Here is a 144,179-nt window from a genome sequence, read left to right on the forward strand (position 1 = left end):
ATGATGAATACAAGTTATACTGGAACAGAACCATTATAACAGATAAAACAACACCAAATAACAAACCTGACATCATACTCACCAATAAAAAGAAGAAATTAACACAACTAATCGAAATGTCCATACCCAATACAACAAATATACAGAAGAAAACAGGAGAAAAATACATCCAACTGGCTGAGGAAGTCAAGGACATGTGGCATCAGGATAAAGTTGACATTATACCAATTATACTATCAACTACAGGAGTCATACCACACAATATCCACCAGTACATCAATGCAATACAGCTACATCTAAACGTATACCGGTATATACAACTACAGAAATCTGTAATTATTGATACATGTTCAATTACCCGAAAGTTCCTAAATGCAACGTAACATATACCATACAATTTAGTTTTAGCTTGGTATGTCACCTCTGCATCTATTATCAGTTGCTCTTTACATCCTCGTGCTCCTTTGGAACAGCCTTTCTGTTCTTCATTTATAATTTTGTTCTGTGTTGTAAGTGTCATTAATTTCTGTGTAATGACTGAAGTTAATATTTTGTATATTGTTGGTAGGCATGTTATGGGGCGATATTTTGCTGGGTTTGCTGTGTCTGCTTGATCTTTAGGTTTCAGATAAGCTATTCCATGTGTAAGCGTATCAGGGAATGTGTATGGTCTGCAATGTAACTGTTAAATAATTTAGTTAGATGTGAATGTGTTGAGATGAACTTCTTTAGCCAGAAATTTGCTATTTTATCTTTTTCAGGGGCTTTCCAATTGTGCGTAGAATTAATTGCTTGGGTGACTTCATGTTGCTTATTATTGCTGAGTCCTGGCATTGCTTCCACTTACTTATGCCAGGCTCCTCACTCTTATCTTTCCTATCTGGCCACCCTCGGCCAGCTCTTGTTCTTTCCCGACCCTGACGCTATTAGGTTTCGAGGGCTAGGGGTCTTTCATTTTCCAACATATACTTCTCATGCAGCGTCTGACCCGGAGCGGGCGGCTGCAAAAGGCGTCTGTATCCCATGTTAGGGGTGGCCTCCAGAACTGCGGAAGGCAACGGAATACCACCGCAGATTATCTTCCCTGCATAATGCAGTCTCCATTTTATGCACAAAAAATGGCTTCCTCTCATGTTAAATCAGTGTCCGGAGGTAAAATAGTCCCCCATTCGGATCTCCGGGGGGGACAACTTGAAAGGAGGCAAAAAATCAAAACGAGAATTGGTACCTGGAATGTCAGAACTCTGCTACAAGCAGGTAAACTAGAAAACCTTAAAAGAGAGATGGAAAAGAATCATATGGACCTCGTAGGAGTTGCTGAGGTAAGATGGAATGGACATGGAGAGTTGCAGTCAGATGAATATGTATTCTGCTAATCAGGAGGAGAAGTAAAAGGAATTAATGGAGTAGGAATGATTATGACAAAGGAATTGGCTAAATGTGTGGAATATGTAGACTATGCAAATGACCGGGTTATTGGTGTAAGGCTGAAAGGAGCACAAAAAGATTTACTGATTGTCCAGGTGTATATGCCAACTTCAGAACATGATGACTAAATTGTAGAGGAAACATACAATGTAATAGAGAGAATAATGGACGAAAATAAAAAATGCTGCAAAATAGTAATGGGAGACTGGAACGCCATTGTGGGAGAAGGGAAAGAGGGAAACATAGTAGGCAGTCATGGTCTTGGAAAGAGAAATGACAGAGGTGAATAGTTAATTGACTTCTGCAGGGAAAGGCAGCTGATAGTGGCAAACACATGGTTCAAGAACCATAAGAGGAGGCTCTACACTTGGAAATCACCAGGGGATAAATATAGAAACCAAATCGATTTTATACTGGTAGAAGAAAGATACAGGAATGGAATCAAGAAGGTGCACACATTACCAGGTGCAGATATTAATAGTGACCACAACTTACTTATGGCAGAAATAGAAATAAGAATGAAAAAACTGAAAAAGGCGACAATGGTGAAGAAATGGGATCTAGAGAAGATAAGGTCCAACAAAGAACAAATTACAGAAATGCTGTCTCGGGACTTTCTAAACACATTACGAGACAAAGAAGCACCTGATAATGCCAACGAGCACTGGAATATGCTGAAAGAAGGAATCATTAAAGCAGGACAGCAAAATATAGGATATGTAAAAGGGAAAAGGTCAAAAAAACCATGGGTCACACAAGAAATGATTTCCAAGATGGAGGAGAGAAGAAAGTTGAAAAACAAGAACACTGAAGATGCAAGAAAGATATACCGAAGGTTAAATAACGAACTCCGAAGAGAAACAGAGCATGCTAGGAAAAAATGGCTAAAAGAGGAATGTGATGAAATTGAAGAACTGGACAGGAAGGGAAGATACGACTTACTATATAACAGAGTAAAGACTATGACATGGGAACAAAACAGAGCAGGAAGTGCTACTATGGAAATTTTGAGTAAAGACGAAGAGGTAGTGTATAAAGATCGTGACGATGTCCTCCAGAGATGGGAAGAATATATAAAAGAGCTATATGACACAAATAACAAACCAGAAACTCTGGAACTTGAATCACACAACAGTGTAAGTGATGACGAGAAAGGACCGACCATCATAATGGAAGAAGTAAAGTCTGCCATTGCTGCAATGAAAAATGACAAAGCAGTAGGTACAGATACAATACCGGGAGAAATACTAAAATGCTTGAACCACAATGGAATAAGAGAAATATTGAGGTTATGTAATAAAATATATGACAGTGGTGAATGGCCTGAGGACTTTTTGACAACAGTAATGATTCCATTACCGAAAAAACAAGGAACCAAGAAATGCAGCGAGCACAGGACAATCAGCCTCATTTCACATGCAGCCAAAGTGATGTTAAGAATAATTAATAAAAGACTTGAAAAAGTAATAGAGGAGAATCTCGGCGAGGAGCAGTTTGGCTTTAGACGGAATACGGGCACCAGAGATGCAATAGGGCTCCTAAGAATCTTGGGAGAAAGGTTTATTGAAAAAGGAAGAGACCTATATATGTGCTTCATTGATTTAGAAAAGGCATTTGACAATGTGGTTTGGGACAAGCTGGCGACTATTATGAGGGAAAAGAGAGTGGACTGGAAAACCAGAAGACTTATAAACTCATTGTACCTTAATCAAAAAGTTTCAGTTAAAGTGAGAGGAGAAAGTACAAACTGGATCAGACTAGGAAAAGGAGTAAGACAAGGATGCTGTTTATCACCTACTCTTTTCAACCTGTACTTGGAAAATATGATTGACCGATGCTCATTAGATGACAAAGGAGTAGAAATTGGAGGAAGAAGAGTAGGGTGCTTGAGATTTGCTGATGACATGGTCCTTCTAGCCACAGGGGAAAAAGAATTACAGGATTTGGTGGACACCATTGCAACTATCGGAAAAAAATATGGAATGAAAATTAACACAAATCAAACAAAAGTATTGGCAATAGGAGGAAATAAGGAAATAAAAATTGTGCTGAATGGAGAAACACTAGAACAGGTCCAAAATTTTAAGTATCTTGGAAGCAGGATAGACACCGACTGGAAGTGCACCACAGAAATTAAAACAAGGATAGCAATGGCAAAAGAGGCGTTTTATAAGAAAAGGAGAATCTTCTGCAGCGGTATGGACAGAGAACTCAGAAAGAGACTCATAAAATGTCTTGTATGGAGTGTTCTTCTATATGGTGCTGAAACATGGACTATGAGGAAAAAAGACAGAGAAAGGCTGGAGGCTTTTGAGATCTGGACATGGCGGAAGATGGAAAGAATAATTTGGATGGACAGAGTAAAAAATGAAGAGGTACTGAGAAGAGTTGGAGAGAAAAGGCAGTTACTAGATGTAATAAAGAGAAGAAAAAGAAATTGGATTGGGCATATACTAAGAAAGAATGACGGACTGATAAAAACAGTTTTAGAAGGTTATGTAGAAGGGAAAAGGAAGCGAGGAAGGAAGAGATTCCAGATACTGGATGACATGATGGACGGTACACCATACAGCAGCCTTAAGAAGGAAGCAATGGATCGCAGAAAATGGAGAGGCAAAGGACCTGCTAATATAGCAGATAACTGATGATGATGATTATTGTTATTATTATTATTATTATTATTATTATTAATTGTGTGTGGCTCATTCGCCAAGTACAAGTCTTCATTTGGACACCACTTCGCCGACTTTCACATTCTTAACCTACCCCAGTTATCCAACCGGGAAAAGGGGACCTACAGTTTAGTGTAGAATCTGAACATGTGTTATTTCTGGCAACTCCTCAGATCATTGAGAGATGGAGGCTAGGTTCAATCACAGAATGAAAAATCCAAAAGTCCAGCTGGGATTTGATCCCACAACATGTTATTGCTAGACCACCAGGCACATATTTTTATTACTTCCTTTCCATGATATTGCAGCTTCAAATTTCCCACAGCTAAATTAACGTAGGATCTAAAACTGATTGTTAGCATGTCATTTTCTCATGTATATAGGGATAACTCCCATGTTTACTTCACATTGCTAATAGACTTGGTTCTTCTTTAGTCTGTTCTCTAAGCTTTTATGTTTCATATTTAATTTAATATAGTTTATTTGCCCTATGCAATGTAAGTAGTACTTTTAAAAAGCAGCAGTGATCTGATACATTTGAACAGTAATTTATTGCATCTCTATGTACTGACATCGCAAACTGCCTGTGAGAGAAAGTGAAATGCCTATTTTTGACAACACTGTCTCACTACATCTTCTCCCTCATTTCTAGACTAGTTTGAATCGGTCTGTGTTAGTCTGTTAATTGTAATATCCTGTATAAACCTGAAAGCCATTACGTACTATTTGTATTCTAAGTACACTTCTTTTTGTACCACCATCTTAGGCTGTTGTTGTTGTGGTCTTCAGTCCTGAGACTGGTTTGATGCAGCTCTCCATGCTACTCTATCCTGTGCAAGCTTTTTCATCTCCCAGTACCTACTGCAACCTACATCCTTCTGAATCTGCTTAGTGTATTCATCTCTTGGTCTCCCTCTACGATTTTTACCCTCCACGCTGCCCTCCAATACTAAATTGGTGATCCCTTGATGCCTCAGAACATATCCTACCAACTGATCCCTTCTTCTGGTCAAGTTGTGCCACAAACTTCCCTTCTCCCCAATCCTATTCAATACTTCCTCATTAGTTATGTGATCTACCCATCTAATCTTCAGCATTCTTCTGTAGCACCACATTTCGAAAGCTTCTATTCTCTTCTTGTCCAAAATATTTATCGTCCATGTTTCACTTCCATACATGGCTACACTCCATACGAATACTTTCAGAAACGACTTCCTGACACTTAAATCAATACTGGATGTTAACAAATTTCTCTTCTTCAGAAACGCTTTCCTTGCCATTGCCAGCCTACATTTTGCTCCCCAAATAGCAAAACTCCTTTACTACTTTAAGTGCCTCATTTCCTAATCTAATTCCCTCAGCATCACCCGACTTAATTAGACTACATTCCATTATCCTTGTTTTGCTTTTGTTGATGTTCATCTTATATCCTCCTTTCAAGACACTGTCCATTCCATTCAACTGCTCTTCCAAGTCCTTTGCTGTCTCTGACAGAATTACAATGTCATCGGCGAACCTCAAAGTTTTTATTTCTTCTCCATGAATTTTAATACCTACTCCAAATTTTTCTTTTGTTTCCTTTACTGCTTGCTCAATATACAGATTGAACAACATCGGGGAGAGGCTACAACCCTGTCTTACTCCCTTCCCAACCACTGCTTCCCTTTCATGTCCCTCAACTCTTATAACTGCCATCTGGTTTCTGTAAAAATTGTAAATAGCCTTTCGCTCCCTGTATTTTACCCCTGCCACCTTCAGAATTTGAAAGAGAGTATTCCAGTCAACATTGTCAAAAGCTTTCTCTAAATCTACAAATGCTAGAAACGTAGGTTTGCCTTTCCTTAATCTTTCTTCTAAGATAAGTCGTAAGGTCAGTATTGCCTCACGTGTTCCAGTGTTTCTACGGAATCCAAACTGATCTTCCCCGAGGTTGGCTTCTACTAGTTTTTCCATTCGTCTGTAAAGAATTCGTGTTAGTATTTTGCAGCTGTGACTTATTAAGCTGATAGTTCGGTAATTTTCACATCTGTCAACACCTGCTTTCTTAGGCTAGTTCAACAATATTCTTCAATACTTTATATATATATATATAAAAAAAATAGAGGGAAACATTCCACGTGGGAAAAATATATCTAAAAAGAAAGATGATGAAACTTACCAAACAAAAGCGCTGGCAGGTCGATAGACACACAAACAAACACAAACATACACACAAAATTCTAGCTTTCGCAACCAATGGTTGCCTCGTCAGGAAAGAGGGAAGGAGAAGGAAAGACAAAAGGATATGGGTTTTAAGGGAGAGGGTAAGGAGTCATTCCAATCCCGGGAGCGGAAAGACTTACCTTAGGGGGAAAAAAGGACAGGTATACACTCGCACACACACACACATATCCATCCACACATACACAGACACAAGCAGACATTTGTAAAGGCAAAGAGTTTGGGCCGAGATGTCAGTCGGGGCGGATGTACAGAGGCAAAGATGAAGTTGAAAGACAGGTGAGGTATGAGCGGCGGCAAATTGAAATTAGAAATTAGCGGAGATTGAGGCCTGGCGGATAGCGAGAAGAAAGGATATGCTGAAGGGCAAGTTCCCATCTCTGGAGTTCTGACAGGTTGGTGTAAGTGGGAAGTATCCAGATAACCCGGACGGTGTAACACTGTGCCAAGATGTGCTGGCCGTGCACCAAGGCATGTTTAGCCACAGGGTGATCCTCATTACCAACAAACACTGTCTGCCTGTGTCCATTCATGCGAATGGACAGTTTGTTGCTGGTCATTCCCACATAGAACGCTTCACAGTGTAGGCAGGTCAGTTGGTAAATCACGTGGGTGCTTTCACACGTGGCTCTGCCTTTGATCGTGTACACCTTCCGGCTTACAGGACTGGAATAGGTGGTGGTGGGAGGGTGCATGGGACAGGTTTTACACCGGGGGCGGTTACAGGGGTAGGAGCCAGAGGGTAGGGAAGGTGGTTTGGGGATTTCATGGGGATGAACTAAGAGGTTGCGAAGGTTAGGTGGACGGCGGAAAGACACTCTTGGTGGAGTGGGGAGGATTTCATGAAGGATGGATCTCATTTCAGGGCAGGATTTGAGGAAGTCGTATCCCTGCTGGAGAGCCACATTCAGAATCTGATCCAGTCCCGGAAAGTATCCTGTCACAAGTGGGGCACTTTTGGGGTTCTTCTGTGGAAGGTTCCGGGTTTGAGGAGATGAGGATGTGGCTCTGGTTATTTGCTTCTGTACCAGGTCGGGAGGGTAGTTACGGGATGCAAAAGCTGTTTTCAGGTTGTTGGTGTAATGGTTCAAGGATTCCGGACTGGAGCAGATTCGTTTGCCACGAAGACCTAGGCTGTAGGGAAGGGACCGTTTGATGTGGAATGGGTGGCAGCTGTCATAATGGAGGTACTGTTGCTTGTTGGTGGGTTTAATGTGGACGGACGTGTGAAGCTGGCCATTGGACAGGTGGAGGTCAACGTCAAGGAAAGTGGCATGGGATTTGGAGTAGGAACAGGTGAATCTGATGGAACCAAAGGAGTTAAGGTTGGAGAGGAAATTCTGGAGTTCTTCTTCACTGTGAGTCCAGATCACGAAAATGTCATCAATAAATCTGTACCAAACTTCGGGTTGGCAGGCCTGGGTAACCAAGAAGGCTTCCTCTAAGCGACCCATGAATAGGTTGGCATACGAGGGGGCCATCCTGGTACCCATGGCTGTTCCCTTTGATTGTTGGTATGTCTGGCCTTCAAAAGTGAAGAAGTTGTGGGTCAGGATGAAGCTGGCTAAGGTAATGAGGAAAGAGGTTTTAGGTAGGGCGGCAGGTGATCAGCGTGAAAGGAAGTGCTCCATCGCAGCGAGGCCCTGGACATGCGGAATATTTGTGTATAAGGAAGTGGCATCAATGGTTACAAGGATGGTTTCCGGGGGTAACAGACTGGGTAGGGATTCCAGGCGTTTGAGAAAGTGGTTGGTGTCTTTGATGAAGGATGGGAGACTGCATGTAATGGGTTGAAGGTGTTGATCTACGTAGGCAGAGATGCGTTCGGTGGGGGCTTGGTAACCAGCTACAATGGGACGGCCGGGATGATTGGGTTTGTGAATTTTGGGAAGAAGGTAGAAGGTAGGGGTGCGGGGTGTTGGTGGGGTCAGGAGGTTGATGGACTCGGGTGAAAGGTTTTGTAGGGGGCCTAAGGTTCTGAGGATTCCTTGAAGCTCCGCCTGGACATCAGGAATGGGATTGCCTTGGCAAACTTTGTAAGTAGTGTTGTCTGAAAGCTGACGCAGTCCCTCAGCCACATACTCCCGACGATCAAGTACCACAGTTGTGGAACCCTTGTCCGCCGGAAGAATGACGATGGATCGGTCAGCCTTCAGATCACGGATAGCCTGGGCTTCAGCAGTGGTGATGTTGGGAGTAGGATTAAGGTTTTTTAAGAAGGATTGAGAGGCAAGGCTGGAAGTCAGAAATTCCTGGAAGGTTAGGAGAGGGTGATTTTGAGGAAGAGGAGGTGGGTCCCGCTGTGACGGAGGACGGAACTGTTCCAGGCATGGTTCAATTTGGATAGTGTCTTGGGGAGTTGGATCATTAGGAGTAGGATTAGGATCATTTTCCTTCGCGGCAAAGTGATATTTCCAGCAGAGAGTACGGGTGTAGGACAGTAAATCTTTGACGAGGGCTGTTTGGTTAAATCTGGGAGTGGGGCTGAAGGTGAGGCCTTTGGATAGGACAGAGGTTTCAGATTGGGAGAGAGGTTTGGAGGAAAGGTTAACTACTGAATTGGGGTGTTGTGGTTCCAGATTGCGTTGATTGGAATTTTGAGGTTTTGGAGGGAGTGGAGCTGGAAGTGGGAGATTGAGTAGATGGGAGAGACTGGGTTTGTGTGCAATGAGAGGAGGTTGAGGTTTGCTGGAAAGGTTGTGAAGGGTGAGTGAGTTGCCTTTCCGGAGGTGGGAAACCAGGAGATTGGATAGTTTTTTAAGGTGGAGGGTGGCATGCTGTTCTAATTTGCGGTTGGCCTGTAGGAGGATGCTCTGAACAACAGGTGTGGATGTGGGAGAGGAAAGATTGAGGATTTTTATTAAGGATAGGAGTTGATGGGCGTGTTGATTGGCTGAGTGGATGTGTAGGTGAAGGATTAGGTGGGTGAGGGCAATGGATTGTTTGGTTTGGAACTGGTATAGGGACTGATGGAAAGAAGGGTTGCAGCCAGAGATGGGAACTTTAAGTGTGAGGCCTTTGGGGGTGATGCCAAATGTCAGACAAGCCTGAGAAAATAAAATATGGGAGTGTAATCTGGCTAGGGCGAAGGCATGTTTGCGGAGGGAATGTAAATAAAACTTAATGGGGTCGTTGTGAAGGTGTTGTGAGGGTGACATGGTACTAGAAGGTGGAAAGTGGAACACGAGGCTGAAATGAAAATGAAAATAAATATGAAAAAATATATGGGGAGAGATAAAGGTAAAATAAGAAAGCAAATGGAGATCTGGTGTGAAAAAAGGCGAAAAAGGGTTGGTTAGGGCTGGGCTATGTTGATCCTGTGGTGAACTTGTGTAGGTAGATAATGATGTGCATAAAGGTTAGGTGGTTGTGTTGCCGCCAAAACACGTTAAAGGCTGGAGAAATTCGGGAAAATTTCGAAAAAACTACGTGAGGATGTATTAAAAGGAGTGGTTTGGTGGTGGCAGATTATGGAAATGAAGCTAACAATTGTATGATGAAGACATAATGACGTTAAAACCTGTGGAAAGCGGCTAAAAATGATCGGTGATGTGAGAAAAACGGAAATGGAAATAAAGCAAAAGTTATTAAAACTGCTGAAAGGGTTGTTTAATAGCTAAAAGGAACTGTTTGTGGACTGGAAACGGTGGATTTTATAGCAGCCCCGACTGACATCTCGGCCCAAACTCTTTGCCTTTACAAATGTCTGCTTGTGTCTGTGTATGTGTGGATGGATGTGTGTGTGTGTGCGAGTGTATACCTGTCCTTTTTTCCCCCTAAGGTAAGTCTTTCCGCTCCCGGGATTGGAATGACTCCTTACCCTCTCCCTTAAAACCCATATCCTTTTGTCTTTCCTTCTCCTTCCCTCTTTCCTGACGAGGCAACCATTGGTTGCGAAAGCTAGAATTTTGTGTGTATGTTTGTGTTTGTTTGTGTGTCTATCGACCTGCCAGCGCTTTTGTTTGGTAAGTTTCATCATCTTTCTTTTTAGATATATTTTTCCCACGTGGAATGTTTCCCTCTATTATATTCATATCATTAATTTGAAGCCAACAATCACGTTTGTTATTGTTATCGTTATTGTTATTGTCACTGTTACATTTCGAAGTCTTTTCTGTCGTCTTATTTCCTCCTTCTGTTTTTGCCAGCAGTTTCACTTTCTATTCACCTTCTCCTTTTTTACCGTAATCCAGTATACAATTTTATCCCGTCGATATACACTCAATAATACGTAATAATACGTAAATCACTTCGAAACCATAACCAAAAAATTTTTTTTCCGCTTGGCTGCTATAAAATTCACCGTTTCCAGTCCACAAACAGTTCCTTTTAGCTATTAAACAACCCTTTCGGCAGTTTTAATAACTTTTGCTTTATTTCCATTTCCGTTTTTCTCACATCACCGATCATTTTTAGCCGCTTCCCACAGGTTTTAACGTCATTATGTCTTCATCAAACAATTGTTAGCTTCATTTCCATAATCTGCCACCACCAAACCACTCCTTTTAATACATCCTCACGTAGTTTTTTCGAAATTTTCCCGAATTTCTCCAGCCTTTAACGTGTTTTGGCGGCAACACAACCACCTAACCTTTATGCACATCATTATCTACCTACACAAGTTCACCACAGGATCAACATAGCCCAGCCCTAACCAACCCTTTTTCGCCTTTTTTCACACCAGATCTCCATTTGCTTTCTTATTTTACCTTTATCTCTCCCCATATATTTTTTCATATTTATTTTCATTTTCATTTCAGCCTCGTGTTCCACTTTCCACCTTCTAGTACCATGTCACCCTCACAACACCTTCACAACGACCCCATTAAGTTTTATTTACATTCCCTCCGCAAACATGCCTTCGCCCTAGCCAGATTACACTCCCATATTTTATTTTCTCAGGCTTGTCTGACATTTGGCATCACCCCCAAAGGCCTCACACTTAAAGTTCCCATCTCTGGCTGCAACCCTTCTTTCCATCAGTCCCTATACCAGTTCCAAACCAAACAATCCATTGCCCTCACCCACCTAATCCTTCACCTACACATCCACTCAGCCAATCAACACGCCCATCAACTCCTATCCTTAATAAAAATCCTCAATCTTTCCTCTCCCACATCCACACCTGTTGTTCAGAGCATCCTCCTACAGGCCAACCGCAAATTAGAACAGCATGCCACCCTCCACCTTAAAAAACTATCCAATCTCCTGGTTTCCCACCTCCGGAAAGGCAACTCACTCACCCTTCACAACCTTTCCAGCAAACCTCAACCTCCTCTCATTGCACACAAACCCAGTCTCTCCCATCTACTCAATCTCCCACTTCCAGCTCCACTCCCTCCAAAACCTCAAAATTCCAATCAACGCAATCTGGAACCACAACACCCCAATTCAGTAGTTAACCTTTCCTCCAAACCTCTCTCCCAATCCGAAACCTCTGTCCTATCCAAAGGCCTCACCTTCAGCCCCACTCCCAGATTTAACCAAACAGCCCTCGTCAAAGATTTACTGTCCTACACCCGTACTCTCTGCTGGAAATATCACTTTGCCGCGAAGGAAAATGATCCTAATCCTACTCCTAATGATCCAACTCCCCAAGACACTATCCAAATTGAACCATGCCTGGAACAGTTCCGTCCTCCGTCACAGCGGGACCCACCTCCTCTTCCTCAAAATCACCCTCTCCTAACCTTCCAGGAATTTCTGACTTCCAGCCTTGCCTCTCAATCCTTCTTAAAAAACCTTAATCCTACTCCCAACATCACCACTGCTGAAGCCCAGACTATCCGTGATCTGAAGGCTGACCGATCCATCGTCATTCTTCCGGCGGACAAGGGTTCCACAACTGTGGTACTTGATCGTCGGGAGTATGTGGCTGAGGGACTGCGTCAGCTTTCAGACAACACTACTTACAAAGTTTGCCAAGGCAATCCCATTCCTGATGTCCAGGCGGAGCTTCAAGGAATCCTCAGAACCTTAGGCCCCCTACAAAACCTTTCACCCGAGTCCATCAACCTCCTGACCCCACCAACACCCCGCACCCCTACCTTCTACCTTCTTCCCAAAATTCACAAACCCAATCATCCCGGCCGTCCCATTGTAGCTGGTTACCAAGCCCCCACCGAACGCATCTCTGCCTACGTAGATCAACACCTTCAACCCATTACATGCAGTCTCCCATCCTTCATCAAAGACACCAACCACTTTCTCAAACGCCTGGAATCCCTACCCAGTCTGTTACCCCCGGAAACCATCCTTGTAACCATTGATGCCACTTCCTTATACACAAATATTCCGCATGTCCAGGGCCTCGCTGCGATGGAGCACTTCCTTTCACGCTGATCACCTGCCGCCCTACCTAAAACCTCTTTCCTCATTACCTTAGCCAGCTTCATCCTGACCCACAACTTCTTCACTTTTGAAGGCCAGACATACCAACAATCAAAGGGAACAGCCATGGGTACCAGGATGGCCCCCTCGTATGCCAACCTATTCATGGGTCGCTTAGAGGAAGCCTTCTTGGTTACCCAGGCCTGCCAACCCGAAGTTTGGTACAGATTTATTGATGACATTTTCGTGATCTGGACTCACAGTGAAGAAGAACTCCAGAATTTCCTCTCCAACCTTAACTCCTTTGGTTCCATCAGATTCACCTGTTCCTACTCCAAATCCCATGCCACTTTCCTTGACGTTGACCTCCACCTGTCCAATGGCCAGCTTCACACGTCCGTCCACATTAAACCCACCAACAAGCAACAGTACCTCCATTATGACAGCTGCCACCCATTCCACATCAAACGGTCCCTTCCCTACAGCCTAGGTCTTCGTGGCAAACGAATCTGCTCCAGTCCGGAATCCTTGAACCATTACACCAACAACCTGAAAACAGCTTTTGCATCCCGTAACTACCCTCCCGACCTGGTACAGAAGCAAATAACCAGAGCCACATCCTCATCTCCTCAAACCCGGAACCTTCCACAGAAGAACCCCAAAAGTGCCCCACTTGTGACAGGATACTTTCCGGGACTGGATCAGATTCTGAATGTGGCTCTCCAGCAGGGATACGACTTCCTCAAATCCTGCCCTGAAATGAGATCCATCCTTCATGAAATCCTCCCCACTCCACCAAGAGTGTCTTTCCGCCGTCCACCTAACCTTCGCAACCTCTTAGTTCATCCCCATGAAATCCCCAAACCACCTTCCCTACCCTCTGGCTCCTACCCCTGTAACCGCCCCCGGTGTAAAACCTGTCCCATGCACCCTCCCACCACCACCTATTCCAGTCCTGTAACCCGGAAGGTGTACACGATCAAAGGCAGAGCCACGTGTGAAAGCACCCACGTGATTTACCAACTGACCTGCCTACACTGTGAAGCGTTCTATGTGGGAATGACCAGCAACAAACTGTCCATTCGCATGAATGGACACAGGCAGACAGTGTTTGTTGGTAATGAGGATCACCCTGTGGCTAAACATGCCTTGGTGCACGGCCAGCACATCTTGGCACAGTGTTACACCGTCCGGGTTATCTGGATACTTCCCACTAACACCAACCTGTCAGAACTCCGGAGATGGGAACTTGCCCTTCAGCATATCCTTTCTTCTCGCTATCCGCCAGGCCTCAATCTCCGCTAATTTCTAATTTCAATTTGCCGCCGCTCATACCTCACCTGTCTTTCAACTTCATCTTTGCCTCTGTACATCCGCCCCGACTGACATCTCGGCCCAAACTCTTTGCCTTTACAAATGTCTGCTTGTGTCTGTGTATGTGTGGATGGATATGTGTGTGTGTGCGAGTGTATACCTGTCCTTTTTTCCCCCTAAGGTAAGTCTTTCCGCTCCCGGGATTGGAATGACTCCTTACCCTCTCCCTTAAAACCCATATCCTTTTGTCTTTCCTTCTCCTTCCCTCTTTCCTGACGAGGCAACCATTGGTTGCGAAAGCTAGAATTTTGTGTGTATGTTTGTGTTTGTTTGTGTGTCTATCGACCTGCCAGCGCTTTTGTTTGGTAAGTTTCATCATCTTTCTTTTTAGATATATTTTTCCCACGTGGAATGTTTCCCTCTATTATATTCATATCATTAATTTGAAGCCAACAATCACGTTTGTTATTGTTATCGTTATTGTTATTGTCACTGTTACATTTCGAAGTCTTTTCTGTCGTCTTATTTCCTCCTTCTGTTTTTGCCAGCAGTTTCACTTTCTATTCACCTTCTCCTTTTTTACCGTAATCCAGTATACAATTTTATCCCGTCGATATACACTCAATAATACGTAATAATACGTAAATCACTTCGAAACCATAACCAAAAAATTTTTTTTCCGCTTGGCTGCTATAAAATCCACCGTTTCCAGTCCACAAACAGTTCCTTTTAGCTATTAAACAACCCTTTCGGCAGTTTTAATAACTTTTGCTTTATTTCCATTTCCGTTTTTCTCACATCACCGATCATTTTTAGCCGCTTCCCACAGGTTTTAACGTCATTATGTCTTCATCAAACAATTGTTAGCTTCATTTCCATAATCTGCCACCACCAAACCACTCCTTTTAATACATCCTCACGTAGTTTTTTCGAAATTTTCCCGAATTTCTCCAGCCTTTAACGTGTTTTGGCGGCAACACAACCACCTAACCTTTATGCACATCATTATCTACCTACACAAGTTCACCACAGGATCAACATAGCCCAGCCCTAACCAACCCTTTTTCGCCTTTTTTCACAGTAGATCTCCATTTGCTTTCTTATTTTACCTTTATCTCTCCCCATATATTTTTTCATATTTATTTTCATTTTCATTTCAGCCTCGTGTTCCACTTTCCACCTTCTAGTACCATGTCACCCTCACAACACCTTCACAACGACCCCATTAAGTTTTATTTACATTCCCTCCGCAAACATGCCTTCGCCCTAGCCAGATTACACTCCCATATTTTATTTTCTCAGGCTTGTCTGACATTTGGCATCACCCCCAAAGGCCTCACACTTAAAGTTCCCATCTCTGGCTGCAACCCTTCTTTCCATCAGTCCCTATACCAGTTCCAAACCAAACAATCCATTGCCCTCACCCACCTAATCCTTCACCTACACATCCACTCAGCCAATCAACACGCCCATCAACTCCTATCCTTAATAAAAATCCTCAATCTTTCCTCTCCCACATCCACACCTGTTGTTCAGAGCATCCTCCTACAGGCCAACCGCAAATTAGAACAGCATGCCACCCTCCACCTTAAAAAACTATCCAATCTCCTGGTTTCCCACCTCCGGAAAGGCAACTCACTCACCCTTCACAACCTTTCCAGCAAACCTCAACCTCCTCTCATTGCACACAAACCCAGTCTCTCCCATCTACTCAATCTCCCACTTCCAGCTCCACTCCCTCCAAAACCTCAAAATTCCAATCAACGCAATCTGGAACCACAACGCCCCAATTCAGTAGTTAACCTTTCCTCCAAACCTCTCTCCCAATCCGAAACCTCTGTCCTATCCAAAGGCCTCACCTTCAGCCCCACTCCCAGATTTAACCAAACAGCCCTCGTCAAAGATTTACTGTCCTACACCCGTACTCTCTGCTGGAAATATCACTTTGCCACGAAGGAAAATGATCCTAATCCTACTCCTAATGATCCAACTCCCCAAGACACTATCCAAATTGAACCATGCCTGGAACAGTTCCGTCCTCAGTCACAGCGGGACCCACCTCCTCTTCCTCAAAATCACCCTCTCCTAACCTTCCAGGAATTTCTGACTTCCAGCCTTGCCTCTCAATCCTTCTTAAAAAACCTTAATCCTACTCCCAACATCACCACTGCTGAAGCCCAGGCTATCCGTGATCTGAAGGCTGACCGATCCATCGTCATTCTTCCGGCGGACAAGGGTTCCACAACTGTGGTACTTGATCGTCGGGAGTATGTGGCTGAGGGACTGCGTCAGCTTTCAGACAACACTACTTACAAAGTTTGCCAAGGCAATCCCATTCCTGATGTCCAGGCGGAGCTTCAAGGAATCCTCAGAACCTTAGGCCCCCTACAAAACCTTTCACCCGAGTCCATCAACCTCCTGACCCCACCAACACCCCGCACCCCTACCTTCTACCTTCTTCCCAAAATTCACAAACCCAATCATCCCGGCCGTCCCATTGTAGCTGGTTACCAAGCCCCCACCGAACGCATCTCTGCCTACGTAGATCAACACCTTCAACCCATTACATGCAGTCTCCCATCCTTCATCAAAGACACCAACCACTTTCTCAAACGCCTGGAATCCCTACCCAGTCTGTTACCCCCGGAAACCATCCTTGTAACCATTGATGCCACTTCCTTATACACAAATATTCCGCATGTCCAGGGCCTCGCTGCGATGGAGCACTTCCTTTCACGCCGATCACCTGCCGCCCTACCTAAAACCTCTTTCCTCATTACCTTAGCCAGCTTCATCCTGACCCACAACTTCTTCACTTTTGAAGGCCAGACATACCAACAATCAAAGGGAACAGCCATGGGTACCAGGATGGCCCCCTCGTATGCCAACCTATTCATGGGTCGCTTAGAGGAAGCCTTCTTGGTTACCCAGGCCTGCCAACCCGAAGTTTGGTACAGATTTATTGATGACATTTTCGTGATCTGGACTCACAGTGAAGAAGAACTCCAGAATTTCCTCTCCAACCTTAACTCCTTTGGTTCCATCAGATTCACCTGGTCCTACTCCAAATCCCATGCCACTTTCCTTGACGTTGACCTCCACCTGTCCAATGGCCAGCTTCACACGTCCGTCCACATTAAACCCACCAACAAGCAACAGTACCTCCATTATGACAGCTGCCACCCATTCCACATCAAACGGTCCCTTCCCTACAGCCTAGGTCTTCGTGGCAAACGAATCTGCTCCAGTCCGGAATCCTTGAACCATTACACCAACAACCTGAAAACAGCTTTTGCATCCCGTAACTACCCTCCCGACCTGGTACAGAAGCAAATAACCAGAGCCACATCCTCATCTCCTCAAACCCGGAACCTTCCACAGAAGAACCCCAAAAGTGCCCCACTTGTGACAGGATACTTTCCGGGACTGGATCAGATTCTGAATGTGGCTCTCCAGCAGGGATACGACTTCCTCAAATCCTGCCCTGAAATGAGATCCATCCTTCATGAAATCCTCCCCACTCCACCAAGAGTGTCTTTCCGCCGTCCACCTAACCTTCGCAACCTCTTAGTTCATCCCTATGAAATCCCCAAACCACCTTCCCTACCCTCTGGCTCCTACCCCTGTAACCGCCCCCGGTGTAAAACCTGTCCCATGCACCCTCCCACCACCAACTATTCCAGTCCTGTAACCCGGAAGGTGTACACGATCAAAGGCAGAGCCACGTGTGAAAGCACCCACGTGATTTACCAACTGACCTGCCTACACTGTGAAGCGTTCTATGTGGGAATGACCAGCAACAAACTGTCCATTCGCATGAATGGACACAGGCAGACAGTGTTTGTTGGTAATGAGGATCACCCTGTGGCTAAACATGCCTTGGTGCACGGCCAGCACATCTTGGCACAGTGTTACACCGTCCGGGTTATCTGGATACTTCCCACTAACACCAACCTGTCAGAACTCCGGAGATGGGAACTTGCCCTTCAGCATATCCTTTCTTCTCGCTATCCGCCAGGCCTCAATCTCCGCTAATTTCTAATTTCAATTTGCCGCCGCTCATACCTCACCTGTCTTTCAACTTCATCTTTGCCTCTGTACATCCGCCCCGACTGACATCTCGGCCCAAACTCTTTGCCTTTACAAATGTCTGCTTGTGTCTGTGTATGTGTGGATGGATATGTGTGTGTGTGCGAGTGTATACCTGTCCTTTTTTCCCCCTAAGGTAAGTCTTTCCGCTCCCGGGATTGGAATGACTCCTTACCCTCTCCCTTAAAACCCATATCCTTTTGTCTTTCCTTCTCCTTCCCTCTTTCCTGACGAGGCAACCATTGGTTGCGAAAGCTAGAATTTTGTGTGTATGTTTGTGTTTGTTTGTGTGTCTATCGACCTGCCAGCGCTTTTGTTTGGTAAGTTTCATCATCTTTCTTTATATATATATATATATCAGAAAAGAAAAGATATACAGACATATCACAGGAAAACATACTCCACACAAGGACACCAACAAAAACGGAAAACATCTGACAGACTTTTGCAAAAGCCACGACCTCACCATTATGTCAACAAAATTCAAGAAACCAACAAGAAAACTTACCACATGGAAATTCCCCAGCGGAAAGCAAGAACTACAAATTGACCACGTAATAGTGCAGAAAGACTCACAAAAAGAAATTTTGAACATAGACACCCGTAAAGGCTACTTCGACTCAGACCACCACCTACTACAGATCAGGATTCATCTTTTGCCCAAGAAAAAGCTCCAGAAGAACAAAATTGTTAGACCAGATCCAGAATACGTTACTTTAAACCAGACACAAATATTACACAAAATTAAAATGGAGAAAACGACAGACTGGACACAACTTTCACGAAGAATCCGAGAGGCCATGAAACTAGCACAAGCACCACGAACACGGAAACACCGTTGGTGGAACCACACATGTGACCAAGCTATTGACCAACGAATCAGTGCATGGAAAAAATTTAGTAGCCATAAATCCCAAGAGAATTGGATGAACTTCTTGAAAACATAGAAGCAATCAAGCAAAATCATTCGCAGTGAAAAACGACAGTATGACAAACGGCGACTGACAGAGATCGAATCGGACTTCATGAAGAACAATACAAGAAACTTCTACAGAACGTTCAGAGAAAATATGACTGGATATCAACCACCCAACTTGTGCTTCAGAAGACCGGATGGAACCCTAGAAACCAATACCAAAAACAATTGTGACCTTCTGGCAAAGTACTTTGAAAAAGTGCTCAACACGGACCCCCCCCCATGGAAGAAATGATGACAGAAACGGGCACATACAATCCAGATAGTGAACCTCCAACTCTAGAAGAAGTTAAAGAAATAATAAAGTCACTCAAGAATCGTAGAGCACCAGGAGAAGATGGCATCATCGCGGAAATCTGGAAGTTGCAAGACCCAGAACTCACCAAAGACATCCACAGGATCTTGGAAGACATCTGGAAGACCATGAAAATTCCTGGCGACTGGAAAACTGCCCTGATACACCCACTACACAAAAAAGATGACAAGACTGATCCGAACAACTACAGAGGAATATCCCTACTACCGGTCACATACAAGATCCTCTCTAAAGCTTTACTGAACAGACTAGAATGCCAAACCGACCACTTGATTGGGGAATACCAAGCAGGCTTCCGTAAAGGCCGGTCTTGGTGCGGAACGAATTTGGAACCCGAAAATGATTTTACAACACAAACAGAACCTGATCATTACCTTTGTTGACTTCAAAAAGGCGTACGACTCTATCGACCGGAAAACTCTCTTCAAAATTCTAGCAGAATACAAAGTAGACAACAAAGCACGGGCTATCATAGAGCAAACTTTAACCAACACGACCTCCAAAGTAAAGTTCTGTGGGGAACTATCAGAGCCCTTTGAAATTCGCACAGATGTCCGACAAGGCGATGGCCTCTCACCTCTCCTTTTCAATCTGGTGTTAGATAAGGTCATAAAAGAATGGGAAACATCACAACAGGGGATAACCTTAGGAAACCTACAGATTAAATGCCTGGCTTTTGCAGGCGATTTGGCGATTGTCACGAAAGGTATAAAGGAAACAAAAGACGCTATTGAAAAACTGCACGAAATCGCTTCCAAAACTGGACTACAGATCTCTTACGAAAAGACACAGTTTATGAACACAAAGAAACTCTCATCACTGAACACAAAGTATGGCACGATTTACAAAACGGCAAACTTCAAATACCTCGGTGAAACACTACAAATGAGTGGACATAACAGAGACTCAAACGAAGAAAGAAAGACTAAACTGGACAAGGCATACAAAGTAGTGTGGAATCATTACAACAAGAAGTCTATCTCACAAAAAGCCAAATTACGCCATTACGACACGGTGGTGCTCCCCGAGGCACTATATGCAGCAGAGACCACACTAATCCTAGGGCATACACGTATCAGACAACTAGAAAAAGTAGAACGGAAAATACTTAGGAAAATATTTGGCGCAACTAACAACAATGGAATATGGATCAAGAAACCTACAGAGGAACTGTACAAACATACGGAGACAATCACAGAAAAGATTAGAAAACGCAGACTACAATTCTATGGACACCTATACAGAATGCCATCACACAGGCTGACCAAACAGATCTTTGACTGGGTAACCACTAGAAACAACAAATGGGTGGCAGAGGTAGAAAACGACCTGAACCAGCTCAACATAACAGCAGACACAATAAATGACAGAATAAAGTTCAGAAACATCATTAAGAAAAGTAAACTACATGAGATACAATGCGACAAACGAACAGGCATAAAATGGACCGAAGAACGCAAGCAAGATCACAGCCAGAAGATGAAAGAAATATGGGCAACCAAAAAGGCAATCAAGATGAAGCCGAAGACACAAAGCCGACAAGAAGCATGGACAGAGGACCGGAAACAGAAACACAGCGAGCGAATGAGGGAAGTTTGGGCAGCAAGGAAGGCAGCAAAAGGAACTGGCCATGTAGTTTAGTCCAAATGCGCTCTTTAAGGGCAAAACACCAATAATAATAATAATCATAATATATATATAAAAACAGGATAACATGTAGAATTGTACCTGCTGATGTGTCCAGGTGAAAGAGTCACCTAAAGTTTTGGTGCATTTAATCAGCACTTCTATACACCGGTGGCACTAAAAGAGAACCCAAAAGAATTTCATACAAATATCTAGTCGACCTACAAATCTCCATTTGCTTAATATAGGCTCTAGGCCTTCTGCCTTCAATTTCAAGCATGCCTTTTCTCTTTCTTCTAAGGTTACTTAAGTATTCAAAACCATTAACTGACATAGCATAGAATCTAAGCTTAAATGTATAAGTGAATTTGACATCACTCTTTTCATAAGTGGATCATTCCAGTGAAAATTACATCTACATTCATTATCAAATATATTCTACATTTCATGTAATCTACATTTAATACCACAAGAGTATTAAAAAGTTGATGAAGAATAATACTAAAACTGCCATGCATTTCGCATGAATTGGTATGGTAGTAAATTAAATCTGAGCACTGACTATGAAACTGACAACAACATTCTTTGACATACGTGTCCCATCAATTCAACTGCCAGTGCACATCGAAATCCAACAATTTTTCTGAAATAGATTTATCATCCACCATTTCTGAGGAAACAGGTGTGTTAATAACCAATTTCACTTCTTGTTAAATCTTCAGTTCCAAGAAAACACTATCACACCACACCTAAGTTGCAACAGCAGTGCCAGTAACTTCTGCATGATGTAAATAGGTATCAGTTTCAAAATACATAAAATAACATCAAAGGCTGAGGTTTGTTTTAACTTGGTACTTAATTCTACAAATTCTGTAGTTAATAGACGTGTGACAGGATCAGTCAGTTTGGTTACATCAGAAAGTAACTTATTTATAATATTTTAAATAGTGTATTCTGGATTTGACAAATGATTATTTGTTTGTTTGTTTGCCTGCCAAGATTTCACAGCGTCTGTCTCTAGATTAACATTTTTCATTTCTACCTTAGTGTGTGCCTAGCCAGCTCGTTACTTAAATCAGTCTTAGTTAACCTAAGATTTTAAATTTTCGATATTTGCATCTAGTTTACTATTAAAATTTTCATTGGTAAGCTTAAATGATTTGAGTAAGTTTGCCTCCATGCCTCGACAATACCAGCATTCAACAAAAAAGGGAAATAAACTTATAACTAGTCTAGAACAGCTACTTACTTTTGTGCCAAATGTCACTCAACAATTCCAATAATTTTGATTATTGTACCTTCCTAATGACGTCACTACAAGCTCTCAGAAAGGATGACTCAAACTAACATAGACACAGCTCACTGAATTGCTAGTGTAGCTCTCAGTGTCTCTATCTCAAAGCGTAGCAATGGATATGTGATAGGGGAACTGACAAAATATTAGTCATCCTTGTAATGATTATGTTTCTGCTGCACTAAGGAATTAAAGTATGTCTGCACTCATATCAACTTTTGACATGAAAATGTGTAAACTGTCCTTTAGTTCTGGTATTTAAACAGCATCAAAATAATGTATTTTTGTTTCTGTTAATAACAGGATGTATACGTGGACAAGGAAAAAAAATTCCCGGATTTCCCGGTTAAAAATACACTTTCTCCCGGGTGAAAACACACTTTTTACGTGTTAAGTGACAGTATATTCTCCCTGCAAAACTTATCGTTCCTTTGAATGGTTATACACAGGCGTTGAATTACCAGGCCGGAAAATATGTTTGATGTGCAGCAACATGTAGGCTATGTTGTGTATTTTCGTATTACGAAAGTATACATTGGAATTCCACCAAACACTACATGTTACTCTCCGAATCATTGAAATCGAGATTGCGATGCGCTTTTGTAAGCCACTTATTGCTCATGTCACCTGTCCTCGCCAGCCGATGACAGCGGATATTCAGAGCATAGGACACGTGATGTAGCCAGCCAACAGCAACGTCACTGTTGAGTAGCAGGAACACACGAACAGGGAAAGTTAATAGTTTAAATTAATATACATAGTGTTGCTACAAGAAAAGAAAAGCGTTCGCATAAAATATTGGTCTCTGAGACTAATAGGCTACAACAGAAGCTAAGCTTTCGCATATAATGTTGATATTTTTTGCGCGTGCTACACTTTAAGATATATCACACAAATGTGGCAGTAAAATTTTTAATAATGACAAATGTCTGAGCGTCAGGGTTCGAAATTCTTCTAAATGGCTCATCATCAAAGAGTTGATTTTTAAATGAGAGTCAAACGCTCTGTGATTTAATAAATTCATGGTACATTCTCGCACGTAGTTCAACTTACGTAAAAGGTTATTTACTTTTAAAGAAACGCTTTTCAAACCACCATTCGCAATACCTGTTAGAAATAGGTTCACTTCCGCAGTTGCCAGAGAGCGCAGATAACAGGCGACACCGCGCTTGCGCAGCTACCATGGCGTAGGAAGCCCGTATGTACGTACGTGTAAAACATCGAAATGCATACATTATGTCATAAAAGAAACGAGACATCAGAGGATACTCCAAAAGCATCGGAATTTCGTGGACCATACTAAACAGTGCACATTTAAAATGCATACTTTAAGTGCACATTCGTATATCCAGATTCCCAGTGAAGTAGACCTCGACCTTACCTTAAGCTTTTCAGTGTGGTTTTCGGGATGTAAATTTTTTTGGAGCACCAGTACTGTATTATATCATGTTTGGTTCTTTATTATGGCATAATGCCATACGTGCTAGAAGATGAAAACGTGCACTTTAAATGCTGCAAACAGTTGAAACTAGCCAGCACTGTGGAATTAAACATTTCGTTTGAAATACATTGACTGCCTCTGCCGAAAAGGTTAATAAAAGTCAAAGTTCTTTAGCAAACGGACAACAATAACTTCATGGTTCTGCAAGGCGATTAATGCTTGACTGTCAGAAAGGTGGAAATAAAATAAAATCTGAAACTAATAATATATTTTAGCCTTCCGTAATTAGTGAAAGTGTTTTAATTCATTTGATAGCGCCTGGCCACAAATATCCGTTTTGTTTTCATTTGACGTAAGAGTAAACAAATGAGAAACAGTAAAATCACTAAACGTAAACATGGCTTACGTGGAGACTACCCACTAAACCCAGACTGCTCTGCGCATCGTCCCCGGATCTATGATATTTGCTAACCAGGTTAATACTAAAAAAAAATCGAATTTTCAAAAATATGTTCATCTTGTAGCGCACATCTTCCTGAAAAGTATGAAACATAAAACGTGTGTTCGAGGAAATGGAAGACATGTTTTGGCCAAAGAGCAGTGCCACGCCTCTTTAGACAGCATTCTTCTATCGCACGTCACTGTATTTCGTTCTGTGGAAATTAAACGTGTATATTTAGTAATGGATGCCATCAAACTATATTCAGGACAGTGGAAATTGAAATGTCCTGTGGTGCCTCTCCTGCTCCCATTCGGCCGGTTGGACAGCCTGGCCCTCTTAGTCGGTAGAACAAGAACTCTTCAGAAAATATGCTCTCTTTATTGCCTGTTAGTTAATAACTTGCTGTTTTGTGTGACAAAAAAAAAATAAATACAGTATACGTAAAACCAATAAAGACAAGAGACAAGCAAGAAACTACATATTTCTTCAATTCTTAGCTCCTAGCCTTTTTTTCTCTCTCATCCTGCTACAGCTTTACATGGCGTGGTTTCCTTTCTGCGAAAGATTCGATTACCTAATCAAAATTCGTCAATCGCTTTGCTACATGAAAAATCAAAATGTCGTTATCTAATACTGAAAAAGCTGTAATTACAAATAGGCCCAAGACTGGTGTGGTTTCTCGACCTGATTACCTGTATTTTGTCGCAGTCTGCAAGACAAAACAAAATAGGCATTTATAATAACGCAGCAATTGTAATACATGCCAAATAAACAAGACTGTTTTGGCAGAAATGATCGTTTTTATAACACGGCAGAATATAATTCACAGAGTATCCGTATCAAATGCCTATTAGGCCTACTACAAGCAACAAGCTTAAATGTTAGGAAACAGTTCCACATTTCATTCACACGCACCAGTTTTTCAAGAATGGGATCAAAAAGTAGTATTATGAAATTGTTATATAAATTTGGAAACGTCTTATTCTTCCATAATTTGTATAATGTCCCCGTTTCTTCTCCTTCCCCATTCTAACAAACAATCTTATCACCAATTGTGTAGCTAGTCCTGTCACGGTCAAAATTTGTTCGCCGATTAAGTTCACTAACCCTGCTATAATCACAGGTTTAGTTATCCCACAATTATTCTCCGGTTAGGCGTTGTTACGTACTCGTACAACACGTTTTCCGCGCTACTTCCAGAATAGTACTTACGCGGCTGCTAGCCGGGGACTGTACAACTGGTCCTTACTAGTGTAGCGATCTGGCCAAAAATTCATTTTCTTGGATACACCGAGAAGACAATATGTAATCTGGGGTAATCAGCCACCATCCAAAAAAATATTCATTGCCCAAGAGTGTTATTAGGATAATGAGCGGAGTCCAGCCTAGACGTTCCTGGAGGAACCTTTTCAGAAAATTAGGGATACTGACAACTGCATACCAATATATCTACTCCCTATTAATGTTTCATTGATAAAAATGGACAATCGTACAAAACCAATTATTCATACCATACCCACAATACCAGGAGGAAGATGGACCTCCATTACGAATCAAAAAACCTTACTATTGTACAAAAAGGAGTCCATTACATCAGCTGCAAGGTGTTCAATGCTCTCCCACCATCACTGAAATTACTTATCCACGAGCTTCCTAAATTTAAACAACAGCTCAAACAGTATTTATTAGATAATTCCTTCTATTCGGTAGAAGAATATTTCAATAGAGTTTACTGTAATTAATTTTTTAATTTACTGATTTGATGTGCTATTGTGTACGATACTCACAATCACTGTGTCTTTCATTTAACTATTAAGATCTACCATTTCTAATGTAATTTTTTCTGTACCTATTATTGTGTATTTTGTCTTATATCAGATATCCTCTTGCAAGAGGTACTTTTATTTATTTCTTTTGTATTATTTGTAATAATTCTGACACGTCCTACATCCATGCGAATGCCTCGCAGTAATGGATTTATGGGATATAAATAATCTTGCTCACCTCTTATTCTTGCTAGTCGTTTATTTCCATTCTGGTAGTCTGAATCTAAGGGTTTCGCTAGTAATTATAACAACGCTGATCATTCGTAAACCGAATCAACCACATGATCAGACAGCAATTGGCATTCATCTGTTTGGCTTTACTCTGCTCAGCTCGTGTAGCCCCATCCCCTTTGGTCTGGGGAAAGTTTATTTCTAGATGCGACGAGGATGTGTTCAAAAACCAACAGGGATGCATTTCATAATCGTATGAATAATCGATAGACCAACGTGCGTTGGATACTAAGCGCTTTGTGAAACAAGTTTTTCCCCCCCCCCCCCCACACGAATATGAATCGCCCCCTTTTCCCGGTAGCATCTATCTGCTTGCTGCGACTGCTTGCACAGCCAACAACCACATTCCTGTTGCCAGAAGCGAGACAATCTACTGCTCAAACGCGACTCTACTGCGCATGCGCACTAGTCCGCTCGTAACTGCTGAAACGAATCTCATGTAAACGGTTGTGATTTCATGCTCATCGGAGGCAATTTGTTGTAATGAAGCATTGCATAGTCTTCCTAAAGCCTTTGACACATTTTGCTGTTGGCACACGCTTGCATGAGCACTGTGTGTTGTCGTCGTATATGGCACATTTCCTCAAGTTATTTTCGTTTTTTTCTCTCATTTATGTTTTATTGTTGAAGAGTTTTATTCTGCAGTAGCGGGATACAGTAATATCCTTTGTCAGAGTACTGGTTCTTACCAGTGAATGGTAAAAAATTTAACAAAAAAACTAAAACGTGGAAAAATTCCCGGAATTCTAAAAAAATTCCCGGGTTTTTCCCGGATGAAAAAATTCCCGGGTTTTTCCCAGATCTCCCGGGTCGTATACACCCTATAATAAGATTGCTCTCTTTGTCTACACCTGCTATACAATGTAATGGGATAGGAATGATGAGATAGGAGGAGAGAGGGGGCCTACATTTCAATGCCCAGAAAATTTTAAAATCCGTTTACCAATACTCCTGAATCTAATGAGCAACATCATATTGTAGTTTCTTCTAAGGACACTGTAAACAGAATTGATAGATGTAACAATAAACCAAGCTCTCTCTCCATCATAATTAAGCAATTGTCATGAAACAGGGAAAAAAATATCAACAGTTTCGAAACAACGTGTACATTATTTTATTATGTGTATGACACTTTTGTAAATGAGACAGTGTTTGCCAAAAGTTCACAGCATTTGTACTTCACCATCATTACAAAAGAAGGAAGGAGAGAATGGACCACATTACAGTTGTAATTGGGAATCTCACTCAATACAACATCAAGCACAATGAACATACACCTAATCCATTTATCTATACCATCACATTTTAAAAACTGGTAACATTTCATAAACATAATAGCTACTTGATTAAAAAACTGACTGTGCTGTCCAGGAAGCCATCAGCTTCAAGAAAGGTACTTGCATAAGCACTGCATTTGAAGATGGTGAATCTCAACAGTGTAGTATAACAGGTTTACAATTTCACATTTGCATTAACACAGCTTACACAATGGAGAAAAAAACCAGTGTGCGGTTAAGACACCAGCTTTAAATCCTGGCATGGCTCCCTTGGTTTAAAGGAAATGCTGAGAAAAAAATCTTTATACTATCACGGTGTGAATCAAGTTACTGCTCTGCTTTCAACAACCTACCTACTTGCCGTGAGACATTAATCTCCATCCTACTACGTTAACTATATTTTGAGGCAGAGAAGGAGTGCTATGTAACAAATAGCAACTTGGTAAAAGTTCTTTCAGTGAAAGATTTAACCCTTTCGCTGCTACAGACATGCTCTTTGCATTCTGTTCTGAGGTGCCTTTCGTTATGGCTGTACTGCTCAAAATGCTGGTGCCTGTGCCAAGAGATGGCGTTCTGGGTGATATGACATACTTATCATCTGATTTTTTGAACACCATAAGGTGAAAAAAAAATTTGATTTTTGCATATCTTACAGTCCGACATCTTCACTCAATAAAGAACTGATTTTCTCTTCATTATCCGTAATATTTACTGTGCTGCATCAAAGCAAACCATTGCACAAAATTTTAAGAGTGTCTGCAGAGGTAAAAACACATAGCATAAACTTTGCATATGGTTGATTTTAGCTCAGACATTGCAGCGAATGAAATGTAGGTACAATATTGAAACTTCAAATAAAGTTGGGAGCAGAAGGATATCTCATTTCATCCTAAAGTTACTAGGTTTTATATCCAAAGGATGCCCATTCACGTCCTTGCTCATAGTGAATTATGTTGTCATAACAATCATCATGTCTCATAAACCGTTCAAGAAGTCGAAACGAGGTTTCTGGCAAATGATAGCATGCAACAAGCCACATATGTTACAATATTCAAAACTTTTTATTCACCAAGAAACATAAGTAACTCATCCACAGTACTCTTACTACTCAGTGGCTCAGGATGCATTCAGACTGTGGGAAAACCCAAGTGGCGCACGTATACATGTCCAAAGATTGTGAGGAATGTTGTAGCGACACACACACACACACACACACAGCAGCGAAAGGGTTAATTTTTGTTAACATATTGCTTTCATTATTCATTTTAACCAAGGTAAGGCAAGATCTCTGCCAAATAATCATAGTTGAATGGTGTAATTGGATAATTCTACATTTAGATGTAAATTTTGCTAATGATCACGTAGACAATGCTACTATTCAACAAGTATGAGGAATAGGGTATATGGTTTTCTTTGATAATTTCCATAATTCTGACATTCATTTCAAATTCCTTTACCACCGCACAGTAATGGTCACTTACTGATCAGTGTTCCTGATCATAGAACAAACTACACAATGTCAGGTTGATGTTCCACTTAGCACAGAATTACTGAAGACAGTAAAAGAGAGGTACCACAAAGCATAAAAAAGCAAAAATTTTCAAGGTAAGCTATGACTCAAGTATACGCAAAACATCCTTTTGCTACACAAATTCATTTTGGAAGTTCAATGTTGGTTTAGATCAAAATATTAACACAAATATTACAATGAAAACTAATTAATACATTGCAAATATGAAACATGGGGAAAGGGGCGCAGGAAAGAGGGACAGGAGACGTTACATACAGGGAACAGTAACATAAACTTGTTTTTTTTTTAAGGGGGGGGGGGGGGAGGCCATATATGTAGTCAAGCTAAAATTTTAACTCTGATACTATTGTCATTAGTACTTCATTTAGTTTTAAGTTGATAATAATGTAATAACTGCGACTGGTAACACTAAAGTTACCAACATGAACATACATCCGAAATTCATATTTTTAAAAGCAGTAACACCTATAGCTAACAAAGCCCGCACCTAAATAATTATTTTTGTTTTCATCACAGACTAAAAACACCATATTTGTAAGGAAAAATTTACAAACGTAGTAGCTGACCAGTTAGAGGCTGTACCAAGTTTTTTATATGATGCAGCACTGTTAATATAGTTTACGTGTAGTATGCAATAATTGCAAATGTTATTAAGTATTTGTGATAAGTGGAATCCAACACAGTACACTTTCAAGTATGAGCAGTGGAAACATTATCAAAATTTAGCTAACAAAGAGTAGGAGAGCTTAGGCCAGGCAATTCCTCGTAACCAGGGTGTGTGTCAATATCGCACACTAAATCCCAAATTTTTCTGTGATGTATTGGACTCCCACCTTCCTCTCAATCCTTCCACATCAACCAATTTCAACCATCAGATACAGCATAGCAACATGACATTTTGTCAATACTTCTGTCACATAAAAAAAAAAAAAAAAAAATTAAAAAAAAAGAGAGTACGTGCAAGAGAAATTTATGAAAAATATGAAATATGTGTAACTGCGAAAGCTTTCCAGTTCCATTATCGAATGAATATTCATGATCTTTCTGCTGGTAATTCGATGTACGTAGTGTACACGTGTTTAAGAACCATACAGAAATGTCACCACCATCCTATGAAAATACACGCAGCACCACTATTTCACTGTAAAAAAACATTCAAAACAGAATATTTCTGCAAAATGCTCAGAAAAAAAAGGAAGACTCTGCATGTCTTTACAATGGGTACTGATCAGTGAGTAAAAATACCAACACTATATGGGAAATGCACCATTTTTAAAAACAAGAGATGAAAATCTACAAGAATGAATCAAATACAGTTCATAAGAACCCAATAATGAATCTTTGTAAAATAACATTGCTTTAGTATCACAGTGATTTTTATTTTTCACTTGCTCCAGTATATCATGCAAGAGCAAAGCAATGTTGAATGTTAACAACATACTTCAAGAGAATCTGCTATTAAAGACTGACAATTCCATTTCAAAAATGCTGCCATTAATCTACTTATCTTCAGATAATATCACAGAAACAGTTACGTCAACACCAATAATAACTCAAACTTCATGTAAAAACATTTCTTACAATAAATTACATACTGTTTATCTGTCTGGCCTTTTCTGCTTCAAATCCTATGTACATACATCCAAACAGCAGAGCACAAACATTACTTATAATAAATTAAAAATGATGTCCGTAATTCACATTCAAACAAGTCCTTACACTCACACAACTCCATTGTAAATAGGCTACAATGAAAGTTCAGGTCTTGTCACTTTTCTGTGCACTAATATGAAACTTTTTACAAATGTAAAAAAGTAAAAAATAATTGGCAAGTCGTGATTTTACACTTAATTCACACTAATGGTGCCTGGCAGGCATTTTGTCCTAGGAACATCATTTATGTCATCCTTGTTTAACTGCAGGCCCATGCAATTCAATGAAACTTTCCAGAGACTGTGGTACATGTCCTTGATAGGTCAGGTTGAAAGATTTCACAGCTTTTGCAGCCATGCACTTTAAACTTAACTTTGTTTGGGTTCGCAGAATTATTTCTGCCACACCTGTAACACACAATGTCAAAATATGTAAGAACAGTACCAAAGTAACAACTACACTATATGTGTACCTTCTAAGGTTCCACACATTTTAATGTATAGGACTGTAAGGCTGTCTCATAAGTTCATTTGTTTTGCCCACAAGTCATCTATAGCTACTGAAAACTCTGCACATAACTGCCCCCCCCCCCCCCTCCAAGTAACACAGTTGCCTAACTATCCCTCTGATATAGAGGTCAATAACCTGAATAGGATATGCCAGTGTGTGTTTGTGCTGGTGGTGCATGGAACAGCAAGAAAATGTGTTTACAAGCTATGGAAAGCCAGAAGGAATATTTCTGACATCTCACTGCTTACACACTATCTTACTATCATAAGGGGAAAATGGCCTCACAATGCCAGCATACAATTTGTGCTGAATACAGGGCTGATGCAGTAACAGCTCAAGCTTGTCAAAAGTGGTTTAGTTATTTTGAGTTGGGAATTTCGCCCTAACAGACAAACCGTAATCTAGAAGGGGGTGAGGGGAATGATTATGGGTGTGAAACATAATAATTACATGGTAGTTAGCAATCTACAAATGATAATGTAGGTATTGGCTTTGGAGCTCAATGTCGTTCATTCTACTGCAGCCAGAAACTGAAGCCGGTTTACGTAAATATTCACAATGTATTGGTTCCTCGTGAACTGAGTGAAGCAAATTTGATTCCGCACTTGTCCATCTGTGACTCCTTATTGAGATACAATCAGAATGCTGCTTTCATGGAATGGCTGGTTACTGGATATGAGACATGGATAATGTACAATAACACCCGAAAGAGTAAATCGTGGTGCAAGATAGGGCAGCCACCACTAATAGTTCCTAAACTGGAGCTGCATCCAATAAAGGTACTGCTTTGGTGGGTTTACAAAGGCATCAGGCATCTTGTATTACAAACTACTTCTGAATGACACTATCACTTCTGAGAAACACTGTTCGCAGTTGGATCGTCTCAAGGCAGCTATTGATGAGAAATGACCAGACTTGGGACATGATGCTTCCAGAGAAATGGCAATGTATTGTCGAGAATAATGGTGTATACTGTAGAAAGTAAATAGTTTATTATACTGTGCACGGCCCTGTGTGTGAAGTGTGTAAGCTGTGCTCCAGTGAGGTGTGTTTCCAGCCATTCTTTGTGATTGCACTGTAATGAAAAGTGAACAAACTTATGAGACAACCCAATATTTCCACCAGTCTTCCATAAATCACCATAAAATTTCATTTACTATATACTCTGAAAATTCAGCACTTTTTCACACAATTATTATGTGTGATTTCAATTTTATTTCCATTTTTCCCCTCACTTAAGTCAGTGTAGGTTAGGAACCTGCACATGTCATAATTACTTTCATCTCTGCTCTTCACACTCTGGTAGTTTTGTATTTCCAGCAAAACACACTTTAACTGTTATTTTCACCCACCTGTGGCTGCAAACATCAATTCATTCTTTTTTCCAGTACTGGTGCTAACAAGCATATATAAGCTTTAACAAATATTGTTGTCATAATTGTATATTTTTTAGATAAAATGTAAAAATCCAAATACTTAGACACAAACTTATTCCACAGAAAATTAAATAAAACCATTTAATATTACACATTTTTAAAACAGATTAAAAAGTATAAAATTATTTCTCCTAGTCCCATGCAGATTTCTTACCCTATACAGGTAATCTTGAAAATTTGTGCTTATGAATTTTTAACGGCTATGACAGTGCTTGTAAAAATAATATGAAAAATGTGGGGTGCATGTAATAGATAATTGATTAATGAATAGTTCACCAAAGTTTCTCAACAACTACTCTCTTCGCTCCTTGCTATTATCTGCTGCATGTACCCCACATTCTTTCATTTTAAATTATACAGCTATTGTCATGGCTATTAAAAATTCAAAGGTAGCAATTTTAAGAATTATCTGTATGAGATTAGGAATCTGTATCGGGCAAGTAGAAATTATTTTGTACTTTTTAGTGCATTTTACAAACACGTTATATTAAAACGTTTTTTTATTTAAACAATTTCTCGTTTTTAGTCTTAGGTGTGTGAAATTTTTCAATCAATTTCAAACATTTTGTTGAGACTGCAACAGACATGTGGTAAATTTCATGTTTATTTCAGTTTCTCTTCATCTGACTCAACCCATATATTGCTTCCTACTGTGTATACACTGAGGGGAGAGAAGTCATGGGATACCTCCTCATATCATTTCGAACCCTCTGCCAGTCACTTAAATGTGATTCGCAGAGTATCCATGTAGATGCAGGCAGACGAACCTCTTTTTGTGTGGTGCAATGCAACAACTTGATGTGGTGTGGACTCAATAAGTCACTGGAAGTCCCCTGCAGAAATACTGAGTCATGCTGCCTTTATGACCATCTATAATGGTGAAGGTGTTGCTGGTGCAGGATTTTGTGAACGAACTGACCTCTTGATTATGTCCCCATAAATGTTGAATGGGATTCATGTTGTGCAATCTGTGTGGCCAACTAATTAGCTTGAACTGTCCAGAATGTTCTTTAAACCAATAGTGAACAACTGTGGCGCAGTGACATGCCAGATTATCATCCATGAAAGTCCATCGCTGTATGGATCATGAAATCCTTGAATGACTGTAAATAGTCTCCAAGTAGCTAAGCATAACAACTTCCAGTCAATGATCAGCTTAATTGAACTAGAGAACGAAGTTCATTCCACACAAACACAGCCCACACTGTTATGGAGACACCATCAACTTACACAGTGCTGAGTTGACAAATTGGGTCCATGGGTTTATGGAGCCTGCAACACATTCTCACTCTACCATCGGCTATTACCAACTGTAATCAGAAGTCATCTGACCATGCCACAGTTTTCCAGTCCGTTATCAATGACAACTTTATGCAAACGCCACGACTCTCAGTTGGTCGTTACCTTAAGGTCTTCGTTCACTGCGCTGTTCATGGTGAGAGGTAAAGTTTGAAATTTGGTATCCTAGACACACACTTGACACTGCTGATCTCAGAATATTGTATGCCCTAACAATTTCCAAAATGGAATATCCAATGCATCTAGTTCCAACTGCCATTCCATGTTTAAAGTCTGTTAATTCTTGTCATGCAGCAGTAATCACATCAAACACCTTTTCACATGAATCACCTGAGTACAAATGACAGCTGCCGTTTTATACCTTGTGTACATCACACTACTGCCATGACTTTTCTCACCTCAGTGTATATCACAAAAATATCATGAACATAAAAAATATGAGACTTAAGCTCTCAAGGAGGCTTACCAATAATTGTTCTTACCACGATACACTTGTGACTGGAACAGCAAAGGGGGAAATAACAGTGGTACACAAACTACCTTTCACCACACACCATACAAGGAGGCAAGTTAATATTGCACTGTCATCCGGGTGTCAGCTGTGTTGAAAGTTTCAGGTCCCTAGCGTATTGGGAAGTTATAATGTAATTGGATCAATAAAAAAAAAAATCTACTCGCCAAGTGGTGGCAGGACAACACACACATAAAAAGGGGTTTACCTTCCATGTGTGTTGTCCTGCCTCTGCTTGGCGAGCACATTTTTTATCTATCCTATTACATTTTACTAAAAAACAATTATTTTTGTTGTTATATTAGCATCAGTGTGTGGAACCTTATTCTGTTGTAGATGAAATGATGTGAAGATAACAACATCTTCTTGTAAATGAATATAAAATTTAGGAAAAGTGATCTTTCTGACATGATCCCTTGCAATTACAGTGAGCCGCTTGCTGGATTTAATCCCACTTCACAAAAAATAGCTTATACACAATTTGCTCAACCTTTAAGAATGTAGAATCTCAAATTGATAAAAATGGCTACAATGTTTTGACTTGTGCAGCAATGTGTTGAGCCTAGAACACTTTTCACTGTCACATTTTGGCATAAGATGTTTCAGAAAATACTAGGAAATTAAGTTCCTATGTAAAGCCAATGAGCAGGTCCACACACTCCATCTAGTCTGTTGAGTATCATTTCAGTATTGGAAATACAACGTCTGTTCAAATAATTCTGGAACATTCGTAATACTGTGCCAATGGTATGTTGGAGAGAAATGCAGTTAGCATCCTTCCACATGCCTGTGTTTAATGTGTAACAGCCAGAAGTTTCATTGTTGTTTGTCTGTTCTTCTCGTACAGTGCTGTATTGAGTAGAATGTTGTGCCGCACAGTTTGCAAATTTCAAGATGTCACATTCTCCATTCAATTTTCCATGAAACTCAAGAAAACCATAAGCCTATGGTGATGAATGCTTAAGCCGTATTTGGTGTTATGAATGGTTCACACGGTTTAAAGATGGCCGGACAGAAGTTAAACATGACCCTTGTTCAGGACACCCTTCTACGCCTGCTGAAGATGCTCATGTCAGGAACATCAACGAAATTGTGTGTGCCAATCGTAGACTGACTGTCCAAGAGAACGCAGAAGAATGCAACATTTCAGGAGGACACAGGATCTTAGAATGCATCGTGTTGCTGCAAAGTTTGTCTCATGGCTCATGAGTCAAGACCACAAAGACCTTCGCCTCACACTCTGTAAAGAGCTTTCGGATTGTGCAAATGAGAACAAGATGTTCCTTAAGAGAATCTTAACTGGTGATGAGATGTGGGCCTATGGTTATGATGTTGAGACCAAGTTTCAATCTTCACAACGGATCAGGAAACGTTCTCCAAGATCAAAAGAAGCTCTTCAGGCCAGGTCAAGTGTCAAAGCCATGCTTATAGTTTTCTTTGGCTTTGAAGGATTAGTTTATCGTAAATTCAAGCCGTAGGGAAAAACTGTTAATTGATGGTACTAACAGAATGTGTTGTGATGCCTGTGAGAAAATGTGAGACGGAAACTGCCTGAAATGTGGCAAGACAATTCAAGGCTCTTGTATCACGATCACACACCTGCACATTCACCCTTGCCTACTGGACAAAAAAAGAAATGACTTTGCTAATCACTGTGCTGCCACATCCTCCATACTTTGGTTTTTATTTCCAAAGTTGAAAAAGGAAGAAGACTTGCAACAATAGACGAGATAAAATAAAATTTTCAGATGGCGCTTCACATGTTCCAGCAAGATACATACCAAGGCTGCTTCCAGAAGTGGAAATGGAGTTGGGAGGGTGTATCAATTGTGGAGTACAATATTTCGAAGGATACTGTACACAATAAGTAACAGATAAATGCAGAAAAAATTTTTGGACGAAGTTCCAGAATTTTTTGAACAGACCTCATAAATGATAGGCAAAATATCAAATTCCGCTGTGTCATCCTCAGACAATAGGCTGATTTGGAGGGGCACCTGGTCAGCACACCAATCTTCTGGCCGTTGTCAGTTTCCATGACTGGACCCGCTACTTCTAAATCAAGTAGCTTTTCAATTGGCCACAGGAGGGCTGAGTGCACCCCAGTTGGCAACAGCACTTGGCAGACTCACAGTCACTCATCCAAGTGCTAGCCAAGCCAGACAGCACTTCACTTCAGTGATCTGATGGAAACAGGTGTTACCAAATCCAGCTGAAGGCATGGGCAGGGCACACACCACGGGGGGTAGACGTATATACGAGGTGCATTCAAGTTCTAAGGCCTCCGATTTTTTTTCTAATTAACTACTCACCCGAAATCGATGAAACTGGCGTTACTTCTCGACGTAATCGCCCTGCAGACGTACACATTTTTCACAACGCTGACACCATGATTCTATGGCAGCGGCGAAGGCTTCTTTAGGAGTCTGTTTTGACCACTGGAAAATCGCCCAGGCAATAGCAGCACGGCTGGTGAATGTGCGGCCACGGAGAGTGTCTTTCATTGTTGGAAAAAGCCAAAAGTCACTAGGAGCCAGGTCAGGTGAGTAGGGAGCATGAGGAATCACTTCAAAGTTGTTATCACGAAGAAACTGTTGCGTAATGTTAGCTCGATGTGCGGGTGCGTTGTCTTGGCGAAACAGCACACGTGCAGCCCTTCCAGGACGTTTTTGTTGCAATGCAGGAAGGAATTTGTTTTTCAAAACATTTTCGTAGGCTGCACCTGTTACCGTAGTGGCCTTTGGAACACAATGGGTAAGGATTACGCCCTCGTTGTCCCAGAACATGGACACCATCATTTTTTCAGCACTGGCGGTTACTCGAAATTTTTTTGGTGGCGGTGAATCTGTGTGCTTCCATTGAGCTGACTGGCGCTTTGTTTCTGGATTGAAAAATGGCATCCACGTCTCATCCATTGTCACAACCGACGAAAAGAAAGTCCCATTCATGCTGTCGTTGCACGTCAACATTGCTTGGCAACATGACACACGGGCAGCCATGTGGTCGTCGAATGACACTTTTCGCATTTTCAGGTCGTCATGCAGGATTGTGTGCACAGAACCCACAGAAATGCCAACTCTGGAGGCGATCTGTTCAACAGTCATTCGGCGATCCCCCAAAACAATTCTCTCCACTTTCTCGATCATGTCGTCAGACCGGCTTGTGCAAGCCCGAGGTTGTTTCGGTTTGTTGTCACACGATGTTCTGCCTTCATTAAACTGTCGCACCCACGAACGCACTTTCGACACATCCATAACTCCATCACCACATGTCTCCTTCAACTGTCGATGAATTTCAATTGGTTTCACACCACGCAAATTCTGAAAACGAATGATTGCATGCTGTTCAAGTAAGGAAAACGTCGCCATTTTAAGTATTTAAAACAGTTCTCATTCTCGCCGCTGGCAGTAAAATTCCATCTGCCGTACAGTGCTGCCATCTCTGGGACGTACTGACAATGAACGCGGCCTCATTTTAAAACCAGTGCGCATGTTTCTATCTCTTTCCAGTCCGGAGAAAAAAAAATCGGAGCCTTAGAACTTGAATGCACCTCATAGGCCCAGAAAATAGGTGGGAGAGGGAAAACTCAAGTCCAGAGAGAAGAGCCCGGATGTGAACCACAATTGGACACCCTGACAGGGGCCGTCGTTCTGGATGATGGACAAATGAGTTGGGGAACAGGAGGCGGTAATTTGGATGCCCGGGCAAGCTACAAACATGTGCAGCATAAGCGGCCAGTAGACATTGGTGGCAGATCCGCAATGGAAGGACACCAGCCTATACAAATATGCTGTTTACAGAGCTGGTGCGGAAAGGTCCAGTTGCAAGTCGGATCCCGCAGTCAAGCAACTGCAACGTGGAAGTCGATGCCAAACTGTAAGCCAGGCTCCCGTAATCAAGACGGAACTGAATCAAGGCCTGATACAGTCGTAGAAGGGTAGAGTGATCGGCACCCCAGCTGGTGTGACTCAGGCAAAGGAAGAATTTTAAGATGGAGCCAGCACGTTTGTTTAAGCTGCCGAATATGGGGGAGCCAAGTCAACTGGACATCAAAAAGCAAGCCCAAAAACCGATGGGTCTCCACCACGGCAAGAGGTTTGCCGTCAAGATAAAACCGTAGCTCAGGGTGAACACTACGACACCAGCAGAAATGCACGACGCGGGTCTTGGTGGCTGGGAACTGGAAGCCGTGTGTGACAGCCCACGACTGCACCCAGCGGATAGCGCCCTGTAGCTGCTGTTCAGCAACCGCAATGCCAGTGGAGCTATAGTACAGGTAAATGTCATCAGCATACAAAGAAGCCGATACAGATGTTCCCACAGCTGCAGCTAGCCCATTGATAGCAACTAAAAAGAGGCAGACACTCAAGACGAGGCCTTGCGGGACCCCAATCTCCTGGACTTGGGAGGAACTATTGGAGAGACCAACTTGCACGCAGAAGGAACGAAGTGACAGAAAAGTTTGAATAAAAATCGGGAGCGGACCCCTAAGATTCCACCCATGAAGCGTGGTGAGGATGTGATGTCGCAATGTTGTATCATATGCCTTCCGCATGTCAAAAAAGATGGCAACCAGATGCTGACGGCGGGCAAATGCCGTACGAATGGCAGACTCTGGACAGACCAGATTATTGGTGGCAGAGTGGCCCTTATGGAACCCAACCTGAGACAGAGGCAGAAGGCCCCGAGACTCAAGTAGCCAACTCAACCTCCGGCTCACCAAGCGTTCGAGCAACTTGCACAGAACGTTGGTGCGGCTAATGGGGCGGTAGCTGTCCACCTCCAGTGGGTTCTTGCCAGGCTTCAACACTTGGTCGATAATGCTTTCCCGCCACTGAGATGGGAACTCGCCCTCAACCCAGATATGGTGGAAAAGGTCTAGGAGGTATCACTGGCAGTTCACCGAGAGGGGTTTGAGCATCTGACAGTGGATGCAATCTGGCCCAGGAGCCGTATCAGGGCAGGCAGCTAGGGCGCTTTGGAATTCCCACTCACTGAATGGAGCATTGTACGATTCGGGGTGGCACATATGGCATGAAAGGCTCCGACATTCCAACTGCCCTTTCAGGGAGCAGAAGGCCAGTGGATAATTCGTAGAAGCAGAACTCTGAGCAAAATGCTCTGCTATGAGTTCAGCAATCGTGTTTGATTCAGTACAGACTGCTCCATTCAGGGAAAGCCCAGGGATGCTGACATGGGTGTGATAGCCATAGAGCCGCCTAATCTTGGTCCAAACCTGCGATGGAAAGGTATGGACACCAATGGTGGAGACATACCTTTCCCAGCACTCCTGCTTCCGACGGTGAATAAGGCAGTGGGCTCAGGCATGGAGCCGTTTAAAGGCGATGAGGTGTTCCGCAAGTCGTCACACTCCATTGGACAGAGGGTAGAAGGCAAGGGCTGCAGACCAAAAGGTTGATGGCTGAGTATGTGCCATACGCCACACTGAAATGAGTGGAGGCACCATTATTTAAGAGAGAAAGGTCAAGCTGTGCCAACACTTGCTCAACGACAGTGCCTCAGCCTGTTGCCACCAATCCACCCCACAAAGGGTTATGGGTGTTAAAGTCGCCCAGTAACAGAAAAGGTGGTAGCAGTTGGGCTATCAGTGCAGCCAATACATACTGTGGGACATCACCATCCAGTTGAAGATAGAGACTGCAGACAGTAACAGCCTGAGGTGCCCACACCCTAACAGTGACAGCCTCTACAGGTGTTTGAAGAGGGACACACTCACTGTAAAGAGTGTTAAGGACACAGGTGCAGACTCCACCAGATACGCTCTCACAAGCAGCCCGATTCTTATAATAACCCCGATAGCCATGGAGGGTGGGGGTTCGCATCGTCAGGAACCAAGTTTCCTAGAGAGCAATGCAGAAGAAAGGGTGAAGGCTGAGAAGTTGTTGGAGCTCAGCAAGATGGTGGAAAAATCTGCCGCAATTCCACTGGAGGATAATAGCATTGTGAGGCTGGGAAGGCATTGAACATTCAATGAGGCGGTTTACACCTCAGGGTCACCTGCTGCCACCGACTCACTGCCTGAACAATCTATATCTATCTTGTCTGAGGGTCCGGTGAGGTCTAGATCCTCAGCAGACGCCACAATCTCTTGTAGGTAGTGGTGGTAAGAGTTCCACTGCAGTGTCTTGGCTTTTAGGGGTCTTTTGCTTTTTTAGTTTCTCTCGCTGCCCGTTAGGTTTGCCCCGCTGGGAGGGCTTCACTGATTCAGTCTCAGGGACTAAGGAGGACCGTGAAGCCCTATGACGAGCTACCTATGGTTACTTCAGTCACTGGCGGGTGTCAGCTGTACCACTGGTGAGAACCTGCGAAGTGAGTGACTCAAGGACCCTAGCAAGAGGAGTCGAAGAAGTGGTATGCTGCTCCGGCTTAGAAGTGGGGATAGATGTCCCAGATGGTTGAGGGGGTGTTGTTCCTGAAGTAGTTGGTGCAGGAGCAACAGGGAGGGTAGAGGCCCCACGGTCGAGGGGGGGGGGGGGGGGTGTAGTCTTATGGCTCGGAGAGCTGACTGGGATTCGCTGAACTGATGAGGCTATCACTGTTGTCATAGTGGTGCATAAGAGGAAGTCATTCGCACAGGATGGAGTCGTTTGAATTTCCTCTTAGCCTCAGTGTAGGTCAGTCGGTTCAGGGTCTTGTTTTTCCATGATTTTCTTTCTTTCTGTAAAATCCTGCAGTCTGGCAAGCAAGGTGAATGATGCTCTCTGCAGTTGACACAGATGCAGACATGCCAACTTTCAAAAGTGAAAAGTCAGGAGAATTTTAGCAGTGTACTATTGTGAATTACAACACACCTCTGATGATTAAAGTTGCAATAATTCCATACCTGTAAGAACTCAATTACATTTGCTTTATTATTTGCATGTAAATAGCAAATAATGGACATACCTGAGCCTTCAGACTTTATAATTTATCATTCAACATGCTGAACAACATGAATGATGAGCTCTGCAGGTTTCCTTGGATCAGGGTGTCTACGGGGACATGGAAAAAAATTCCCGGATTTTTCCCGGATATCCCGTTTAAAAAATACGCTTTTTCCTGGGCGAAAATACACTTTTTCCGTGCTAAGTGACAGTAGGTTTTCCGTAGATTTTCCCTCGGAACTGCAAAACATATGAATACTTTGAATGGTTAACATTTCATAGACTCGTGAAGAACTTCCCAGAAAAAAAAAAACTAAAAAAATAAATAAAGACGGGGGAGAGAAGTTTTAGAAAGACTTTTAATGAAACAAAGGAAAGAAGTTTTGGAAAGACCTTTAATTTGCAGCAACATATATGCTTCATATTTCCGTATTATGAAAGAATAAATTCGAATTGCACCAAACACGGCGCGTTAGTTTCCGGAGCGTTGAAACTGAGGTTGCGATGTCCTTTTGTAAGCCAATCATATCTCATGCCACGTGATTTCGCCAGCCGATGACAACAGATATTGAGAACATAGGACACGTGTAATGGTCACCCAATAGCAAGATCTCTGGTTACGTAGCGCGAACATACAAAGAGTAAAAGTTAAGCGTTTATATTAATGTACATAGTATGGCTACTAGAAAAGCTAAGCTTTCACATATAATATTTATCTCCAAGATCAACAAGCTACAACAGAAGCTAAGATTTCACATGTAATATTGATCTTTTTTGCGTGTGTTATACTTTAAGACGCATCACACAAATGTGCCAGTAAATTTAAAATAATGACATAAATGTCTGGGCTCGAAATTCTTCTAAGTGGCTCATCCTCAGACTGTTCAGTTTGAAATGCTCTGTGATTTAAAAATCCATCCCACTTTCTCACATATAACATAATTCATCTTGCGTAAAAAGAAATTACTTTGAAAATAACGTTTTCTAACCACCGTTCGCAATACTATCCGGAGACAAATAGAAATAGTTTCGATTTACCAGTTGCCAGCGAGCGCCAGAAAATAGGCATTATCGGACGTGCACAGCTGCAGTGGTGTAGGAAGCCCGCATGTTCGTATGTATAAAGCACTAAGAGAGCTTACATTACACTCTAAAAGAAACAGGGCTTCAGAGGATACTCCCAAGAGCATCGGAATTTCATAAACCATACTAAAATGCGTAATTCAGCTTGAAGTGCACATTGGTTTTTTCCAGATTCACAATGAAGTAGGTGCCATAAGCTTTTCAGTGTGGTTTTTGGGATGTAAATTTTCTTGGAGTACCAGTACTCCACGCTCTAATTTTGGTTCTTTATTATGGCAGAAGGCGATAACGTGGACTTGAAATTCAGCATACAGTTAGAACTAGTCAATAATGTGGAATGAAACACTTCGTTTCAAATAAAGTGATTGCCTCAGCGGAAAGATTAATAAAGCCAAATTTCTTTAGTGAACTTGCAAAAATAACTTCATTGTTCTGCAAGGCGATTAATGCTTGACTGCTATTAACTTGGAAATAAAATAAAATCGGAAGACTGAAACTAATAATATATTTTTTTGACCTCCGTAATTATGTGAATGTATTTTAATGCACTTGATAGCTCCTGGCCACAGAAATCCGTTTTGTTTCCATTTGACGTGTGAGCTGTAAACAAAGAGAAGCAGCGAAATGACGTGACTTAAACACGGGTCACGTGGAGACCAACCCCCTCCCCACTACAACTCTGACAACACTGCGCATGCACGAATCTGGCAGCTAGGGCGCGCGAGAAAAATTTTCCTTGTTTGCATCTGGCTGCTTGCTACTTCTGCCGATACAGCTAACAGCCACACTTCAAGTGGTGGGAAGCGGGAAAAGGTACTGCTTACATGCGAGTCAACTGCGCATGCGCATCAGCCCGCTTGCAACTGGTCAAATGAACCTAATGTGAACAGTTGTGGCGCCATGCTCATAGCAAGCAGTTTATTGTTACGAAGATTACATAGTCTTCACCCTACTGCCTTTGACATGTTGTTGTTATTTGCATACGCTTGTGCGAGCATGATGTTTTGTTGTTGTAAATCGCGCGTTTCCTTTGCCACTAAGGTTTTATTTTTTTCCTCTCGTTTATATTTTATTGCTGCAGTATCATTCTCCAGTAGCAGGATACAGTAACATTCTTTGCTACAGAATCAATTCTTACCAGTCAAAATTACAAAAATTTAACTGAATGCTACAACATTGAAAAATTTCCGGAATCCCGAAAAATTCCCGGGGTTTTCCCGGTTTTCTCCCGGATGAAAAAATTCCCGGGTTTTTCCCGGTTGTCCCGGGTTGTATACACCCTGTTGGATTCACACACATTCATGTGAAGCACTCTCAAGAGAACTACAGTTCGAAATTACGATCCGAGGAAACAAATTAACGTCTATTGGATTTCTGTTTTGACATTGGCACAGTTTTTGCATGAATAAATCACTGTTAAATGATCACACGTGGCATCCCCTTTTAAATTAGGCACAGATTGTAGGCAATTTTGAATTTCATGGAGTTCAGGGCTGAAGAATGATACGATAATAGGATATAACTTAAGTCCGTTATATTACTACCATCGGTAAAAATAGCGAATGGATTCGACTGCAAATGGGTAATAATTTTCACTTTTTCTTCCATGCACATTTCCGTAAGGATAGCGGTTGTTTTTGTTCTGGCACACCCATATCGTTTCGCAGTTTCGGAATCGGGAAACATTTTGCGAAACAAAGGCCCAGCGTGGTCGTCAGTTTATAGTCAAGTTATGCTCTACAATAAATGAGATAAATAAAGCCTCGGCATTCGACACAGAATCTACGCTTTGGGGTTGGGGTTTACACGAGAAGTTAAGTTTCTGGTTCCGTTCTACACAGTGGACACCCTCCTTGTGTTTTTTAGTTTGCACATGTTTAAGAAAGTTGCATTTCCCGCCATGAGCCACTGAAAAGTCACGTCTACATACACTACAAAATGCGTAATTTTGTCCCCTCCTAGATTCACTTAAACACGGATACTCTTCCTTATACACATTTCTGAACACTGCATCGTATTTCTTCGCCATTCCGCACAAAAAATAATCAATACCTCCAAGATATGCAGCCAACAACTACTACAGAGTACACAAATCGCGCAGCAGAACCGAGAACACAATGGTCCTACATTCTAGACAATGGTCTTGTAGCAGTTATGCCAACCCTGGCGCACCATTTCTCCCTATATTGCACTTCAAATTCCCCTAAATAATTTATCACACCATCAGGTAAGGGGGGAGGGGGGTCAACAGGAGTCCAGAATGAAATGTCGAGGGGAGGGCCAGTGAGGGGAGGGTAGTAACTCTAAATATTTTTCCCCATGAAACATCTATCCCTCTAACTTCCCTCTAGGGAAATCCCCCAACTTGGCAACACTGCCTTGTAGACACAACAACGCTAATCACTTCGCTTGGAACGACTATCGACTACTCCTTGTCCATTGTAACTTTACGACTGCACTGGTGCTAAAAGAAGCGGAGGAAATTGACACTAGTTGAAAGATATTCATTCGTCTCCAAACACTGCCAACGATAAGTTCCTTACTTCCTTGTAGATACGAAGCACGAGCAACGCCTACTGCCGCTCCCGACAGCCACCGCACGAATATTCCAAGTTAACATAGACAAGTAGCAGCCATACCTTGCCATCCATCAATATATCGAAGGCGCAGGATTTTCAAATAGTAAGAAAAGTATTGAAACTGCTCTGAAAATCGGGAGATCAGTCATCACGGTCGGGAGATCGGGAGGAAGAAGGAAAAAATCGGGAGTCCCCCGCTTAAATCGGGAGAGTTGGCACGTCTGCAGATGGGAGACGGGGCACATGGAGTATTGGGATGTGATGGGCTTCTGCAATCTCGACTTGTGAGGCTGGAAGTACAGTGGGAAGACATATGGGCAAACTTCCAGCACTTAAAGTACCACATCGGGGGTAGGATATAGGGCTTGACATCACAGCGGCAGACCATCATCTTGACCTTCTCAGGCAATGTATCACCCTCGAAGGCCAAGATGAAGGCACCGGTGGCAACCTGATTATCCCTCTGACCTCGATGGATACGCCGGACGAAATGTACACCTCGCCGCTCCAAGTTGGCACGCAGATAGTCATCAAACTGAAAAAGAAAGTCCCTGTGGAATATAATGCCCTGGACCATATTTAAGTTCTTATGGGGCATGATGGTAACAGAAACGTCCCCCAACCTATCACAAGTGAGTAATGCCCATGACTAGGCAGAGGATGCAGTTATTGTTGAAACTGCCCCAGAGCACATTTTGGACAAGCCCTCCACCGGCCCAAACTTGTCCTCTAAATGCTAGACACAGAACTGAGGCTTCATCATCATGAAAGACCCCCAATCAGCTCTCGTACAAACTAGGAACTGGGGCAAAGAAGTCTCACTGCCATCCTTAGCCTTTCACCCCTCCCACGGTGTGGCCAGGGAGGGGAACGATTTGGGGTCATACCTCTGCGCATTGTAGTGAGCCCTCGAACGCTTAGAAACTGCCAGTGGCTGGCCACCAGCAAGAGAAGATGTGCCACGCTTCATTGCTTGTCATTCGCCCTGATGGTACCCACTCCGACCAAGGGCCCACCCCACGGGCACTATCCAGCCTCAGCAAGGGCCACCCTGGCAGGATGGTCATTGCCAGGAGTCCTGATGCCCCAGGGTGACAGGCATCTACTCCTTGGCATATGTGAGGAGTACACGGCACAGGCATCAGCAGAGCGATCTTTGTGTTGTCAGGGGGGCTACAACCAACAGGATACATGGCGGCCCCACCATAACGGACCAGCTACCATGCTGGATATCAGGCGCAGAGAAGTCCATGGTCGGTGGCGGCGCAGAAAGCGATACTGCACTATGCATGGTGGAAATCACACTCAGGAATGTATCCTCGCCCAAGAGATGGAGAATGAGTGGGACTGCAATGCAACAATGAGAAAGGGGGCTAAAGACCTCAACGCAAGATGGACACAATGCACCACGTAAGGCGCCCTGCCCCAATTGGTTCGCTCTTCAGGAAAATTTGGAAATATGGAGTTCAAACCCTACAGGGGACCATCACATAAAGGCTGAAATGTGTGAGACTCCTTTTAGTCGCGTCTTACGACAGGCAGCAATACCGAGGGGCTAATCTAATCCCCAGACCCGCAGGGGCGGGGGGAGGGGGGGTTTGACTATCTTGACACTGCACCCTGTTCGCCGACTTCCTCCTGTTCCGTTGGATGCAAAGGGACTTTAAAGGAAAGTGTTTTGCAGATGTCAAAAATGTAAAACCCAACATCACAGGGGTGCCAGCAAATGTCACAGAGGACAAAATTAAAAGATGCTTCCAACACTGGAATGAACATCTGGACAAATTCTTTAACAGTAATGCAGAGGACTTTGAAGGATACTTAAGGTGTATTTGAGCGGATTGGAGGTGGGGGGGGGGGGGGGGGTGTGTGTACAATTTTTATAAAGAAATTCTGGTTACTTGTGGGTTCCCCCCATACATCACATTGATGTGATCCACTGTAGGAAAATCAGTTGTCTTAAATATTCAGTTGGTTAGAGTGCAAAGTAATATCACACCATATTACAGTTTAAAGAGTCAAGGCAATATCTGCCCCAATAAAATGACGTTATAAAAAGTCAAATCAAACAATGGAAGGTCCAGGATGGAATGTATCAATATTATGAAAAGGAAAGTTGTTATCATATAGCGGAGATGCTGAGTCACAGGTAGTTACAACAAAAAGATTGTCACAAAGATAGCTTTTGGCTGGTAAGGTCTTTGTCAAAATTACACAACAGACATACACACATAAACACTTACGCAAACGCAACTCTCTCTCTCTCTCTCTCTCTCTCTCTCTCTCTCTCTCTCTCACACACACTCACACACACACACACACACACACACACACACACACACACGACTGCAGTCTCAGGCAATTGAGGCCACACTGCGAGCAGCACCAGTGCACGATGGGAGTGGGTGGGGGTAAGGAGAAGGCTGGGCTGGGGAGGGTCAGGGATAGTAGGGTAGGGGTGGCGGACTGTTATGTGCTGTTTGAGAATGCACAGGGACGAGGTGGGAAGAGGCTAGGGCAGCTAATGCAGTCAGGAGGTTAGACCGAGGGCAGTGGAGTTGTGGGGAAAGAAGAGGAGGGGGGGGGGGGGGGTATATAGTGGAAAAGAAGAGAAGCGAAAATACTGGGTGTGAAGGTGGAATGAGGGCTGTGTTGGGCTGGAATGGGAGAGGACAATGACTAACGAAGGTTGAGCCCAGGAGGGTTACAGGAACGTAGGGTATATTGCATGAAAAGTTCCCACCTGCACAATTCAGAAAACCTGGTGTCTGTGGAAAGGATCAATATGGCACAGGCTGTGAAGAAGTCATTGAAATGAAGGATGTATTGTTTGGTAGCTTGCTAAGCAGCAGGGTGGTCCACTTGTTTCTTGGCCACAGTTTGTCAATGGCCATTCATGTGGACAGACAGCTTGTTGGTTGTCATGCCCACATAGAATGCAGCACAGTGGTTGCATAGCTTGTAGATTACATTACTGGTTACACCGGTAACCCTGCCTTTGATGGGGTAGATGATGTTTGTGACTGGACTGGAGTAGGTGGTGGTAGGAGGATGTATGGGACAGGTCTTGCATCTAGGCAGGTCTATAGCAGGGGTATGAGCCAGGAGGTAAGGGGTTGGGAACAGGGGTTGTATAGGGATGGACGAGTATATTGTGTAGGTTCAATGGACAGTGGAATACCACTGTGGGAGGGGTGGGAAAGATAGTGGGCAGGGCATTTCTCGTTTCAGGCCATGACGAAAGGTAGTCAAATTTCTGACAGAAAATGTAATTCAGTTGCTCCAATCCTGGGTGGTAATGAGTTACGAGGGAAATGATCCTCTGTGGCTGGATGGTGGGGCTTTATGGATAGTGGGAGACTGGGAAGATAAGGCATGGGAGATTTGGTTTTGTACAGGGTTGAGAGGATAATTACGGTTTGTGAAGGCTTCAGTGAGACCCTAAAGTATGGAAGGGACTTCTTAGTATGGAATGGCTGGCAGCTGTCGAAGTGGAGGTATTGCTGGTGGTTAGTAGGTCTGATATGGATGGAGGTACTGATGTAGCCATCTTTGAGGTGGGCGTTAACATCTAGGAAAGTGGATTGTTGGGTTGAGTAGGACCAGGTGAAGCAAATGGGGAAGTTGTTGAGGCTCTGGAGGAATGTGGATAGGGTGTCTTCACCCTTGATCCAAATTGCAAACATGTCATCAATGAGTCTGAACCAAGGGAGGGGTTTAGGATTATGGATGTTTAGGAAGGATTCTTCTAGATGGCCCATGAATAGGTCGGCATAGAATGGTGCCATGTGGGTGCCCATTGCCATACCCCATATTTGTTTGCAGGCAAAACCTTCAAAGGAAAAGAAATTGTGGTTGAGGATATTGTTAGTCATAGTGACTAGGAAGAAGGTTGAGTGATTGGAATCTGTTGGGTGTTGGGAAAGGTAGTGTTCAATAGCGGTAAAGCCATGGGCATTAGGGATGTTAGTGTGAAGGGAGATGGCATCAATAATGACGAGCAGGGCACCGTGAGGTAAAGGGACACGAACTGTGCAGAGGCAGTGGAGGAAATGGTTGGTATCTTTTTTTATAGGCAGGTAAGTTCTGGGTAATAGGTTGAAAGTGTTGGTCTACAAGAGCAGAGATTCTCTCAGTGGGGGCACAGTAACAGACCACAATAGGGCATCCTGGGTGGTTGGGTTTATGGACTTTAGGAAACATGTAGAAGATACGAGTGCAGCATTGCCCTCATAACTCAGTACCACGCAGGACTGGAGCAACTGAATTACATTCTCTGCCACAGTTTCGACTACCTCTTGTCGTGCCCTGAAATGAGAAATGTCCTGTCCACTATCCTTCCCACCCCTCCCACAGTGGCATTCTGCCGTCCACCGAAACTACACAATATACCCGCCCATCCCTACACAACCCCTGCCCCCAACCCGTTACCTCCTGGCTCATACCCCTGTAATAGTCCTGTCTCTTACATCCTCCCATCACCACCTACTCCAATTTGGTCACAAAAATCACCTATCCCATCAAAGGCAGGGCTACCTGTGATACCAGTCATGTGATCTACAAGCTAAGCTGCAACCACTGTGCTGCATTCTATGTGGGCATGACAACCAACAAGCTGTCTGTCCACATGAAGGGCCACCGACAAACTGTGGCCAAGAAACAAGTGGACCGCCCTGTTGTTGAGCACACTGCCAAACAGGACATCCTTCATTTAATGACTGCAGGTTTTCTGAATTGCACAGGTGGGAACTTTCTCTGCAGTATAACCTACATTTCTGTAACCCTCCTGGATTCAACCTTCGTTAGTCATTGTCCTCTCCCATTCCAGTCAAACACAGCCCTCATTCCACCATCACACCCAGTCTTTATACTTCTCTCCTATTCTGCTATACCCCCATCCCCCCCTCTTTCCCCAAAACTCCGCTGCACCTCCATCTAATCTCCTGACTGCATTAGCTGCCCTACCCTCTTTACACCTTGTCCCTGTGCATTCTCTAACAGCACATCACAGTCCACCACCCCTACCCTACCATCCCTCCCCCTCCACAACCCAGCCTCCTCCTTACACCCACCCACTCCGATCATGCACTGGTGCTGCTACTCACGGTGTGGCCTCAGTTGCCTGAGACTGCAGTCACGTGTGTGTCAGTTGTGTTTGCGTGAGTTTGTAAGTGTTTGTCTCTTGTCTAAATTTGACGAAGGCCTTACCAGCTGAAATCCATATTTGTGACAGTCTTTTTGTTGTGCTCATCTGAAATTCAGCATCTCCGTTGTACCAACTTTCCTTTTCATAAAAAGCCAAATCAGCTGTACTTATATTTCAAAATAACTGAACAAGATGAGGTCATCATAATACACTAGATGATACATGCTGTAGACACACTTTCATTACTGTATGTCATCATTTTTATATTAGATTACTTGATTTCAATCTCTCTGTGTCGTAGTGTTGCAGGTCATGTAGTGAAATGACAACATGTCTCCACAAAATTCACAACTGCCATATACCTGATGTTGCTGCTTGAAACGGTGTTTCCCCATGGTTGTTGACTGTGTCCATATGAGCTCCAGCTTCAGTCAAATCCATTATAATTGCATGGAGCGTCAAGAAGTCACTGCAGAATGAAAGTGAGATACAATGAATCCATTTTTCTCAATATTTCAGAAAAAAAGAGAATTGAATGTTAAATTTTGGAGATACAATATTATTACAATAACACCAAGAAATCACAGTTGGCACTGATTTCTGTTAACAAAATACTACTCATCGTATCAAACACAAATTTTAATTTGGTAGGCCAATGAGCTTTTCAAGCACATAGTTCTTTTGTTTTTTTTTACATGTGTGCACACTTACATGTAAAGTAAGATGATTCACTAAATGACATTACATATTTTTGTTCTAGAGTCAAATGTATGTACCTGATACACGAAACTTACCTAATTGGCTTCTGATAGCTAACTATCACGTGTAATGGAGTATTTCTGTTACTGTCCATTGCGTTCACATCTGCACCACATTGAATCAGTAATTTAGCTGTTGTAGCACAGGGGAATCTGTGGATAAATTACGAGTACTTGTATAACCATTGATTCAAGATATACATTGAACACAAAGCTCTATGTAACAAATTTAAATAATCCAGTCTTGCTGTTCCCCATTCATTTTATGCAGTACCATATTTACAGTTAAAAAATGTACTTCTTGTCATATTATGACTCACCCATAAATCATTGACAATCTTCTGATAATCAGACAACAGTAGGTGAACCAAAAACATTAAGTTTCTGATTTCAGCAATGATTTTGAACATTAAAGGTAATTCTTATATTTCTGCTCATGTAAAACATATCCTTGCATCCAATTTCCAGGTAACTTCTTCTCCAAATGCCTCTATCTATAACCATAGTTGCTTTGTCGTACCCAAATGAAGTTAAACTTTAGACGAAGTCCCTGGCCTCACATGCAACTATCTTTAAAAACCTTGCAAAGTATCTCTGGCATAGAACAGAAGTTGTAAATATTTTTTGTTACTATGTATACATCCTACACTTAGCTGTCATAAAAGTGTCCTGATACTAGCATGGTACAAAACAGAAGCGCTAGGTTCATGAACTGGCACAGATATTGAGATCCAGTTTCTCTTTGGATCTCCAAAGAATTAACATTTATGTATACTCAGTGAGGCCACAACTGAGTTTCCTCTTGTTAAGCTCAAAATTAAGTTGATGACTGATCCTATGTTCATACTGTTGACAAGATGTTAAATGATAAAAGAAAAATAAGTAAAAAGAACACTATTAATATGATACTGGAAAGTCGTTAATGAACTACAAACAATGGGAGAAATGTAGGTAACCATTCAACAAATAGACAAAGGATTGAGTGGCTGATGGGCATATAAACAAGTATGAATATTTGCTAAGCTTTCCAAAAATCTGGTTTATCTACTCATCTGACACAACACCTGAACTACACGGTGAACTTCTCCACTAGTGGGGAGAGGAGGTAGGGAGATGTGGAGGCAACGTGGGCAAAAAAGAAAAAAAAAATGATAGTATCAATGGCATCATGACAGATACAGGAATTATTTAACCATGAGGTTAGTGTAGCGAGACCGAATACCATAACATCCCAACCCACAAAAAATAAATGCAAAATATATCTGCACTATTTGACCAAAAGTATCCAGACCTCCATACTTAATGCCGAGTTTACCACTTGATCTCACAAAAGGTGGATCTCCCAGTCTAAAAGGAGATGAAGAGTATTGTATTGTCATTAGAGAAGCAATAACAACAGAATGGACTGGTCATTAGAGCTCAGCAACTTGGAAGGTGGACTAGTCATTGAATGTCACCTGAGTAACAAATCCATCAGTGACATTTCAACACTTCTGAAGCTGCCCAAGTGAATTGCTGATTATGTGACTCTAAAGTGTAAATGCAAAGGAACATTCACAGTTGAACCAAGACTTGGCAGACCTCAGATCTCATACACTGACGAACTGCGATGCTGAGCATTGCAGAGGTTGGTTGTAAAAAAATTGCATGAAATCAGCAGAGGGCATCATTCATAAATTCCAGAGTGCCACCAGTAGACCAATTAGCACAATGACTGAGCATAGGAAGTTTAAAAAAATGGAGTACAATGGTCAGCAGCTCCTCACATGTAACACATCTCTTGCCAATAGAGGTCTGCATCTGATGCTTATGTTCGCTCAAACTGTTTGGTGCATGTACTTCCATGAAAGTTTGGCACATGTCAATGTAGCCACTTTGCACACAGGGAACAACTGCAGTCAACTTCCATCATGATCGTTCAAGTATGCCATACTTGAATGGACTGACTGTCAACTCTGGGAAAGAAAGAAAACCCACGTCTCTTATTTTCACACTGTGAAAATACCTGAACATATTTAAGACTATACCACAACATTTTATTAACTTAATTTTTCCCTTAAGAGTTTTGCTATCCGTGTGAAAAAAGAAAACTGCTAATTTTAATTTTGTGTGATTTTTTTTTTTTTTTTTTTAGTTCCATAATGGTTCTCGTCTGATTTTTTTCATATTTGGTACTGTGAAACCTTAGTTTCGTAAGAAACCATTTACCTTCACAAAATCTGTAACACTCATCGTGACATGATGCTACTTGTTTAGCACAAGAATTTGATTCACAAATCTTGTACTGAAAAAACAGACAGCATGCAGGCAACCAATTGCTATGTTTTAAACCACACATTACTGTGAGTGAAATATAGCTAAAACAACAAAAGAAGTTTCAAAATTGTAGTGACATTGATAATCTGTCATCTCGCACCAATAAATGTGAGTTACTGAATGGCATCAATGCCACAAATGCAAGCTGACTGAGTTCATGTGGACTTGGCGTATTGCAGAAGCAGAAAAACATATTACTGGAGATCAGTGCAGGCCTGGTAATGGACCCTCATACAATTTTAACCATCCATGCCCAGTAAACTCCCAATATATACAAATTTCTTCCTCAGCAACCACTGATTACACTGGAGAATTATCTACTATAGTCTTACAGTAGCCCACACATCATATCATAAAAGCAATTAATCCTTGTCAATTTTTTTTATAAACTTGCAAACATATATCCACCTAAGCTCTTCCAGCCTATTTGCTAGATGGCAGTTATTACTTGCAGATGTACTTTCATCCGATTGGAAGTACTTCTATACAGGGAGAGCAAAATAAATCTGGCCCAGAAAGTATTTTAGGGACTTTAAGGTAAACAACCAGACTTACATAATTTGCACCCATGTTAGATGATGTAAGTAGAGACCCCTATCTTAAAGTGAATAAAATAGTTTCCGGACCAGTTTTATTTGCCCATCATGCACAAAAAATTAGAAACAACTTTGCCCAAGAGACATTGAGGACATACAAGGCACAGTTCCAGACATCTGGGCTGGTTGGGGTGTGGTATTTGCCCCCCTGGGGTGGTCTGTTAACAATTCACATCTCATTGCCACATAGTAAGAGCTCTTTGTTTCTGATTCCCACTGTATACATTACAGTCTGCAACACTCACCGAAAAGCAGAAGCACTGAGATGCCAGAAGGCACACACAAAAGAAAGGAAACTTGCTAGTTTTTGGAGTTACCCTTTGACGGGTCAGAGTAAACTATACAATCCCACCTTTGCCCCCCCCCCCCCCCCCCCCCCCCAACTACATGGTGCTGTCTAGACTGACTCTGTCAATTCTATTTTATGGTAAGTGGACTGGTTGTGGTGGGGGCAGTGTCAGATGGGGTGGGTAGAGGGAGATGGAGGAGGCAGGAGGCAGGTGGAGAGACTAGCCGTTGCTGGCTAGTGACTCAGAGGGGTGCAGCCATATGGGTTGGCATGATTGTTGCATCCGGCAGGAAGCAACTCACACCAAAGGTGCCATGGGGACATGAACTAGGAGGGGCATGGAATGTGCGAGGGCAGTGGATTACCCGAGACTGAGGCCAGGACAATTATGAGTGCGGAGTTTTTGTTGTAAGGACAACACCAATCTGCAGAATTCAGAGAAGCTGGTGGTGGCAGGAAGGATCCAAATGGCTCTGGTTGTGGAACAGCCAACTGAGCATGTTGTGCTCAGCTGCACATTGTGCCACTGGGTGGCCAACTTTGTTCTTGAACAGTTTGGCACTGGCATTCATCCTGGGTGGCAGCTGGTTGGTAGTCATACCAACATAAAAGGCTGTACAGTGTTTGCAGCAGAGTTGACGGCCTCTCATGGGATAGGATAATCCTGTGAGAAAAATAAGAGGTGCTGGATGGGTGGATTGGGTTGATCTTGCACCTTGGTCTGCTACAGGGAGAGGATACCTTTGACAAGGGTTGTGAGGGGGAGTGGTGTAGGGATGGACTAGTTTGTTTTGTAGCTTGAGTGGGTGATGAAACACTACTTTAGGCGTGGTGGGAAGAATATTCAGTAGGGTGTCCCTCATTTCACGGCAGGATGAGAAATAATCAAAGCTCTGGTGAAGGATATGGTTTGGTTGTTCTAGTCCACGGTGATACTGAATGACGAGGAGGGCACTCCTTTGTAGCTGGTTCTTGGGGGTGGTGGGAGGATTGAGGCTGTTTGAGGATACAACATACGAAGTCTGTGTACTGGGTATGGGGCGTATTTCCTGTATGTGACGACCTTTGTGAGGGCTTCAGCATACTGGGCAAGGGAGTTGTCACTGCAGATACGTCATCCATGGGTGGCTACGAAGTATGAGGGAGACATTTTGGTGTGGAAGGGATGGCAGCTTTTGAAATGCAGGTACTGTGGTGGTTAGTGGGTTTAGTGTGGATAGAGTTGTGGATGGAGCCATCAGAGAGGTGGAGGGGTGTCCAGGAAGCTGATGCAGTGGATAGAAGAGGACCACATGAAGCAGATTGGAGAAAGGCACTGTGGTTGAGAAGGAATGTGGAAATGGAGTCTTCAACTTGAGCCCAGATGATGAACCTGAACCAGACTAGAGATTGGGAGTTTTGGAAAATTAGGAAGATGGCACACAAAGAGGTTGCCACAGGAGAGTGCCATGCGGCTGACCATGGCAGTGCTGCAGATTTCTTTGATAATCTTCCATCCAAAGGTAAAGTAGTTGTAGCTCAGTAGTTGGGATGTATAAAAGGAATATGATGGTGAGTTTGGACTCTGAAGGATGTTGGGAGAGAAACTGTTTGAGAGCAGCAACGCCATGGGCTTACGGGCTGTTCATGTACTGGGAGATGGCATCAACAGTGGTGGGTAGGGATCTATGAGGTAAAAGGATGGGGATAGTGGAAAGCCAGTGAAGGAAGTAGTTCGTATATTTGATGTGGGAGGGCAGGTTTCTAACAATTTGTTGGGGGTGTTGGTCAACAAGAATGTAAACTCTTTCAATGGGAGCACAAAATCCAGAAACAATGGGATGTCCAAGATTGTTGAGTTTGTGGATTTTGGGGAGGAACATGTAGAAGGTGGGTGTGCAAGGTTGTGTCGGGGTGAGGAGGGTGATGGACTCAGGGACAGGTTCTGGAAAGGGCCTATGTATTTCTGTAGGTATTTGAGGTTATGTCGGACTTCTGGGATGGGACCACTCTGGCAGAGCTTGTTGGTGGAGGAGTCAAGACAGTTGGCAGAGCTCTTTTGTCAGGTGGCACTGTGACTCATCACAACAGTGGTTGGAGCCTCTGTCTGCAGGGAGGATGATGAGGTCTGGATCTGTTTTCAAGTTGTGCATGGCAGTCTTGTCTTTTGCTGAAAGGTTGGTGTTCTTGGGAAGGAACCTGGGGAATGATGTTGAGGGCAGGTTGAAGGTGTAACTCCACAACACAAAATGAGTATACATCCTGTCAGATTTTATACTATAGCAATCTTTATAAGAATGGCACAGCAACAAACATGATACATAAGTTGCATCACGAAACCTGGTGGACAGTCACTGACATCTTTAGCTTCAGTTTACACAAGACCAATTGAAATTTCATACCTGACTCCTCTTATTATTTACTGAAACTCATTAAGCTCAACAGCATACTGCTCACTCAAATTGTAGGCGCCAAAATAGTAGTATAGCTTCAGTAAATAAGCTACGTTTTCTCGCTCTTACATCTATTGTTACACTATCACACTTATTAATCTGTGGTTAACTGTGAGACATCATTCTAAACTAAAAGGAAACCTTTAAGACAGACTGTATGATGTCAGTATTATTTCACACGTGGAGTATGAAGATCACTTCAGAGCAGCACCCTAATCTCCTGAACAATAGCAAACACTATTATTGTTACTATTATTACTGCCAATGCCACTGCTGCTGCTGCTACTATTTTTGTCCTTACCATCACTATTTCCATTTCTCAAATTATTGACCAAAAATTAGATAAAGTAACATATCTTAAGAAATGAAGGATATTTCTTTCCAATAAAAATACTTACTTGCATACATCATTGGTATGGAAATCATCAACGGGTGTTTCCGCATCAACACATAAATGTAGTAAAGTTTTTCCTTCTCTTGTTGCTACATTCAACTTATTCAGTCTATAAACTAAACTGTTTACTCGAAACTCTTCTTTTTTTGTACATGTTTTCATTAATTTTGTTATGATGACCAGTATATACAAAACAGTTGTAATGTTGCTTTCAAATTCTTCCTGCAAAAAGAAATATATATTTTAGAGAATTTCACAAAGTAATTTATGCTGATAGTTCGGAAGCAATCAAGATGTGAAAGGAATATGGAAATAAGCAAGGTGGAAACAAATCACTAAATATTTACTGAAACAAAGCTATACATAACAATATAACAAATAATACCACTGCATCTCACTCTATCCAGTTTCTCTGAAAAACAGTTATCCAATCTTACACACAGTTGCGTGACAGGAGAACACTTTTAATTGCATAACTGAAACCAAGATAAAATATTATACACCTACAGCTACATTTACCATTCCTGGCAGAGAGTACCTTGCACCACTGCTAATCATTCACAATCCAGTTTCATTTGAAAATGGAGCGAAAAAAAAAAAAAAAAAACGACTGTTTGTATGCTTCTGTATAAGCTGTGATTTCTCTTATCTTGTCTTCACAGTCCTCATGCAAGATGTTCATGGGTAGCAGTAGGATCACTCTGCAGTTTGTCACAAATACCAGTTCTCTACACTTTCTCAACAGTGTTTTGTGAAAACATCATCTTCCATCCAGGAATTACCATCTGGTCCATGAAGCATTTCTATAGTACTAGCATGTACCTATCAGGTACTCACATGTACCTACTAGTAACATATCAAGTAATATATCTCTGAATTGCTTTGATGTATTCCTTTAATCCGACTTGATGGAGATCCCAAACACTCAAGCAATGCTCAAGAACGAGTCATACATATGTTCTGTATACTGTCTACTTTACAGTTGTGCTTCTGGAATTCTCCCAATAAACCCAGTTTGACTACTTGCTCCTCCTTATTACTGATCTCATGTGCTCATTTCACTTCACATAATTTTGGAAGTTATGCCTAGATATTCAATCACTGTGACTGTCAAAAAGCACACCACCAAAACCATATTGAACATTACAGGATTGTTTTTGGCACTTACATTTTTCCATACTTCAGGACACAAAGCAGAAATTATATCCAAGTGATACTATAGCTCCTATAGTCCCTCAACAACAACACTTTTCCATACACTACAGTGTCATCAGCAAACAGTTGCAGATTGCTCCTCACCTAATCTGTCTAATCGTTTTTTATCAAGGAGAACAAGAGTGGCCTTGTCACATCCTCCCTGGGGTACACCTGACAATACCCTTGTCTCTAATGAACAGTTGCCATCTACGGCAACATCCTGGGTTCTATTGCTTAAGAAGTCTCCGAGTCAGTCACATATCTGGGAACCTGTTCCATAAGCTCGAACCTATGTTAACAGTCTACAGTATGGCAACGCATCAAACGCTTTCCAGAAATCAAAGAATGTAGAATCTGCCCATGGTCAATCAGCCATTGTTTTCAGGATATCATGTGGGAAAAGAGCAAGCTGAGTTTTTCATGAGTGATGCTTTCTATATCAATGTGCTCAAAAATTCTCCAGTAAACCGACACTAACAAGGGAACCTCCCCATCGCACCCCCCTCAGATTTAGTTATAAGTTGGCACAGTGCATAGGCCTTGAAAAACTGAACACAGATCAATTGAGAAAACAGGAAAAAGTTGTGTAGAACTGTGAAAAAATAAGCAAAATATACAAACTGAGTAGTTCAAGGGAAGATAAGTAACAATAAGGACGACAGGAACGCAGGAGCGCAGTGGTCTCGTGGTAACGTGAGCAGCTGCGGAGCGAAAGGTCCTAGGTTCAAATCTTCCATCAAGTGTAAATTTTAATTTTTTATTTTCAGTTTATGTGACAAACTCTTATGTTTTCATCACTTTTTTGGGAGTGATTATCACATTCACAAGAAAACCTAAATCGGGCAAGGTAGAAGAATCTTTTTACCCATTCGCCAAGTGTACAAGTTAGGTGGGTCGACAACGCACATACCGTCACCAGTGTCTTATAGAATATATCAGATGCGTTTTCCTGTGGAGGAATCGGTTGACCTATGACCTTACGATCAAATGTTTTCTGTTCCCATTGGAGAGGCACGTCCTTTCGTCTACTAATCGCACGGTTTTGCAGTGCGGTCGCAAAACACAGACACTAAACTTATTACACTGAACAGAGATGTCAATGAACGAACGGACAGATAGTAACTATGCAAAAATAAAGAAAGTAATATTTTCAGTTGAGGGAAGACTTGAACCAAGGATCTCTCGTTCAGCAGCTGCTCACGCTACCACGGCGCTTCTAAACACACTCCGTCCATGATGTTGCTTATGTGGCCCATGGACTACTCAGTTTGTATATTTTGCTTATTTTTTCACAGTTCCACACAACTTCTTCCTGTTTTCTCAATTGATCTGTGTTCAGTTTATCAAGGCCAATCCACTGTGCCAACTTATAACTAAATCTGAGGGGGGTGCGATGGGGAGGTTCCCTTGTAAGGATACTGGTCTGTAATTTTGCAGGTCTGTTCCTTTATTCTTCCTATACACAGGAGTCACCTGCACTTTTATCCAGTCGCTTGGGACTGATCTGGGTAAGAGATTTGTGAGAATGCAAGCTAAGTATGGGGCCAGTGTGGGAGACGGCTTCTATAAAACAGAATTAGGATTCCACACAGACCTGATGACTTACTCGTTTTCAACTCTTTCTGTTGCCTTTCAAAATCAGCAATGCCTTTTTCTACTTCCTCAATATGTGAGCCCAGGGCATGGTAAAATGATGGCATCTCCACATGATCCTCCTGCATGAATGGTTTATAAAGCATGAAATTTAAAGTTTCAACTTTCCTTTCACTGTCTCTTACTGTCACACCAGACTGCCCAATGAGCAACTGAAAAGAAACCTTGAGCCCACTAAGTGATTTTATGTAGGACCAGAATTTTCTCAGGTTCTTCGCAAGATATTCTATTAGCATGTGACAGTGGAAGTTGTATGCTCTGTGTATTAATCTTTTTGTAGGAACATTAATTTCTGCTAATTTCTGATTGTTGATATTTCTGGAGATCTTTACTGAAATGAATTTTCCGTCCTTAGCACTAGCTTCTGCAGAATGTGATAATCAATCAGTTTAAACTTTGCCCATAATTCCTCTACATTACTCATATTTGAATTAAACGATGTCTATTCATCGTAAAATTAGGGTGGTAACAACAGCTTATCTTCTCTTTCCAGCATAAAAACTCTTCTAGCATTCTTAATGGATGTATTAACTTTCAGTAACCATTGTAGTTACGATACAGTCTATGCTGATAAGGTCAGACCTGTTTGTACCTACAAGGCCTAAAATATTTACACTATGGGTATGTTATCACATTAGCTGCTCAAAGCAGTTTTCAGAGTAAGTAATCAGAACTACTTCAAAAGACTGTGTGCCCATACTATCTGTAACAAATCCATATATGTCCCAGTATATACTCAACAGGTTGAATTAGATTCCAAGTAAAACTGGCACAATCGGGGTAATTCCATGCTACTACTTGTAGACTTTATTGACTGATTCCAAAACTCTCAAAACACACCTGAAAGACAATCTGAATTCAATTATGTCACTTACTCGCCTTCCAGATAACTTTGCAGTCACACCCAATTTCGACCTCAATAAACATAATGTTTTTGTTCATTGCAATGAGCACTCACTGTGATGTCTAATCGCCTTTTGATGTAAGCTCCATGTCTTGTTAAATATTCGAGCTTTCTGCTTCAGGTTTCATTCAGCTTTCAGTTCTAAGAACAGATGTGATCTTTCCTGGAGGGGTATGAATTCAAATGACTTTGTTACAAATTCTCAGGCAATTTGCTGTTAAAATATTTCCATTCAAATCATATCTACTTTGTACATTATCTGATTTTGTTCTCTGGGCACTGACTCACAATCGTTCATCATAGGACCTCAAACTAAAACCTAGCACAAAAAGCCACGTGCACCCCACATTTACTCTACTGCCTGATCAGTTGCTTTCTCTGTGTGATGTGCCCCCAGACCTATCTAGGAGAATCCTACAACCTTCCACCCCACAACACAGGTCCAGAAATTTTCAGCCAAGACCATCATGGAATCGTCAGAGCCTCTGGTTGAGACCCTCCATTCAGCCGCAAATCATACGACCACAATCACCTCAGGGCATGGTACTGCAAAAGTGTAAGCTCTGTTAGCATACTGGGTCCAAGGGCAGATGTCTTCACCACTGCTGCCACCTGCACATACGAACTGAGGATGGCCTCAGAACTGAGACAACACTGATGTCGAAATGGGCCACAACTTGAAGATGACTGGATCCTGCACCCTCAATAGCTGCAGGCAGAGTTTCCCAAACATCTCTGATGAGGTCCTCCAGCAGATATACCTACTATACAATGCATTTCTTTCAGCCCTGGGTACTATTTCCCTAAGGCACTCCATAACACAGCACCTAACACTGGACATAATATTGTCAAGTAATAACCGCAATCAGGTCCAAGTCCAAAAGCAAGGTCATCAATGAAGTACACACTTGGAACTAAAAGCACATTTATTACAAGCACCAATGTACAGTGAGAACAGAACTGATCTCCTGGGAAAAGAGTGTTTCTATTTACACAACCTCTGAATATTCCAGAATATATACAAATTATAAACACAAGGAATTTTGAGAAGCTTCCAGAATTGATAAATAATAAATAATTGCTGGTGGTAGGGTTTGTACTGGCGACCTGCAGCACACTAGTCAGCAACTTTAACCACTATGCCACACTGCATGAACCACGCCTCACGGCATTGCACCCTCCCCTGGAGAAACAGCGACCCACTGTTTCAGAAGTTCTCTCCGGAGCTCGATCTACATCTTGTTAATAATCAATCCTCTGTATGGCAGCACTGGCAGAGCCTCACTTTCTGGTCAATACGATCAGCATCTGAGGAAGCCCCTCCTGTCGACGCTCACGTAGTGTCTAATGGGGTCACTAGACACCTGGCCAGTGACAACTGCATCTGAGACTGTCTAGAGCGTTCAGAAATCCCAGGTGACTAGATGCAGGAGCATCATGGAAACACTTCAGGATAGCTTGCCACAGATGAACTGGGACGATGAGCAACCATTTTTGCTACATTGGATCATAGTTCTCATACACTGTCCCATTTATTAATCTGAATTCTCTTTTGGCTGGTTGCTCCATCTTCAAGGTCTCTATGGTTTTCATCAGTGCTGGATATTCCTTCTGTTCAGCAGCAATGTGATTTAGTGCAGCAATGACTGAGATTTCACCCACAGTGCTGTGTTCCGCCAAAGGATTCCTCACAAAGCAGTCCTTGTCCTTGTGTTTGCTCCCACTTTTGTATAGCACTGGGATGTCATACCCCTGAAGCCTCATTGCAGCTTGCCACTCGACCCAATGGATCCTTCATGCTAGTCAGCAAGCACAGAGAATGGTGGTCCATCACAAAAGTGAATGGTTTGTTAAATAAGTGGAGCTCAAACAAATTGATGACCCAAACAATTGCAAGGTACTTTTCCTCAGTTGTAGAGTAGTTCATCTCGGGCTTGGAGAGTACTCTGGAAATGGAATCTATCAGATTTTCAGCACCTTTCTGAAGTGCACTAGAACTGCACTTCACCCATTACCATTAGCGTCAATGTGAAGTTCTGTCCCTGCATTGTCGCCATACAGTGCTACGACTGGAGGAGATGTTAGTGCCTGCTTAAGGACAAGAAAGATCTTTCTTGCACCTGTTTCCTGGAAAATTTGGCATCTCCCTGCAGTAGTTTTTGCAAGGGATATGCCAACATTTACAAACTGCCAGTAGTATGAGCACATTCCAAGAAAACTTCTCATATCACAAATGTGCCAGGGAGTCATAATCTGTGAGTACTCTCACTTTCTCTGGATCAGAATGTGATCCACTGGCATTCCACTAGGTACTCCAAGATAGTTATTTCCTTGGTGGGGAAGAGGCACTTTTCATATTAGGCAGAGGTCTGCAGTCTGAAGACAGTTCGACATGTTTGTCAGGCAATTTAGATGTTCAATTTCTTAGAAAAAAATGGTGTCATCCACATAGCAAACACACATCATCCATTTAAGGTGTCAAAGCTGACTGGCCATCAACATCTGAAGGTGGCTGGAGCATTACAGAGTCCACATTATGTAGCTTTGAACTTGTCGAGGCCATCAGCTGTTTTGAAGGCAGCCTCTTTGGCCATCAGCCTCATCAACCTCGAATTACCAGTAGCCTGTCTGCTTGTTCATAGTTCAGAAATTCTTTTAAGCAGTCTAGCATGTTATCAATGCTTGGCAATATGTATGCATCTTTTTCATGATTTTATTCAGTTGTCAGCAGTCAATGCAGACACACCACATGCCATCGTCCTCCTTCACAAGGTCCACAATAGAGGACCAAGGACTCTCTGAATGTTCAATAATGTCATCTTGAAGAATCTTCTCCATTTCTTTCAGGATCATTAGTCGTCCAGCAGATGACGTCCTAAGTGAGCGCTGCCTAAATAGTGGGCGAGTCTCAGTATTGTTACTATATTTTACAGTGGATCACTTTGTCTGTTTTCTCTCCACTCCAGATTCAAAGACAACCAAAATTTGGCACTCAGTGGTGAACTCTCAGTGGTGATCTTCCTCAATCAGGCCAAATCCTAATGGTAGTTTGATAGCTGCTTCCTCCCATGCGTTGTTTGCAGTGGTAGAGGAGCACAATTCTTTGTCAGTGGCATCAAGATGTCCTTCCAGGACTGTTTCTGCTGCCACTACGCACATACTTTTAGGAGTGAGTTGTGACTGCTTGTACACAAATTAATGATCCAAAGTTTTCCTTGATGATCCAATCATCACTGATGATTTCTTTTGTGAATCTGAATTGCTTTTTGAAATCAACAAAAGCTTCACAGTTTAACTGAGCTTCTCAATTGATGACTGGAACTCATGTCATTGATGGCGGTGTGGTGATAAAGAAACAATTGATGACAAACAACTGCCCCAAGCAATCTCTTAAGTGTGCATGTTGAAATAGCTTTATAAATCTGGAGTGTTGATCTTCTGCTGTCTACGATTGCTTGTGACGCAGGCAAGAAGCACTAACTGAGAATAAAATCATGATTACCGCCTGTTAAAATGACATATTCGAAAGGCTTTGTTCTGTCATTGGACATTGGTTTCACAATATGTGTTCCTCTCAGCTGGATGTATTTCCCATTTGCAACTTTCAGGGCAACAGCTTTCATATCTCGGAACACAGTCTTCTTTATCTGGCAACAATAAGCATTCAATATTACAAAAAAGTAAGCTCATCAACCAATGTCTGGATAGGTTGGCTGCTGTTGATGAGTTCAATGGGATTTCTTGACATCTTGGTAACTGTCATGAATGGAGAATTTCTATCTGTGGTGACTTCATCTGATAGATTCAGCAGTTAGACAAGTGGCTGGTACCTCTGTATGGTGACGAGGAACAGCTATCGTGTGCTGGCAAGTGACCCCACCCAGAGTACAGTGTGAGTTTTGTCCCACAGGCTGACTAAACATCTGCAGTTGACTGGCACGAATAAAAACTGTTGCAATGGTTGATGTTTGGTGGTGTACTGGCATCAAATACTGTCTTTCTTTGCAGTAACATACTCCACAGTGAAAAAATACCAGTGTGATGTTCTGTTCTCCAATGTCTATTATTCTGTGGCAGAATGTATACGCGGACAAGGAAAAAACAATCCCAAATTTTTCCCAGATTTCCCGGTTAAAAAACACACTTTCTCTCAGGTGAAAACACTCTTTTTCCTTGTTAAGTGACAATATATTTTCCCTCAGGACTGTAAAACTTATCAATCCTTTGGTTTAATACAAGGGCGTAGAATCTCCCGGGACTTTAAAAAAACACTTTTGGAAAATCTTTGATGTGCAGCAACAAGTACATTGCAGATTGTTGTATTACGAAAGTATAAATTCGAATTCCACCAAACATCGCATGTTGCTTTCCGAACTACTGAAATCGAGATTGCAATGCGCTTCTGTAAGCCAGTCATACCTCATGTCAAGTGATCTCACCAGCCGATGACAGTGGATATTCAGAGCAGAGATACAGTCAGCCAATAGCAACATCACTGTTAAGTAGTGCGAACACACAAACAGAAAAAATTAATTGTTTTAATTAATATACACAGTGTTGAGTAAAGAAAGCAAAGCTTTCACATATAATACTGGTCTCTAAGGTTAATAAGCTGCAAGAGAAGGTAAGCATTCACATACAATGTTTATCTTTTTGCGCGTGTTACACTTCACGAAATATCATTCAGAGTTGCCAGTAAAAATTTTTAATGACGTAAATGTCTGATCTTCTGGGCTCGAAATTCTTCTAAATGGCTCATCATCAAAAAGTTGATTTTTAAATGAGAGTCAAATGCTCTGAGATTCAAGAAATTCATCATGCATTCTCGCACATAGTCCAACTCGCATAAAAGGAAATTTACTTTGAAAGTAACACTTTTCAAACCACCATTTGCAACATTTTACTGCAACCTGTTAGAAATAGGTTCGTTTCAGCAGTTGCCAGAGAGCGCCAGATAACAGGCACCACCGCGCTTGCACAGCTACAATGACATAGGAAGCCCGGACTGTTCGTACGTGTAAAACATTAAAAGATCTTACATTATGTCATAAAAGAAACAAGACATCACAGGATACTCCAAGAGCATCGGAATTTCGTGAACAATACTAAAATGTGCACATTTAAGGTGCATATTTAAAGTGCACATTCGTATGTCCAGATTCCCAATGAAGTGGGCCTTGACCTGATATCAAGCTTTTCAGAGTGGTTTCTGGGATGTAAATGTTTTTGGAGTACCAGTACTGTATTATCCCATGTTTCGTTCTTTATAATGGCATAATTCCATACGTGCTAGAAGATGAAATGTGCACCTGAAATGCAGCGAACATTTGAAACTAGCTAATAGTGTGGCATTAAACACTTCATTTCAAATACATTGATTGCCTCAGCGAAAAAGATTAATAAAAGCTAAAGTTCTTTAGGAAACCCACAAAAATAATTTCATTGTTCTGCAAGGCGATTAATGCTTGACTGTCAGAAAGGAGGAAATAAAATAAAAACTGAAACTAATAACATATTTAGCCTTCTGTAATTAAGTGAATGTATTTTAATTCACTTGATAGCTCCTGGCCACAGAAATCCGTTTTGTCTTCATTCGACGTGAGAGCAGTAAACGAAGAGGACACAGCAAAATCACTAGATGTAAACACGGGTCACGTGGAGACTACCCACTTCCCCACTATAACTCTGACTGCTCTGCGCATCAGCCCCAGATCAACAATATTTCCGAACTGGGGTAACATTAGATAACGGGGCCCCACCTCGAGTGTTTGAGATAGGACATCAAAACTTTTAAAAAATCGAATTTTCAAAAATATGTTCATTTTGTAGCACATATCTTTCTGAATAGTTTGATAAATAAAACATATGTGTTCGAGGAAACTTATGACAGTGCAGTGCCACGCCTCTTTACACAGCATTCCTCTAATGCACGTCACTGTATTTCACCTTGTGGAATTGAAACGTGTACATTTTGTAATGGATGTCATCAAACTAGAGTCAGGACAGTGGAAATTAACATGTCCTGTGGTGCCTCTCCTGATCCAGACAGCTGGCCTCACATCCTGCCCCTCTTCTTTTTTTTTTTATTCAATTCCACAGACCGAAATACAGTGACGTGCGATAGAAGAATGCTGTGTGAAGAGGTGTGGCACTGCACTTTGGCACACTTAAGATCAAATAACATGTCTTACAATTCCTCGGACACATATGTTTTATGCATCAGATTCTTCAGAAAGATATGTGCTACAAAATGAACATATTTTTGAAAAATCTATTTTTTTTTTTAAATTTTTGACGTCCTATCTCAAATGCTCAAGGGACGCCACTATCTACTATTGTCCCGGTTTGGAAATATCGTAGATACGGGTCTGATGTGCAGAGCAGTCTGAGTTATAATAGGGAAGTGGGTAGTCTCCATTTGACCTGTGTTTGCATTTAGTGATTTTGGTGTTTCGTCTTTGTCTACTGCACTCACATCAAATGGAAACAAAATTGATTTCTTTGGCTGGCAGCTATCATGTGAATTAAAACACATTCACATAATTAGGGAAGTCTAAAAAACGTTATTAGTTTCAGATTTTATTTTATTTACAGCTTTCTGACAGTTGAGCATTAATTGCCATGCAAAACAATGAAGTTATTTTTATCAGTTTGCTGAAGAAATTTTCTTTTATTAATCTTTTCCACTGAGGCAGTCAATATATTTGAAACAAAGGGTTTAATTTCAAACTAATGGCTAGTTTCAACTGTTCGGTGCATTTCAAGTGTACATTTTCATCTTCTAGCACGTATGGCAGTATGCCGTAACAAAGAATCAGACATGAGATAACAAAGTACTGGTACCAAACGAAATTTACATCCCGAAACCACATTGAAAAGCTTAATATCAGGTCGAAGCCTACTTCACTGGTAATCTGGGATTCATTTAAAAATCAGCTCGTTGATGACGAGCCATTTAGAAGAATTTACAGCCCAGAAGATCATACTTTTATGTTGTTATTAAAAAATTTACTGGCACATTTTTGTAATATATATTAAAATGTAATACGTGAATAAAAAACCAATATTATATGTGAAAGCTTAGCTTCTCTTGCAGCGTATCGGCCTTAGAAAGCTTTGTTTTTCTTGTATCAACATTATATATATTAATTTAAACCATTAACTTTTCCTGTTCGTCTGTTTGCGCTACTTAACAGTTATGTTGCTATTGGCTGACTACGCCACGTGTCCGAAGCTCTGAATATCCGCTGTCATCGGCTGGCGAGATCACGTGACGTGAGCTATGACTGGCTTACAAATATGCATCACAATCTCGATTTCAATGCTTCGGAAAGTAACATGCGGTGCTTGGTGGAATTCGAATTTATACTTTCGTAATACAAAAACATACAGCGTACATGTTACTGCACATCAAACATCTTTTCAGAAGGTGTTTTTTCCCAAGTTTCGTTTTCTAAAGCGCCGGGAAATTCTACGCCCATGTAGAAAACCATAACCATTCAAAGGATTGATAAGTTATACAGTTCCGAGAGAAAATATACTGTCAGTTAAAAGAGAAAGCTATGTTTCCATGCGGGAGAAAGTGTATTTTTAACCGGGAAATCCAGGAGAAATCTGGGACTTTTATTTTTTTTTTTTTCCCCTTGTCCGCGTATACATCCTGTTAATAGAACAAAATAGGATTTGCAAATATTTCAGTAATTAATACGATGCTTGTTGCACTACTAGATGTAAGTAGAGAAGGGAGGGAGAATCAGTATGAAGGTGAAGTGGTGCATGCGTGTTGAGGTTATATAAATCCAAGGTGAAGCGAGTCTTCCAAGTAACAGGAGAAAGAACCAGTGACTGAAAAGAAATAGCAGATTGTGTCGCTTATGACCTACCTTTTAAAATTTATAACATTCTACACAATGGTAGATGTTAAAACTATGACAGAGATTTATGCAATGTAGTCGCTCCACAGCTGGGCTGAGTGGTCAGTGCGTGTGACTGCCACGCAGTGGACCCAGCTTCGATTCCCACCTGGGTTGGAAATTTTCTTTGATTGGGGACTGGGTGTTGGTTTGTCATCATTATCATTGACATGCAAGTTTCACAATGTGGCATCATCTGAAAAGCTTCCAACTCGGTGGCTGAAAGTTGTGACAGTTGAACGACATCAGACTATAGTCAGGACAGTGGAAATTAAAATGTCCTAAGGTGCCTCTCCTACTTCCAGTTGGCCAGTTTGACATCCGGAGCCTCCTTTTTTTAAAAAAAAAAAACCTCTTCAGAAAATTTGCACTCTTTATTCCCTATTAGCTAACAACTTGCTGCTTTGTGAGACATAAAATTAAGTATAGGCTGCATTAAACCAATAAAGAGAAGAGACAAGCAAGACAGTACACATTTCTTCAATCCTTAGATCCTAGAATTTTTATCTCTCTGATCCTGCTACAGCTTTACATGTTGTGCTTCCCTTTCTGCGAAAGGATCTGTTACCTCATCAAAGTTCATCAAACGTTTTGCTACACGAAAAATCGAAATGTCATTGTCTAATACTGAAAAAGCTGTAATTACAAATAGGCCCAAGACTGGTGTGGTTTCTCGACCTGATTACCTGTATTTTGTCGCTGTCTGCAAGACAAAACAAAATAGGCCTTTATAATAATGCAGCAATTGTAACACATGCCAAATGACTGTTTTGGCAGAATTCGTCATTTTTATAACACGGCAGAATATAATTCACAAAGTATCCACATCAAATGCCTATTAGGCCTACAACAAGCAAAAAGCTTTACGTTAGGAAATAGTTTTACACTTCATTCATACACTCCAGTTTCTCAAGCCTGAGATCGAAAAGTAGTAGTGCGAATTTTTTATATAAAATTGGAATCGTCATATTCTTCCATAATGTAAGTGATGTCACTGTTTCTTCTCCTTCCTCGTTCTAACAAACAATGTTGTCATCACTAATTCTTTATCTATTCCTGCAAATGTCAAAGCTTATTCACCGATTAACTTCACTAACTCTGCCAGAATCACCAGTTTAGCTATCCCACGATTATTCTCCGGTTAGGCCTTGTTACGTGTTCGTACAACGTGTTTTTCGTGCTACTTCCAGAATAGACCTTAAAGCGGCTGCTAGCTGGAGACTGTACAACTGGCCCTTGCTAGTATAGTGATCTGGCCAAAAATTTTCTGTCAAAATTTCATTTTCTTGGATGCACCGCGAAGATAATACGCAATCTTTCTTACCTGTTATTCCTGTTAGTCTTTTATTCGCACTCTGGTAGTCTGAATCTATGGATTTCATTGGTAATCATAATAACGCTCGTCATTCGCAAACCAAATCAACCACATAATCAGACAGTGGTTGTCTTTCTTTTTTTCGGCTATACTCTGCTCAGCTCGTATAGCCCCTTTTGTCTACAGAAAAGTTTATTTCTAGATGTGATGTGGATTCCACTGACAGAGACATCATGTACACTATGCAGACATTCACAACAACTTATGATTCATTCAGAAATCAACTTAGAATGTGTTCAACAATGTTCAAAAACCAACAGAGACATGTTTCAAAGTCATACGAATAATCGAGAGAGACCAACATGCGCTGGACGCTAGGCGCTTTGTAAAACAAGGTTTTATCCTCAAGAATATCAATTTGAGCCCCCCCCCCCCCCCCAAGATCCAGGGCTGCTGCGCAATCTGGTAGCTTTGGCAGCTTGGGCGAGCCAGTAAAATTTTTCCTGGCATCATCTAGCTGCCCCCCCCCCTTTTTTTTTTGCTGCGACTGCTTACACATCCAACAGCCACGTTTCTGTAGACAGAAGTGGAAGAAGATATTACTCAACTGCGCATGCGCATGATCCCACTCGCACCTGCTAAAACAAATCTAATATTAACAGTTGTGACGTCATGCTCATCGGAGGCAATTTGTTGTTATGAAGCATTGCATAGTCTTCCTAAGGCCTTTGACACATTTTGCTGTTGGCAGATGCTTGTATGAGCACTGTGTTTAGATGCTGTATATGGCGCATTTCCTTTGCAATTTAAGTTTTATTTTAGTTTTTACTCTCGTTCATGTTTTATTGCTGCAGTATTATTCTGCAGTAGCAGGATACAGTAATATCCTTTGTTAAGAGTATTATTGGTTCTTACCAGTGAAAATTACAAAAAATTAACTGAGAACAAAAACAATGAAAAATTCCCAGAATTCAAAAAAATTCCCAGGTTTTTCCCGGTTTTCTCCCGAATGAGAAAATTTCCGGGTTTTTCCCGGATCTCCCAGTTGTCCACGGTCATAGACACCTTGATTAATCTCCATTTTACAAATTTTAAATACAGTCTCTCCTTGTACAGTAGTTATAAATTGAGTATGGAAAAAGTAACCAATGACTGAACAAACTGATTTACACCTAATTACTAACTCTTGTCCAACATTAATTATTTATTCTTACCATTACTTGCTCTACATCATCCTTGGGACCAGGATTGATCATCTTTTCTTTATTCCTTTCAAGTTCAATAACACATGCATTTAACACATTTTCGACGTGTGGAAATGTCAGTTCAACTCCAACATGAACCATCTGCGAAAATACCTGTAAACAAATATTAAATTTTATTTTTGTAGTGAGTCCTAAATTAAAGAAACAGCAAATAGCTAAATGATAATAGTACCTACAAAATTGCAACAAGTTTTTAAAAATGGAACAAATACAATTTGTTTAATGATCAGTATGTTATCAGGAAGGCTCTCCATTTTCTTCGCTACAGACTTGATCACTGCATATATTCAGTAAAAAGGCATAACAAGGAATAGACATCAGAATTTCAGTCATTTGTCCCCTGTGAATACTTTACATCTCTTAGAAGTGAACACCTTTTGAAGCAAAAACATCCTTACCAACAATTACCACCCTAATGAGAACACAATAATTTACCAATAGTCTGTGAACCATCAGCTTTTATCAGCAATGACATCACTAAAGAACCTCCTACTTAGACAGATATTGCTGTAATGTACAAGCTATGAGAGCAGATTTGCTGTATCATGTCCAAATGAAGGTGACGGGATCAGTAAAAAGAAGCTCCTGCTAACACCGAGAACATTAGCCTTGGATATGTATAGAGACTGCTTCAATGAAATATTCAATCACATTATAGCTGCTCATTAAGATCTCCCTGCTGTAGCTCATTAAATCCTAAGCGCAAGCTACCAACTTCATTTTTCTTATTTTGCTCTCTCGCTGTTCCCACACACACAACTTTTACAGGTGTTTCGGTCTGTTTCTTTACATTTGTGTGAGATGCTCAACATGTCATCCACATGGTAAGTGCCTGCCTTTGATCAATCCCTTGTTGACATTTCTAGCCATTATTGTGTCAAAACTAACAAAAAGGAAAGACATGTTTTGTACCACCAAATAGACAACACACTGTGTACGAATACATTAAGAGAATGAATTTTTAAATGGAGCAGAATATAATGAGAAGCCATGCTGCTAATACAATGCAGATAGATTATGTAGTATGGCAGCAAATTTAAAATCAGGAAACAATGCTTGTTACTGAGGACAAGCAATAATTATTTTGCAACAGAGTTCTCACAGTGATTCAGAGTTCGCAATTTTTGCCATAATATAAACTAAATGTATGTGACCGATCGTACAGCTGCATTAGAACTACACTGACCTGTGCAAATCTTAGTAGATCTTTGACAACTGACACTTTATTTAATTGACGAAGATGAAGAGCATGGAGCCACAATTCAATGCAGCGATCAAACCTAGCGTTATCTGCAAAGACTGCCCCACGAAAGATAACAGGATGAGGCACTTCAGGATTATGAGTACCCAATATCCTCTCCCGAATCGCCAAGGATTCCATATGTAAAGCATTTTGGTTATTCTGAATGGCTTCCAGTTCTTCTAGTGTTTGACATTCCACCCAGTTTTCATAAGCTGGAACTGGTTTGCAGAGCTTCTTCTGCACAACATCATTTGGATCACTGTACCTGGAAAGTAGAACAGAAAAGAATGACTGTCAAATCACTTTTAACACACCATATGGCAGTACCAGGAAAAGGGAAATAAAACATAAAGTTAAATATAAGGGGTGTCCAAAAGAAAAGATATGAAGCAACACTGTAGGTATAGCTGACGTATTTACTCAGAAGTAATCACCACACGCCTGAGCACAACGGTCCCACTGCTTCATGAGCCAAAGGATTCCCTGTTCCCAGAGTTCCTGTGGCTATGACAGCAGCCAGTCCTCCACTATGTCCTTCAGTTCGCCATCTCCATTGAAGCACTTCCCTTTGAGGTGTTTTTTCTTAACAGATCAAACACATAGAAATCACAGGGCAACATGTCTGAGCTGCAAGGTGATGTGCTCAAGTTGCTCCCACTTGAACTTGGCCATTACATTTTGTGTGACCTTGGAGATGCGTGGACATGCATTATCATTATAAGCAGCCCTGGTCATTTGCTCTTGATGGACATGAGTAGGCTATGGAGCCCTCACAGTACATGTCACTGGTAATGGTTTTTCCATCTCAAGTAATTCAATGAGTATCGGAACTCGAGTGTTGAAAAAGACGATGAGCATCACCCTTCCTGCAGAGAGCACAGGTTTGAATTTTTTAGGGGGAGGCAATGACACATCCTTCCACTGCCTACATGTCCCACTATGTTATCCCAAAACGGCACATGTGAATTTCAACCAATTTGGTTGTTACAATGTTTCGTACCTTTTAATTTGAATACTCCTTGTAGGTGCCTAAAGTTTTAGTGCATGTGATACACTTTTGTAAATACAATTAGCCTACAGTCAGCACCATCTTACATTCTTTGACAAGAAAAATAACAAAATGGTGTGAAACAAAAATAACATTTAGAAATATGTTATATTCACTGGGGCCTTTTGGGCTGCCCAGGCCTTATCTTTAGGTGATGAAACTTCACTTGGTTGCACTGGGAGTCACTGAGCACGGTGGCCCAGTGGTATCGCACTGCACTGCAATGTAGTTCAAATCTTCTTATCACAAGTCAGCTTAGTTTTTTCACAATTTGCCAAAACTGCTTAATGCAAATGGAAGGATAATACAAGTCAGGCTTTTGAGGCCGGTATTTGCACCACTGGAAAATTTTGTTTTGTGGCACTAGGCCACTTTCCAAGTCTTATTTTCATGCATAACATTTTCACTTTCTAATGCTGGAGACATCATCAGAGGATATAAAGACTCAGACAGAAGTTTCAAACTTAAATGTGCACAGTACACCAAACTGTTCAGTCATACCCGTGCCATGGTCTGGTTGTGATGTCATTTGACTCCTGTCTGACATCACAGAATCATTCCAGAATATCTTATGGGGCTTGTAGTGGGGAAGAGTTGGTATTGAAGAACAAGAACAAAAAGAGGGAGGAGGAGGATTAAAATGAGACAAGATGTGCTCCTTCACTGGCCATCAGGGCTCAATTTGAAGTGGAACTTGTCACTGAAGACAATTCTCTCCAACAATAAGATTCCAGGACAAAGAGAGGGTTTGGAGACACTCTGGACAGCAATGGGACACCAAACTGACTGTTGCCTACCATACAGCCTGACAAGCAGGAGAGATGGTCTGGGTGCCATTTCTTTTCATGGCAGAAGGGTCCTGCTTGGTTGTCCGCAGCACCCTTACAGCACAGCAATGTGTCAACACTACTCTACACCCAGTTTTGTTGCCCTCCATGGCAAGCCATCCTGGGCTTATAGTTCAGAATGATAATGCCTTCCTGCACACGCTGAGAATTTCTACTACTTGTCTTCATGCTTGCCAAACCCTACCTTGACCAGCAAGGTTACCAGATCTCTCCCCAACTGAGAATATTTGGAGCATTATGAGCAGGGCCTTCCAACAATCTTGGGATCTTGACAATCTATCATGCCAATTGGACAGAATGTGGAATGATATACCTATCCCCCAGGAGGACATCCAACAACTAAATCAATGCCATGCCAAGTAACTGCTTGCATACAGACCAGATGTGAACCAATGCGTTATTGACTTGCCGGATTTGAGAAACTCTTTTTCTTGAATGAATCATCATTTTTTTTCTGAAATTGTAATCATTTCTTTGTCTGTACATGTACATCACACCTACAAAAATCTGTCCCATTCAGATAATTCCTTCATGGTGCACAAGTTGGCACAATGGGCAAACCTGCCATGGGGGATGCAAGCTATGAGTAGCATGGGGACTCACCTTTCCCTTCACGCCAAGTGTTGCTGCCAAGCACTGAGTGTTCAGTCATTAGGCGCCGACGCCCATCACATGCTGAGTTTATCTCCATGCAACTCCCTATGTGATTTTGGACTTTTTGCTTCCCATAGAGTGATTCGCATAATAAATTTTCAATTCCTCTCATGGGCTTCTGGTCCCCAGTTCTTGTGAAGCCACTGTCGGCCCATGAACTACTTGTGCAGAAAATGTAGTGTTGCAATGTTGTCACACCAGTGCAGATACTAAAATGGTGAGAAGAGATGTTGTTATGCTTGTGACACCCCTATTTTTTATTTCCATTTTCCTAGTGTTAATTTTGGGCTGCAATGGCATTTCTGCAAAGCTGGCAGGAACAGTTGCACCTACAGAAAGAACAGCTGAGGCAGCAGCAGCAGGAGCAGGTGCAGGCACTGATGAACCAGAATGCGGATTAGCTTTGTGTCCTTGCTCTGCTGATCACAGGCCAGGCAGCCGTTGTGCTGTTTCCATCCCTGCACCCGTCACCCAAGATGCCATTTGCTAGTTTCAAAGAGTCCACAAAAAGATGGAGAATTGGTTTTGGACTCAACACCTTCTGTTTTTGACTTCCAGATAACTGACAAAGTGCAATTAGTGCCTGAATCCACTTGTTTACAAATCTTGAGACACCTCTTTCTCTTAAGCCATTGGTGGTACCTAAATTTTGTCATCCCCACAGCATTCCCTTCTCCATGCACAACAAGGTAAAAGCCAAGTTATAGCATTGGCAGGATATAGGCATTACACCTGCTGGTGGTGAGTCAGAAGCCCAAAGGTATCATGCGCCTTTGCGACAATTCTAAACAAATGATCAATGCACAATGTATTGTGGATTTGTATCCATTTACATGGACAGCGGTGATGTTGGTGAGGTTGCCACGAGGGTGTGGAGCAGCAGCATCAGCAATTTTTCACACATCAACTTGCACGATGTCTACCAGCATTTGCCACTGGATACAGTTATCGGGATTTTCTTGGACCTTAACCAGCCGTTGGGCTTTACCAGTTAAATTGCTTGCCTTTGGCAACTTTGTCTGCACCAGGCATTTACAAACTGTAATTGGAGCAGCTGATTCAGGACGTTCCCTGTTACATCAACTACCTTTACGACATGAAGGTAATGGGGCCCTACAAGAGAGTACGAGAGGTACATTTACAAAACCTGCAGTCAGTCTTCCAACACCTCCTGGAGAATGGCCTTCACTGCAAGCTGGAAAAGTGTAATTTTTTTCCTCCCCAAAGGTGCATTTTTTGGAGACCACATTAAAGTCATCTTCAACCTCCTAATGTCCATGAATCTGAACATGCTCCAGTCGTTTTTTTGGTAAGATTTCACATAATGGTCAGTTCATTCCCCAGGCGCATACATCTCCCATCCTCTTAACCAGCTTCACCAAAAGGGCATTAAGTTTTGTGAACAGGCTATTCAGTCTCAAGCAGTGTGTGTGCTGTGCTCCCTGCCTGACTTCTTTTATGTCAGGTAAACCTTTAACCCTGGCCTGTGACACATCACAGTAAGCCATCAGTGCAGTGCTGTCCCATCGGAACCCAGATGGCACTGAACAGCCGACAATACATGCATCGAAGACACTTTCAGCTGTGCAGTGCAAGTAATTACAGGTGGAAAAGGCAGCACTAGCTATTATTTAAAGAGCAAGGTTCCTTCTCATCACCAACCACAAGCTGCTGGTTACCTTATTTTGGTCTTCATTCTAAGCTGCCTAACAGGACTGTCCACCAAATGCAGACACATATCCTCCTCCTCAGCAACTATTGCTATGGCATTCATTACCACTCCTCTGCCCAGCATGCCAATGCTGATGTGCTATCGCAGTTACCGAGGGCACCCGATCCAGAATTTGATCAGCAGGAAACTTTCACGTTCACTTTGGATGATGCCTTGCAGCAAATCCTGTCAGATTTTCCATTGGCAGCACAAAAGGTCATGACCACCAAGGTTGCTGACCCATTTTTCCAAAAAATTATTTCAGCATCCTAGACGCGCTGATCGAAATGCATCTCTTCGGATGTGAATCTGGCGTAGCTTATATTTTTTTTCTCCTACGTGACCAACTCATCCTTGTCCAAGGGGTCCTCATGCTTGCCACAGAGGAACAATGCTGTCAAGTGATTATCTCCTCATCCCCAGCATTGTGTCCTCACATAATCCAGTTGCTGCACACACTGCAAAGGACTATGACTCACATGAAGTTGTTGGTACGATATCATGCCTACTGGCCAGCAATCGATCACGACACCGAATATCTGGCGCATGCTTGTGGAGCCTGTGCTCAGAACTAGGCTGCCTCGCCACACCAGTGTTCTCCTTTAGCAGTCCCAGTCACCCTCAGCACAGGGTGCACATCAATTTTGCAGGTCCGATTTTGGACGGCGTGCAGCTGTTGTTGGTCAGTGCATTGTTGAATGTCCTGAACATAGCCAAGCTGTTCTCCATGTAGTAGGATGCCCCATGGAAGTTATTTTTGCCACTTAGGGACCCCCAGGGTCCTGTGTTCGATAATGGTAGGCGATTTGTGTCATGAGGGTCTGAAGACTTTTGAATTCATAACATTACTCAGCCCCATTTCACCTGCCTTCTACTCTGGAGGTGGAGTGCTTTGTACACATATTCAAGGCCCAAATGAAGTGGTCTGTGTCTGCCTCTTCCCGTGATGTGTTGTTAAGCTTTCTGACTACACACCCCGTGACCTCAGTTAACAGGTTCAGTGGAATGTTTGAGTGGGAGCCAGCTGCCGAGTGTTCTCCACTGTGGCCCACCACTTTTCCTCTTGTGGCTGCCATTTGTGCCCAGTCCTTTGGCTAGTGGCAGGGTTGGCTGTCAGGTGTTGTGGTGGGCTACAAGGGTCAGCAGTTGTTTGTGACAAATGTTAGTAGGGAGCAGGAAATCCATTGTAGAACTCAGATGCATCTGCACCCTGTTGGGGCATCACCATACAGTCTTCTTCTGGTCAGTTGGGCGGCAGGGATGATCACGTCATCAGTCCAGGGTGGGTTCCTGCTTGCAGAAATGTGTCTATCCATTGCCACACCCTCCACATTCCTCCCTGCATGTGCAGCCTTGGGCCCCACTGAGGCTCCCACCTGCACCTGTTGATGTGGAAACCACAGATTTTGATCTACTCTCCTCCTCCCCTGCCCTACCCCCCCCCACCCCCCCCACCCCCCCCACCGATGGAGTTGAAGCCTCAACTGCTACTGCTACTGGCAGACTCCTCGTTGACTCAGCCTCCGTGCCCTTAGCAGAGTCCATGGCATCGGCATTGCCTCCTTCGTTTGTCGGCCTGCTGAGGGGTTCTCTGTTGGCCTCATTGGTTCTACACCATAGGTTGAGACCCAAGTCTGGCCATTTTCAACTCTACGTGGCCTTTTCAGAGAGGGAGGGATTTAGTACCCTGCAACATCGCATTGGGTTCACTACCCATGGGGCTTTATGTTTTGAGTTTTTGTTACTTGGCATTCTCACACTTCCCAATAATTCGAGTAACAAACTAATTCACTCAACTGTTATGGGTTTGTTGCTTCTTGAATAGCTCAATTTGTTTGTGTGTGGTGCTTGCATCATTTTATCTATCACCTAATTTTATATGTGACTGGTGATCTTATGCTAACTCCCCCATAAGGTCACACAATTATGATTTATCAATGAACAGACAGGCATTGGCTCTCCTTGTCAATGGTAGGAGGGTGAAGTAATGATGCCCCAGATGCGTGTCGGATGAGAATGATTAAATAATTTACCTCTGAAACTTAACAAATCACATGACTTATTCTGACTGCACCATCACTAAACTGTCACTGGAATACCGCAGCTTAAGTTTTAACAATAGAATCTGGATGAAACACCTTGCTCAAACAGGGAACGTGTCTAACACACTAACAGGGCAACTTTATCTGTAAACAAGCAAGAAAGTAACAACAACGTAAGGGTACTGAGAGGACAGTTCATTGTTCATCTTCAACTGCTGCACAGTGGTATCAAGTACTGTTATCATTTCTGCTGGTGATAGCAGCGTCACTTTATCTATTGATCTTACCTAAAAGCAACCTGAAATGACAATTCATTAGGCAAATCTTCTTATAAAAGAGCCTCTAATGATGTAACTTAGAATGGTATCTCTCTCTATTTTATGATCATGATCGTGTTTAGCACCATAGCGGACACTAATTTTAATGATTATCACAAACCACTTCAGTTGTATTATTACACATTCCTTGTACAACACAATGTGTTGCAGTTGGGGCAATTTTCATTAATCATTAATCTTTATTTTATGGCTGAACCTTATGGTTGAAACAACAAAACATAACAGTAACTAGATGAACTAAAAAGTACGGTGCTAGTTGTCGGCTCTGACCCGTGACTGACTGTGGTGTGTTTTGTGATATCGCGGTTATGCTGCTTATCTGAAATGGATTATGTCTGAAGAGAGCATTTTGAAGTATGTGGTGGCACACACTTGTGTTGAATGTTGATGTTTTGGAATTGTTTCTGAGTGATGTTAGTGAGTGATTGCATGGTAGCGCGCCATTTGCTAAGATTTGTAATTGAACTGTGTTTGGAGATGTCGGTAGTTGTTGGTTACAGATTTGTTTTCAGTGCAGAATTATTAATTCAGTGTGATTTTCTCGGTTGAAGATTACTTTTATTTCTCATTTGTTATCACGAAGTTTACCAGCAGGTCATCATATCCTGCAATACACAATGATAGAGTGACACGTTTTAAATTTTTGCAGTTGTATGGAATTGATTATTGAATATGTGAAATGTCACCTTTGTGGTGAAGTTACAAAGTTACCAAAAGTTGTATGCTTTTAGGTTTTTCCCATGTACAGAAATCTTGAGTAGTTCTCAGATATTCAGTCAGGTGGCATCATCTGAAAGGTGTGATATTTCAGCAAGCCAACTTCTTGTCATCTTCGGGAGTTCCTGATGACAGGATTATATCTCCTGGGTGCTGCCTTTATATTATCTTCCTCACTCTCCCACTGCAACCAGCCAGCACCTCTAGGCATGGATCTGATGCAGTGGTAGGAAAGCAAGGCATCTGTCGTCGATCCACGGCTTTCAGTAGTACCAAGGCCAGACATGGATCATTGCTGGTGTGGCAAAAATGCTTCTTTGTCCTCTTCATTTGTTGTGATGGGAGGGTCTTGCTCAAGGCTGGGTCCTAAGCCTAACGTAATTGAAAACTTCTGTCCTTATTTATTAGTGCATCATGCCGTCTGATCTCTACAGCTTCTTTCAGAATATAATCCCAAAAGATGTTTGATTGTTGCAACGACTTAATGTCATCACAATTCGAGGTATTTCCGTGGGAGATGCAATGCTCTGCCTCAGTGGACTCTGTCAGCTGAGCGTTGTCTGTGTAGCGTTTATGTTCAGTGCATCTCTCCTATATTGTCCAGATAGTCTGGCCTACAGACATTTTCCCACACTGGCAAGGGATGCAGTAGACTACCAGTTTCCTCAGTCCTAGGTCATCCTTGGCTGATCCTAATGAGGTTTTCATCTTGCCTGGTGAGCGGAACACACACTTGACATTGTGTTTCCACACTATTCTTCAGATTTTTGCTGATGTGTTCCCACATATTCAATAACCACTAACGCAACTGCTTTATCTTCATCTTCAGCAAGCTGTGTTGTTGGCTTCTTCAGTTTTATGGCACACTGTGTCTCACAGTTGCTGTAACCATTCATCGAAATACGGACTGCCAGTGCTGCAACTCACCTGCTTCAGTGTCAAGGTCCGAGATTTTGGGTCATCTGTGCACTAGTATACTTAGAACACTTTCTTGTTGTGAAGGGGCATGACAGCTGGAGGCATGTGAGTACAAATCAGTATGTGTTAGCTTATGATAGACACTGTGTCATAGCACGCTGTCTAGTCTTAGTTTGACGAGCACAGCCAGAAATTGAAGATGATGGTTTTCCTTTATTTCCATCACGAGTTTGATATTCTGGTGCAGCTAATTCAGGTGTTGCTGAAAGTCTTGTATGTGACATTATCTAAGTGGCCAGATTACAAACATGCCATCTACACATTTAAAAAAAAAAAAGCATGCGGGCTTGTAGACTGTTGACTCCAGGGCTTTTTCTTCACATGGCTCCATAAACATATTAGCCGCCACTGGTGATAGTGGGCAGCCCACCATTGCTCTGTCTGTTTATAACAACTTCCATCGAACAGGAAGTATGTTGACGTGTGCACGAATTGAAACAGCTTTGTTAGTGCTGGCCCAAACTTTTCTCCGGTGAGACTCAGCAAGTCTCTAAGAGGCACCCTTGTGAAGAGAGATACCATGCCGAAGCTCACCATGAGGTTTTCTTGACCCAGTCTATTAAAGTTCTGAAGCTGCCGTATGAAATAAGCCGAATTTCATATGTGGTTCTAGCATTTGCCCACAAAGGGGCTCAGCTTCGCTGTCAGGTGTTTCACTAATTCATATTTTGGTGTGCCAATGTTGCTAACAATTGGACGATGAGGTATTTCTTGCTCGTGGACTTAAGGTAGTCAATAAAGTCTATGTGGTGCAGCTGTTTGAAGACCAAGTTTCTTCACCACCTTCTTGTCTGGGAATGTGTGTTGGAGAAGCTCAATGGTCTTCCTCTTCATTCTGTTCGTAGGATCATCTTCAGTTCTCCTGTGTGTCACACTCCGATAGGTCATACAATTTTTGTTTGTAAATGTGAAGTGGTAGCAGGACCAAACAATTTCCTCTGTCTACTGGGACGATGACTGCATCAGAATCTTCTTCCTTGTTGGAACTGCCCTGGTAAATGCACAGCATGTTTCACACCTTATTCCTCTACAGAATCTTGTGGAAGTGCAATGGCAACCTGTTCCCCAGTGCTGGTAAAGTCTGCTGTTGGTATGGCCATTGGTGTCAGTGCAAAATTTAGCCCCTTCCCTGGTACAGATGAGGTAACATCATAAATTACTTTCTCTGCACAGTTAATAACAGTTCTCCAAGGTTCTTATTACAATAGTTTAGCTGCAAGGTGTTCGTACTAAGCAGTTTGTCTGCAGGTGGCTCACTGCATGTCTTGTTGGCTTGGGACCAGCAAACTGCACCCCTCTACACCCACAAGTCAGCGGACAGTGTCGATGCCAACAGCAGGTGAAACGAGAAGAGTTCTCTTGAGGTCTCATTGAGTCTGCATCGGGTGTACTGTCCCCTCTCCCTGTCTACGGTCAAGCTGGCTCTTCTGGTGATCCGGCTGGTGGCGGGAGTTCTGATGTGATCAATTACCTTCACAAAAGGTGCTACGATTCAGTCCTCTTGGCATCCCAGCAGAAATACAAGGGGGGCCAAAAGGCACTCCTTCCTGTTCCAAAGTTTGTAAAGCTTCTTAACTTTGCTATCCATCGTCTCTCATAGAGGTACTTGACTTGTGATCAGAAGAATACTCTGGAAACACATCAACTGTGTGTTCCACTCATCATCAAGATGGAAACCTTCTTAGGATCAGTCAACGGCAACCTAAAATTTAGTAAAGCAGGTGTCTACTGCACAACTTGCCAGTGTGGGGAAAATGCATGTATGCCATACTATCCGGACAATACAGGAAAGATGCACTGATCATAAACATCGCACAGACAACATTCAGCTGACAAAGCCTGCGGAGTCAGAGCAGTGCATCTCCCACAGACATACCATGAATTATGATGTGCAACAATCCAACACCTTCTGAGACTTTATTGTCAAAGAAGCTGTAGAGTTCCGACAGCGCAACAGACCCATAAATAAGTACAGTGACTTTCAATTAAACAAGGCCTGAGACCCATACTTGAAAATGACCATAGCAGCAGTCTACGTGGAGGTCCATTCCCATCACAACTGAAGAAGATGAAGAAGCATCATCATTACCACACCCACAGCAATCCACATTTGGCCTTGGCACTACTGAAGGTCTTGGACTGCTGGATTGAAACCTGGTGCCATGTTTCCCCCACTACCACACCAGGTCCATACCCAGAGGCCAGAGGTGCTGGCTGGAGACGGCAACAAAGGGGGGGGGGGGGGGGGGAGGCGATATGAAGGCAGTACCCGGCAGATTTATCCAGTCTCTAGAAACACCTGAAGATAGCAAGAAGGTGGCTTGCCAAAATATCGCACCTTTTAGAAGATGTAACCCGGCTGAAAATCTGAGAATTATTCAAGATGAATCAAAGCTGCTGTGTTTCAAACCAAGAAAGACTACATTGTTGGCATGACAATGTTTGGTGATCTGTTTGGAGGGGTTCCTGGTTTGAGAAGTTTAGGCTGGCCATTTGTAAAGCAGTATTCATAAAATATTATTTTTGCTGTCACGCTTCAATTGAGTTGTGTGCCAATGAAACGGGCATTAGTGGTCATCCTGTACTAGATTGGTATTAAGATTATTTTGTATGCACCTTTTTTTTTAATTTTGAAGGCATAAATAATGTAAGTTTTGTTAATTATATTTTATTTGGGTTTTGTGTTGATGACTGGTTTGTTGTCGACTGACTGGTAAGTGCAATTTTATGATTTAGCTGTTTTTTATCGCATGTATGTATGTATGTATGTACGTATGTATGTTTAAGTGCGTAATTGAGAGTTACTCGTGTATCAACTGTTAAGATCCCATTTTCTCAGGAACGGGCAGAGATATCAAGTGCAAATTTATATCACATCCAAGCTCTACAGTCGCTTGGTGGTATGATAATTTTAACTTTCTATGTCAATGCAATCAAAAGATAAGGCCATATGGCACACATTTTGATAATCACAATACCACTCATCAAAACCTATATATAACAATCTACATACAAGTAGGACCTGGTGGTTTAGCAGTAAAGCGCATGCCTGGAAACACCAAGGGGTTGCAGAATCGAATCTTGGTCAGATTATTGATTTTTCAGTCTTTGTTTCAACCTAGCCTTGACATCTTGATGTGAGGAATTCCCATAAACTACATCTGGTTCAGATTCCATATGAAACTGTAGGTCCCCTTTCCCGAGATGGATAACTGGGCTAAAGATGATGTAACTTACCAAACGAAAGCGTTGGTATGTTGATAGAGACACAAACAAACACACACACACAAAATTCAAGCTTTCCCAACCCACGGTTGCTTCATCAGGAAAGAGGGAAGGAGAGGGAAAGACAAAAGGATGTGGGTTTAAGGGAGAGGGTAAGGAGTCATTCCAATCCCGGGAGCGGAAAGAATTACCTTAAGCCGTCGGCACATGGACCGTGCATCCGAACGTTGAGCGTTGAGCATGCCGAGTTTCTGACGTCACAGCGTGGAATAGCACACTCGGGAGTCTTTCCGAACGTGCAGAGCAGTATCTGGCATGTCAGATATTCTGAGCGTGCGTCTCAGCGTTGACCAATGAGATTGCACAACGCCACCTACGTCACATGCACGCCGTCTCCCTTCAGTACAGAGTTGTGAGACGCCATATTGGCATTCATTTCATGCCTATACGTATATATCCCGCTTCTGAGCACCAGCAAATTGAGAATCACGGGAACAACCATTGTTAACTGTGTGATCCATCGCAATAAAATAATATGAAACATCATATTCGTGGCAAAAGAATTATTTTAACTTGCGTATTACGAGAGTAGGCTATTTGAAGGCAGCGACACAATGAAGATCCACCCAAAACGCATTGTTCTTGGTACAATTTGTTATAATTAAATTTCAATTACTACATAATTATCCACGATTAACGTTTTTAGTAAGAGTAATGCAATATGATTAAGTACAAGGTGCGTGTTCTTGGTTTAGCGTAATGAGTAGCGTCTCTGTCAGCTAATGAGTTTTTGTTGGGGCGGTGGATCGCGTCTTAACACTTCCAAATTTTTTTCCTAACATTCTCGTTTTAGTTTAAAATAAGTATATGCTATAATATTTGATGTTATGTAAGTATAAGTTCACCTGTTTTTGAGGGGTGACTTTGTTCGATTGGCTTAATCTACAGGCCAGCTTGCTCCTTTTTCTTTTATGCTTCGTAATTCATATGTTACAAAGATTCTGCTACTGAGTAGGAACACTGATCAAGTAAGACTGACCTTGCGGTTTTACTAAAATGTGCGAATGATGAAATAATGTTTATGTTATGCGGAGAAGTATTCCAAATTTGTACCGCACTGTTTGTAATGGAACTTTTATAAACCTGTGTCCTTATTGATTAGACATGGTACTTTCCTTTTCGTGTACGACGGAGGAAATGTGCATTTTAATAGAGCTAACGTGGGAATTTTACGCGCGCCCGTTGAGAGTGTGATTTACGAACTAGAAACATCCCTCAACTGCCGCTAGAGTGCGTTGCGATCGCGTATACCACGTTGGGGCCCACGTACCATATGCACAAGTCGCATCGTTCCTGAGCGTTCAGCAGCACGTTGAACGTGGCACGCTCAATGTTAACGTTCGACATCACTGTCCGTGTGCCGACGGCTTTAGGGGGGGAAAAAGAACAGGTACACGTGCGTGCCAGATGTAGTTTAAGGGAGAGGGTAAGGAGTCATTCCAATCCCGGGAGCGCCCCCCCCCCCCCCCCCCCACACACACACACACACACAGACAGGCTTGATTAATGGATTAATGTTGATAATCATACATATAATACACATAATTAACTTTGCACAGAATCCTCAGAGCCAGAGTCCTAATCACACTTGTCCAGTGTTCTACTTCTTTTTCTTTTTTTATGAACAATTAGTTTGTGTTGTTAGTCAAAGTTAATCTTGACTTATTGTGATTAGTGGGTAGCGCAAAGAGTGTTCTAGTGATTTCGATCAGGTTAGCTTTCCAATAATAGCTACAAGGTGTGGCCATAAAATAATGGAAGCTGTAAAATCTTTTACTTCAAAAAACATGCATCCTTAGTTACTGTCACCCTCAACATATTTCCCTCATCTAACCCTACAAAGCTCCAGATGGATTTTTCATTGATTGAAACAGTGCTGGAAGTCTTCCTCTGTGAGCTCATCAATGACATGTGCCGCTTTTTCTTTCTCGAGTCCAATGGACTGAAATCTTGATCCTTTTAATGCAAATTTGACCTTGGGGAACAGATAAAGTCACATGGTGCTAGGTCAGGTGAATAAGGCTGGTGTTCTAACAGAGGAACACTGTGCTTTGCTAGAAACCTCTTAACAGACAATGCGATATGAGCCACTTCATTGTCTTGATGCAGAACCCATGACTTGTTCATCCACAATTCAGGTTTTTTCCCTTATTTTTAGATGGAGTTGAGCAAGAACCTTAAGGTAGTAATGTTGATTAATAGTCTGAGCTTCAGGAACCCAGTGAAGACACAAAATTCCGTAAAAAAGAAAACACTGTCATTGCTCTGAATCTTGATTTGCTCATTTGAACTTTTTTCACTCTCACTGAAGTTGAGTCCTTCCAGTGTTAGGTTTGGTGCTTAGTTTCTGGATAATAAGTGAAAAACCAAGATTTGACACATTACCATTCTTTCCCAGACATCAGGATCATTTTCACTAGTTCAATATGTCAGTACAAACATTCTTATGGGCTTTTTTTTTGTTCAACCATGATAGTTTTCAACACCAGTTTCACACACACTTTTCTCACATTAAGTTGCTTATGTAAATTTGCTTTGTGCATTCCTTGTCAATTTCTAAATTTTCAGCAATCAATCGAAAGCGCAACTGATTGTCCGATTTTTATTCATTGTTGATGTTGGAGGGCATCCTGGGTGAGTCACCTTCAACGTCTTCTCAGCCATCTTGGAACGCCTAAACCATTCAACAATTTGTGTACGTGACAAACAGTCTTCACCACACACGTTTTTTAGTAAAAGATAGGTTTCAGTAAAAGTGTTTCCAAGTAATGTGAAACTTCACAACAATTCATTGCTCTATTGTTACACCTATTATTTTTATCGCAAAACATAGTAACAGTTCTTACACAAACGAAGGCCTTGGCCACTGATTTGTCTACAGACACCAGAGTTGCACCATGGACTGCATCTGAGCTACATAGGTCAAGAATAATTTCAGATACCAGTATCAGTATCTTGCAAATTTATTTGAATATTGGTAGCCAAGAGTCCACTTTCTCTGTTTATATTTACTTAGGATTTGTGGGATTTTGAGGACTTTGCTGGCTGGATTTTTGCCTAAGTTTTCGGTTTGATACATATTTAGTGTTAGGAATGTTGTGTATTTCATATGTCCCTGCCCAAATGCCCTAATTCCCACAGTTGTCCAGCTGGTTTGATTTTTTTTCTTTTTTAATTAACTACATTCTGCATTATTTTTATTTGTTCATGTCTCTAATATGCGACATCATTGTAGGTATAATGTACGAGGTCTGTTCAAAAAATTCCAGAGCTTTGTCCACAAAATTTTTCTACTGTTGCCTTTTACTTGTGCATGCTCTCCTTTGAAATACTCTCCTTCACAACTGATACACTGCTCCCAATGCTGCTTCCACTTCTGGAAGCAATCCTGGTATGCCTCTTGCTAGATCGTGTGGAGCGCCATCCGTGAATTTTCTTTTATTTCGTCTACCACTGCAAACCTTCATCCTTTCAATGAGGTATTCAACTTTGGAAATAAAAAAATAAATAAATAAATAAAAGTCTGCATGGGCCCGGTCTGGAGAGTGAGGAAGATGAGGCTGTACAGTGATTTTGTTTTTTGTGCAACAGTTGTGCACCAACAAGGATGAATACATGGGTTCGTTATTGTGATCCAAAACAGTGAATTGTCTCACCACATTTCACGCCATTACCTTCTCATATTTTGTTGCATGTATCGCAACACATCCCGATAATACCATCAATTAACAGATTTTCCCTATGGCGTGAATTCATGATGAACTAATCCTTCAAAGGCAAAGAAAACTATCAGCATGGCTTTGATATTTGACCTGATTTGACGAGCTTTCCTTGGTATTGGAGAACCTTTTATGACCCATTGTGAAGACTAAACTTTAGTCTTAACATCATAACCGTAGACCCACATCTCATCACCCATTATGACTCTCTTAAGGAACATCTCATTCTCATTTGCACGATCCAAAAGCTCTTCACAGATTGTAAGGTGAAGGTCTTTCCAATCTTGACTCACAAGCTGTGGGATGAACTTGGCGGCAACACAATGCATTCCAAGATGCTGTGTCAGGATTTCATGACACAACTGAAACGTTACATTCTTCTGTACTCTCTCGGACAGTCAACCTGCGATTGGCACACACAACTTTGTCGACGTTTCTGACATGACCATTATCGGTAGACGTCAAAGAGCATCCTGAATGAGGGTCATCTGTAACTTCCATCCAGCCACTTTTAAACAGTGTGAACCATTTGTAACACTGGTTATGACTTAGGCATTCATCACCATAGGCTTCCTGCATCATTTTGCGTGCCTTTGTAAAAGTTTTCTTAAATTTCGTGCAAAACTGAATGAAGATGCATCGTTCCTCTGCCTCTGCCATCTTGAAATTTGTCAACGGTGCAAGACAATGTTCTACTCAATGCAGCACTACACACTAACAGACATACAACAATGAAAACTTCTGGCAGTTACACATACACAGGCATGTGCAGGTAGCCAACTGCATTTCACTCCAATACACCACTGGCATGAAATTACAAATGTTCCGGAACTTTTGAACAGAACTCGTACAAGGGTGAAATCACAGTGGCCATCACCTTCATGCCAAACATACACATTTTTGTCTATAGTTTGTTGATTTTCCTTGCCAAAGAACTGAGGAATGTTGTAAAACTTCTGAACCTATAAAAAATCTTCAAGATATTCATTCATTACTGGCTAACTTTACAAGTGTGGGTACAAAATATTATGTCAATTTCATTAGAATTGCAAAATACAGTAGTAATGTGTGGAGAACATATATTCACGAAACAAACCACTCTTGAATGGCCATATAATGCAACAGATTCCAGGATTTACTACACCCGAGCAAATGTATGTCAACTAACCATTTCTAAGAACTGAAATCCTCACTTTATACAAGCTTTATGCCAAATGGTCTGTTCCTAGCATATCCACTTAAAAAACATTCCCTTGAATAAAATTACAGTGTGTTTGTACAAACCTCATTTCCATAGTATGATGTAAGTAGTAATAAGCTCGTTGAAGACAGTAATTATCTTTATCATTTGCAAATGAGGCTCCCAGCAGCTCTAATGCATCTATTTTCTCTTGTCGAGAAACTTCTGGCCTCGTAATGAGATATTCTACAACATCTGCTCTTGTTCTTTCAGCTGCAGCAATCAGTGGACTCATACCTGAAAGAGCAAAGTGCAACATTTGATATTATGCAGTTATTTAAATACATACGGGATTTCATAGTTATTCCGTTATTATATATGCACCAATTTTAACTGAATAAAGATACAGAGGATTTCCACCCAATAAATTTTTTACTAACAATATCTCAGCTTTCAGAAGTAGGCTAATGAAACAATGGATGAAACTACTTTATCTTCAAAACAATTCATCTAAAGAAAACTCTGAAAATGGATATGGATGAAATGACCCTTTTTCCACAAGACAACTTTCCTGACACCTTTTGTTCACATGTATTAGTCTACTGCTGCATATTATTTGCATTTCTTTTTCCACATTTTCCTTTGGTACTTTTCTTTTTTTTAGCAAATCAAATAGGTAAATGTACAGAATGAAAATTAGCAAAGTATGCATAATTTTTGGTCAATGATTGTTGGAAATTTCTGGGAAATCAAACAAATAATGCCACAATTCAAAACTAAGTTTCACCCACATAGAAATGTCTTCACTTTTTCACTGCCTGCATGAATAAATTATTGGCCTCTGTATGACAAGCAACTACATCATCACAGAAGAACATAAAGCTAAAGCCAAATAATGAAACAATGGATGAAACTACTTTATCTTCAAAACAATTCATCTAAAGAATTCAAGAAAACTCTTGTATATAGATGTTATTCTTGTTAGTTGGCTGACTGGGAAGGGAGAGAGGGGATCAAACAGCGAGGACATCGATCCCATGATCTGAGGTGACAGAAAGTAAGGGAGGAGCAACACCAACAGCACAGTCGAGTTGATGGAACAAGAAAATGGGAAAACAAAGAGGCAAAAGGAACAATGGGGCGGCAGGAAGAGTAAAGAACAGGAGGGGGGAGGGGGGGGGGGGGGGGACAGAAGGAGGCGCCCCACCCCCAAGGCACTATGCATGATGAGGCGCCAGCACCACCACTGACCCATGTCTTGCTGCTGCGCCCTATCGTAATCATGACACAACTGGGACAACACCAGGAGAAAAAAAAACACAAGACAAGGGGAAACAAAACAACACAGAAGACCAAATAAAATGTGGAGGAAAAGGGGGGGGCGGGGTGGGGGAAGAACACTGGTTGGTGTGGAGCCAAGACCAAAGGTCTCCCAAACCAACACCAATGCTAACCAAGGGACTTCACTTACAGAGGAAAATTCAGGTATTTAACTCTGAAAGAACCAACCACTTTTGCAAATAAAACTGGAGGACGGACATAACCATGTGATTGTCAACCGCTAACACCTAGGAGGGCATATTGAGAGTGAAGGGCCAAAACATGCGGGGTAGTCCTGAAGTATGGATCACGACAAGAGGTGCCCGGCAACTACAAAGAGGTGTGGCTCATTACGGAGTGAAAAAAACATGGGTCAATCTGGTACAGCCGATATGAAGACGGCAGAGGATGGTAGATTCCTGATGGGGGGAATCTGAAGAAGAACACCACATGATGGGAGTCTCCTAGACCATATGAAGTCAATCCACTAATGAGCAAAAAAGTAATTTACGTGAAGCCGCAAATCCAACCTCAGGGGGATCCCGCAATAGAGACTGCCCCCCCCCCCCCCCCCCCCCCTGTTATCCAGACGATCAGCAAGTTCATTACCTGGGATAGCCATGTGGCCAGGAAAGGAACCCAAAGGAAATCAACTGAACAAGTAGCATTGCCAAGGTCGGCGAGAAGGTCGCACACGGTAGAGACCAAGGGATGATGGGAGAAACACGAATGACAGCCAGAAGCCCACTTATCAAGTCTGTACATGACAAAATTCGGGTGAGGGAGGACTGTTGAATAAAGAAGAGGGCCAAATAGATGGTCATCAGTTCCGCAGTAATCACCCCATACGTGGCAGACAGGATAGTGCTCCACGTCAATAGAAGACATGAAGGAATATCCCATGTGATCAGCGTATTTAGAGCACCATCCCAAAACTTGCGTAAGAGGAGGCACAACAAACAACTGAACACCTCCGGAGCAATGGAGATTTCAAACTCCATAAGAGATCCATCCACACCTAGGGCCAAGAAACTAACTGGTGGTGATGGGGAGGGGGGGGGGGGGCAGTTGGGGAGGGCAGGGGGGGGGGGGGAGGGGGAGGCGGAGTTGTCCGGGAGAGAATGTGCGAACCAAGACAAAATGGAAGATGGAAACTGCAGCAAAGAGAAATGAGGCACAGCCCAGCCAGTAAACCCACCCAAGGGTGGGCACTGTCCCAAAGCTACAGAAAGAATAGAGTAGGAGCCATCAGCACGGAAAGAACAGATATTGATGGTATAGGAAACCAGGAGCTTGGACTGGTGAAATACAATGGGGAATTCTCACGTAACCGATTCCCAGCATCAATCGGAACACAATTGACAGGGCTAGTGTGAAATACACCAGTGGCCAAACGGATACCACTATGGTGGACCGGTGCAAGAAGTGCAGTGTGTAAGGGACAGCTGAGGCATAAACTTGACAACCACAGTCCAGGCTAGACAGAACCAGGGCCTGATAAAGGCAGAGAAGAGTCATATGATCCATGCCCCAAGAGGTGTGGGCAAGAAAGTGAAAGACATCGAATTTACAGAAAAAACAGCCAAGCTTCAGAAGGCACGTATGGGCAATCAAGCAAGCTTGTTGTCAGAAAGAAGAGCATGCTGAGGCACTGGGCATTGAGCTAGGGCTCCAGATCAGGATGGACCATAGTATGACAACAGAAATGCACCACCCATAATCATGCCAGATGGCACACTAGAGCTGTCACTGCAGAGGGGCCACCGAGTGGTAACTAGCCCAGATACAGAAATTATCCACATGCAGAGCAGGGATGATCACTGATCCAATGGAGCCCTGTGGAATGCCATTCTAACGGGTCTGAAGAGAGCTGAGAATATTGTGATCCCAAACCAGGAATCACTGGTGGGACAGGAAATGGTGCATAAAATTGGGAGAGGGCCCCAAAGACCCCACTCATAGAGTGTAAGTACAATGTGATGGTGCCCAGCCTTGTCATAAGCCTTATGAAGATCTAAGGAAACTTCAAGAAGATGGCGGTGCTGGGAAAAGGCCTGCCATCCACAGGTTTCCAATCAAAGTAGATGTTTGACCAGAGAGCATCTCTCCTGAAAGCCACACTGGTAAGGAGACAAGAGGTTCTGAGATTCAAAGATGCAATTGAGCCAATGACCCACCATTTGTTCAAATAACTTGCAGGGGATGTTGGTAAAACTAACTGCCCAGTAACTATTGAGGGACAATGGATCCTTACTGGGCTTTAGGACAAGAGGCACAATACTACCGGCCCATTGAGAGAGGAAACTACTGAGGAGAAATTGTCATTGTGGATGGCTGAGGAGGTGAAGCAATTGGTTTTGGATAGAATGAGGGCCAGTGACTGAACTGTGAGAAGAGAAGGCCAGAAGAAGTTCCCATTTAATAAACGGTTTATAATATGACTCCGCCTGAACAATTGTGAAACACAAGTTGGAAGCTTGAGCCTGATGAAGATGCCATTCCAAAATCCGTCACAAGGTGTTCCGCAAAGACCAATGTACCCATACAGAACATTCAATGTAGATATAGAAAAATGTCACACATAAAAACCCAGATTTGCCTTAATGTGCATGTCACATTATACAAGATTCTGAGATTTTCCTCACTTATCCCTGGTAAGCCCGATTTACTTAATTGCGTTTCTCTCCTTTACTTGGCAAAGAAACTTCTGGTTTAATAAACTAGTTTCCACCCCCGTCACCAACTGTATAGGGACCTGGCTCCACTACTACTTGTTAATCAGATATGTTTTCAATAAGAGCGCATAATGACAGGAACATATGAATGTATCAGGTGACCAATGCTCTATACTATGTTGTGCATTTCTGAATAGCATGGTTCCTATGTTATAGTTTAAGAGATCATTGTACAACAACAATGTAGATGATATCTACAGAAATCACTTTGCATGTCAGTGGCATGTAGATGGAGAGGTAAACAAGCCATCCTCAGCTCTCTTATTCAACTGTCATCATGTTCACTGATGACCTATTAGTCACAGCAGTAATAACTATTTGGGTTTAATAATTTGTAAGGATATGCAATGGAATGATCACAAAGGCACAATCATAGATAAAAACTTGTGGTACATACCAATCCTATAGCGTAACGCTGTGGCAATCCACCCAAGAAAATTTCTCAGTTGAGTGGGATCAATATCAAATATGACTATCCAAGTATACTGAATCTACACAAAGAAGGGCAACACAAATTGTCACAGGTTGGTTTGATAGATGGGAGAGAGTGAGTGAGTGACGTGACGAAAAACCTGAATCGGCAGGGAGGGTTTCACTTTTACAAGCCTACAAGGGGCAAACCATCCACTTTAATTACTGTTTAGTTAAAATAAAAAGTACTTTGTCTTTTATGGACATGTATCTAACACTTTTTCCAATGAGTCTTCCCGAGTATCAATGACAACAACACACAGCAATAATGAAAAATGCACAAATACGTTATGCAAAAAATAAGCTTACAAATGTACCATTTTCATTTTTTGTTATAAGTGCACCATAGTCCAGCAGCTCCTTGACAATGGCAACATGTCCACACTCAGCGGCAAAATGTAAAGCTGTTGCTCCACAGTGTGCCTTTTCATCTGGGTTAGCACCTTTTTCCAACAAAAAGCTCACTACGTCCAGATGACCTTTATAGGCAGCAATCATTAAGCAAGTATTATTATACTTATTTGCTATGTGAATATCAGCATTGTGCTCTGTTAAGTACTTCACAATATCCAGCCGACCATCAAAACATGCTGCACGCAATGGAGTTGAATTTGTTCTAGTAGGATGATTAACATTAGCACCTGATTTAACCAAAGTTTTGACAACATTTAGATGGCCGGCTCCTGGAAAACAAGAAGTAAACATAGAAACAACAAGAAATGAAACTGTCCTACCATCATTTTATTTTCACTGTTTGTCAAACAATACCTGCGGCACACCACAATGCACTGGCACCTTCTATAACATAGCCATCAAACTTCACAGTTCCCTCTTGCTCTATGTCAGGTTGGCATTTGGAAAGCAGCATCTTGACTAACCTGTCATGTCCATGTCTTGCTGCTACAATAAGAGGTGTACATTTCTGTCCATCTTCCTCTATCACCTGCTACAATTACAATAAGCCTATCATTACGCAATTTTCAAATATTATGCAGTTAACTTTAGTAATGTCATATTAAAAAAATTGTAATGTATCAAGAACTTTTAAAACAGAAATAATAACAACAATGAAAATAATAATAATTAATAGTAAGCATTTAGTTCTTAACAATGAGCATGGGAAGGGAAATGTGTCAACTATTTACGTACCCATAGGGACCATCCTGGCGTTTGCCTGAAATGATTTGGGAATATATATAAATCAGCTTTATAGTTGAGTAAGTTAGTTTCAATACCCTTAACATACCTTCTTTTTAATGATTTACGAACACTACCTCAAACTCTTCCAAATAACAACAACTATGCCTTAGTATTTACCATGCATTCTACGACATCCCAGTAAATGAAATGCTACACAAACTTTACAACTGTCGGGGAACTCTAAATGCGGCAGTACAGTTGAATTGTGAATGTGGTGGGTGACGATAAGTGATCATTTCTTCTGAAAGTAATAACACATTTGCTCTTAATCATTCAGGCATAGGTGCTGCCAACATCTGCACCTGTGTGGCCCATTGTAAACTTGAGCCCAATAAGCTATTTTCTGCTCTGCTGTATCAGTTGTATCTCACTTTCACAACAAGAAAAACTTAGCTTTAACAATTGTCTCAGAACAACTGTATCCTGCTGAAATATTTTCAATAAATTAGTGACATGTACCACCACTCAAAATGTTCAAGACTGTTTTAAACAAATGTACAGGTGTGTCATGTGAACTGTGGCCATACTTCAATTGAAGTTATGCTTCGGCACTATTTAAACATTAATAATGCAATATCCTATCCTTAAAAAGCAAATAAGACAGTGTTCATTTCTGAGGTAAGGACCATCAGTTTAGAAAAAATACATAACTTTTTATATTGTTTTCATATTTCTACGCTCAATCTAGCTCAGTGCACCATGTTAATGCCACCAAAGAAAAATAAATTTTAGGCCTATATAGCAATGAGCAGTAGAAAAACTGCTTCTGTGACTCGCTTGCAGTGATCTAGACTTTAGCCACTAACTGCAGTCACTATTTGTGAAGCTAATATATGCAACGAGTTAGTTTGAGCAATGCATATTCAGTTTTCTCCAAAAATTCCCAACAGGGAAAAAAAAGTAAAGTTCCAAGCATACACATACAATACATTTCTTTTCAACAATCTTTCATAATGTACCCTGCAGCTGAAGAACAACAACAACAACAACAGTTATTGCTGTGTGAGTATATAGGCAACCAGTTCAGCTTGGGATACATATTTTATCTACACTGTTAACAAGTTTGTTTCCCATGACAAAGGCCTGTTAAATTTTTAATGTAGTTCCTGGCAGACTGACAAGTATGTCACAAGCAGTGTTGCCTATGCTGAGTCACCCTGTCGTGAGGGAACGTGAGCCTAGCTCGGTACTTTAACAATGCACATGTTCTTTTGTTCCAGCATTTGCTAATTAATAGTATCTGTAGTACAAAATGGCTCTGAAGGCTCACCAATGTGGCTAACAGTATGGTACAGACACACCACTGTACACAATCCTCTCATTAACACTTCTTACAGTCACCTCTTTCTATTGTTTACATTATTTGTGTATGTTCCGTACTCCGCGCACCATCAAAATCAAATTTTACCATGCACACCAAGCTTGTTAACTGTATTTAAATTTTTATCGTAGGTAGGTGCAGTTTGAATCTAGTACCGACAAACAATTATTAATTAAAATATTCTTAACGACGATCAGCTATGGTTTTATAGTGTGAATCTTCGGGAGTACTTACTTGATTAAGGAGTTCTTGTACTTCTGCTGGCGTTTTCTCTGACAAAATTGCGCACAGAAGGACAGCACACCCATCACGAGCAGCGAAATAAACCTTATTTTTTAGAGTCTCTGACACTTCACTCATTTTATAAAAACGTTCTAATTTGAGTCCAAAGACACGCAATAGATTTATGCATCATACATTAAGCAGGTTTACGTATAGAACAATTTCTCCGCAAATGCTGCGGCTCCTTACACACATGAATAACTTTCTCACGAAAACTATCACCAAAGGTATGATTTTCAAAAAAGTAGGAAAGGATGCTTCGTGTATAGGAACCCCGCAATGCACCACACGCACTCGTCCACTTCTCAACACTGCTGAACCACAACTGCTTTCTGCGAACTTCTGCTTTTTGTGCGCAAAATAGTCAGCTGAGTCACTGCCTTCTATGTAGAAGAGTCACAGGACAAAATTAAATTCCAATCTGATTGTCAACACCAGAAAGAAAACAATTACGCTTTATCGCTACTTCTGGTGTAATAAACCAAAGTTTACTACAGACAGACTCGCATTCAGTGTTTTTAAGCACAGAAAAATCGTTTTAGCTTGCTACGCCATCCTTGGATCTTTGATATACTCATGCGGATATCGATCTAATTCGTGAACAACTACACGTGCGAATTACGAACGGTAGGTAATAGATGTGAGATATTACAGGCGGCGCGTAAGTCTTGCTGTATATTTGCTTACCCGCAAGTCAACCAAAGGAAGAGCAACGTGACCAAACAAGAACGAAAGAAAAATGATTAATAACAATAACGGCAAGAAGTATGGACTTTATACTCCTTGTAGAAGGCAGGACTGTCTCGAATATAATAGTCGTACACTAACTGTAAACATGTATGTACAACTGGAGCAATATACGGCACGTGTGTGATACAAGAGATCTTATTTCATAGCGGAAATAATGCTTTCTATCGTGAAGAGTGGATTTTGAAACAGACTGATCATCTATGAAAAACCTCGCAAGTTACATTTTTTTTTCATTTCTGGAAATTTAAGCATCAATTTAACGGGTATAAACTTAACATGTTCTGAGGCATCAAGGGATCACCAATTTAGTATTGGAGGGCAGTGTGGAGGGTAAAAATCGTAGAGGGAGGCCAAGAGATGAATATACTAAGCAGATTCGGAAGGATGTAGGTTGCAATAGGTACTGGGAGATGAAGAAGCTTGCACAGGATAGAGTAGCATGGAGAGCTACATCAAACCAGTCTCAGAACTGAAGACCATAACAACAACAAACTTAACTAGAATGATAAATGTTGCAGGGTGATTCTGGTGTGGATCTTTTTGAAGATTAGGTCTGCCCAAGAATATAAGGCGCGGATCACTGTAAGCAGTTTTTATTTGTAATAAACATAACTAGAACTTTTGCTTAGCAAACACTGGAAACTTGTGTTCAGTGAACCCGCACCATTCCTTGTATATATCTGAATGTTAATGAAAACCCATTTATAATCTACCTACTTTCCTAATTCTATCGATTATCATTTTGTGCAACTGTCAGAAAGAAATGTAGCCTGTTTAGGCATATGTATAAAACGGTCTTCATTCTCACTTATTATTTCTGTAAGTACGGTACGACGACTCATCATTATGCGAGTATTGGTCTTTTAAGACGTGCGATTTGACCAATAAGGAAAACTCATAAGCAGATTTTGTAACCAGTTCAAGAATATATGTACACAAAGCAATATGCCAGAATCATACATAATTGAGAACACACACACAAAACATTATATGATGACTCTCTTTTGTTCTATTATAACTGACGATAACCTTTTTCTTTTTTACCGGTTTCAGCTGTGATCGATAGCCATATTCGTATTAATGTTGCCGCATACGAAGCCTCACAACACAGAGGCGTCCGGAGAAGGTGGCGGTTCCAGACATTATATGATGACTCTCTTTTGTTCTGTTATATAACTGACGATAACCTTTTTCTTTTTTACCGGTTTCAGCTGTGGTCGATAGCCATATTCGTATTAATGTTGCCGCATACGAAGCCTCACAACACAGAGGCGTCCGGAGAAGGTGGCGGTTCCAGGAAAATATAGGCCTGCTGGAGCGTCATAATTCTGTTGCGAAATCCATAAAATAATTAGAAATGTACGGAAATTCAGAAATAGTCAGTGACGGTTCGTGAGTATACGTTTTGGGAGTTCACAAGTTTTTAGACTCAGATCAACTTGAATGTGTGAAATAGCATCTGCTATACAACAGTTACGATTATAAATAAATGTACACAACTGCAGCCGTTGTCAATAATAATAATAATATGCGTAACTTGTCTGACAAAAGAAAGACTCGCTTTTGTGAAATTTTGTGGTTTTGTACTTAATTAAGTAGAGTTTAGGGCAAGAACGAAATAGTGTATATGCTTCCACTACTCTCCGTCTCGTCATCTAAATATTAATACTACTAAAGTTTTATCACTCACCAAGTCTCAGTTTCTGATACAGGAGAACGGTGTAAACACATCTTATTAAATGTCCTATCCTTCCGTATAGTCCACACAAAAGTTAATATTCGCTAGCTGTACTTTAGGTACACATTATATAAAGAAAACTATTCAGCAACATTGCTAACGTTGCCTATTTGTAAAGAAAATCCATGCATTTGTTTTTCAATAGTGCAAATGTCTCGATCACTCTGTGATTGAAATCTTTAATATGCTTCACAAACTTTTTCTCAATTGCAAGCATTGCCAATGCCGAAAGCCCGTTTTCTTCCACTGTATTTCGAGGAAAGGTTTTTATCTTTTTCATTGTTGAGAAACAACGTTCAGGTTCAACTGTTGTAAGAGGAGTTGTTATGATTATCCTCATTAGTTGACATTACTGCGGAAATGTGTCTGGATACAAGTTGTTGTGTAGTAAAAGCTGCAGCAATGAAACAGCGCCACCTGCGCGTTGAAAGTGTTTTCTGCTGTAGAGAACTTCTAGCTGTGTTCCCCGTTGCCGCTTTGATAACCACGGGTACGTTTCAACAGTAATGTCTGGTTCCCTCTCAGTAAATTTGTCGAAAATAGAGAAAATGAGCTCACAACTAACAAATTTGATGCCATAAGGTAATTCTTGAATGAAAAATCTTTCATTCATGTGACTTATTATGGGGTCACAAACTTCCTTCGCATCAGCTACTACATTTTCTGATTTTCATATCTTCTGAATTTGTTCTGCACAAGATTACGAAATTTCTCCAATGGCAATATTTCTTATTCCTGTAATTGTATCTTCAAACTCCAATAAATATTGTCTAGCGGTTATTGCTTCAAGATTCCGATGATGTAGTTGCCTGAAGAGTATGTTTGCATGTGGCATGATCCAATAAAAAAATTATAACCAAAATAAGAACTCAGAATCTTTCAAACTGGAGAGCAGACCGTAGCATTCTCGTCTGGTTAAACCATCTGTACGATCAGAGAGGGTAATTTCTTCTAAACACTCGATCAGACTTTCCTTTGTTTTAACTGTGTTGACTGTCCCAATACTAAACACCCATCTTGTAGCTGCTGTCCAACTGTGTGTAGCACACTTTTTCTGTGGGACGACCGGGAGAAAAAGTTGGAAAGCCGAAGAGATTAGAAAAAAAACATTCTAGCAGATTTGTCTATAGATGCAGCTTTTTGCAGGACCATATTTAATTGAAGAGCATAGCAGTGAACATAATAAGCCCTAGGGTACACCTGAGCAATCCTTGCCTGAACACCGTTGATGCCTCCGCTCATAACAGCAGCACCATCAGGGCACTGAGCGATCACCTTTTCCTTCTTACCGTCTGCGTGCTTTTGCAGTTCAGAATGTATCGCCTTAACTAACGTCTAGTATCATGTGCGTCAGAGTTAATGAAGCCCCAAAATCTCTTCACAACACAGCCATGAATTTCGTATCTATACACAATCGCCCACTGTTGCATGTTGTTGTTGTTGTGGTCTTCAGTCCTGAGACTGGTTTGATGCAGCTCTCCATGCTACCCTATCCTGTGCAAGTTTCTTCATCTCCCAGTACGTACTGCAACCTACATCCTTCTGAATCTGCTTAGTTTATTCATCTCTTGGTCTCCCTCTACGATTTTTACCCTCCACGCTGTCCTCCAATGCTAAATTTGTGATCCCTTGATGCCTCAGAACATGTCCTACCAAACGGTCCCTTCTTCTTGTCAAGTTGTGCCACAAACTCCTCTTCTCCCCAATTCTATTCAATACCTCCCCATTAGTTATGTGATCTACCCATCTAATCTTCAGCATTCTTCTGTAGCACCACATTTCGAAAGCTTCCTGTCCAAACTATTTATCGTCCATGTTTCACTTCCATACATGGCTACACTCCATACAAATAACTTCAGAAACGACTTCCTGACACTTAAACCTATACTCGATGTTAATAAATTTCTCTTCTTCAGAAACGCTTTCCTTGCCATTGCCAGTCTACATTTTATATCCTCTCTACTTCGACCATCATCAGTTATTTTGCTCCCCAAATAGCAAAACTCCTTTACTACTTTAAGTGTCTCATTTCCTAATCTAATTCCCTCAGCATCACCTGACTTAATTCGACTACATTCCACTATCCTCGTTTTGCTTTTGTTGATGTTCATCTTATATCCATTCAAGACAATGTCCATTCCGTTCAACTGCTCTTCCAAGTCCTTTGCTGTCGCTGATAGAATTACAATGTCATCGGCGAACCTCAAAGTTTTTATTTCTTCTCCATGGATTTTAATACCTACTCCGAATTTTTCTTTTGTTTCCTTTACTGCTTGCTAAATATACATATTGAATAACATCGGGGAGAGGCTACAACCCTGTCTCACTCCCTTCCCAACCACTGCTTCCCTTTCATGTCCCTCGACTCTTATAACTGCCATCTGGTTTCTGTACAAATTGTAAATAGCCTTTCGCTCCCTGTATTTTACCCCTGCCACCTTTAGAATTTGGAAGAGAGTGTTCCAGTCAACATTGTCAAAAGCTTTCTCTAAGTCTACAAATGCTAGAACTGTAGGTTTGCCTCTCCTTAATCTTTCTTCTAATATAAGTCGTAAGGTCAGTATTGCCTCACGTGATCCAATATTTCTACGGAATCCAAACTGATCTTCCCCGATGTTGGCTTCTACCATTTTTTCCATTCGTCTGTAAAGAATTCGCGTTAGTATTTTGCAGCTGTGACTTATTAAACTGATAGTTCGGTAATTTTCACATTTGTCAACACCTGCTTTCTTTGGGATTGGAATTATTATATTCTGCTTGAAGTCTGTGGGTACTTCGCTTGTCTCATACATCTTCCCCGCCAGATGGTAGAGTTTTGTCAGGTCTGGCTCTCCCAAGGCCGTCAGTAGTTCTAATGGAATGTTGTCTACTGCCGGGGCCTTGTTTCGGATCAGGTCTCTCAGTGCTCTGTCAAACTCTTCACGCAGTATCGTATCTCCCATTTCATATTCATCTACATTCTTTTCCATTTCTATAATATTGTCCTCAAGTACATCACCCTTGTATAGACCCTCTATATACTCCTTCCATCTTTCTGCTTTCCCTTCTTTGCTTAGAACTGGGTTTCCATCTGAGCTCTTAATATTCATACAAGTGGCTCTCTTTTCTCCAAAGGTCTCTTTAATTTTCCTGTAGGCAGTATCTATCTTACCCCTAGTGAGATAAGCCTCTACATCCTTACATTTGTCCTCTAGCCATCCCTGCTTAGCCATTTTGCACTTCCTGTCGATCTCATTTTCGAGACGTTTGTATTCCTTTTTGCCTGCTTCATTTACTGCATTTTTATAATTTCTCCTTTCATCAATTAAATACAATATTTCTTCTGTTACCCAAGGATTTCTACTAGCCCTCGTCTTTTTACCTACTTGGTCCTCTCCTGCCTTCACTACTTCATCCCTCGGAGCTACCCATTCTTCTTCTACTGTACTTCTTTCCCCCGCTGCTGTCAATTGTTCCCTTATGCTCTCCCTGAAACTCTGTACAACCTCTGGTTCTTTCAGTTTATCCAGGTCCCATCTCCTTAAATTCCCACCTTTTTGCAGTTTCTTCAATTTTAATCTGCAGCTCATAACCAATAGATTGTGGTCAGAGTACACATCTGCCCCTGGAAATGTCTTACAATTTAAAACCTGGTTCCTACATCTCTGTCTTAGCGTTATATAATCGATCTGATACCATTTAGTATCTCCGGGATTCTTCCACGTATACTACTTTCTTTTATGATTCTTGAACCAAGTGTTAGTTATGATTAAGTTATGCTCTGTGCAAAATTCTACCAGACGGCATCCTCTTTCATTTCTTAGCCCCAAGCCATATTCACCTACTATGTTTCCTTCTCTCCCTTTTGCTACACTCGAATTCCAGTCACCCATGACTATTAAATTTTCGTCTCCCTTCACTATCTGAATAGTTTCTTTTATCTCATCATACATTTCATCAATTTCTTCATCATCTGCAGAGCTAGTTGGCATATAAAATTGTACTACTGTAGTAGGCGTGGGCTTCGTGTCTATCTTGGCCACAGTAATGCGTTCACTATGCTGTTTGTAGTAGCTTACCCGCACGCCTATTTTTTTATTCATTATTAAACCTACTCCTGCATTACCCCTATTTAATTTTGTATTTATAACTCTGTATTCACCTGACCAAAAGTCTTGTTCCTCCTGCCACCGAACTTCACCAATTCCCACTAAATCTAACTTTAACCTATCGATTTCCCTTTTTAAATTTTCTAACCTACCTGCCCGATTAAGGGATCAGACATTCCACGCTCCGATCCGTAGAACGCCAGTTTTCTTTCTCCTGATAACGACATCCTCTTGTAGTCCCAGCCCGGAGATCCGAATGGGGGACTATTTTACCTCCGGAATATTTTACCCAAGAGGACGCCATCATCATTTAGCCATACAGTAAAGCTGCATGCCCTCGGGAAAAATTACGGCTGTAGTTTCCCCTTGCTTTCAGCCGTTCGCAGTACCAGCACAGCAAGGCCGATTTGGTTATTGTTACTAGGCCTGATCAGTCAATCATCCAGACTGTTGCCCCTGCAACTACTGAAAAGGATGCTGCCCCTCTTCAGGAACCACACGTTTGTCTGGCCTCTCAACAGATACCCCTCCGTTGCGGTTGCACCTACGGTACGGCCATCTGTATCGCTGAGGCACGCAAGCCTCCCCACCAACGGCAAGGTCCATGGTTCATGTGGGGAAGCACTGTTGCATGGTATACACATTTGTTGTTTCGTCCGACATTATAGCAAAATAATGCCCAGCTAAAATTTCTTGCGTTATTATTTCCCTGCGCACATTTAGCATACAATCCAGAAGTTCATTTTGAACTGTTTTGGAAGTACCTTTAAACACAGCTGCAGCTTTTAAGTGTTCCTTCATTGAGCCATCAATAGCAAACTTTACAAGCCCACAAAACACTCCCGGGTTGTCTGAATCTTCCCTTTCATCATGACAATGTAAAGCTAACTCAAACGCTCACAAAATTTTATACATTTTATTAACCTGGAGAAGATATGTCTATTCCCGTCCACTTGCTCGTTATGTTTCGTGACAAACTCTCGTATACACTGTCAAGGTGAGTACTGACGTTTACTTTACCAACCACTGAGAATTCAATGTTCGCATTTTTGTGGAAGAGGGAGTTTTCGTGCTTTCTTATTTTATCAGACAAATGCACAAGATCCTGGTAATTTAGTTTTCTGTTACGTCTTAAAATCGATTCATCTTGACACTGTACACGAAAGCCGATTCACTGTTTCCTGTCCGTACAGTCGCCCACACAGTACCCAACCAATTACAACACCAATTGGATATGATTAAATTCAGGTAGTAACGCCTTAATATCTTCAAATATAGTAAACTAACTACAGGTAGATAAAACCAACTAAACTGGTGCACTTCCTGTTAGGAATATAAAAGGATTACTATATGATAAAATCCAAAACTTAATATACAACAAGTCATTCAGAAGCGCACAAAACAGTTTTTTCTGTCACTATAGCTATAACATATGCTGACTTCCAAGATAAATTTACTATATGTCGACTGAATTGACACATCTGACGAGTGTGCTACCAACTAAAGGGATTTGCGCCAATTACCAAGCGAATGGAGTGTGCTACCATATAGTGGCATTGACATAGACTTGCAGCTGAGTGGTAAGGCCTAGCTGTGCACGCCACAACCCATGCACATTGTTTATCTGTTCTGCATATATTTGACACACAAGGCAATTACGTCATCCCAGTCGCGCATGCGCAGAAGCTTCTTAAAACGTGCACAACTGATTTGCTCACGCCCCTGATGCCAAGTTTCACAGAGTCTAGAGGGGGTAGCAATATGGCATAGCGCGGTAGATATAAGTTCACGTGCTTATGTGCTCTGACACGGCAGCCGCCACTGGAAACAGTGTCGCCTCTATAAAGGACAATATAAAGTTGTCCAGAGAATCGGCTACCTGTGAACTAGGTGGTTCGAATAACGTAAAAGCATTCGACTATTCACACAAAATTTCTCAAAGCTTGTGAAAACTAGAAAAACTATCTGTTGAGGAAGATTATGCTTGGAGGAATTCAGAATACCAACTGTGCTATGTGGTTAGCAAATCATCCTTCCTTGTGCCGACCGCGCGAAGTGTCACAGTGGTTAGCACACGTGACTCGAATTTGGGAGAACGACAGTTCAAATCCACGTTTGACCATCCAAATTTAGGATTTCCGCGATTTCCCTAAATCGCTCGAGGTAAGTGCCCGGATGGTTCCTTTGAAATGGGACAGCCGATTTCCCTCCCCATCCGTGAAACATTTCGAGCATGTGCTCTGTCGCTAGTGACCTCGGCACAAACGGGCGTTAAGGAACTTCCTTACTTTCGTTGTTCCAAAGTATTCGACAGATTGCAACCAGTGGCTAACGCACTGAAAATAACGAACATGTATTTTATCAAGATAAAAGAGCATATTAACAGTATCCTAGTACTCAGGAAAGGCCACAAGTCGTAAACCGATTCACTGTGGAGTTGCTTCAAGAGGTGCAACTCAGTGCACAAAAAAACAGAAATAAAAATTTGTGTTGGACGGTATGCGCTTGAGGAACATCACGGGAATAATCCACCATTAGATTGTGGTAATAATCGAGGGACTGAGAGTACAAGATGTATAAGTGACATTTCACAAGAAATTGATCTAAGTGCACATTTGTTAAGCGGTCTCTTCAGAGTAAAAGGACTACAAGCAGTTTCCAACATACTTCTACACTGTGTGATGATAAATATTAGGATCTAAGCCATTGTCTGGAGTGCATTTAGAATCTAACTAGTACAAGTGAAACGGCGATCGAAAGGAGAATTGCTGCTATCTTTAATGAAGCTTCAGACACACATATTTTGAAAGTAGTCCAATAACCTGATACGTACGTTTTTAAGAGTAGTTATAGCAGTATTTACTGCCTGCTTAAATAGTTCCAGTTTTGAAATAGTGGATGTACATCTTGGGGCAAAATCAGCATAGTGACACAATTACTCACATGTTCATTGAACCTGGCCAGACGTGTATGGAATTTGATAATGCAATGAAACACTTAAAATATGTATTTGTTCCCCAATACAGGATAGAAGCAATGATAAAGGTCAGTCTAAAGTCTTCTGTAGTGGAAATGAAAACATAAAACTTTCTCTCAGCTAAAGCCATGAATGCCACAACAAAGGACAAATTTATTGAAGTTGGTTTTAGGAGGCACAATATTGGTCGATCATCAGCAACTGTCCTGTAGCCTCTGGATCAAGATGGGTATGCAATAAAATATGGAATGTCGAAAAATCTTTGGGAAATGGAGAACAACATCCCTCCAATTTAGTATGAGTTCTGTAGCAATGTACCCGGTTCCCAGACAGCAGTACCACGGATGTAAAAGCAGGGAGTGGAGAAAGACGAGGACGTGGTCAAAGAAGGGGACAAGGAAGGTTGAAAGATGCACAACACAATAATACAGCACCACGAGTGTTGCCCCAGGGAGGGCATTTTCCAAGAGATACCACAGAAGGAAATGAGCCAGGTTCTGTGTTAAGACAATGGCTGTGAGAGGATTATAGAAAGTGTGGAACCACACCAGTATATTTTCGTATTGGTATTTTTATGTTATTTGTTACTTACCTTTTGTTTTTCAGCTTTTTGTATTAATTTTTCATTTATTATGTACATATTCTTGTTTTATAACGAGTGCATGCTGTACTATGATTATCATGTGGTGGTGATGGTTAGTGTTTAACGTCCCGTCGACAACGAGGTCATTAGAGACGGAGCGCAAGCTCGGGTTAGGGAAGGCTTGGGAAGGAAATCGGCCATGCCCTTTCAAAGGAACCATCCCGGCATTTGCCTGAAACGATTTAGGGAAATCATGGAAAACCTAAATCAGGATGGCTGGAGACGGGATTGAACCGTCGTCCTCCCGAATGCGAGTCCAGTGTGCTAACCACTGCGACACCTCGCTCGGTGATTATCATGTGTGTCATATCAAAAAAATCTTCGGAATAAAGCACAGCAAAGGAAATGTTTTTGCACGTGTACCTGTTTTGCTCCAAAAAATGCAAGGAGTATAAATATTTTAATATATTACAAAAAATAGAGCAGAAGCACTACAATCTCGAACCATACCTGCAGTTATACGTATACAGACTGACCATTAGAAAACAGATACTGATGTTTCGATATTAACTCACATAATTAATAAATAGCCATTTAAGTTCGGTAATCATTTACTCAGTTCACTTTAGCAAGCAGTTGTACCACTTGTACTCTCAGCCCCTCGATTACTGCAGGTGTTTGCTAGATACGCTGTGCTATGGCTCGCTTGTGACATCATTAAGTTCTGAATTGTGATTCTTCAATTTCTCCAGGCGTATTTGATGGCGTAATTGATCTCGGGTGAATAGCCTGGTGTGAGTGTACAAAGGACACAATATTTCGGCAGTTGACCTTGTTGCCATCATCAGGTGTGTTGATGTACACCCGAGATTTATTTCGTCAACTTCTGAATTCTTTCAATACTGTACCACCACTTTTAATGTCGACCAAGTTACTTTCGCTGCGCAAGCTGAAAACGAAAATGACTTTCTTGAAAGAAAATCCAGAATCCTTCACCGAATTTTGTAAATTGGGATGTATCCCAGCGAAGCTGGATTTGTGGTATTTGTAATAGGAAATGTAAGATTTTGAAGTCAGTGACGTTTTAAATGAAACCCACGATTTTTTATGGTTCGGGCGGTTTTGCTTGGTAGATATTAATTTGTTTAGGGCTTTATGCAACGAACAATTGTTAAGTGAACACTCGGCACATAGAATGAAATACCGCCGAGCGTTCATTACAACTCTTTGGTGTTACGCTAATGAATTCATTTGTTTTTGACAATTCGATCACTTCTTTGGTGTCGCAAAAAAGTTTAATAGCATGTTCTTCAGTAATTGGCGATACTTATTGTGTCGATATTTGCAGCTATGATGCTTCTTTCATTGTTGATGAATCTGAGTCTGAGCTAGGTAACTCTTTATAACAATGAGAAACACACTTTCCATCTTCTGTGTTGCTTTCATTCGTAATTGTGTCTGTAAATTACTATGTACTGGTATTTGTTCCAGTAGTAAGGGGACAAGGTTCTGATTCCACTTCTTCCTTATCTTTTCCTGTTGCTTCGTCCTCTTTTTTATTTGGGAATGGAAAGAATAGTTGATTCTGTTTTTGTGAATAATTAGAGGTGCTTGATTTTCTCTATCTTTGTCAACGATTTGTTCACTGTAAATGTCATCCCTTTGTTTTATAAATTTCTGATGAGTTTTTGGTCCCATTTGCGCCTAATGACATTTGGAATGTAGCGCTTTATTGCCAGATATACTTAGATGGCCTAAATTCTGACCACGCTTTTTTCGACCGTTGTTTTGTGTTGCGACTGTGTAGCCTGCTAAAATGGCCGATTCTCCCCAGAACTCAGCAGGTGAGTTAGCCTCAAAGAGCAGTAATCGTGCCTTCTCAAGAATTGTCTTATTTTATTATGCAGAGTGAAGCACAGTCGTCTAATGTCTGATTTCTTTTTTCAGAAGATTCATTAATTTTCATTTACAACTCCTATCCGTTGTTGATGCGTAAGATATGAATCTTTTCTCCTGTTCGGTTTACGACAGATTCCTTGAAAGCTCGATTTATGTATGGTACCTGATGCTTGTTTTTATGTGTGTAAACGAAACCTTTCTCAAATAGGCTTATTCATTGATTAGAGTGTCCACCCCGATAGCTGAGTGGCCAGCGTGACGGATTGCCGTCCTACGGGGTTCGATTCCCGGCTGGGTCGGGGATTTTCTCCGCTCAGGATGTTGTGTTGTTTTCACCATCATTTCATCCCCGTGCGGCGTGCAGGTCGCCCAATGTGGCGTCGCCATGTAATAAGACCTGCACCAAGGCGGCTGGACCTGCCTCGTAAGGGGCCTCCCGGCCAATGACGCCATACGTTCATTTCCATTTCCATCGATTAGAGTCAGTAAGTGCTTTGCTTTTCCAACTGACATAGTATGCATTGACCCACACAGATCTCCATGAATTAATTCGAGATTCCTCTTAACTGCAGAAGCAGAACGCTGGAAATGAAGTCTGGTCTGCTTACCTACCAAACACATTACAGGGCCTGTTGACAGCCCCTTTATCTGTCATACTTTTGACCAAACTGTTACACAACGTTTCCATTCTATCAGAATGTGATCATACCAGCTTCTTGTGCCATAGATTAGCATCGTGTGATGACGATGCCACCTTTGCTTCAGCTGTATATTTCACTGATAAGAGACGCTGTGCCAAGACGAATCTTCGCTATTTCACAAATACGACAGCCTCTTTTGTCACAGGTCTTTTTTCTATTATTTTCCTTTCTGAAAAGAAAGTTCTTAGTTAATTTTGAAACATAAAATACATCCTCCTTTTAATTCTTCCCTTAGTACCGCCCGCAAGGCCATATGTGTGCAGCCGATTTGTTGTGAAGGTACATTTTCGTTGTTGGCTACAATAACTTGGTAATTGGTTATTGTCTTGGGCGAATTTAATTCACACATACGTGTAGATGCTCCTCAGTCTATATACTAGTCTGTTTTAATAGCTTACCTGGTGCTGGTACCATGAAGAATGTCTCATCTGCTGTTGCTTTTGCGGATGCCTTAAGTCTTGGTTTTGCTCCAACAGTTCTTTGCCAACCTGCCGTTCTCATCACGTTTGTAACGTCTTGATATTTCGGAAATGTGGCGTGCATTATTCCGGTAGTCTTTGCTTTTAGTCTTAGGAGTTGCCAGTATGTCACCAAACGATTATTTTCAGCAAAGCTTGTCGTTTACCTCTTGCAGTAACGTTACCTTAAACGAATCTTCTTTGACTGGAATATTCGAATTTCTCAAACCCCTAATCATCGACTTGTACTGGGGTAGCACAGCGAGCTGAATGTAAGCGACCCATCATCTCTTACTTGGAAAGACGATTCAGCTTGCTAGAAGTAGGAATAATCTTCCACGGAATAGAAATTTTCTATTCATATCGTTAGAAGTGTTCTCAACTAGCCTATCCTTCTTGAAAGTTTAGAATTTTCGTAGACTTCTGTCAGTTTAACACATATTTCCTATGCTTTTACAGTATTCTGGACACGCACTTAAAAATCGACAGATGAACGGATAAAATTATATTTACTTCTGCGGTACATACAGGGGTTGGAGAATAGTTTGGAAACCTCGCGAGAAATGCATGCTTGAACGTACACGCGGATGCAAGCCAAGTTGCAGGTTGCACTGTTGTATTTGGCCGCGAACAGCCCCCGTGCCATGTCCTCAACACATTTCAAATGTCAGTCGTGGTCAAACAGCGTTCTGTGCAGTTGTGAGTGCATTACGTCGAAGCTAACTGAATTCGAACGCAAGCAAATTACTCGTATGGTTGGTGCTTGGCCATAACCAAGGTGCCCGAACCTTCAGTGTTTCAAGAGGCACCTTATCGAAGATTTACACAGCATACAGAGGAATGACTCATCCGTTAACCACTCATTAGCGACGCAAATGCCCTTAATGCCTTTTGCTCGAGTATCATGTCGTTTTTGGAAACCCAGAATCTACTATGTAGGAATCAACATGGATTCCGGAAACAGCGATCGTGTGAGACCCAACTCGCTTTATTTGTTCATGAGACCCAGAAAATATTGGATACAGGCTCCCAGGTAGATGCTATTTTTCTTGACTTCCGGAAGGCGTTCGATACAGTTCCGCACTGTCGCCTGATAAACAAAGTAAGAGCCTACGGAATATCAGACCAGCTGTGTGGCTGGATTGAAGAGTTTTTAGCAAACAGAACACAGCATGTTGTTATCAATGGAGAGACGTCTACAGACATTAAAGTAACCTCTGGCGTGCCACAGGGGAGTGTTATGGGACCATTGCTTTTCACAATATACGAGGGTTATTCCAAAAGTAAGGTCCGGTTATAAAAAAAAAATCAAAACTAAAATGTTTTTTCAAAACAATTGTTTTATTTACATTCCTTACATCTTTATCTATTTTTCTACATAACTTCCATACTTATTTAAACATTTGTCACATCGTTCAACAAGCTTTTGAATGCCCATGTTATAGAAATCGGCCGCCTGTGACGATAACCAGTCCTTAACTGCTTCTTTCACTTCATCATCTGTGTCGAAGCGCTTGCCGCCGAGAAACTCCTTTAAGTAACGGAACAGGTGGAAATCACTTGGCGCCAGGTCCGGACTGTAAGGAGGATGGTCCATCTGTTCCCATCCAAATTTCTTGATCAGAGCTTGCGTTTCATTTGCAGTGTGGGGTCTGGCATTGTCATGCAACAACAAGATTCCAGACGACAAAAGACCACGTCGCTTATTCTGGATTGCACGTCGAAGTTTAGTCAGGGTAGCGCAGTAGGCGGCTTTATTAATCGTTGTTCCTCTCTCCATAAAGTCGACTAACAATACTCCACGTCTATCCCAGAACACAGTCGCCATAACCTTACGTGTTGAGGTTGTCTGCTTTGCCTTGACCTTGACTGGCGATGACGTGTGACGCCATTGCATTGACTGACGTTTAGACTCTGGAGTGATGTGAGAAACCCATGTCTCATCCCCTGTGACAACATTGTCTAAAAGACTGTCACCTTCCTTATGATATCGCTCCAAAAAATCTAGAGCAAAAGCCATTCTTTTCATTCATTGGGGCTCAGTAAGCAGCCTGGGAACCCAACGGGCACACAATTTGTGAAACTTCAAATGTTCAGACACAATTCTGTACAAAGTTGTTCTACTCACATTCGGAAAATGCATGTCTACGTCTGTAATAGTGAATCGGCGATCTTCACGAATTTTTTTGTCAACCGCATTGACCAAATCGTCTGAAATCGCTGATGGTCGGCCACACCGTGGTTCATCGTGCACATTATCCCGTCCTTCATTAAAAGCTCGCACCCACTTGCGCACTTTACTGTCGCTCATTATGTTAGGACCGTACACTTCAGTAATCTGCCGATGGATTTCCGCCGCTGAATTGTTTCTTGCAGACAAAAACCGTATCACTGCCCTTACTTCACAATCGGCGGGCTGATCAATTGTCTTAAACATTGTAAAGTGACACTGTGAACTACACTCAGCAACAGTAACAAAGCGAATGGCGGCGTTTGACGCGCAAGGCTTGCCGGGAGTCGGCGCGCATGCGTGTTTTGTCATTGGCGCCAAATTTCAATAGTTACGGCGAATCGGACCTTACTTTTGGAATAACCCTCTTATATAAATGACCTAGTAGATAGTGTCGGAAGTTCCATGCGGCTTTTCGCGGATGATGCTGTAGTATACAGAGAAGTTGCAGCATTAGAAAATTGTAGCGAAATGCAGGAACATCTGCAGCGGATAGGCACTTGGTGCAGGGAGTGGCAACTGACCCTTAACACAGACAAATGTAATGTATTGCGAATACATAGAAAGAAGGATCCTTTATTGTATGATTATATGATAGCGGAACAAACACTGGTAGCAGTTACTTCTGTAAAATATCTGGGAGTACGCGTGTGGAACGATTTGAAGTGGAATGATCATATAAAATTAATTGTTGGTAAGGCGGGTACCAGGTTGAGATTCATTGGGAGAGTGCTTAGAAAATGTAGTCCATCAACAAAGGAGGTGGCTTACAAAACACTCGTTCGACCTATACTTGAGTATTGCTCATCAGTGTGGGATCCGTACCAGATCGGTCTGACGGAGGAGATAGAGAAGATCCAAAGAAGAGCGGCGCGTTTCGTCACAGGGTTATTTGGTAACCGTGATAGCGTTACGGAGATGTTTAAGAAACTCAAGTGGCAGACTCTGCAAGAGAGGCGCTCTGCATCGCGGTGTAGCTTGCTCGCCAGGTTTCGAGAGGGTGCGTTTCTGGATGAGGTATCGAATATATTGCTTCCCCCTACTTATACCTCCCGAGGAGATCACGAATGTAAAATTAGAGAGATTAGAGCGCGCACGGAGGCTTTCAGACAGTCGTTCTTCCCGCGAACCATACGCGCTTGGAACAGGAAAGGGAGGTAATGACAGTGGCACTTTAAGTGCCCTCTGCCACACACCGTTGGGTGGCTTGCGGAGTATAAATGTAGATGTAGATGTAACAGGACAACGTAGTGTTCAGTGCATAAAACCTGTGCTATGGAGCAAAGGAAGAAAGTCATTTGATCGTACCTGTTTTGTTCCACACCGTTAACAACTCCTGTTTACGTCCCAAAAGGTTCGGTAATAATCTGGGAAGCCATGTCATGGTATTCCATTGACCCCATGGTTACTCTGAAAGGCTGCATTACTGCCGAGTATTGTATGACCATTTTGACTGACCGTCCCATGGTACAATATTCGCTCCCCGATCCTGATCCAGGACGACAGCTCCCATCGTCCAGGACTCGTTTTCTGAGCACAAAAGATAGCTGTCGCATCTCCCCCTGGTCACTACAGTCACTAGATCTCAGTATTATCGAGTCGGTCTACTTTGGCGAGAAGGGTACGTGATCACTACAAACATTCACGATCGCTACCTGCACTTGCCATTATTTTGCTGAAAGAATGGCATAAGATTCCCTTGAAAACCGTACAGGAGCAGTATTTATCCGTTCCAAGTTGTTTTTGAACGCCAACGGTTGTTCCTACACCGCGTTAGGCATTGTGTTCTGATGTTTTTATATTTTTGTCACTCCCTGTAGGCATATTTATGTTACACATAATGTCTCCACTGGTGCAGACTCATAGTTGTTCATGGTGCAAGGAAGGCCTACGGGCTACGTCTTCATTGCGGACTCCCACGTATTATACTTCTCTCTTCCATAAGTATCTCGATCGGTGGCAGCGAGCTATAAAATGACTTTTATCTTAATAATATGAATATTTGTATATGTGTTTGGAGAGAGAGAGACTGATTTTGATTGAGACTTTTAAGTCGTAACTGGTACCTGAATTTTGGTTGCTGCCTCCTTCAATGATCAGCTTCTACACCAGTTGGTGACGTATTATAATTTGGAGGAAGTTACTGTTCTTCAATATTTAAAGTACGGCTCTGTTGGTTAATTGGCCGTATTGCGAATAGCTTTGAGCCCAAGTTTTCGTAGCTCATCATACCTAAGGGACCACTGTTGTACGTAAATAAGATCAAACAGCAATCTGCTTTTCGTGAGATTACCATAACTTAAATTCTAGCCAGTTTCAGAACAATACATGAATAAAGAGTTCCGTTCCCTTGGGACACTCTCTAGAACAATATTGATACAAACAATCTTCTTTATAGTTGGAATATACCGGTATGAACTTCAACCGATATCAAATATTTTACAGTTTTCTAACAAGAAAACAGTTTTTAAATTGGGAAAACACAGGTACATTATTTATGCAGTCATACTCATTTGAATGAAAGCGGTTTCGTTAAATACTAGAGTACAACATGCCAACAGTCTGTTTTAAGAGAGCTTATTTCTTCCTTGTATGACCCAAGTCACATAAAAGAAACGAAAACAAGAATTCAACGTGACGTTTTCATACGTACACTCCACTCTTTACGCCTACTCAATGAAACAGGAAGCAAAGGTATTGAGAATGTTTATAACGTCACAGCTCTATACACGTGTGACCCAAGTCACACAAAAAAAAAGAAAAAAAAAGAAAGAAATCCACGTGACGTTTTCTTACGTACACTCCACTCTTTACGCCTACTCAATGAAACAGGAAGCCAAGGTATTGAAAATGTTTATAATGTCACAGTTCTATAGACTGTCTTGTTTTCGACTGCAGTCGTATGCGCTTCGCAGTTGAAAGCTGGCAACAATTCTAGCTGTCACGGATCTCCCTCGGACGTCTCGACTATAGGATTATACACTACTGGCCATTAAAATTGCTACACCAAGAAGAAAGGCAGATGATAAACATGTATTCATTGGACAAATATATTATACTAGAACTGACATGTGATTACATTTTCACGCAATTTGGGTGCATAGAACATGAGAAATCAGTACCCAGAACAACCACCTCTGGCCGTAATAACGGCCTTGATACGCCTGGGCATTGAGTCAAACAGAGCTCGGATGGCGTGTACAGGTGCAACTGCCCATGCAGCTTCAACACGATAGCACAGTTCATCAAGAGTAGTGACTGGCGTATTGTGACAAGCCAGTTGCTCAGCCACCATTGATCAGACGTTTTCAATTGGTGAGAGATCTGGAGAATGTGCTGGCCAGGGCAGCAGTCGAACATTTTCTGTATCCATAAAGGCCCATATAGGACCTGCAACATGCGGTCGTGCATTATCCTGCTGAAATGTAGGGTTAGCAGGGATCGAATGAAGGGTAGAGCCATGGGTCGTAACACATCTGAAATGTAACGTCCACTGCTCAAAGTGCCGTCAATGCGACCAAGAGGTGGCCGAGACGTGTAACCAATGGCACCCCATGCCATCACGCCGGGTGATACGCCAGTATGGCGATGTCGAATACACGCTTCCAATGTGCGTTCACCGCGATGTCGCCAAACACGGATGCGACCATCATGATGCTGTAAACAGAACCTGAGTTCATCAGAAAAAATGACGTTTAGCCATTCGTGCACCCAGGTTCGTCGTTGAGTGCACCATCGCAGGCGCTCCTGTCTGTGATGCACTGTCAAGGGTTACTGCAGCCATGGTCTCTGAGCTGATAGTCCATGCTGCTGCAAACGTCGTCGAACTGTTCGTGCAATGGTTCAAATGGCCTGAGGTCATCAGTCGCCTAGAACTTAGAACTAATTAAACCTAACTAACCTAAGGATATCACACGCATCCATGCCCGAGGCAGGATTCGAACCTGCGACCGTAGCGGTCGCTCGGTTCCAGACTGTAGCGCCTAGATCCGTCCGGCCGTGCAGATGGTTGTTGTCTTGCAAACGTCCCCATCGATTGACTCAGGGATCGAGACGTGGCTGCACGATCCGTTACAGCCATGCGGATAAGATGCCTGTCATCTCGACTGCTAGTGATACGGGGCCATTGGGATCCAGCACGGCGTTCCGTATTACCCTCCTGAATCCACCGATTCCATCTTCTGCTAACAGTCACTGGATGTCGACTAACGCGACCAGCAATGTCGCAATACGAGAAACCGCAATCGCGATAGGCCACAATCCGACATTTATCAAAGTTGGGAACGTGATGGTACGCATTACTCCTCCTTACATGAGGCATCACAACGTTTCACCAGGCAACACCGGTCAACTGCTGTTCGTGTATGAGAAATCGGTTGGAAACTTTCCTCATGTCAGCACGTTGTAGGTGTCGCCACCGGCTCCAACCTTGTGTGAATGCCCTGAAAAGCTAATCATTTGCATATCACAGCATCTTCTTCCTGTCGGTTAAAATTCGCTACTGGAACACGTCATCTTCGTGGTGTAGCAACTTTAGTGGCCAGTAGTGTAATTTACCATATAATTTATCTGTCCATGATAGCGTGGAGAGTTGTATCAATGCAGACTGCCGACTGAAAACTACGACAAGAACAACACTTTCGTTAATAACATATTCTCAAACTGAAGAAAGGCACATGCCTGAAGCACCAGTCTTGTTGATAAAGCACCGTGGTCAGAGGCGGATACAGAATTTTTTTCTTTGAGTGGGCGGGGGGGATAAGGTTTAGGAGTGTGAACGTGTCCTAGGCTCTGTGAGTCTAATTTTAAGATACAAACACACACACACACACACACACACACACACACACACACACACACTCACTCCCTCACTCACTCAATCACACACACACACACACACACACACACACACACACACACACTCACACACACACATATATATATATATATATATATATATATATATATATATATATATATATATATATATAATCATAGTCATTATTACATATGATGCAGTGAAAGTTTCATCTTGTGTTTCCCACACAAGGTATCTACCTTGATGGACATGCATTCCATTTAAACGATCTTCTGCCATCCTGCTGAGAAGATACGTCTTCAAGACGGCGAATGGTTGAGAAAGATCTCTTCGTAGTGTTGGTTGCTACAGGAAATGTGTACAACTGACACAAGACTGGAAATATTGGCAATGCCGTTGCTCTTTGATAGACCGCTACTGAAGACTTTTCCATATTTTTGTCCATTTGTTGTCAGGTCTGTAACTCTCCCTTCAAACTTACAAAACAAGGGAGATCGTCTTTGTATGGTTTAGCACTTTGCAAAACATGCTCTATATCTTTATCACTAAAGTTATGCGTCAGCTATTTTTTGTAGATGTCTGATTCTTTGTAGCTGAGTTGCAGGGAGTCGTAATGACATTTCATTTAACAAATGATCGAGAAAAAGTAAAGACAACTCTTCTACAGATTGTGTCCGAAAATTGGGTCTGTTGGTTTGTTCGAAGCACAGCTGTTCACTGCTACATGAATACAGTGGCACCTGTAAGCATTTCCTATTTATTTATATATTCAATTAGCTTTTACTCGCGGCTTCGTTCTAGTGTAGGTAGTTCTGTTACGAAGAGTATTGGTGGTGCAAATCTCGCGATGAGCGCCGTCCCCTCTGATGACCCCCCCCCCCCCCCCCCCAAAAAAAAAACACACACACACACGAAGTCATGTGTTATGTCTTTGTATGTCTACGGCATCGCAGCACCGACACGAAAGCATCGATTTCAATGCAATTTTTTTTCATTTATTTGGAGGCTAGTTTAATCAGATTTGTCGTGATGTATGTTTGGTGAAAGTTTGTTCAGCCATTATGTAGTCTGCTATATAAATAAAGAGTTTGCCGGCAGCAACTCGCTGCCTAATCAGTTTGTGGTGCATAATTTGATGTCATACCGCAATATAGGTCTCAGATATCTCTACAAGAAATTTCCCGAGAACATATGTTAAATTTTATGGTTCACCCACAATCACAATTTTTGTGATGTCTTTCGGATTCACTGCGCCGATTATGGGTAAACCGTAAAAGCTAAACATATGCTCTCGTGGGCTTTTGAGTTGATCTTTTGACATATACAGTTTCATCTTTTCAAATTTGACGTAACTCTTATCGCTTGAGCAACATACTGTGAAAGAGTGCATTTCCGCCAAAGATTTTGCTGTCTGGATTCACTATTGTCACCTGTGCCTATTGATTTAATTTTTGAAGTAGTGTATATTCTTTCTCAGCGTTCAAGATATCTCCATACCAAACTTCAAATTCAATTCAGTGGCTCTGGCATGAAAAGGTGACAGAACAGAAAGATAAGAGTTATTTTTATTTATGATATTGATACGTTACGTATCATGCCTTTCAACAAGAAGTGAAGTGCTGTACCATGACAGAAACATGCTGGTTCCTCATAAAAACGCCAAACAGGACACGGGATACTATTTGCCAACAAGACGACCTTGGCGAAATGCCAAGGCGCATAGAACAACAAACGTACTGACTAAGAAGTCTGACGATAATGAAAAATCGAAACATGGCAGTACTATGTCTTACCAACTAGGAAAACAATTCAGAAAGATGAAACGTTTACCGAAAATATCTGAATGTGTGAGCTTGAACACAACCCTAGAAATTTACAAGTTTTTCACAAAGCTGAAGATTTAACTTTACTAGTATAGCGGGTAAAACCTATACAATAGCTACACAATCACGAAACAATATACCACGTCATATTTTATTGTACTTTTATCGTCAATTCTGAAATTCTGGCAAAAAGAAAGAAGCAAGATGGCATAACACAATAAGTCACACTTGTGTTTCGTTATTTCCGCGTTTTCTGCAATTTTAAAAATTGTGATTCTGCCGAGATTCCCTCTCTCTCTTGGACTATCTGCCTGCCCACTCCCACTCCCCCCCCCCCCCCCCCCCCCCCACTGATGGGTTTGTCCTACTGTTCGTCATGTATCACTTCCCCAAAAAAAGAAACTTGCTGTTTTGTTGTATTCTCCTTGGTTACATGCGAATCATAATTTGCAGGTAGCGATCATCCGCTTGTATTGTTAATTGTTGACGACGAGCACTCACTCCGACGCAGATCTTGAAGGTTTCTTGTCTCACGATACCAGTTGGATGTTCGATTGACGTCGCTGTGGTCTATGTCTACCCAAATTTGGCGGGCAACGTATGTTGCCAACACTTCTTGCCGTAAAGCGTTAATGGGCGCACGGTCAGCTTGAAACAATCCTTCGAAGCTTGTTGACCTCTGCTTAACCACATTGAGAAAGCAAGTACTGTACACACGCTCGACGCGGCAGTTCGAAGGACATATTCAGAAAATATCTCACGTATAGGCGAGTCCAAGACACTCTCGACGAATTTCACAAGAGAATTTAATAAATCCGTCCTACTAAACCTAACAGTTTTACGACTGAAGAGAAAGTGGTTTGGGACCGGTTTCATCGAAGAAAGTGCACAGCCAGCGTGATAACCGTGAAAAGGAGCGTGTGTCACGGCCGCTGCATCACTTGTTAACTCAATAGCACAGCACACACCTGCGTGTATATATGAATTACATGTGTGGTAACCACACTACTTCGAAGATTGGAGACTTTCTTTTTCTTTTGCCTTTGCTCACTTAAAACCGAGTTTGCGAATGAACTGAGTTGTAATACGTGTAATACCTAGAAACAAACATAACTTGAGAGCACTTACTTGTCCCAGGCTGTTCGAGTATTTATTTCCGCACAGAAAGAAAATTTCGTAAATGTTCAACGGTGAAAAATTCTAATTGGAAAACATGGACACTGATGACTGGCGAATATTTATGCTAACTTGATCCATACCTACTTATTGGTTGCTTGAGAGAAATTTGATAAATCAACATTCAGTCACAGCGTTGCTTGAATTTATTATTAAAACGGGATTCTGGGTGTTTTGATACGTCTTTAAGTGCATAATTTATTTCCTTAATCTATCTAGGTCACTTCATACGGTCGAAAACGCACTATAAAGTGAAATGCAACCAAGTATTATTTTCTTCCCAACATACTGCAAATAGAAACACGTTTCACCACAGGTGTTTCACTTTACTGGCCAGTGCCCAAGCGTTCTCAGTCGTGAATAAGGTTTACTACTCCTTCTCACACGATAACCAGCTTTTTCAATTATTAATTTATTTATCCATTCACCCAAAAAATCTTTCCAGATTGTGGGTAGCAGTACAAACATTGCGTACGAATGTGTGAAAACACACACACACACACACACACACACACACACACACACAGTTACTCTTACTTTATTTATTCATACAAAAGTTTTGGACATGTCAGATACATTACAGAAATAATATATACATATGTAGAACATATGTTATTCAATCTGTATATTGAGCAAGCAATAAAGGAAACAAAAGAAAAGTTCGGAGTAGATATTAAAATCCATGGAGAAGAAATAAAAACTTTGAGGTTCACCGATGACATTGTAATTCTGTCAGAGACAGCAAAGGACTTGGAAGAGCAGTTGAATGGAATGGACAGTGTCTTGAAAGGAGGGTATAAGATGAACATCAACAAAAGCAAAACGAGAATAATGGAATGTAGTCGAATTAAGTTGGGTGATACTGAGGGAATTAGATTAGGAAATGAGACACTTAAAGTAGTAAAGGAGTTTTGCTATTTGGGGAGCAAAATAACTGATGATTGTCGAAGTAGAGAGGATATAAAATGTAGACTGGCAATGGCAAGGAAAGCGGTTCTGAAGAAGAGAATTTTGTTAACATCGAGTATTGATTTAAGTGTCAGGAAGTTTCTCAAAGTATTTGTATGGAGTGTAGCCATGTATGGAAGTGAAACGTGGACGATAAATAGCTTAGGCAAGAAGAGAATAGAAGCTTTCGAGATGTGGTGCTACAGAAGAATGCTGAAGATTAGATGGGTTGATCACATAACTAATGAGGAGGTATTGAATAGAATTGGGGAGAGCTTGTGGCACAACTTGACTAGAAGAAGGGATCGGTTGGTAGGACATGTTCTGAGACATCGAGGGATCACCAATTTAGTATTGGAGGGCAGCGTGGAGAGTAAAAATCGTAGAGGGAGACCAAGAGATGAATACACTAAGCAGATTCAGAAGGATGTTGGTTGCAGTAGGTACTGGGAGATGAAGAAGCTTGCACAGGATAGAGTGGCATGGAGGGCTGCATCAAACCAGTCTCAGGACTGAAGACCACAACAACAACAACAACATGTAGAACATTAGCAAAGTAGGACAGGAATAGGTGAGGATAGGGCATGAAGTTGGCCATGGCCTAATCAAAGGATGCTTCCCAGCATTCACTTTAGCAACTTGGAGAATCCAGGGACACTCAAGTCAGGCTGGCTGGATGGAGAATGTATCCCAGTACTGCCGAATGCAAGTCAGTTATATTGAGACTTCTGTAGCCACCTCACTCAGTATGTGATTGGAAGGGGAATCACAAATACATAGTCTACAAAGTGAATGCAACATGCACAAGAATCAGTGCTAAATCAATGAACAAGAAATATTGAAAGGAAGAAAGTATACTACTGAAAAAGTGAAAACATATGAACACATTAAATAACACTGCTTAAAACATAAAGCATAGAAACAGAATATTCCAGTCAATAAATTAATTTTTTACTTTATCCACAAAAGGGCTTTAACTACTTACTGTTGTGTTTTCACATCTCTTGTATTTCACATTTTTGTTGTCTACAGAGGTTTAAGTAGAAAACTTAAAAGCATTATCAAAACAAAGCAAATTATTAACTACAGGCAACTTTATCCAATATGCCATCTTCCTGTGTTTTACATAAAGCACTTTGCATTGTCTGCAAATTACATAATTATAAACTATGAGATTGAAAATTGCTTGTGACTGACTGATTGCTTAATTATGTCAGGTATCTTTCATTGTTGATAGTATCTACTGCACATCCTTCTTGTCTTCAAACTGGTGTTTAACTAATACAGCTGTAATGTGTGGTGGGGCCAGGTACAAGTGTACATCCATTTTGTGAGCTCAAGCTCAAAAGAACAAGATTAGGGACGGAAATAGACTACATTGTTTTTCAAAGGATCCACTCTGACATTCATCTTAAACAAATTTTAGAAACAGTGGAAAACCTACTTCTGAATGACCAGATGAGGATTTTAACTGTCTTCCTACTGAATGTGAGTTGAGTACCATAACTACTGCACCAACTAACTTGGCAGAGGTCTACAAGAAATTTGTATCTATTCACAATCAGTTTCAAGTAGTCATAACATATTCTCAAAATTTCAAGCAATCAATTTCAATGTACTTTTGTATTCTTAGGAGAACATGTTGCATTTTTTGCCTTAGTTCTTAGTACATTCCTTTATGAGGGCAGCAGTCCATGATACAGCCTGACAGCACATCCATCTTTCTTCTGTTTTCATTCAGTCCAGTAAACAAAAATCTAATTTTATTACACCTGGAGACCTCTGTAACAGGTACTACCACAAGCAGTCCACTGATCAGGGACATTTAGTTGAGATGTGACACCACACACATGGTAGAATGTGCAGGATCTCTTTCAAGCTGGAGATACAGGGCATCCCAAGTGGTTAGTGGAACATCCTCTCAAGTAACATATTCTTGAAAAGCTGGAAGTGATTATATTTTGCCAGTAAAAAGGTCTATGAATGTATCACCAGTCATGCTGCTCACATGCACAAACATGCTGCTCCACACATAATTAAGATAGAAATTAGTTTCCTGCATACCATGTTTGTTGTGCTATGACTTTGGATTGTTAATATGTGTGTTACTGATTCTGTCCCCTCTAAATGTGACTATGTCACCAAACATTTGGGTTAAACATGTTCACGGAACATAAAGATGCACATGAAGTCATCACAGGCAAGTAAGTTGAACAGTGACATAGCTATTTGAGGTTCTTCTCTGATGCACTCAAATAGATCGCATTAATATAAAGTAGTGAATAGTCAACTATGGACTCAATGCTGTGGTTTCATAGTGGCAAAGATATGTCAGCTTCGTTTGGAGATAAGTAATAGAGGAGGAAAACACAAAACAAGCCTTACTAGTGAAGAAACAGCTCACAAACCCTCTCTCTCTCTCTCTCTCTCTCTCTCTCTCTCTCTCACACACACACACACACACACACACACACACAAGTGACAGTGTCCTGGTACTGCCCCTGGGTTGTTGACCACTCAATGCCTTAACTGTACAGCAAATAGTTACATCTATGCCTTTCATAGTTTTTGTTCTACCTTGGACTTCCCAGTACTACATAAATGTATACATTCTACATGAGCTGATCTGTTTTGCTTGGCTGTGTAATAGAGAAATCTTTTTTTCTTAGAATGAATCTGAATGTCTGGTGTGATCCAACTTCTTTTTGCTTTATTTTTCATGATTTTCCTTTTTCTGAGTGGGAGACACAGCTCAAAATAATACGGAGGTGCTTAAGAATTTGTCAAATTTTTCATTTGTGTCATTCCTACAGTTGTATACTTCTTCCCATGTCTCTTTAGTTAAAGAGCAAATAAATGTATTTCTAGCAGTAGTTACTAATGATTTATTGGAATATAGAGGGTGATCTGTTTTTACTGATATTATTTTTGCAGTGTGATCTCCAAAACCTGGGGCAAAACATTTTGCATTATGTTTTATAGGTACACTAGCAAATATTTGGTCTATTGCTGTGGCTGAAATGTTTGCTGCACATGTTGATGTTTCTGTTGTGCGTTCCAGGTTAAATGTCAAGAGGAGAAAAAGCAACATTATAGGCACCACAAATAATCAGACATTTTTTTCTTTTTTGATTACTTATAAATGAGATATTCTGAATTTTGTAGTAAAGTATCCCTATTACTATTGGAGGGGGGAGGGTGAGTAAACAAATTATGGTTATATTTTCATTTGTTAGACCCTAAGAAACTGCATCTGATATTTTAAAAACTGTAATAACGTAAGTTGTTCATTGAAAGACAATTTTTTTTCTCAGAGGTAACACCAGATATTGTTTTAAGTATTGTAAATAATTTTAGGCCTTCTGATAGTGTAGATATATATGATCTTTCTAGTAATATGTTAAAAAACATAGCCAGTTTTATAGTACTTCCTCTCACTTACTGTATAAATAAATGTTTAAATGAAGGCGTATTTCCAGAGGTGTTAAAATTATCAAGAGTTGTGCCCATTTATAAGAAGGGAGAGAAAAATTGCCATTCTAGTTATCGCCCAGTATCTCTGACAACAGTTTTTTCTAAGGTTTTAGAATCCATTATCTACTACCAGTTATGTGATTACTTGGAATATAACAACATTCTTTCTGCTGCACAATTGTGCTTTAGGAAGGGCAAATCTACTGTTCATGCTATTGACTCTCTTAAAAAAAAAGGTGCTTAATGCTTATGAGGAGAAGAACTTTGCTCAGGCTGCTGTTTGTGACCTTAGCAAAGCCTTCGACTGTGTAGAGCATAGTTCACTTCTCAATAAATTAGTTCATTATGGAATCATTAACAATAATGTAGATAACATATTTGAATCATTTCTTAATAACAATAAACAAATTGTGAGAGATCACAGATAGCTGACGTTAAGTGTCGTTTGCCACAAGGTTCAGTTTTGGGATCTTCGTTATTCATTCTAATGATAAATGATTTGCCTTTTTTTATAAATACTCCCTACATCCTCTATGATGATGATACTACTTTTTTCAATATTGATTCAGACTTTGATGCCCTTCAGACTATGACCAAAGACACACTGTCGCAAGCAACAATCTGGTTCCGAGCTGATGGATTTTTGCTCAATGAGGTTAAAACTCAGCAAACAGTATTTAGTTTAAGAGATTTGCCAGTAGAAGACTGTCTAGGTAGTGTTAAGTTTTTAGGTATTGTCACTGATAGTAAATTGTCTTGGGAGCCACACATTAAGTATGTTAGTGCAAGGTTGCCTAGAGTGGTGTACTTGTTAAGAAATTTAAAAAATCGTGTACCTTTGGTTTATGTAAGAACAGCCTATTTTGCTTTTTTTCACAGTATCATAACCTATGGACATTTATTTTGGGGTAATAGTACACACATTCAGGATATTTTGGTACTACAAAAGAAAGTTATTAGGATTATTACAAACTCAGAAAAGTGTGCCCACTGCATGCCATTGTTTATTGACCTAAAATTATTAACTGTAATAAACTTGTACGTTTATACTGTTCCTTATATACAAAAAACAACTTACCAGAATACCATCTTAGACAGGATCTACTCTCCCAGAGCACTAGAAATAATAGGTATATTGACATGCGAGCTGCTCAGGGGAACACAATGATAAGCGTCATCACTGTGTATTTTGCGGTAGATGGCTAATGACACCACCTGTGGGATGCACAATGCAGTAAACTTACTAGTAGTTCCAAATTCACTCAACAGACGTCAGGGCTGAGCTTAATGGTAAGTGCCACTGTCCGTCTGTTGCGGAAACATAATGGTAAATGACAGAGAGAATGGCGGCAAGTAAAAACATCTCCGAGGTTATGGCAACAGTGAACATGGCAGAAGATGAGAAATATACTTCCAATGATACTAATATCTTCGAGAGGGATCCAGAATACATTCCTAACAATTCAGATCACTCAGAGGTATGTTATTTTGTAAATATACTGTCTTTAGTACGTTTCATGAACATAATGGTAAATGCATGTACATACCATTATGTACATGAAGTACGTTAATTTTTAGTTTATTTTAGAATGGCTACATTTTTTTGGCTAAGTGGTGTGTGAATGCGCATTTCTCATTTATATTGTTACATGCAATAATAATAATGGTAACGTTAGTAGTAGTTTTCGTTGTTATACAGGTTAATATCAAATCAGATCATATTGCCCAAAACAACGAACACTGTATCGTTCCTGCAGAAACCATTCAGGAACAGACAAAGAGGTCGTCTCGGAAAAGGTGCTGCTGTGGCCAAAATAAGAACTGAAACATGGTACTGTTTTGGAAATATTCAATTTCAACTGGTAGATTTCGTGTGATTGAACACCACTTCCCCGTGAGCGGGCACACAATGTTGCTGTCCGATAGAGATTTCGCGACAATTGAAAATTACGTTCGTCGACAAGAACAAGATGTGTACGGTCCAGATCAGTGGTGCAAGATCATCAAGAAGTCAGCTAAGAAGAATCCATTGCTTGTATATAATATGAAAACAGAGGATTTCTATCAAATACGATACTCTAAAGAAGTGTTTGTCTTCAGAAAGAAGACAGCTGACGGTCGAGATGTCAACCTAAGGAAAGTATGTAGGTGGAAGGTGACCTCCGAATATCCATCAACCTTATTCATCAGCGAGACATTTTGTCACGACATTTGGCATGAAAGAAGCTTCAGGAAACTTGGAAGACAAGGACCAGTTCCTATGCTTCGACTTAAATACAATGGGTAAAGTCTTATTGAAAAGAAGAAAGTTGCTGATGTCCAGTCGCTCCTAAATTACATACCTCCTGTCCACCATGGATTTATCCTGTCACTAAAGCCAACAGTTTTGGATGAAAAAAACATTAGTAATGAGAGTGATGAATCATTTTGCAGTTTCAGTAAAGTGTTGAGGACTTACTGTAAAATTTAATATGTAATGTTCTATCACTAAGTGTTGTTAATGATGTATGGTAATGTAATAATTTTTGTATATTTCATTTGTTTTAGTCAGCTCTGAGTTTCATTTATGTCTGTATAGTAGAAGATAGAAGTTAGAATCACTACAGAATAAAAGGACTGTTCAAAAAAAAATATTCAGATTTGCAGATCAATTGAAACTTTAGATGCGCTGTATCTCGAAACTGTGATTTTGGCACTTACCATTTTGTTCCCCCGAGCAGCTCATGCCTTACTGTAGATTATCGAAAACATTGAAGAGGTATGAAGTTATTGGTACGAAAATGTTCAAAGAACTGCCTGTAGAATGGGTGGAAGCTACACTCAACTTATTTAAGCACAGATTATACAGTTGGTTATTGATTAATCCTTTTTACTCAATTAATGAATTTTATGAATGTGAAAATTTGATGTCATAGAAGTAAGTGTTCGAGAGTGTACCATAATTTCTCTAATGCTGTTAATGTAAGATGCTTTATTTATGTTTTTGTAATCTTGATGTTGTGTATAGCTGTAATCGATAATGACAATAAAATTAAATTTATTTATTTATTTACCTGATATTTCATCTCTGGGAATATCTTCATGGAACTCAATGGGCACATACGTGATTCACTTTTAGAGAAGATATACCTGTCATTATAACTTTTGGTTTCCTGCAGAAGAGGCAGCCTAGTATGAAGTCTCATAGATATACCATTTTCAGTGTGTCTTCCTGGAGCTAGTGTTACATTAGACACAGGACTTAAACATCTTTAAGAACATTTTCATTAGTTTTTGAAATTCATCAGGTGCTGTCGTTAGTGCCCACAGGTTTTGGTGAAACACTACCAGGTCAGCAGTTAGTTCTGGAAACAGGACCTACTTGCTTTTGCTGCACCTTTCTGTGAGACCTGATTGGGTGTGGTGCTGAGCTGGCATTCTCCTTCTTTTGGGCCGCAGAAAAATCACCATTCTTCATGCATTCTGTCTTCAATCTCCCTCCAAAATTGCCAAGCAATGGGAGACTTCTGTACAGATGATGATGTCACTTTGTTCTTTTCTGGGAGTGAAACACCAGAGGGTTGTGGTCTTTTTTTCTCTAATTAGGCATAGTCTGATTTTAATCCTTCTACTGGAAAAAAAAGATTAGAAAAATGTAGGCTGCTACTCCCATAACACCGTGTCATTCATTATTAAAGGACCAAAAAATATTCCTTCTCTACATCGTATGTCTTTGTGGGAACCATCTTTTTATGTTGTAAATCTTGGAGAAATGAAAGCAACAGTTTCAAACATATATACACTCCTGGAAATGGAAAAAAGAATACATTGACACCGGTGTGTCAGACCCACCATACTTGCTCCGGACACTGCGAGAGGGCTGTACAAGCAATGATCACACGCACGGCACAGCAGACACACCAGGAACCGCGGTGTTGGCCGTCGAATGGCGCTAGCTGCGCAGCATTTGTGCACCGCCGCTGTCAGTGTCAGCCAGTTTGCCGTGGCATACGGAGCTCCATCGCAGTCTTTAACACTTGTAGCATGCCGCGACAGCGTGGACGTGAACCGCATGTGCAGTTGACGGACTTTGAGCGAGGGCGTATACTGGGCATGCAGGAGGCCGGGTGGACGTACTGCCGAATTGCTCAACACGTGGGGCGTGAGGTCTCCACAGTACATCGATGTTGTCGCCAGTGGTCGGCGGAAGGTGCACGTGCCCGTCGACCTGGGGCCGGACCGCAGCGACGCACGGATGCACGCCAAGACCGTAGGATCCTACGCAGTGCCGTAGGGGACCGCACCGCCACTTCCCAACAAATTAGGGACACTGTTGCTCCTGGGGTATCGGCGAGGACCATTCGCAACCGTCTCCATGAAGCTGGGCTACGGTCCCGCACACCGTTAGGCCGTCTTCCGCTCACGCCCCAACATCGTGCAGCCCGCCTCCAGTGGTGTCGCGACAGGCGTGAATGGAGGGACGAATGGAGACGTGTCGTCTTCAGCGATGAGAGTCGCTTCTGCCTTGGTGCCAATGATGGTCGTATGCGTGTTTGGCGCCGTGCAGGTTAGCGCCACAATCAGGACTGCATACGACCGAGGCACACAGGGCCAACACCCGGCATCATGGTGTGGGGAGCGATCTCCTACACTGGCCGTACACCACTGGTGATCATCGAGGGGACACTGAATAGTGCACGGTACATCCAAACCGTTATCGAACCCATCGTTCTACCATTCCTAGACCGGCAAGGGAACTTGCTGTTCCAACAGGACAATGCACGTCTGCATGTATCCCGTGCCACCCAACGTGCTCTAGAAGGTGTAAGTCAACTACCCTGGCCAGCAAGATCTCCGGATCTGTCCCCCATTGAGCATGTTTGGGACTGGATGAAGCGTCGACTCACGCGGTCTGCACGTCCAGCACGAACGCTGGTCTAACTGAGGCGCCAGGTGGAAATGGCATGGCAAGCCGTTCCACAGGACTACATCCAGCATCTCTACGATCGTCTCTATGGGAGAATAGCAGCCTGCATTGCTGCGAAAGGTGGATATACACTGTACTAGTGCCGACATTGTGCATGCTCTGTTGCCTGTGTCTATGTGCCTGTGGTTCTGCCAGTGTGATCATGTGATGTATCTGACCCCAGGAATGTGTCAATAAAGTTTCCCCTTCCTGGGACAATGAATTCACGGTGTTCTTATTTCAATTTCTAGGAGTGTATAATAGAGGGAAACATTCCACTTGGGAAAAATATATCTAAAAACAAAGATGATGTAACTTACTAAACGAAAGTGCTGGTTCCTCTTTGGTAAGTCACAGAATCTTTGTTTTTAATATATATGTATATTGTTGGTAATGAGGATCACCCTGTGGCTAAACATGCTTTGGTACACAGCCAGCACATCTTAGCATGCTGTTACACCATCCAGGTTATCTGGATACTTCCCACTAACACCAACCTGTCAGAACTCCGGAGATGGGAACTTGCCCTTCAGTATATCCTCTCTTCCCGTTACCCACCAGGCTTCAACCTCTGCTAATTTCAAGTTGCTGCCACTCATACCTCACCTTTCATTCAACAACATCTTTGCCTCTGTACTTTCGCCTCGACTGACATCTCTGCCCAAACTCTTTGCCTTTACAAATGTCTGCTTGTGTCTGTGTATGTGCGGATGGATATGTGTGTGTGTGCGAGTGTATGCCTGTCCTTTTTTCCCCCTAGGGTGGGTCTTTCCGCTCCTGGGATTGGGGTGGCTCCTTGCCCTCTCCCTTGAAGCCCACATCCTTTCGTCTTTCCCTCTCCTTCCCTCTTTCCTGGTGGGGCAGCCGTTTGTTGCGAAGGCTTGAATTTTGTGTGTTTGTTTGTGTGTCTATCGGCCTGCCAGCGCTTTTGTTTGGTGGTTCTCATCATCTTTGTTTTTGGATAAATTTTTCTCACGTGGAATGTTTCCCTCTATTGTGTGTGTGTGTGTGTGTGTGTGTGTGTGTGTGTGTGTGTGTGTGTGTGTGTGTGTGTGTGTGTGTGTGTGTGTATATATATATATATATATATATATATATATATATATATATAAAAAAAACAAAGATGATATGACTTACCGAACAAAAGCGCTGGCAGGTCGAAAGACACACAAACAAACACAAACATACACACAAAATTCAAGCTTTTGCAACAAACTGTTTCCTCATCAGGAAAGAGGGAAGGAGAGGGAAAGACGAAAGGATATGGGCTTTAAGGGAGAGGGTAAGGAGTCATTCCAATCCCGGGAGCGGAAAGACTTACCTTAGGGGGAAAAAAGGACGGGTATACACTCGCACACACACACATATCCATCCACACATATACAGATACAAACAGACATATTTAAAGACTCTTTAAATATGTCTGCTTGTGTCTGTATATGTGTGGATGGATATGTGTGTGTGTGTGAGTGTATACCCATCCTTTTTTCCCCCTAAGGTAAGTCTTTCCGCTCCCGGGATTGGAATGACTCCTTGCCCTCTCCCTTAAAACCCACATCCTTTCGTCTTTCCCTCTCCTTCCCTCTTTCCTGATGAGGCAACAGTTTGTTGCGAAAGCTTGAATTTTGTGTGTATGTTTGTGTTTGTTTGTGTGTCTTTCGACCTGCCAGCGCTTTCGTTCGGTAAGTCACATCATCTTTGTTTTTTGATAAATTTTTCCCACGTGGAATGTTTCCCTCTCTCTCTCTCTCTCTCTCTCTCTCTCTCTCTCTCTCTCTCTATATATATATATATATATATATATATATATATATATATATATATATATATATATATATATATATGGAGGGATGTGTCTGGGATCAGGGATGATGTGACTTGCCGGGCGAAAGTGCTGGCAGGTCGATGGACGCACAAACAGACACAAGCATGCACGCGGGTTTCGGGCTTTCGCAACGAACGGTTGCTTCGTCGGGGGGGAGGGGGGGGACTGGGGGATGTGGGTTTTGCGGGAGAGGGTGGGGAGTTGTTCCGGTCCCGGGAGCGGAAGTACTTGCCTTGGGGGGTGGGGGGGATAGGGGGGGGGGGGGAGGGACGGGTATACATTCGCACGCACACGCATGTCCGTCTGTGTTTGTGTGGATGGATATGTGTGTGTGTGTGCGAATGCATACCTGTCCTTTTTTCCCCCTAAGGTAAGTCTTCCTGCTCCCGGGATTGGAATGACTCCTTACCCTCTCCATTAAAACCCAATTCCTTTCGTCTTTCCCTCTCCTTCCCTCTTTCCTGATGAAGCGGAAGTAAAGAGGCAAAGATGTTGTTGAAAGACAGTTGAGGTATGAGTGGCGGCAACTTGAAATTAGCGGAGGTTGAGGCCTGGCGGATAACGAGAAGAGAGGATATACTGAAGGGCAAGTTCCTATCTCCGGAGTTCTGACAGGTTGGTGTTAGTGGGAAGTATCCAGATAACCCGGATGGTGTAACACTGTGCCAAGATGTGCTGGCCATGCACCAAGGCATGTTTAGCCACAGGGTGATCCTCATTACCAACAAATACTGTCTGCCTGTGTCCATTCATGCGAATGGACAGTTTGTTGCTGGTCATTCCCACAAAGAAAGCTTCACAGTGTAGGCAGGTCAGTTGGTAAATCACATGGGTGCTTTCACACGTGGCTCTGCCTTTGATCGTGTACACTTTCCGGGTTACAGGACTGGAGTAGGTGGTGGTGGGAGGGTGCATGGGACAGGTTTTACAGCGGGGCGGTTACAAGGGTAGGAGCCAGAGGGTAGGTAAGGTGGTTTGGTAATTTCATAGGGATGAACTAAGAGGTTACGAAGGTTAGGTGGACAGCGGAAAGACACTCTTGGTGGAGTGGGGAGGATTTCATGAAGGATGGATCTCATTTCAGGGCAGGATTTGAGGAAGTCATATCCCTGCTGGAGAGCCACATTCAGAGTCTGATCCAGTCCCGGAAATTATCCTGTCACAAGTGGGGCACTTTTGGGGTTCTTCTGTGGGAGGTTCTGGGTTTGAAGGGATGAGGAAGTGGCTCTGGTTATTTGCTTCTGTACTAGGTCGGGAGGGTAGTTGCGGGATGCGAAAGCTGTTTTCAGGTTGTTGGTGTAATGGTTCAGGGATTCCGGACTGGAGCAGATTCATTTGCCATGAAGACCTAGGCTGTAGGGAAGGACCGTTTGATGTGGAATGGGTGGCAGCTGTCATAATGGAGATACTGTTGCTTGTTGGTGGGTTTGATGTGGACGGACGTGTGAAGCTGGCCATTGGACCGATGGAGGTCAACACCAAGGAAAGTGGCATGGGATTTAGAGTAGGACCAGGTGAATCTGATGGAACCAAAGGAGTTGAGGTTGGAGAGGAAATTCTGGAGTTCTTCTTCACTGTGAGTCCAGATCATGAAGATGTCATCAATAAATCTGTACCAAACTTTGGGTTTGCAGGCCTGGGTAACCAAGAAGGCTTCCTCTAAGTGACCCATGAATAGGTTGGCGTACGAGGGGTTACAAGGATGATTTCTGGGTGTAACAGACTGGGTAAGGATTCCAGGCGTTCGAGAAAGTGGTTGGTGTCTTTGATGAAGCATGGGAGACTGCATGTAATCGATTGGAGGTGTTGATCTACGTAGGCAGAGATACATTCTGTGGGGGCTTGGTAACCAGCTACAATGGGGCGGCCGGGATGATTGGGTTTGTGAATTTTAGGAAGAAGGTAGAAGGTAGGGGTGCGGGGTGTCGGTGGGGTCAGGAGGTTGATGGAGTCAAGTGAAAGGTTTTGTAGAGGGCCTAAGGTTCTGAGGATTCCTTGAAGCTCCGCCTGGACATCAGGCCAACCGCAAATTAGAACAGCATTCCACCTTCACCATAAAAAACCATCCAATCTCCTGGTTTCCCACCTCCGGAAAGGCAACTCACTCACCCTTCACAACCTTTCCAGCAAACCTCAACCTCCTCTCATTGCACACAAACCCAGTCTCTCCCATCTACTCAATCTCCCACTTCCAGCTCCACTCCCTCCAAAACCTCAAAATTCCAATCAACACAATTTGGAACCACAACACCCTCTCCCTTGAAGCCCACATCCTTTCTTCTTTCCCTCTCCTTCCCTCTTTCCTGATGAAGCAACTGTTTGTTGTGAAAGCTTGAATTTTGTGTGTATGTTTGTGTTTGTTTGTGTGTCTATCGACCTGCCAGCACTTAAAGAATATGTATTGCTCCCAAAACACTGTTTAAAACTCTACCAGCAGACACACCAGTACAAATATCTAACATGTATGGGAACTCGACATATGTCCTAATCTCTTCCTCCCTCCCATCTCTGCTATTTCCTCTTTCTGTTTTCTTTCCTCATCTCCTCCTCCTCCTCCTCTCTCTGTCACCTCCTCCCCTTTCTCTTCATCCATCTCCTCCTGTCACTCTCTCTGTTCATCAACTCATCACTCTTCCTCTGTCCATCTTCTCCTCCCCCTCTCTCTCCATCTCCTCTTGTCCCTTATGTCTTCCTCTCTGTCCGCCAATCAACTCATCCCCCCTTTCTCTGACTAAGTTCTCTTCCCCCCTTACAGAGGTTTCTTTTCCCTTGGCACTTTTTGTCCTCTGTCCTAAAAGCCACTACTATTCAATCACTATCATTTCAATGGGCCTATCTTAGTTAGTAATCCTACCCAGATGCATGGACAACTTCACAGACCCACAATCTGTGAACTCCTTGATTAGTACTAACAAATACCGGAATGACTGTGGAACTTAAGTAAAGGTCACCATGCTGGTGCAAGCATTGAGGAACTCCATCCTTTTGAGAGAGAGAGAAAAAAAATCCTTCCCCTGTCTCTGCTCATCACCTCCTGCCTCCTTTCTATGTCCACCTCCTCCTCTCCCTGTCTCCATTTCCTCCTGTCCCTCTCTCTGTCCATCTCCTTCTTCCCCCTGTCCATTTGCTCTCATCCCTATGTCCATCTTCTCTTCTCCTCTCTCTGATCTTGGGACTTATTTATTGTTAGTGCAAATTGAGACTCTGTAGTAGTATTCGAATTATAAGCCAAATAGCTTAGCATCTGCTGTTTCACTTGAGTAGACTGTATGGCCTGCAGAGTGTTCTTTATTTAATCAAATTTTTATGTTGTTCACAAATTGCACACCTACTAAGCTTTTCACTCTAATTAAGACCATATAAGCAGGGTCCTTTCTGATTGTAATTCTGAACCAAAAGTGATTCTGGTAGGTGGAGTCCAAAGTTGTTGTTGATCGCACCTTTTGCATTCTTGTGGCGATTTTTCATAGCAACTTTCATCCCATAAAAATATTTCTTTTTATCTAACTGAGAACTGAAATGAAATCAAATACCAGTTGCCATAGATGTAGCCTTAAAAATCCTTTAGTAGTTCTTTAGTAATTATTTATTTTCAAACTTTAGTTAGTTAGTTAGTTACATGTTCCATCGATCAAGAGCACGGAACGTGTGATGTGGAATGTGTCAAATGCACAAGAAATGTGCACAGGAAACAAGTTTTTTTTTATTTTTCCTTTTTTTTTGTTTGCATTATAGTGTTATACCTAAATATTTATATTATCTATCGCATTCCCTTAAATGACACAAAATGCATGTATTATATCTCCAGATTTATTTACTCATATTCAAGAATTCATCAATGGTATAGAAAAAGTTGTCAGGAGGTACGGTTTCAACTTGTTTTTGAAACTATTTTCTGTCAGACATTCTATTTCATCTGGTAATTTATCAAAAAGTTTTATAGCAGCATATTTTACCCCTTTCTGTGCCAAAGGTAGGTTAAGTAAAGGGTAGTGTAGGTCTTTCATTTTTCTGGCATTGTAATCATGAATGTAGCTGTTGATTTTAAACTGGTCCATGTTGTTGAGAAAATTTTTTATTACTGAGTAAATGTACTGTGAAGCAGTTGTAAGAATTCCTAACCTTTTAAACAGATGCCTACAAGATGTGTGACTGTGATCCCCACACATTATTCTAACTACTTTCTTTTGAGCAGTAAATACCTTTTGCCTAAGTGTTGAGTTGCCCCAGAATATTATTCTGTATGACATCAGAGAGTGGAAGTATGTAAAGTATGTTAGCTTACTAATTTCTACATCCTCTGAATTGGCAATTATTCTGATTGCAGAAGTTGCTGAACCTAGTCGCTTTAGGAGATCCAAAATATGAATTTTCCAATTAAGATTCTCATCTATATGTACACCCAAAAACTTAGTATGCTCTACCTTGGCTACTGATGTCTTTTGACGTGTTATGTTTCTTGAAGGAATTATACTTTTTGCAGCAGAAAATTGGATGTTCTGTGTTTTTCCAAAGTTCAGAGCAAGCCCATTTGCAGAAAACCAATTAATAACTTTTCCAAAGACCTTATTTATATCATTTTCTATTGGACTTTCTTTTACTGGATTAATAACTATGCTTGTATCATCAGCAAACAATGTCAGTTCATCATCTTGTTTCACATAAGAAGGGAGGTCATTCACATATATATCAAGAACAGGAGGGACACATGATTGAACCTTGTGGAACACATAATGTAATTTCACCCCAGTTAGATGAAGTGGCAAACTCCTTTGAATCACTTGAAGCATATAAAGAGACTTTTTGCTTCCTGTTCTGTAGATATGGCTTAAACCACTCATATGCTGTTCCATTTATGCCATAGAATTGTAATTTCTCTAGCATAATATCATGGTTCACACAATGAAATGCTTTGGATAAGTCATAGAATATTCCTACTGGTGACAGTTTACTATTTAAAGACTGTATTAAGTGGATAGTGAAATTGTATATTGCTGTCTAAGTGGAACAGCATTTCTGAATTCAAACTGTGATTTACTAAGTATCCCATTACTGTTCAGATGGATAACCACTCTTGAGTATATTACTTTCTCAAAGATTTTTGAAAATGCTGTAAACAAGGATACTGGCTAGTAATTATTGACATCTGTGGTTTCCCCCTTTTTGTAGAGAGGGCTGACAATGGCATATTTTAACTTATCCAGAAAAATACCCTGAGTCAGTGATGCATTACGTATGTGACTCAAAACATCAGCTGTAATTTCTCCACATTGTTTTAATAACTTGTTAGAGATGTCATCCAGTATTTGCCCCCTTAATTGTTGAATTTCCAAAAATGCTGAAACATGTATTTTTTTATTTTCTTACAGAGAAACCAAATACCAGTTTTCATAGTTCTAGCTTCAAAATTCTCTTAATAGCTACATACTTTTAAAGAGCCTTTCATTGCCTATTTCACCCCTGTAGGGGTGGAATTTTGTACAATCCTTTCTCAGATGACGCCTACACTATAAGATCCACACCCTCGGCAAACTTCAAATTTCTATCCTTAGTGATTAGGGCTGGGTGATGATGGCATAGTGAATCAGTCTGACCCTATTTCACCCCTTTAGGGGTTGAATGTACAGAAACAGTGAAACACCTGTTCTTTTACTTCTAACTGAGAAATATAATTTAAATTTTCGTACATTTAGCTACTGGAAATGGAAAACCAATGAAAACGATTTTCGAGGTTGCTGGCAAACAGATTCAAACTATCTTGCCTCCTGAATCCAGGGATTGCTGGTTCAGCAGCTCAACACGAAGAGGTACCCAAAGTCCGTGGGAGAATTTGGAAAAACTCATTGTTGTACATTGTTTTAAAATAAAATAAAATAAAATAAAATACACCACAATGAAAGATGGAATTCTGACATTCATGTTTTTCCTTTAATTGTGCATATTTAGCCATCCAGTGGTACGTGAATGTGTGCATATTTTAAAATTTTCTTGTGCATGGAATTGCTGGCTTCAGCTGTTACAGTATTGCAAGAGAGCTAATAGCTTATGGACAAGGGGGGGGGGGGGGCATGGATGCAGAGCACTGTCAGATTGGACAAAACCAAGCAGCTCGCTGAAAAAATGTTTATGAAACTAAGTAACTACAAAATGTGCTGTCATCATGTACATGATCCTCTCTCCACAAATCCCTCCCCATTGTTCAGTATTGGAATATGTTTTCATAACTAAATACCTCCAGGTGACCAGATTGGGTGAAGTTTTTCCATTTAAACTATTAATGATAGATATTAAGCAAATTTTTGAAGAAATGCAGCCATTGCCATTTGCGCAATATTTTTGTTGATCAAAGTGATTATTGCACGACACAACCAAATCCATGAATATTTTTATGCACTGATTTTTATTTAATTTTATTTGTGATGATGTTTACCGTTTCACTGCCTTGGGAAATATTAAAATAATGCTTCCCCAAAGCTCTACCAGTCTCCAAATAATGACTCCAATGCTAATTTCTTATTCTTTCTCGTAACAAACTTATCCGTAATTAGTAACCATAACAACAGCATGCAGCTCAAGAACAATAAACAATAGCACTCACATTAAATACAACTGCCTCAAGTAACAACTGACACAAAAACAATAAATGACAGCACTTACATGAAATACAATTGCCCCAAGTAACAACTGAACTGAATAAAAAAACAACAGCAGAGCTCAAGCAAGGCCAAAAATTGGTCTTCAGTAAAATAGGGATGGGTGATAGCTGATGGTGCTAGAGATGTATAGATAGTTTAAATCTATTGTCAGCCTTGTTGACTGTCAACAGTGTGTATCTCTTTTTCGTCGCATGATTGAAAATCAAACTATCTTTCGATTTTTCGATTTCACTACATGGCAACTAGGTCATGTATGATTTCATTTAGGCAATGGGGAGGGATCTGGACCTTCTGGAACCAACCCCCCCCCCCCCCCTCCTCCTCCCCCAGCCTTTGGCTTTGTCCTTAGAAGACTACAGAATGGTTCTGTACCTTGAATCATCAGAGAAGAGGAGGAAAGATTAAAAAAAGCTGGTAAATATGAGAGAGTTTCAGTTCTTTGCAGTGAAGCAATGGACAGAAAAGGGCAGTAGTGTGTGTTCATGGTTCTGTTACAAGTACTTAGTTGTGGTGATGGTACAGATCAGAAGTTGTTGCAAATGCAAAAGCTACAGAAAGTTCGCAAGAAATTATGAATGTTATTGAGAAACTTGAAATTCAGTACCAAAACATAGTTTCTATTATTTTGGATTTAGCCTGCTAAATGGGCAAGTGCATAAATGCAATTAGGGTTTTAGCTTCAGAAGGGTTAGTACACATGCAGTCCTAAGTTCTTAAATTAAATTGGTTGTGCAGGGTATGGGCCATGGAACTTGGTGATTTGAACCATTGTGTTGTGCAGGCAAAACATATCTTCCCTAATACCCAAAAGATAGAGCACACATACATTCAGTTATCAAATATTCAAAAAAGTAATGTACTCAAACAGTAGTTGCACACTTAAGTGGATCAGTTTAGGTAGTGTATCACAGGGTGAAATGAAATCCAGAAGGGATACTCGACTGAGATTGCCATTTATACATTCACCATCAAACAATGCAAGCTTAAATAACAGAATATCACCAGTTGCTGTTTTTTTTGTGATCTTCCCAAATCATTTGATTGTATACATTGTGATACTGTCGTAGGAAAACTCAAATTTTATGGAATTTATGGCTTTGCACAGAATGTAAGAAGTTAAGCTTCAGTCATTGGTGCAAAGGCAGAAAATTTTAGCGATTGGAAAAAAGAAAAGAAAAGATACAAGTGGAATCACATAGGGCTCAATTTTGGGTACTTATATACAGGGTATCTGACAAGTCACTCCCTATTTTTAAACAGTTATAGTTTCTTTATTTGTGAGCCAATTTTCTTAGAACAACTTTTGTTAGAAACACCATACCTTGAGGTCATGTTTAACACCATTTTAAACCTCCACATAAGCTCCAGCATTCTCTATGCATTTTTCAAATGAACTGGTACATGCGATACTGCTGCCTGCAACATGTTAGGTGGAACATTGTGTAACACATCACATATTGCTGCTTCAAATTCATCCAAGTTCCTAGGTTAACTCTTGCAAACTTGCTCCTCAGCTCACCCCCAGAGAAAAAATTCACAAAGCTGTGGACAGGCCATTCATGGGCACCATGTGTGCCACTCCAACAACCTGGGAAATGTTCATGCAGCCATTCATGAACATTATTTGCAAAACGTGCAGGTGCTCCGGCCTGCATGAAATGAAACTGTGCATTGTTCCATTGTGAAATTACTGGCCGTACATAATCTTGAAGCATTTCCAGGTATCTCTCATCATTTATTGTGTTGCACAGAAAGAAAGGACGAATAACTTTGGATGACATGGTACATCACCATATTGTCACATTCAGATGTCCCTGTGCTCTTTTGACACATTCATATGGGCTTTTGGCTGCCCAATAATGGCAGATATGCCTGTTTACAAATCCCCCAATGTGTAAAACTGCCTCATCAGTCCACAGAATGTTCTTAAAAAGTTCAGGCCAATCATCATTCCAAACCAAGAAAAATTCTCCAAACTCCATTCTTCTATCACAGTAATCAAGAAACAATTGCACGTAACATGGATTCCACAGCGTAAAAGCAACATATTTCTTAAGAATCATTGCAACTCTCATTAGATCCTTCATGCAATGAATTCTCAGCATTCCTTGTGAACATTTCACAAATGCTGTCAACATTCTCTGGTGTTCTCAAAGTTGATGGTCTTCCTGATATTGCATCAGTGACACTCCCTGTTGTTAATAATTTGGAATGGTAAGTTTTAACTGTTTTTGCGTCTAGTGCTGCATAGATATCTCGATCAGCCCTCCACCATCTTTGTTCTTGTGCCACAGATCCCCAGACCTCATAATGAGCTGCTATTTTGGCCTGCTTTCCCACAATCAACACAGGCGACATTTTCCAACTGAAACAAAAGAAAAAAAGGTAGGCTGTTTATAACAAAAGTAGTTCTAAGAAAACTGGTTCATAAATAAAGAAATTATAGCTGTTTAAACATAGGGGGGGGGGGGGGGGACATATCAGACACCCTGTGTAAGCGAATGATCATCCACTTAACATTCAACAAGCAAAATTGATACCTTTGGCAGACAATATTAGTGTTATAATAAATTCCATCGGGGGAAAGGAACAGAAGAGTTGGTAAATGATATTTGCAAAGAATTATTAAGTGGTTCTCTGAAAATGGACTCTCCCCAAATTATGAAAAAAAAAATACATTACATTCAGTTCTGTACAATTGATTTAGGACATTGGCGGGAGTCGCTAAATTGAGTAGAATGCTCCAAAGTTTTGGATGTACATACTGACTAAAACTTGAACTGGAAGAAGCATATTTCTGAGATTGTCCAACAGTTAGGCTCAGGTACTTTTGCCCTTTGTGTAATTGCTTGTTTTGGAAAGAACTGTATCAACCTCTTGACGTATTTCACATCTTTCCACTCAATAACGTCATGCAGAGTAATTTTCTTGGGTAACACAGCTCTTAGAAAGAAAGTACTGATCGCACAAAAGCAAGCAGTAAGAATACTATGTGGTGTTCACCAACAGACATCATGTAGTTCCTCTTCAAGAAGATACGCATTTTTACTGTGCTGTCACATTACACATATTCACTAATGAAATTCATTGTAGGTAGTTCATCACAATTTGAGAAGAACAGTGATGTACATACCTACAACACTAGAGGGAAAAAGACCTTTATTAACTATTGTTAAACATGTCAGTGGCTCATAAAGGAATTCAATATGCAGCAATAAAACTTTTTAATCATTTGCCCACTAACATAAAATGTGAGACAGGTAGCAAAGCATGTTTTATATCTATGCTGAAATCATTTCTCTTGCACAACTCTTCCATTCCACTGATGAATTTCTACTAAAAAGCCGGTAGCCAGTAAAAGAGTAAAGAAAAGAGTGTAGTTGTAAGAGCAGAACTAAAAATAATAATGTATTCATTAATGTTAATACTAATCATGTATAAATAAACTATAAAATGACTCATTCCATATCATTTTGAAAAATAAATCTTTCAAATGATCTATGGAACATGCAACTAAGTAACTAAATCAGATATACTAATATAAACCCACAAAAGCTAAACTTTTACCTATTCCTGTCATCATCAGGTGGAACTCACAGTTTAAAAGTGTCAAAACATTGTCAAATATCTCAACGACATAGTAGAATTCATTGAAACTGTAAACTGGACCTTAGAAAGCTCAATGATACTATTAGTACATGTTCTACAATCTAAGCTTTGTGATCTTTCAAAGAGCTTTAAATTACCGCAGGATTTTTCTGAGACAACCTCGAATAAGCATCATGAACTGCCTAAGCAAATGTAAGAACATTTAATATCCTTGTTACAATCTGTAGGTAGTGCAAGTCTGATAAAACTGAACCACTTAATGGAGTGTGACACAGGAAAATTGACATTTTTTCTATCAGTAAACCATTTGATCCAAGAAACATAATGAAAGGTGATTTAGACACTGCTGAAAACTCTCAGCTAATGAAGCAAATTCTCATACTACAAGAACTTTCAACATCAAAATATCTTGAACTGTACACAGTGTGTAGGGATTTAGTTGCTAGTTCGTATAGAAAAGGTAAAGATGATGTGCTTGTTATTCTTCTTTCCCTGAAATCAGAGTATGGGCATTTTGTGGGAGCTACAGTGAAGGCTTTGTGGATCCCAGCCAGTAATGTCAATAGTGAGAGGTCATGCTGCAATATAATATCTGACAGGAGAACAGCTCTGACTCTCAGTACTGTGGAGGCCATGGTATCCTTGTCTTTCTCAGACTGAGTTGTAGATTATGTACATAGGCTGGACAATACCCATTAAAGTGATAGGATAAATCTTTTCCAAACATTTGTGCTTTGATATGTGTGTTTCCCTGAGATGTATAATTTTCATACTTGCTGAATTTATGCAAAAATAAAAGTTGGTTCACAGCAAATACGCTATCAATAATTTTTGCTTTAGCTTTTATTGCTGAGAAGTGGAAATAAAATTTATAAAATTATTGATGAAATAATATGAACAGTGAAAGAGATTCCAAAATAACTTTTTAATGACAAAATCAGGCAATAGATGCTACTAACTATTATGTATTTTATATATGTATATGTTTTTATCATATATGTTAAGAATGTAATACAGCCTATTTGCATAAAAACCTTTATTACACTAACATGTAAAAATTTGAAACAAATCAGTTGAGCCTCTTAGAGCTTTTTGGTAACAATGTTTCCCATTATATATTATTTATGTATTATATATATTAAAAATCTTGCTGTATAAAAATACGGGTGTATTTACATGCTAAAAACCTGTCAAAATTTCAAAGCAATCGGTGAAGGATATGGTGTATGTTTTTCTTTTGCTGATGAAGGTTTTAGCCAAAAGCTTTGTATAAGTCTTTTAATTGTGCCTGTCTGCAACTTAACCTGCCATCTTTATGATAAGCAGCACTCTGCCTTTTGCTACATTGTTTCTAAAGGAATGCAAAGACTATCTGATGAAAAAGGAATTTTCCAGTGTTAGAGAGCACATATTAAATTACATTCATGTGTATTGTTCTTTGCAACCAACCGTGTTAGAGGATGTAATCAAAATACTTCATACAGAATGTTCTGTTTTTGACACATCCTGTATTAAACATTCACTTGACAATGTAATCCTAAAAGATCAAATAAAATTAATTTCAATTTAGTTCAATTCATTCACGACTGCCAACTAAGATATTTACATGTTTTGTGATACATCCATAAAACTTTGATCAGTAACAATGTTGCTGGTTCCAATTATTCTTGTTGCAAATTGTATGAGGGAGTTGGTATCAAAATAGTGAAAAATATGAACTATGTACAAACAAAATATTACAAGAATAAAGTGTAAGTGATCTAGCGCAATGGTGCTTATGCTGAGTTCTGTAGTCCTGTGAAGATCCATGATAATTCTGTAAGTATCCCAAAGCAGCAACTCTATTAAGAAATCCAGTTTGCTTTTTTTCCCATAAAATGTGGGTTAATCTGGAAGCTGTTGTTATGGTCAATCATACATTCTTGTCCACCTTCTGCGGAGTCATTCCATGTTCAATTTTGCTTTGTAAATATTGTTTGGTTCTTGCAATCCACCCAGTTCCATTTCATTGTTTCTGATCATAGTGTTCTCTATTCATCTGAAATCTCTATACTCCTGTGTGTCATTTCTGCTGAAAATTTATAGTTCTTAAAAAGAGTATTCATTTTATCTGTGTTCTTTGATCTGTTATCTGTAGTCAAACTGCTTTAAGATCTTAATTAATTTCTCAGATTCATTATTCTCCTTTTTCTTGCTAAGATTTCTCTTCACATGTTGCTGTGAAACTCAGTCTTCTTGCCATCGCTATATGTGAAAGAAATAAGAGAGTCTTCTAATTTTCATTGTGCTGGTGACTGGGTCAGCCACTTGATAGATAGTTTCAAGTGGCACTATGTATATGATTCAACAATGTTGATATGACAATTGAAGAAAACATGAAAACACAAGATTTGAGCTAGTATACACAAATAAGTAACACCATATGGGCCAGCCGCTGTGGTCGTGTGGTTCCAGGCACTTCAGTCCGGAACAACGCTGCTGCTACGGTCACTGGTTCGCATCCTACCTCGGGCATGGATGTGTGTGATGTCCTTAGGTTAGTTAGGTTTAACTAGTTCTAAGTCTAGGGGACTGATGACCTTAGATGTTAAGTCCCATAGTGGTTAGAGCCATTTGAACCATTTGAACACCATATGGCACAAGTCACTTAAGTGTTGTGAGAAACTCCTTTACAGAATACAATCAAGTCTTTCCATATATATTTAAAAACAAAATATAAGGAAGTTTAGCAGTGAATGCATCCAAAATGGTCATAAATAATGGCACTAGACATCCTCCCAAATGCAGCAATTGTGGAAGATCAAAACAAAATAATTCCACATTTAAAACCTATTCCCTGACACAACTCCAGCAATCTGATTTTGCTAATTTACAGGCTCAAACTGCCCTAAGCAAAATAGCTAATAATGAGCTTTCTTTTTGCTTCAAAGCCCTTAGCTGTTTTTTTTTAGACAAAAGTATGCATTTCCACCAAATGACAAAGCATACCACTTCTTCTCCAAAACAGAAGAGGGCTTGTTAATTTAGTAATCAAATTTCTCTTCTTTTTGAGGATTGACAAGGGATAAAAGATGCTCATGTGTTGTGCTTGTCAGAACATCTTGGCACTGTCTCTAGCACCACCACCACCACCACCACCATCACCATTCAGCACCCCTTATTAGTATATTTCTATAATGGAAACTCCAGGATGGAATGTAACATTATTACGAACAGGATAGTTTCTACTCACCATGTAGCAG

The 144,179-nt window shown here is 41.3% G+C and overlaps 1 protein-coding gene across 1 annotated transcript; it reads right to left on the bottom strand.

Annotated features, from left to right (window-relative positions):
• Positions 1–29,304: 29,304 nt before the first annotated feature.
• Positions 29,305–96,627, bottom strand: LOC124795225 (protein fem-1 homolog B). Its single transcript, XM_047259147.1, has 10 exons — positions 96,191–96,627; positions 94,204–94,381; positions 93,753–94,118; positions 89,014–89,206; positions 72,333–72,654; positions 71,096–71,239; positions 56,904–57,121; positions 50,909–51,025; positions 50,477–50,583; positions 29,305–31,073 (listed from the first exon to the last, which is right to left on the bottom strand). The coding sequence occupies exons 1-10, from the start codon at positions 96,314–96,316 to the stop codon at positions 30,916–30,918; spliced, it is 1,929 nt and encodes a 642-aa protein (XP_047115103.1). The 5' UTR covers positions 96,317–96,627; the 3' UTR covers positions 29,305–30,915.
• Positions 96,628–144,179: the final 47,552 nt, after the last annotated feature.

The sequence above is a fragment of the Schistocerca piceifrons genome, chromosome 4, assembly GCF_021461385.2.
Source record: "Schistocerca piceifrons isolate TAMUIC-IGC-003096 chromosome 4, iqSchPice1.1, whole genome shotgun sequence".
Classification (NCBI taxonomy): domain Eukaryota; kingdom Metazoa; phylum Arthropoda; class Insecta; order Orthoptera; family Acrididae; genus Schistocerca; species Schistocerca piceifrons.

Bases quoted from the DNA above. Each gene is read 5' to 3' on its own strand.
- LOC124795225 (XM_047259147.1), bottom strand. From the start codon at position 96,316: ATGAGTGAAGTGTCAGAGACTCTAAAAAATAAGGTTTATTTCGCTGCT. The intron at 71,240-72,332 runs GTCAGTGTAGTT...ATTTGTTTACAG, and splicing joins ATCTACTAAGATTTGCACAG to GTATTTTCGCAGATGGTTCA. The intron at 50,584-50,908 runs GTAAGTTTCGTG...TTCATTCTGCAG, and splicing joins AGCTATCAGAAGCCAATTAG to TGACTTCTTGACGCTCCATG.